The sequence below is a fragment of the Vipera berus genome (assembly GCF_964194415.1).
Source record: "Vipera berus genome assembly, chromosome: 2".
In the NCBI taxonomy this organism is placed as follows: Eukaryota; Metazoa; Chordata; class Lepidosauria; order Squamata; family Viperidae; genus Vipera; species Vipera berus.
In genome coordinates this window covers 156926620-157070798 of record NC_138203.1, presented here as the reverse complement: position 1 = coordinate 157070798, position 144179 = coordinate 156926620, and the positions used below count along the sequence as shown (strand labels likewise).

General features: G+C 40.9%; 1 protein-coding gene across 1 annotated transcript; it reads right to left on the bottom strand.

Moving 5' to 3' along the window:
- Positions 1-27414: 27414 nt before the first annotated feature.
- Positions 27415-138191, bottom strand: MAP2K6 (mitogen-activated protein kinase kinase 6). The gene is made up of 12 exons (XM_081316694.1): positions 137918-138191; positions 79403-79469; positions 69714-69762; positions 68614-68727; positions 64798-64917; positions 62984-63100; positions 61091-61142; positions 57849-57976; positions 50104-50181; positions 48221-48360; positions 32396-32441; positions 27415-31094 (listed from the first exon to the last, which is right to left on the bottom strand). The coding sequence occupies exons 1-12, from the start codon at positions 137928-137930 to the stop codon at positions 31017-31019; spliced, it is 1002 nt and encodes a 333-aa protein (XP_081172820.1). The 5' UTR covers positions 137931-138191; the 3' UTR covers positions 27415-31016.
- Positions 138192-144179: the final 5988 nt, after the last annotated feature.

Below are 144179 nucleotides of genomic sequence, written 5' to 3'. Positions count from 1 at the left end.
TTACACTTGCCACCTTTGAGCAGATTGCCTGTAGTCAGAGGTCTCGTAGACTTGATGTCAGCCCCTGGGACTTTGTTGAAGCTTTGAAAACATTCATCTGTGTGTGCCAGAAGTATAATAGAAAGGAGACAGCTTTCTGTTTGGCAAAATACAGGTCAGATTTTAATATGAATTATATCCTGATGAGCACATTTGTGTTGAGAAAATATTGTAGTAGATGACTAGGCTGAGCCCAAAGATTAGGTCAAACATGCTGTTAAATAGCAAGTTCTTTGGCGCAAGTTCTTTCTACTTGTGATAAATATGATGGCCATTCCTCCGGGTGTTTCACGTTGAATTCTCGCAGTTTTCCAACCTGCGGCATTCTTCCTTGCTGGTTCCTGTGTTCTTCGGAATCCTGCTTCCAGGCTCAGGGAATGAGTCCACTGAGCACGAGGTCACTAGTGTAGCTTGCTAGCCGACCTTGAGAGGGGGGGGAATGCCTTTTCCCACCGGCATGCACTGCCTTTCCCTCGTAGACTTCAACTCTTTATTCAGTGAAGCAGGATCCCACCTTCATCGCCACTGTTAAATAGCGGGTTCTTTGGCGCAGGAATGAAGACACGGAACGGAGTACAGGGTAACTCATCATTTATTTCATGCATGAACTGTACTGGAGAAATGGCTGCAACTAGCCGCAATATATAGTCTAGCCCCTAGGCGGCAGCCAATAGGTTTGAATCAACCATTGCCACCTGGAGATAGCCAATTGCAGCACAGGAGACTTGTAGTCTGGGTTGCTGGAGAGCCGTTACCTGGTCCAGCAACCCACGTGGTATTCCTGAAAGAGCCCAGTACATAACACATGCCATCAATTTGGAGTCACTATACTTCCACAAGAGACCTAAGTCCAGCCCTCCTTGAAGTCCATTGACTTATCTAACACCAGTTTGCCTTGACTGTTAGTAGATCAGATTCTTTTGTAGAGGTAGCATAAAATAAACCTTAGTACTTTTGAACATTTTCCCTGGCTCCTGGTTTCTTGCACCTGACACATATGATAAATAAGCATACACAAAGGTAACCATTGGTTTGATACTTAAGATAGTATTCCTGTCTATAGTCCCACTTGAAATAATATATTACAATATTCTTTCATCTACTATATAGTCTTCCTGTTTTTAAGGGATGTTCATGTGTCAAAACTAACCACTGTCTTCCTAAGTACCCATGGAAGGATAGCATCTTAAAATGAAGGACAAAAATATACTGTCCAGTCCAAAAAAAAATATCCACAAGTAAACTGTGCCATTTTGGCATACTAAAAAGATTTTGTAAGGGTAAGATAAATTTGGAGCAAGTGTGTACTACTTCATGAGTAAAGCAGGGCCAGAACTTTCTGAATTGACCCTTTTATGGAAAGTTAGATGATTAAAACAAAGCAAAAAAAAAGTTTTGGAAAAGTATGGTCCAGTTTCTGGAATATAACAAAACAAAATCTGTGCATGCTATCCTTCCAGTTGGTTTGAATTTGCTTTCAACCAAATTGTATTCAACACTAGAGACGATGTTGGCCCAGATGAAGACACTCATGAAAATTGAGCAACCAAAAATCACACATAGCTCACAGTTCAATCAAATAATTTATTTTAAAGATGAAATTATATCCTTAAAAAGGTTAACCAAACTTCTCATATAATCAGAAACAGTACTTCTTAATGAATCATTTGAACTATTGTGAAACTGAACCAGGTTTCAACAATTTCCATGGCCATTCAGATAACAGTTTCTGATGACTAAAACTGCATAATATTCTCATGAGAATGTTCAGTTGTGTGCCCTTATTTTGTTTCAAGAGCAGGATTTGGTTTGGTTCAAATTCAGCCTCCTAAGGAACTTTGCTCTCCCCTATCTGATGCAGGGTGGGAAGAAACACAAATGAGACCAGATTTGGGGAATCACGTTTAAATACCCTGATAGTTGGTTCCAAATATATTTGTCACTCCCATGGCCAAGACTTCTCAAAAACATTGGCAGACAGCCTTTTGCCAGTGATGCTCCCTCTCAAGCAGACTGGCTTGACCCAAGTAGAATGAATCATTCATTGTCTAAGAGTAGAACTGGGTGAAGGAGCTCCCAAAATGGTTGGTTTCCCAGTGGTGCTCTGTGGAGCCAGGTGTCTGAGCAGATATCTAGAAGTGAGCCCTCCAAAACATCTTAAGTAAACCAAAAGACCCAATAGCTTAAGAAGATAAAAAATCCAGAAATCATCTACAACAGAGGTCCCCAACCTATGGGCCGCAGCCCACTACCAGGCCATGGCCTCTTGGCCACCAGGCTGCATAAGTGGCTGGCCAGTACACCCATACATGTGCATGAGCTCACCCCCTGCCTTTGCACAGGTAGTAGCTGAGTTGCGAGCGTTGCGCCGGTGATAGCAGCCCCAGTATGCTCATGGCCCCATTTGCGCACACACGCACACAGCCTCATTTGAGTGTGTGCGCATGCGCACATAAAGGTGCCTGCCCCTCCTTTCCCAATGGGCCTCCAGCCCAGAAAGGTTGGCAACCCTGGATCTACAACATGCAATGTAACAATTGTAGCAGCCACAATGTATGACAGGCAGAAGACTATCAGACTGCATCCATGAACACCAATTGGCAATCTGAAGACACAATTAAAACTCCTTAATCTCACAGCACATGGGCAGATTTCACTGGGAAACTGGGAGTAACCTAGACCAAGCCATATCTAAAATACTAAGGAATTTCTGGAAGCTTCTCATTCAAACAAATCAGCCATTGCAATGGAATGTGTTGATGACCTTGAGGAATGAGGGGGGAAATACTGTCTAGGGAATAATCAGACAAGATAGGGAGGAGCCCAGAGTCACTTAACAGTTAAAGAAAGAAACTTAGGAAAGACCCACCCAAATTGATCAAACAGTTAAAAGTAGCAGTGGGAAGTTTGTACCTTCAGACTTGCAAGATTCTGTTAAAGTAGTCTTACAATAAAGTAGATTTAGTCTAGTTGTGTTTCTTGTCTGATTTGCACAAAAGGGCTGATAGCCATCAGTAGACACATAGAGATAAACCACATTTACACACCATTTAAAAGAGAATAAAAATGCTAAGAAGGAAGCAAAAAAGACCAGAGCCAATGCCTAGATAATCTGGGATTAACACCAGACAAACAATTCAATCAATGACAAAATAATACTCTAATCAAGGAACTACCAAGGAGAAAATCACACCCTCACCAACATTGGCAGGGTAAGCTGCTATAAACAGGGAGCAAACCCCACAATCACTAGTACTGGTTATGTTACCTAGTTAGGTAATGAAACATCTGCCAGCAAACAATCAAGCTCAGAAAGCACCAAGGACCTCACAATTCAACCCTGAGTTACAGATATTCTCTTCTATTGAAAGGAGAACATACCATGTGGCAGCTTGTTCAACAGCTCATACAACCACAATTCATAGACATCACTCTTCCATATAAAATAGAAAGTTTAATTTCACTCAATATCTTGTTTTCTTGCATTTATATTGTCCCATTTTAGAATGACTGCATGAAGTTTTGCATTCTTTTTTCTCTTTTATCTGGCCACCTGCTCCTTGAATATTTGCATTTTTATATATATACATATACATATACATACACACAAACACACACACATGTGTGTGTATGTCACAAATTACATCATAACATCTGGAAATATAGAGATAGGAGTGTCCTATTTCACACATACATCTGGGATGTACAGTACAAATGGAAAGTACAAATTTTAAATTCATATTAAAATGCATAGAATATTGCTCCTATCCCTTAGATATCTTCTTTGGTCAGCTTGCAAATAAAGTTACTGAAAAAGCAAAATGAATTTTCTTTGATAGAAATACATTTTACTACTCTGTGGCCATTCCTAAGAGAGCATAAATTCTTATTGAACTTTATGACTTTGCCAAAGTTTTTGACCTAAAGAAATTGGCAGAGATTTTAAAGATTCAAGAATGCTGTTGTTTTTCACACAACCTTTGGATTTACTAATAGATAATTTCTGATTCTTCTTGTTGTTCAAAAGGAAAAAATGTGCACAGTCATGCTCTATCTATTGCATCCCTGATGGAAATCTAATCTGACACTCAACTCTTCCATCTATACTTTGATCAAAGAAAGACAGTTTGCATTGAGGTTTGCAGCATGAATTGAATATGGGGGGAAATGACTACAACTATAAAAGTAGGACAGGTACTACCCAAAACAGCCTTTCTTAGCTTGGGTGCCCTCCATACAGTAACTGTGGATTTCAACTTCAAGAATTCCCTACCAGCATGTTTGATAGGCACCCAGGAGAGAAGGCAGATCCATGTCAAGAAACCATGTTATTCTGTTTTAGCAAATACAATAAAACTTAAAAACATCTGCTCATATCATTGGCATTACTGCAGTTTGCTGATGATACCACTCAGCATCAGAAGATTTCTTATTTGGTTTGAGGGGACAGGAAATAAATAAATTGTAATATCATGGTTGCAAGCTACAGTACTTATAAACAACAGCCAAGGTCCATAGTATGAACTGCATATCACCCCAGAGTCTTGAATGCAATCTTGGAAAAGCGACATCCAAATTACAATTTTTCATGTGATAGAAGAGGGAAATGTATGTAGCATGCAGTCATCTAATTAATTATCTGTAATTGAATTTTAATCCATCTTCAATGTCAGCAGAGCAGAGCAGAGCAGAGCAGAACAGAACAGAACAGAACAGAACAGAACAGAACAGAACAGAACAGAACAGAACAGAACAGAACAGAACAGAATAGAATAGAATAGAATAGAATAGAATAGAATAGAATAGAATAGAATAGAATAGAATTCTTTATTAGCCAAGTGTGATCGGACACAGAAGGAATTTGTCTCTGGTGCATAAGCTCTCGGTGTACAGACAAAAAACAAAGTGATGTCAGAGATCATAAATCATAAATCAATTTATGATCTATGATTTATCACATTTCACATATCTTTATATCACACACCTATTTAGATTTTAACCTGCTCCAGCTTATTTTAGAGTGCACCCTCCAACAGGTCACTCAAAGGTCAAATGTAGTCTTCAACCTTCAAGGTAAGTTGAGATCAAACTGGTACACCCTTGCCTTATCTTATGCTGCAAATTGAGAAAACAGTTGTTGAAAGAGGTAAAATTGAGATGTGGCTGTGGGCACATTAGTTTCTGGAGACTAAGAAGCATTGTTGGGTGGCACACAGATGACACACTATGTGCATTCTCAGAAGAGAAGAGTGTTAGCAAGACAGCATGTTGTCCTTTTTCTTCAATGTTTGACTAACTTTGGCAGACTATCTCAGTTTTATGAGACAATAGTTTTTCTCATTAATGGGAACGGAAGAGAACATCACTTTATAGCATAGAACACATTATCAACCCTCTGGTTTCAGGCATACCATCTTCCAGTCTCTTGGTGCCTCTGCTGTGCTCTTGACTTTGGATCCAATTACAATGTCTGCATATAAAGAGAAGCATTAAGCCTCAGACTTGCAACGCCAGCAGCATACCTATGCTATCGAGAGCTTTCGCGATTCATAAAACTAATAAAATTTAGTCATTAACTAATAACATCTACAGCAAACTAAGATGCCAAAATGCCAATGAGCATATGTAGTATCATCTCATAAATGTTGCCATTTTGCACCTGTGTCTGACATGTGATGCAAGTAAGTTCCAATGTTGGCACAATGTAATTGTTCCTGTTTAGACAATTCCTTGCTTGCCTTCTTGCTCTGCAGATGCCCGGGTAAACAGCTGACTTTGTTCTCCCTTCACATCCTATTTCAGAGAACAAAAAACAAAATTCTATTTTCCTTCCACATCTTGTTCTGTAAAAAGATTTCTGCAGTACCTATATTCAGTTTTCCAAGAATCCAAATATTATATCATATCTTATCTATCATCTATCTATCTATCTATCTATCTATCTATCTATCTATCTATCTATCTATCTATCTATCTATCTATCTATCTCTTACTATCTGTCTCTGTCTCTCTGTCTATCTATCATTTATCTATCATCTATCTCTATCTAATCTATCTATTTATCTATCATCTGTCTATCTAATTCACTTGGTCTCAACTCACTCATTTCTCAACTTTGTGCCTATGTCTACTATTTTTAGACTCCCCAAAGTTGACTTCTAAATCAACACATCTGGTGGGTATCAGGCTGAAAAACTGTACCAGATTTTTAAAAATATTAATATAAAGTGGAAGAATTGGGTTAAACCTTGAGCAAGCATAAATTTTAAGAATAATTCAACAATGGAAAATGATTTCCAGGAAAGTCATACATTTCTCCTCTTTTCTATGAAGTTTTTCAAGCAATATAAGTATTTGGATTTGTGCTGTTTTAGACCCGTGGCTTAACCTCATTCTCTAATCAGGTTTTCTTTTGCCATAAAACGATTCATTAGGTTTTTAAAAATAATCTAATGTGAAATAAAGTACAGGCATCAAGATATTCAGATTTTATTGCTTCTGGCATTGTGGCAGAGTTGATTCGAACAGATTTGCATTATTACTTACAGCTATGGAAAAAAAACAAACCACACTTTGAAACATGTCTCACCAGACGAGACTTTAAATGCATCTTGCCTTCTGTCATAGAAGCAGAATTCTCCCATGATGCTCTAGGAACACGAAATCAGGCAAAGAGAATAGCTTTTATCTCCCTCCCAGATAAAGACCATCCATTGTGACTTTAGAGGGTGGGGGGACTCAGAAAAGTATGAAAACGTATTTTATACCGCAATCACTAATCATCAGAGTGGAAACTCAAGCTTCATTTCCCACTACACAACCCAGCTGAGCACTTAAATGCAGTAGGTATTGTGTATTTTCACTTAAAGACTGTGTGGCAGTCAGAGATACAAATCATCTTCACCATACAACCATTCATTTAGTGATTGTTCGAAGTTATAAAAGCACTGAAAAAAGTGTCTTATGACTGTTTTTCACACATACAACTGTTGCAGCTTCCCCATGGCCATGTAATCAAACTTTGGATGCTTGGCAACTGGCTCATCTTTATGGCAGTTGCAGTGTCCTGGAGTCATGTGATCAACTTTTGTGACCTTCTGATAAGCAAAGTCAATGGGGAAGCCAGATTGACTTAACAACTGTATTAGTAACTGTTCTGTCCCAGCCTGCATGAGTCCTTGTTATGCTCACAAGGAGAAACCCCTCTTCCAAGAAACAGGCAGGAACCGCAAGAAACAACCAACCCTTTTTATTCTCACAGACCTGAGTCAATGTCCAAGGCAAACAAACACAGTCCACAGAAACTCGATCCTCAACACGAATGGTTGCCTTCGACAACCAGCACTTCCCACACCTTCCCTTTTATAATTCAGCCAAGGTGTGGCTTCCTAATGCCTTCTCCTTCACCTTTGGAGCCGCCCCATTGCATTCCTCTGTCCTACTCACTTCTCTTTCCTGCGCATTCGTGCATCCGTGATTTGTCCCAACTGTTCTTCATCACTGTCGAACTCAGGCTCCCAGCACAGCTGTGTCTCAGCCTGCGCATGACTAGAGGACCCAGGTTCCTCGTCTGACTGTAAGTCTTGGAGCTCCTCAGAGCCTTCCTCTGACTCTAATGTTACTCCAGGCCCCTCCTCCTCATCTGATTCCTCATACTCAGATGCTGGATCCACTGGCTGGCGAGGAATCACAATACTAACAATAACTGCAGTGATTCACTTAACAACTATGGAAAGAAAAGTAATAAAATGGGGCAAAACTCATTTAATAACTGTCTTGCTTAACAACAAATATTGGGAGCTCAGTTGTGGTTGCAAGTTGAGAACTTACCTGTACTTACAATCTCAAGTGGAGGACTTACTTATACTTACAGTTAGTCCTTATGGCAGGTCTATAAAGTGCTAAGATAGAAGGCTAAATCATCATAAAGGCAGTCTACTAGTTGTTTGACTTAACAGATGAAGTCTTATTTGGGCTTTGTCCCAAGACTTATCTATGACAGTCCATCAATGCTCTCAGACCTTCTGCAGAGCTTTGAGATATATTTCATGATAACAATCAGTTCTGCATTTTATGGGATAAGGCCTACATTGTGAAGCAAAACACTGTTGGAGTTAAGGCCTTATTACACTGGAGGTGAAGAGGGGTCCAATATTGTTTGCCTTGATTATTTTTTTAAATTGACAGTGAATTGCTTCATATTTTTGTAAACTTCACGGATCAATTGGAAAGAGGTATCAGATCAATTGCAAAATAAAATTAAATGCAAGGGGCTTCAAATCAGTTCACAGGTCTGGGTTGATTGATTGCTCTACTACAGATTTAGGAAATCATCCATCCTTCCCTCAATTGATGATGATTTCTGTCTCAAGAAATATTGATCCTTTTCTTGAGCAAGACTATTTGAAATTGACAATAAGCTTCAATATCCTGTTAAGCAGAAAAACCACTCCAGATAACCAATAACCTAATCAAAGATCCATCAAGGAGGAGGCCACCCACATCCATCCACCAACTGCCAGGACAAGCTACTAGGTACAAAGAACCAGCAGCCTCCACTCTCACACTGATGTTGTCTCCTAGCTGGGTAATGAAAAATCCATGTTCAGAGACTTCCAGTTTTGCACCGTAGCATATGGCCGTGGGATAGCGGAGCTCCGCTCCCCAAGGCCAGTTTCAGCTTGCCAGGGGGAACCTAAATGGGTCTGAAGTTGCCCTGAAGAGGTGACCATAAAGGAGGGTGCTCCATTGATCATGAAACAATGGTGGTCATTTTATTTGATCTGGGGGAAGCCCTCCAACCCAACAGGAGAAAGGCATCTAGACCAAGCTACTTGCAGCCAAAGCAAGAAAACCTCTGAAAGTGAAGGGAGGGGACTACATCCCCACTCCCTCATAGACGGAAGTGGAAATTAATACTAAGGAGGAAAGAAATATATTGAAATTAAATTTAAAATACTACAGTCTGGACAAATCTAGAAACTAAAAAAAACCTGTTAAGACTATACCTTAAAGGGTTTTGATGAAATTATAAAAATATATAACAATAATAACTTTTTGTCTGAAAAAACTGGAAAATAAACAACTACTGACACCTAGTGGAGAATCAGAGCAGAGAACACTAACAATGATGACTCAGAAATTGGCAGGATGCCAAGAAATCAAGAATAATCTGCTCCCTTGAACTTTAAATAACCTTCAAGAAATAGCTGGTAACAAAGAAAGAGCTGGGCCAGCCATAAGATTAAAAAGTGTCTGAAAGAAAAATACCTGGACTTTTGTCTAAATCTAAGAATTGTTTATAGAATAAGAAAAACTTTGGCTCTTGGCTAATCTTTTAGAGGAGAATTTACAGGAAGGACTTAAGGTGGCTCAACATACTGAATTGCAACTTTGATTGATAATTGACCCCTGAATAAAAAAAACTGTTGAAGGGAGGAGACAACATGGATATCGTACACCTATCAGAAAATGACAGAACACCACACTCAATATTTACCCCTGAAGGATTTAGCCTGGAACATCAAAGACCTCCAGAAGCAATATTTCAAGGCAAGACAAATACTTTCCAAGAGGAAATGTATGCAGTGGTATGACAGGTACAAATAACAATAGAGTAAAACCATGAGGAAATCAAAAGCAACTTTGACAACATAAATAAACACATCTCTAACCTAAACCTACAATCAAAAAACACCCCAAAAATGAGGGCAAGTGAACAAACAAATCAGATAACAGAACACAAATTAGAAGAACATGATCAAATCAACAAAGCTACAAATGAAAAGAACTACAATTTAATACAAACAGGAAAAAATTTACAAGACTTTGATATAACAACAAAAATGGAATGGATTATAGAATTCCCAGAAGAATCATCAGAGTTTGGGAGATAGAAAGTATATATTTTACCTATTTTATTTTCTTTATTCCCAACAGTACTTACAAAAACACAGAAACAGCCAGGTAAGCAGAATATATTAACTTGGAAAGCTACTCGGCAAAAGGCTAGAGACAGATTCAAGAGATTTGATTCACCCTACCAGATGGAATATTACATGAGCAAACTCTTGTTTGAATATGGTTAAAAGAATAGAGAACTTTGAACATAAGGGGGCCCTATAACAAGAAGGATAAGAGATTTAAGTAGTATAGTATGTTTTACAATGTATGAAATGTAAAAATAAAAATAAGAGCCTTGGTGGAGCAGTGGGCTAATGCCTCCTTAAGTAACACCAGCTGCCTGCAATTCATGCAGGTTCGCATCCCACCAGGCTCAAGGTTGACTCAGCCTTCCATCCTTCCGAGGTAGGTAAAATGAGGACCCAGATTGTTGGGGGCAATTAAGCTGACTTTGTAATAATGCCGCTTGGGGTGTGTGTGAAAGCCCTAATAAGCAGGCATATACATAGAATGAAGGCTACTGCTAAGCTTGTAAGCCGCCCTGAGTCTTCGGAGAAGGGCGGGATATAAATGGAATTAAAAAATAAAAATAAAAAAAAAATACTGGGATGATGTAACTTTTATAAATATAAGTGAAATATAAGCTGATCAGAAAGGATGTTATACACAGATGTTATAAGATAGATAAGAAGTACAGTATTTTTATGATGCACGAAATATGAAAATATTGGGATGGTGTACTTAAATGGAAAAATTTGGATATTTAGAAGACTAGCATTGAGAAAATCATGACTGATAAGAATGGATTGAATATAAGGGGGAAACTAAGCTTAAACAAAAATCATGAAAATAGGATGCATGGTGAACTAATGAGATGATTTTATAAGAATAATATAAGCTGATTTTAAAAAATGTTATAGTTATCATTAGCTGTACAAATATGAAAAAATGTCTATATTTAATCATTTATTAAAAATATTAAGAATTATATTTGTTTAAGGTCGAAGAAGAATACAATTGGGAGAAGGAAAGATCAAATTATGGAATTATCAAAACCAATCAATATTGACTGTTAATTAATTACTGTTGCTTTTTAAAAAAAATATAAATCAAGACAAAATGCTGTACACAAGGCCCCGGAAATTGTTATTGTAAAAAAAAACAATTTTTTTTTTAAAAAAGAAACATCCAAGTTCAGAGGGCCTCCAAAATCCAACCAACCTGTTTTGAAAAGATTTGAGAAAGGAGGGATAAAGACTGAGGTCATAGGAAACAGCCTAGGAGTGAAAAGTAAAATAATGAAACAGAAAAACTGGCAGACATATACAGTGCAGTTTGGTCAATGGATGGAGAAGGCTGTAAGATACATGTATTTGGTTAGAAGTAGCTGGCTAATATTTGAGCTCTGAATCTCTGGTGTATGATTAAAACTTCATTGCCCCATCAGTTATCAATAGAACAGAACAGAACAAAACAGAATAGAATAGAATATGGAAGGGACCTTGGAGGTCTTCTAGTCCAGCCCCATGCTCAAGCAGGAGAACGTATACCATCTCAGACAAGTGACTGTCTAGCCTCTTCTTAAAAACCTCCAGTGATGGAGCGCCCAGGATTTCTGGAGGCAAGCTGTTCCACTGGTTAATTGTCCTCACTGTCAGGAATTTTCTCCTTAATTCTAGGTTGCTTCTCTCTTTAGTCGGGATCTAAAAACTTATTTATTCGAGCAATCCGACCTGGTTTGATGGGTTAGGGTTGGGGTTTTAATATGGTTTTTAATTACTGTTTATATTTGGGCATAATATTTAATTGTTTTTTAACTTTTGTACTTCGTTTTTATATTTATTGCCCTGTACACCGCCCTGAGTCCTTCGGGAGAAGGGCGGTATAAAAATTTAATAAATGATAATAATAGTCAGTTTCCAACCATTGTTTCTTGTCCTGCCCTCTGGTGCTTTGGAAAATAATGTGACCCCCCCCCTCTTCTTTGTGGCAGCCCCTCAAGTACTGGAATGCTGCTATCATGTCTCCCTTATTTCTTCTTTTCTTTAGGCTAGCCAGACCCAAGTCCTGCAGCCGTTCTTCGTACGTTTTAGTATGCAGGCCTTTGATCATCTTAGTTGCTCTTCTCTGAATTTTTTTCCAAACTCTCAACATCTTTTTGCGATGTGGTGACCAAAATTGGCTTTAAACAAGAGGAACTCAGAAGACCTTGAGGCCTTCCACAATAGATCACAAAGAGACACACAGATATAAATTGCTCTTCACTCTGCTTTATGTAACCTTCAGGCAATTCTTGGCTATTTGATATTTGGTGAATTTATTAGGTGGGGAGGGATGGAAATGTAAAAACAGCCAATATTATGAGGCAGAGTAGTACATCACTAAAGACCTTTCAGAGCTACAGAGTTTGCCAAGTACTCCGTTTCATATGAGATTCTCTTTTACAGGAACAGAAAGCTGAAGAGAAGCAATAACAACAGATATTGGAAGATGCTCAGACTCCAGTAACTGTTAACTCAAAAGGAATCTTCAGCCAAGCAAAGTTCCAAAGAAAACTTTGTGTGTGTGTGTGTGTGTGTGTGTGTGTTACACACACTCAAAAACCCAAACAGAAGCAAAAAAAAAGTTTAAAAAACATAATTCTTTCTACTCTCGGCCTAGCCAAAGCCACAAAAACCTGGAAGTGTCCAATTGATGCCTGATCTTGTTTGATATTTCCAGAGTTGCTTTAAAGTTGAGAGATCTTTCCAAATCCGTGTGGAACTTTGCAAGCCCTTGTGTTTGATTGTGGTTTTTCTATTGAAAAAAAAATCTAAATCTTTCTAAGAAGCAGATTTTCTCTTGTTTTGAGCATGCAGGGCTCAGAACCTGATCTACGGTATGATTGCGTAAAAACCATGTTTGGAAACTCCAGCCAAACCTTGTAAGAAATACTCCAAGACCTTCACAATGCTATACTGTCACATTTATAAGGGGAAAAAAACAACCACAGAGGTCCCTGACTATATACAGCTATTCTGTGATATTGATTGCTATTTATACAATGATGGGCAACTTTTCTGGGGCTGGGGCTGCAGGAAGCCCTCTGGTGAAGCAGTGACATCACCAGAAGGAATACAAATGAAAATATATTATTTATTATCCTGCTGGATCTGCCGGGGACTCCCTATATGTTTGAGCAATTTGTGGGGTTTGGTATGGAGATGGAAGCCTCACAGAGGGAAACCACTCCTATTTGTACCCTTATTATTCTCAATCATTGAGAAGAAACAGAATTCTTTGTAACAGAATTTGTTTCTTTTAATATCACATTTCTATGCTGTGACTTCAGTGATTTGGAAGGATGTAGGTCACTCTTTCCTGATGTAAATCTAATTAATGTTTACTTTCTTTTGAGTGATTAACCTATTCAGGTCAACTCATGAGACTGGCTGGGCATCAGAAGTCAAAAAGTGGGGTCTGATTATTGAGAGACCTACTAGTGTCTATTACTGAAGATTCAGAATGCTGGTTTGTGACCATAATAAAAATTGATTGACTGTCTATTTCTGCAGATTCTGTGCAGTCTCAGAGGGCTTCACTCACAAAACCTTACTTCCTTGAACCAAGGCATCTCCTCAGACCGAATTGCTCAAATGAGTTGATGCAAAGGGCTGTTAATTTAAAAGGAAGCTCTTTGCATATCTAAATCTGGAACAATATTTAGACAATATAACAATACCTCTAAGAATAGAGGTAGAAGAGAGAGAACTTGTCCATTAAGACCAAATAACAGATAGACATAACTGATCTGAAGGACCAATGGTGACATGATAGCAGTGTACCAATATCTAAGAGGCTGCCACAAAGAAGAGGGAGTCAAGCTATTCTTTAAAGCACCTGAAGGGAGGACAAAAAACAATGGATGGAAACGAATCAAGGAGAGAACCAACCTAGAACTTAGAAGAAATTTCCTGGCAGTTAGAACAATTAATCAGTGAAATGACTTGCCTCCAGAAGTTGTGGGTGCTCCAACACTGAGCTAGAAGACCTCCAAAGTTCCTTCCAACTCTTATTCTATTCTGTTATCTTCTCTTCAATTATAGTCAGTCACTGAAAATGTGTTTCTCTAAAATTTGGTGCTTCTTTTATGTTCTTTTTTTTTAATTTACAAAACAGGTAACAGCTAGTTCAAAATTCAGCATACAGGTTCAAAATTCATGTATTGTAATAAAGATTTTTTCTGTGTTATTTGTTTAGTAGTTGATCATTTGTATTCTTTTAATACACACATATTCATGTACATATATTAACCGCTATAGTGCATACATATTAGAGAAAAGGCTGAATCCCTAGTCAGCCTAGGATTATACTAAAATTCAACCAGCCATATCATTTTACATCACATATCTATTATTAAGTAACACCAGCTGCCTGCAATTAGTGCAGGTTCGCATCCCACCAGGCTCAAGGTTGACTTCCATCCTTCCGAGGTAGGTAAAATGAGGACCCAGATTGTTGGGGGCAATTAAGCTGACTTTGTAATAATGCCGCTTGGGTGTGTGTGTGAAAGCCCTAATAAGCAGGCATATACATAGAATGAAGGCTACTGCTAAGCTTGTAAGCCGCCCTGAGTCTTCGGAGAAGGGTGGGATATAAATGGAATTAAAATAAATAAAGAAATAAATTTGGGCATTCCATATAACACACACTTAATATAATTTGTATAAACTGAAGCATTAACAGTTGTTGCATAATTCAGTGACAGCTAGCTTTAAAGTTATTCTGTAAGAGCCATAAAATTACTAACAGAATTCTCTTTCAGTGTTCAGAATACAGTTCTCATTGTCCAAAGTCCCAAAGCCACTGAAAGAAAAGTTTTGTAGAAACACAACTTTTTAGGAAGCCTAGATCATTGCAATAGCAAGGAAAGGAAAGGAAAGGAAAGGAAAGGAAAGGAAAGGAAAGGAAAGGAAAGGAAAGGAAAGGAAAGGAAAGGAAAGGAAAGGAAAGGAAAGGAAAGGAAAGGAAAGGAAAGGAAAGGAAAGGAAAGATATTTTGGAATTACTTATTTGCCAGGACCTTCAGAGCAACAACTTCTGCTTTTCTCTATTTGAATGCGCTACTTCCTTAGAACTATTGTTCATTCCTAGAACTGAATTTTCTGCCTTTGAAACAGTATTTATTATTACAGTTAGAATTTGTAAGCCCAGGAAGGACTTGCAAATCAACCAAAATTTGGATATGAACATTGTCTTAGATGTTATCTTAGGAAAGCTGTCCTAGGAGTTCTGCTTTTCTGGAGCCCATAGCTATAGTTCCCAGTTGACCTATAAATGAAAACTGGGATAAATTCCAGCTTCCTGACTTCTTCTACTGCTTGTACAAGAAGGGGAATATAAGGTCAGCAACTGAGCTCTGTCCCAGCTTAATAAACCAAGATCTTACAAATGTAACTAAAGTTATGAGGATGAACAGCATATAACTACTGAAAGTTTTCACTTGAAATTATGGTAGATGTATGTGTCACCTGTGATGGTTTCTGCACACATTTAGGATAAATGTGCACCCATTCAACAATGAACATCTACCCAAGAACAGTGTGAAATGGGACTCCTGACTGAAAGTCAATCCCATGTGTAAGATTCATGGATTTGTGAATGAACCAATCTTTTCAGACTGGCAGTAATGACATTTACAGCTTGCTTTATTCAGAGACCTCAAATCTGGTTGTGTAAACTCATAAACTTTTTGTGATCACCACAATTTAATAATTTAAATAGACTTGGCCTTTCTAGAAGGAAAAATGGAAGGAATTAATCTACAGCTAAGACAAAATGGGAAAGCGTCAAGCACCCTAATGTTTGCTTCATCAAGACCATCTGTTTGCCATTTGAACAGCAGAAAAGGTGGGTTTTTTTCCCGTAACCTCAGGTTTTTGGCTGCAGGTGTACAGGCTGCATTCCACCAGAATGTGCAATATAGCTTAGGTCTGTTTCAATGACTTCCAGGCCATTTATAGATGAAATATGAATGAGATGCAATCATTCTTTGTGAGAAAAATAACTGGGACTTAATGGGTATGCCACCAAGATACTAATGATATTTGGTTATCCGCCATTTTTAAAGGCTTTCTATTTGTAGTGAATATATTTCATTTGCATGGAGCTATTTTTTTTATCAAACTGTCATGATGATTTCCAGATTGCTGACATCATAAATATAAACTGAAACTGGTTGTTTGTTGTTGTTGTTTTTTGGTTAGGCTTCAGCAATGAATTGCACCCAGAAATCCATGGGAGGGATTACTTTCAGCAAATGTAGATGGCAAGTACTAAAGATCAATATGTAGCTTTTGTTCTGAAAATATTCAAAATCAGAAACAAAGTTCAACTAAAGATATTAGAATAGGTGTTTTCCAAAAAGCAAAAAAAAAAGCTCCAAGGGAACTAAGATTGAAGAATAGCCTGACAAAATTTGAACAAGGTGCTTGTTATGTACTGGGCTCATTAGAAATACCACGTGGGTTGCTGGAGCAGCTAACGGCTCTCCAGCAACCCAGACTACAAGTCTCCAGCGCTATAATTGGCTATCCCTAGGTGGCAATGGTTGCTTCAAACCTATTGGCTGCCGCCTAGGGGCTAGACTATATATATTGCGGCTAGTTGCAGCCATTTGCCAGTACAGATTCTGCATGAAATAAAATATGAGTTTCCCTGTACTCAGCTACCTCGTCTTCATTCCTGCGCCAAAGAACCCACTATTTAACAGTGCTGTTGATAATTTAAAAGGGAAACAAGAACAAATTAGAAGGAAACAGAAGGAAAAATAAAAACAAGAGGCAAAATAAAAAAATAATTGTTTGGGATGAAAATATGGAAAACATATTGAAAGAAAACTTTCCATTCTGTTTGCAGAATGATACTGTAGGAATCCCCCTCCCCAGAGAAAGAAATACTTTGGGGAATATTAAAAATGCAGAATATTACATTTCTCCAAAGGATCTTAAAGGCAGAAAAGCAGGCCCAGGTTTTTTTCTTAACAGCCCCAAAGAAGAAACTGAGCAGACCAGCTGTGTAGAAATGTGGATTTGATAATCCCATTCACCCCCATTCATGAGCAAATAGTACCTGCAGAAACCCATTCAAGACAGGATCTTTTGAAATCCTTTGCAACAGAACTGATAGCTAACAATAGCAGAGTTATAGAATTAGAACCAGCAACCCCTCACCCAAAAAAATCCAACACAGGACATAGCCATCAGCCACAGCCCCAGGGAAGCAGAACATAACTTTTAGGACACAATAGGATTAACCCACTACCATCAGAATACCAAACGGGCATACTCAGTATGAAAGAACCACTGAAAACTGGCAACGACCTAGGAGGTGACCATGTCCAAGATGAATTTGAGGTAGATCCCAAGTGGTGGGTTCCAGTCTTGAGATTCCTTTTACCTCACAGATAAAAGATTCAGGGTTGATTAGAAGATGGCAATTTTTTTCTTAATTCTCAGAAAGGATTGTCTTTTATATGCTGCCCTGTAAACTGCCCTGAGTCCTTCGGGAATAGGGCGGTATAGAAAACTAATTAAATAAATAAATAAAATTGATCTATTAAACTACTGACCCAAACCCTTTTGAGTATCGTGAATACATTATACATCTGTATGGAAATTCCACATTAGGAGAATATTCTATCTGAGAAGCAACCAGCCTTCAGAATAGGATTTTCCACCAGAGAACAAGCCTTGATTCCAATAGAAGAGAATATTTGTAGTTCAGGGTTGAACTGTGGGGTCCCTCTGGTGCTCTCTGAGCTTGATGGTTTTCTTGCAGATGTTTCATTACCAAACTAGACAACATCATCATCAACAACCATCAAAACCTAGTTCTATACCATATGGTAGAAAAATGTAGATCAGGGGTGTCAAACTGCCGGCCCGTGGGCTGGACGGGTCATCCAGAAGCCGTACCCACCCCATTGCCGGCAATGGCAAAACAGTCCCAATATGTCTTGTAACATCATGTGACGTCACGAGTTTGACATGTCTGATGTAGATCCAAAGTATCTCTACATGCAACATTTGTTGATTTTGAATATACCTTGGATGCTATTTCTAGCAGAATCTTCCAGGAAAAGTTTAAGGCTTCCTTCATACTGTATTTATAGGTTGCCCATCAATGCAAATTTGTCAGATGCAGCTCACAACATAGTGCTATTCCATTTGTAACTCCATACTTAATGCCACATTGAGAAGGGGGCATTTCACAAATTGTATTCCAGCTCAGTCAGGGTCAAGCACAGCTGTTTCCAGGACCTTTGCAGTTCTGTATTAATCAGCTGCTTGCGTAACTTTGTTGGACAAAGGTACCCAAGGTTACTTTTTATGGATGTCATGGTGATTTTATCAAAAACTCCAGTTTGCCTCAGGAGAGCTTTTTCAAAGGACAGTACTGACAATCAGCTCTTGTTTAATTACCAGATTTTTACTCTTTGCCAAAAGCCAAAAAAAAAATTGTAACTGGAACAAAGCAAACATCAATGAGCAGGTAAAATGAATATCTGGGGCTTGTACTCCATCCCTTATGAAGAAGAGAGTGCAAATTTAAAGTGCTGCAGACAATTTAGAAAGTACAAGTATTATACAGGTAGTGTTTTCCCTCAAAAGGAGATGTGCCTGCTACAATTCAAGGCTGTTCCTGACTCCACTTTTATTCTGAGCTCAGATAAAACCATCAACCTGCAATTTCATCTCAAAGCTACATTGTAGCTTAAGACTGGTTTGTCCAAAATGTTGCCCTTGTCTAGTAATCTCTGACTGAAACTTAACTTCTGCCCAGTGAGTCTAGCTCCACTAATAAGAGCCTTGGTGGAGCAGTGGGCTAATGCCTCCTTAAGTAACACCAGCTGCCTGCAATTAGTACAGGTTCGAGTCCCACCAGGCTCAAGGTTGACTCAGCCTTCCATCCTTCCGAGGTAGGTAAAATGAGGACCCAGATTATTGGGGGCAATAAGCTCACTTTGTAAAAATGCCACGGGGGGGGGGGGGGGCGAAAGCCCTAATAAGCAGGCATATACATAGAATGAAGGCTATTGCTAAGCACATTGATTTGTGCTTCTTAGATTGTAAGCCGCCCTGAGTCTTTGGAGAAGGGCAGGATATAAATGGGATAAAAAAATAAATAAATGTATGTTAATGCATTTTATTCTCTTTGGTAAAAAAAAACGTATTGGATAAACTGCCAACCTTTGGCTTATGCTATTAAGCCATGGGGATGCTGCAATGTTCATTAGTGTGAGAAAGTGTGAAAAATGGTCATTGGTCCCTTTTTCAGTACTGTTGTAATTTCAAAGTCACTAAACAAATTAAGCCCAATTAACCAGTGGAACAGCTTGCCTTCAGAAGTTGTGCGTGCTAGAGGCTTTAAGAAGAGAGTTGACACCCATTTGTCTGGAATGGTATACAGGGTCTCCTGCTTGAGCAGGGGGTTGGACTAGAAGACCTCCAAGGTCCCTTCCAGCTCTATACTGATTCTCATTCTGCAGGCTATGATCAAGTTGGGATGCTTCTTAAACAATCAGTCCACAATGCCGAATGGCAAAAACAAATCTAGTCTGTAATGTTAAATCCTAGAGACTGAATCCAAGTTCGTAGCTAGCAACACTGGTAGTCCTCGAGTTATAACCATGATTGAGCCCAAAATTTATTTTTGCTAAGTGAAGCACTTAAGTGAGTTTTCCCCATTTATGACTTTTCTTGCGACAGTTGTTAAGTGAATTGTTGCAGCTGGTTAGTAACACGGTTGTAAAGTGAATCTGGCTTCCCCATTGACTTTGCTCATCAGGTTGCAAAAGCTGATCACATGACCTCGGGACACTGCAACCATCATAAATAATTTTGATCACGTGACCATGGGGATGCTGCAACGGTCATGTGAAAGATGGCCATAAGCCATTTTTTTCAGTGCTGTTGTGACTTTGAACGGTTACTAAATGAACTGTTTTAACTCACGGACTACCTGTGTAGATGCAGGCCTGGTACTTTCCAGCTCTCTCTCTAAGCAATTTACAGAGTCAGCCTATTGCCCCCAACAATATACCTGTATATTTTGACATTTTGGAAGTGCCCAATCTTCTTTTAGACTTACTTAACAGCTTCCTGTGGTCTGTGGAGGCCCTTGTGGCTCAGGAGCAGTCAGAATAACTGTACATAATTTTTTGGGGACTCAACTTTTCTATTTTACCGTGTACCTGGTTGACCTTACATTTTCTACTGGGTTTTAAGCTGGACATGGGCCATCATCACATGATCCTTCTCTATTTACAGCTCTACTATGGTCATTGCAATTATGCAGTGAAGAAATGTAAATTGGATGAATTGTGATTCGTGGAAGTTCACTACATGAGTCTCTGTAAACGTATTCTGAAATTTACATAATTTTTTCTTTATAATGTGGAATCTTTTCTTTTTTAAGAAACATTTCATTAACCAGAAAATCCATCTTTCCATTGTAGGAAATAATATGGAGATGAATTACACTAATTTATGTGTTCCCGCTGGTATTGGTCTTTATAGTGTAAAAACCTGGTAAAAGAGTTTTTTCCCCCCTGGCAAATAAAATTTTATTGCCTAGCCAGAAACTATGCTGAGCCTTTATTTTCTTTATGGCTGTATGCTGATCCAACGGTTGTCTTACTCAAAGAATTGGGAAGTTAAATTAAAACTGACTGTACCTGGTTTACCTCCCTCCAAAAATGGAAATAACTATTAAGAGACTAAAATATACAATATATACATATACATTCTGAAGACATTATATTATCATGGCACTCAAGTTATTGTGAGAAAGTATCAAAAGTGTTGATTCCAGTGGTGAGATTCAGCCGGTTTGCACCGGTTCAGTAGAACTGGTCGCTAAATTTTGTTTAGCTCAGAGAATCGGCTGAACCCATGCTGCTTCTGGAAGTCCATTCTAGGCCTCAGAGGTCTCCCAGGCCTAGAACAGCCCACCAGAAGTGTGTGGATGTAACTTCCAGAAGTCCATTCTAGGCCTGGTGGAGGCCTCCCTGACCTAGAATGACCCACCGGAAGTGCATTATGTCACTTCCAGAAGTCTGTTCTAGGCTTGGAAGAGGCCTCCCAGGCCTAGAACAGCCCACAGGAAGTGCATGGATGTCACTTCCGTAAATCCATTCTAGGCCTTGGAGGCCCAGGCCTGCATCTACGCAGAGAACCAGATGTTCAGGTATTTGAATCCCACCACTGTTTGATTCTACTTCATCTCATAGGGTTTCAAAATAATGGGTGGCAAAATCTAAGCTAGGTCAGTATTTAAAGGCAATTGTTTCAAGAAATGCACATGTATTATAATTATAAAATGTTTGGACATACAGTATAAAAAAGGAAGCTGTTAGGTGGCAAAGTTGATTTTATCTCTTCTCTCAATCCCTGGGAATCAAGTCAGGTATTCCTTGCAGAATTATAGATAGCAATATTTCTCAACCTTACCAATATATGTGGAATTTCCAGAATTCCCTAAGCAAGTTGCTAACTGGAGAATACTGGGAGTTGAAACCACCATCTTAAACTAGGTGAGGTTGAGAAACAGATAGAGGTAGCCCTTGACTTACAACTGGTTCCTTAAAAAATATTAGAAATTATGACAGCCCTAGGAAGAGTGCTTTACAGCCAGTGGTGGGATTCAGCCGGTTCATACCACTTCAGCAGAACTGGTAGCTAATTTGTTGTTGCCCAGGCCCAGAATGGACTTCCGGAAGTGGCATCCACACAGAGAACCGGTCATTCACATATTTAAATCCCACCTTTTACAGCAATGTAAATTGTCTTTGTATGTGCGTGTCTTCAAGTAAAGTGTTGACACATGGTGATGACCCGGATTAGTCCCTTCAGTCTTTTTGGAAAGGTTTTTCAGAAGTGCTTTGCCATTGCCTTCTTAATTTGTGACTGAGAAAGAGTGACTGTCCATCACCCAGCTGGCTTTGTACCTAAGATGAGACTTGAACTCTAGGTTCAAGTCTCTATACCACTATACCAAGTTGCCTGTCATTTAGATGAATTATCATGCTCGATTTAACAGATATTGATATTGTAATATTACTGATATTAACCCAGAATAGATATTGCATTCAGTCATTTGCAAAGCTCTATCACATTTCTACAAAGGACCTTCCTCCCATGCAATAAAAAAGTCCATAAAAAAACAAAATGGATGCATTCCTCAAAAACAATTCCTAGACAAGTTGCATTTTCAGATTACAAATATTCTAATTCACAAATGGACATAGATTAATGTTCCTTGGTAAATCCCTTCTCCCAGTATTAGCTCTCTCATTGTCTCTCATGTCAGAAATCCATCTATTCTGGCTGCTCTTCTTGTTTGCCAGAGCCAGAAACTAGAAACTGCGACACTATCAACTATTCCTTTATGATTAAACCAGGATACATCAAATCTGGATTTACTATAACTAAATATTGCCATTGTATATTTACTAGAAAAAAAACCCCATACTCAAGGATGGTGGTGGTGGTGGTTGTGCTGCCCTTTTCAACACATTCTTGAAACAAAACCAGATTTTTATAAAAAAATATGTTAGCTATCAATCAATCAGAATAGAGCTGGAAGAGGCGTTGGAGGTCTTCCAGTCAAACACCCTGCTCAAGCAGGAGATCCTATACCTTTTCAGACAAATGGTTATCCAATCTCTTCTTAAAAACTTCCAGTGATGAAGAACCTACAACTTCTGAAAGCAAGCTGTAACACTGGTTAATTATTCTCACTGTTACGAAGTTTCTCCTTAAAAACTTATTTATTTGAACAATCTGGCCTGGTCTGATGGGTTTGGGGTTGGATTTAGTTTTAACACACTTTTATTATTGTATTATATTGGGCATAATTATTTAATTCTTTTTAACTCTTTTTTAACTTTTGTATTTACATTTTGATATTTATTGCCCTGTACACCACCCTGAGTCCTTCGGGAGAAGGGCGGTATAAAAATGCTTTAGAAAATAAGTTGACCCCCTCCACATAATGTAGCAAAGCAAATGCCATGAGGTCAAAGGAACTGCAAGGATTATTACAAGGCACAGATCTACAAGGAATTTTCTGCTGCACAGAAGCATCCTAAGAGCACAGTGGTCTCCATAACTCTCAAATGAAAGAGGTTTGGCACAACCAGGACTATTCTAAGAGCTGGTCACCTGGTCAAACTGGGTAATTGGGGGAGAAGGGCCTTAGTAAAAGAGGTGACCAAGAACCCAATGGCCACTCTGACTGAGCTTCTGAGATCCTGTGTGGAGATAGGACAGAGTTCCAGAAGGACAACCATCACTGCAGCCCTCCACCAATCTGGGTTTTATGGCAGAGTGGCTAGACAGAAGCATCTCCTCAGTGCAAAACACATGAAAGCCCGCTTGGACTCTGCAAAAAAGCACCTGAAGAATTCTCACTGTGAGAAACAAGATTCACTGGTCTGATGAAACCAAGACTGAATTGTTTGGCCTCAATTCTAAACATTATGCCTGGAGGAAACCAGGCACCATTCATCACCTGCCCAATATTATCCCAACAGTGAAGCATGGTGGTGGCAGCATCATGCTGTGGGAATGTTTTTCAGCAGCAGGGACTGGGAGACTGGTCAGGGTTGAGGGAAGCCTGAATGGAGCAATGAACAGGGATATCCTAAATGAACACCTGTTCCACAGCGCTCAGGACCTCAGGCTGGGCCGAAGGTCCACTTTCCAACCTGACACCAATCCTAAGCACACAGCCACAACAACACAGGAGTGCCTTGGAGACAACTCTGTGAATGTCCTAGAATGGCCCAGCCAGAGCCCTGACCTGACCCTCTTGAACATCTCTGGAGGTTGAACATGTCAGTCAGGTTGGTCACCATCCAACCTGACTGAGCTTGAGAGGATTTGCAAGGAAGAATGGCAGAAAATCCAGGTGTGCAAAACTTGTTGTGTCATACCCCAAAAGACTTGAGACTGTAATTGCTGCCAAAGGTACTTCAACAAAGTACTGAGTGAAGGGTCTGAATACTTAATGCCAATGTGATATCTGTTTTTTCTTTTTAATAAATTTAAGGACATTTCTAAACTTCCATTTTCTGTCATTATGGAGTACTGAGCGTAGATTAATGAGAAAAAGAATGAATTTCAACAACAGGCTGCAGCACAACAAAATTGACAAAAGTGAAAGGGTCTGTATACTTTCTGAATGCATGTATACATAATATCATCATATTATATAATGATATCACTATCTGCTATGCCAGTTAGCTGAGGAATTCTGGGAGTTTAAGTCCACAAGTCTTAAAGTTGCCAAGGTTGAGGACCCCTGTGCTATGCTACTGACTGGAGATTGGCTTTTTCTTTTCACAGAGCTATGGGGGAAACTATCCCACATAACTCAGCAGTAGCTTACTATATACAACAGAATGCTGTAAGGAACAGACTCTGGGCTTTCACTCCATTAGAGAGTGTGATACTGCATAGAGTAACTCTAAACACTTCTATATAAAGCATTTACTGTGTCAATTTGGAATATCTCACATCGGATGCCCTGGTATGGGTCAGAGCCAAGAACCATGCATACCAATTGTATACATTTACTTAGGGTCTATTTTCAATTCACGCACAATTAGGAAAGAAAAATCATAACAACTAGTAGATCACCCAATTGTATCAGATTCAGCTAATCTGTCAAGTCCATTATGAAACCACTGTTTGAGAAAATGCAGTGAAGGCAAATTTACAGGCTCCAAATCCCACAAAGAGAGAATAGCAGACTAGCCAAGATCTGTTGTTTTCTGTACTAACATTAAAAGGCCTTAATGTTATGGTTAAACATTATCATCTCTTGATGCACATAAAGTCAGGGGCTTGCACTTCCAACGGACTCAAACTGAGGTGCAAAATATGTGGGCCAGAACATACATGCACATAACAGTGACTAGATATATTTGTGCATTGACAAACAGCAAACAGCAAATGTTATGGTTCAGAAAATATTACATTATTTGAGAATCAAGATTTCAGTTTCAAGACAGAAGATGTTATCAATTAAAAGAAACTGTTTTAGTCTCATAGAATCATGACTAAAATTACTCATAATTAGATGAAGTTTCATTGTTGAATGGATTTATTCTCTTTATTTTAGACTCAACTCGTGTCTGGTATTAATTAGACGTAGAAAAATAGTTTTGTGACATAAGAATGGGTATTTAATTTTCCTATTTTGAAAAGAAAACATTGACCAATAAATATTAGTCAATGTTTAAAAAAGAAAATGCTGCAACTCATCCCCACATTATTTCCTTTAGTGGAAAGATATTTTCTAGTTAAAGAAATGTTCCTTTAAAACAAAAGAAAACAAAAGACTTTCCACATTATAAGGGGGGGAGGAATCACACAAACATAATTTCTAAGCCCTTTTCTGAGGTTTGCCTGGAGACTGTATGAAAATCAGAATCCATGAAAATATTTCCTTCATTCCCTAAATAAATGCACACCAGGTTGACTTTAATTCATTGGTTGCTTTCCCGAACAAGTTGTGTGTGATGAGTAACCTCAGTGGAAGAATTCGGAGCATTTAGAAAAAAGGAACCCCAAAGTAATTAAGAGGCTGGAAAGAACTTGTATTCTTTTATTTTTAATGGAGGAATGAGTTACGCTATCATGGTCTACACTTGAAAGTAAGAAATCATCAAATAGTGTGGCATGAGATGACAAAAGCAATACCCTGTAGAGAAGAAATTCAGTAGCCTTTCAGTTCAAGTAAAAGGGCAACACGGGGTGTGTGTGTGTGTTTGTGTGTGTGTGTGTCCCCCTCAAAGTCACCCCTTTTCTTTCATAGTTCCAAGCAATACTCAAAATGGCCATTCCTGCTTCATAAGCTTCTGGGATACACAATCCAAAGTTGGACACACAGCTTTATTATGAATATCCAGTGCAGTGTTTATTAGCTTGCTATCATGCTTGAAAAAATGTTCTGGTGTTAATAATAGGATTTTCCTTCATGCATCAATCTCTGCCAGCTACTTCCTGCTTAGAAATTAGATGGTTTCAACAGTCATATATATTCTGTTGTGCAATGTGTGCACAATTATTAGGCGTGTATTTTGACCATATCATTTTCATGCATATTTTCCACCTCTAAGCTGTATAAACTTGAATACTGGTGGATATAAGCATGTGTATAAGATGCGTATTTGTGTAATGAGGGTGTCGCCTAAGGAGATCAACACCCTATATCAAGGTGTGCATAATTATTAGGCAGCTTCTTTTCTTCAGGCAAAATGGGCCAAAAAAGAGTGTTTTAACTGATTGTGAAAAGTCAAAAATTGTAAAGTCTTTCACAGGGAGGCAGCACTCTTGAAATTGCTAAGATATTGGGGGCATGATCACAGAACCATCAAACTTTTTGTTACATATAATCAACAGGGTCACAAGAGAAAAAAACACACACATTAACTGCCAAACATTTGAGAAGAATCAAATGGGAGGATACCAGGAACCCATTATCCTCCAGTGCTGTCATATTCCAGAACTGCAACCTACCTGGAGTGTGCAGAGGTACAAGGTGTTCAGTGCTCAGAGATATGGCCAAGGTAAGGAAGGTTGAAACCCCACCACCACTGAACAAGACACATAGGTTTAAACAGCAAGACTGGGCTAAGAAATATTTGAAGACAGATTTTTCAAAGATTTTATGGACTGATGAGACGAGAGTGACTCTTGACGTATCAGATGGATGTGCCCGTGGCTTTTATCAGTAACAGACACAGAGTTCTACTTCGACTCAGATGGCAGCACTGTGGTGGTGGGGTACTGGTACAGGCTGGTATGAGCCAGTTGGACCTTTTCAGGTTGAAGATGGACTCAAAATCAAAACCTACTGCCAGTTTTTAGAAGATACTTTCTTCAAGCAGTGGTACAAGAAAAAGTCTGCATCTTTCAAGAACACCATGATTTTTATGCAAGACAATGCTCCATTGCCTGCATCTAAGTACACTGTGTGGCTAGCCCAGGGGTCTTCAAACCTGGCCCTTTTATGACTTGCGGACTTCAACTCCCAGAATTCCTCAGCCAGGCACGCTGCTAGCTGAGAAATTCTGGGAGTTGAAGTCCACAAGTCATAAAAGGGCCGAGTTTGAAGACCCTTGGGCTAGCCAATAAAGGCTTTAAAGATGAAAAAATAATGACGTTGCCCCCTTCTCACCAGACCTAAACCCTATTGAGAACTTGTGGGCCTTTCTTAAATGGGAGGTTTATGGTGAAGGAAAACTGAACAGTATGTGGGAGGCTGTGGTTACTGCTGCACAAAACGTTGATGCGTCAACAGATCAAGAAACTGACAAGACTCCATGAATGGAAGGCTTATGACTGTTATTCAAAAGAAGGATGGCTACATTGGTCACCCAATTTTTTAAAAAAAGAAATGTTTATTTGTACATTTTGAGTTGTTTATTATTCTGACTTTTAAGAGACGCAAATAAACAAGTGAGATGGGCAAATTTTCATTTTTCATTTAGTTGCATAATAATTCTGCACACCAATAGTTGCCCAATAATTGTGCATACAGAGATATTCTCCTAAGAAAGCCAAAATCTCACTTTTACTTTCTTAAATACTCAGGTTTGAGGTTTATTAACATTTTGGATTGACTGAGAGCACTGTAGTTGTTCAATAAGAAAATTAATCCTCCAAAATACAATTTGCCTAATAACTGTGTACAGTGTAGAACGTATGCCATTATGGCAAATTTTCTCAATACTGTTTTAAGAGGGGGGGAAATCCAGATCACCACTTTGCATATAGCCATGCCCCAAATCCACATTACCATTAAAAATAATTATTCCAAAATAACTTAACAAACCTAAGACAGTTGAGAATGCTGAAATTAAAGATCAGTCACAGCAACCATGATTCAAGCTCTGTTAACATTTACTGGAACAGCTGAATTTTACTAATATAGCCCTGCCGAACCCGGAAACATTTTCAAATATTTAAAGACTTGAAAATATCAGCAGATGAAGGGCTCATTTTTTCCATATAAAACACATAATGGATATCTGTGTCATATTTACAACAGCCTTAAAAAATGAAGGTTCTGTAACAACTTCAAGCAGGATGATCAATTTCAGAACACTCTGGAGGTACATGTACAAGTCTATGTGAGAGTGTGTGTGTGTGTGTGTACACACACATACATACATGTGAATGGGTGATGTCTTTTCTGTAATTTAAGCCCATTATTTCTTACCCTGTTTTCAGATGAAATCTGATCAGTTATTTCTTTTCCATTTTTACCTATCATCCTTTAGAAAACGGATGTGAATTCAGACTGCATTTCAAGTGCTGTGAACATTTTAGGGGAATTATACTCACTAACATGATATGAGAACTTTTAAATAACAAAGACAAGCAAAGCTTTAAATCTGGAATAGAAAATACAGATGTTAGGCACGTTTTATTCTATAACTGTGGTAGGGTTTGTGTACTTGCCAAGAGATGAATTATATTTGGACAGACCTGACAAAAGAGCTCACAAACACCACATTCTAATTCCTAAAACAAAACATGAGGCGTGTAGTGTTATTCTTTCCAGTCAGACTTACTGCAGACATCACTGGCATGGTCCAACTATTGGAAACCAATGGGAATATTAATATTGCCTATTAAGCCCAATTTGATCTCATGAATCCAGCCTTCCTGTCACCACAGCACTCCGATAAAGGTGTTCTGAGGTCAAGAGGATGTAATATGCAATGGGGCTTCACTATTCCAAGAAAAAAATGGCAGCAAAACAATCTATGGCAAGCGTCAAATCCATTTATAGGAAACCCCAAAAGTAGGTTTTAAATGACATGTTTTTCAAAGTGAGAATAGATGCTGGAACTAGTTCTAAAAACTGACTGGCTGAGCTTTAGCTGCAGCTAAAGACAATCAATCACAGCACTGAGAATCAACTAGGGGTGGGGGATAGGGGGGAAGTAACCGGACATGTAAAATAGTTACAAACCATTCTCAGCTTTGAAAAAAAAATACAATGAAAGGGAAGAACCTTAGTGTTTTATCTGCAGTTAAACATCTTCTAAATCACTTCCAGTGGACTTCTGCCAAAAAAGACCAGCTACTCTGTAAAATACGGACTGCTGGAAAGCAGCATGAAAATGTATTTGACAAAAACTCACTTTATCAATACTAATGTATTGGTCTTCTCCAATTTGATGCTCTCCAGATGTGTGGGATGTGGCCAGCACACCTGAAAGGCACTGGGTAAGGGGATGGATGCACTCCTACTATACCCACAACCTCCATTTGGAGTGAACAAACATCACCACTTGAAACATTGGGGAGAATGAATATTGTCAGGAGGAAACAGAAATGATTTTTGAACAAAAAAGTTGCGGTGGAAATAGCTGAACTGCAGTTATTTTCATCAGATAAGACCCAATCTTATTTATGAAACAACCCTAATAAAAAAAATAGTGTATCGTGAAGTGAGAGACACACACAAATTGCCGTTTCCATATGTTAAACACAAAATCTACAGCAACCATGCCTGAATGCAAGTAGTTTTAGCCCTACCAGTGTGTTTTTGCTGTTGCTCGTATTAGATGAGGGAAATAATGCTTATTAAGTAATTCCTGTTCTATCATTTGTTTTCAGACAGAGACTAGTCTAAAGTGTGCCAGAGATATAGGTGGGTCTTCTTCAGGAAGGAGTAAGGAAAAAAATAATTCATGTAGGTGAGAAAGAAGACCACTATGGGACACCTGAGAGTCCAAAGCAAGCTCAGTGTACTCAGAACAATCTAAAACTAGTAAAACATTCCTCATTTCTTGATTTTTTCCCCCTTTTGTGAAACCCACATCTCAATGCCTCCTCAGTCCCACTTTCCTTTGTGAAGCCTTTTGTTCATTCAAAGGCACAAAACTTTCTACCAAGCCAATATGGGCAGAGTTCTTCCTTGGTTGGCCATGATCTAGAGCAGGGATGTCAAACTGCCAGCCCATGGGCCGGATGTTTCATCAGGAAACCGCGCCCACCCCATTGCCGGCAATGGGAAAAAAGCTCCGATACATCACGCGATGTCACGTGACATTGCGAGTTTGACATGTCTGATCTAGAGAATCATCATTATTTAAGCAACAATCGAACGTCGAAAGCTGCTTTTGATTTTCCACTAACTTTTAAATACATCATCCCCACTGTTAATCCTACAGATTCTGATACTGAGATAGAATATTAATCCTAAAGGTATAATTGTTTATAGAAACTGCAGTTTTAAACCAAACCACTGGAATAATAATCTCAACCAACAAATCATTTTCTTTCTTTTTTTCTTTCTGCATCCTCCTGATTTTCTTGCCAAAACAATCTTCAGATATATCCTAGGGAATTATGTAGTTTTCCTCATACATTGTTGGAGTAACATACAAACCACTCTTATTTCAATTGAAATTAGTCATCCATGTCATAAATGGACCATGCCTTCTCCTCTTCCTTTTCCTCGCAAAGCACTATAAATACTCTTTTTTGTAACTTCACTGTTTTAGCTGTCATTATTGTCCACTGTCTCACATAAAAACAAAAACAAGAATTCTATTAAAAATCAAGCGTTTAACATAAATATTAAAATAATAGTAAGGACAAAATATAACTCTATATCAAACTTCATAACTACCGTAGCACCTATTACCATAAACAAAAGAAATCTGATTTGACAGTAAATTAAGTATGGCTAGTTGAGAGGTTGGTTAGAGAGCCGTAAAATATCATCATTTAAATCACTCGTTGTTGTATTTTTTTGTTTATGGTTGCCAATCTTATTAAAATTCATTTCACTAATCAGTTCATTCTATATCACTATGAATACCAAATAACCCTTTAAAAAAGCCTTCAAGGGAAGGAGATTAGGATTTAAAAAAAAAAAGGAAAGGAAAATGGCCACCAGTTAAGTTCTCCTCTGGCTTTCCTGTGAAGGCTGTCCTACCATGACCCCCTCTTCCTTAATCCCACCAGTCCATCAAAGGGTAAAATAATGTACAAGTCCATTTTTTCAGTTTTCCAGGATGAGTTTGACAAAAGAAGCCACATCTGTTTCTTTGGATTCATGAAAGGAAAAGAAGGGGTGTTGCTAAAAAAGAAAAGAAAGAAAGAAAAAGAAAGTGATGAGTGGAAGATGACAAAATTTCCCAATAAAAATCCGTATTTTTTTAATTTGTTTGTTTGCATATCCAATACATCCTCCTCCTCCTATTTTTCCCAGTGAGATGGGTTGGGCTGAGAGAGAATGACTGACCCCCAAGCTGGCTTTCATGGCTAAGGCAGGATTTTAACTCAGTCTCCCCCTTTCTAGCCTGGAGCCGTAAGCACCACACCAAACTAGCTTAAATTGCTAGGGAGATACTTCTTGAGTGCCATGACAGAACCTTATTCACCTCATGACCAGTTTGCAGGCTTCCCACTGAGGTTTTTTTACTCTTTTTTTAGCATAGTGACTGGGTGCTTAGTCTGCATTGGTCTTGCACCCCAATGCAAGTATGGCTTATTGTTTCTTGAGAGCACAAAGACACAACTGCTTCTCTACTGCCCTTAGCCTACTGAGATTACAACCTCCACCCGTTTTTTCCCGCTCATCAAAAGTAACATTTCCTGATTTTTGCTGGCTCAGCAGTGTTGTTCACTTTGCCTGCTATACTTCATTTCATTATAAGTGAAGTAGTCCAAACTAATTGGCTGCTGGCCACTGTTATTGCTGCCCATGGATTTATTTTTTTGTGGTTTCCTAGAGTTAATACAGCAACAACTCGAACAGGTTCACTGGCAAATGCAGAAAGGCTGTGCTGTTTGTTTGTTTAAAATACAACTTCATATCTCTCTTTTAAAGAACATTGAACTATAATGAAGTCACTGGAAAGTCTTGATAAGCTACCAAAAAAAATTAGGTACCTCAGTATATATACTGAAAACTGCGGCAATAATAAAAAGCAGAGCTCATATTTTCCATTTGTGTGTGAGCGTATGTGCGTTTATATATTTCAATTTATAGACAAGCGGAAGCAAAAATGACTTGGATTAGAAACCTACTGATTCATCCATCCCTGATGCTAATTCATAAAACATCACATCAAACAACACCAGCATTTGAAGAGAAATCCTTCCTTCTTTCCTCATTCAGTGATTTCAAAACTGTACCTGTGTGTTCTTCATTCAGATGAATATATGTGGCCAAACAACAAGGGAGAGCTAGGGGCAAGCTCAGACATGGTCCTTGCAGGCACCAGCAGCTCTATAACTGACATTTCTTTTGATTATGTAAAGGCTAAAGCAGAGTACAGAAATATTGAGATGGCGCTATTCTACTTGCCTCCTCGTGTCTGTTCAAAAGCATGAGGGAAACCTAAGTTACACTTGAAGTCAAGAAGATAAACTCACCATTAGCTCAGGATATGTAGGTCTTTCTGTGGAATTTTTCTTCAAGCTTTGAAAGAAAAAGAAAAATACGTATTATTTTATGTTCAGTATATAAGCAATAGCCAAAGGCCAATCTAACCCAACAAAAGCTATAGATAGGTCTCTCTAAAGCCGGATGGATAGAGATTATCTTAAAACTAATATGTCAGTAACAATATAAATAAATTCCAAAAAAAACCCTCATATAAAGTAGGGGGATTAAAAGGTTTTACTATTTTAATATAGAATGTTGGGCTATAAACTTTTTTAAAAGCAATCATACTATTTTGCACAAATTCAACAGCAGCATAAATATAAGTTCTGATGCATATCCCCTCTGACCATAATTTTGAAGCATCAGCAGCATATGTGCAGTAACCACATCTCACAAGTGCAGGAGTAGGGCAGAATTATATGAGTGAAATTAAATTCCACATGTAAAATCTAATTTGTATCTGGCTGAAGTACAAGTAAATGGAATAAATGTAGCTTCTTTAAGCAGAAATGGTCTGTACCTTTGAGTTTACAAATTCAAGAGTAAGACAGAATAACATTAATGTAATTCATAATCTCATATACGTAAAAGAGTTTAAAGAAAACTTTAAAAAGTATCGAGTGATGGCACATTGTATCCATACATATTAAATATGATTTACCATATTCATTTGATTTTATATCGGACGCAACAATGTTTTGCTCATTTTTGTTCCTTTTAAACAAAATCTAACTGAGAAAGTAGTTCCCCAGGTAATAATATACAAGCTACTTATACATTTTAATTTTGCTTACTGTATTAGAAGAAAGGAGTGGAGTGGAGTGGAGTGGAGTGGAGTGGAGTGGAGTGGAGTGGAATGGAATGGAATGGAATGGAATGGAATGGAATAGAATAGAATAGAATAGAATAGAATAGAATAGAATAGAATAGAATAGAATAGAATAGAATAGAATAGAATAGAATAGAATAGAATAGAATAGAATAGAATAGAATAGAATAGAATAGAATAGAATAGAATAGAATATGGAAGGGACCTTGGAGGTCTTCTAGTGCAGCCCCCCGCTCAAGCAGGAGAACGTATACCATCTCAGACAAGTGACTGTCCAGTCTCTTCTTAAAAACCTCCAGTGATGGAACGCCCACGGATTTCTGAAGGCAAGCTGTTCCACTGGTTAATTGTCCTGTCAGGAAGTTTCTCCTTAATTCAAGGTTGCTTCTCTCTTTGATCAGTTTCCAACCATTGTTTCTTGTCCTGCCCTCTGGTGCTCTGGAGAATAACGTGACCCCCTTTTCTTTGTGGCAGCCCCTCAAATACTGGAATACTGCTATCATGTTTCCCCTATTTCTTCTTTTCTTTAGGTTAGCCAGACCCAAGTCCTGCAGCAGTTCTTTGTATGTTTTAGTCTCCAGGCCTTTGATCATCTTAGTTGCTCTTCTCTAAACTTTTTTTCCAAGGTCTCAACATTTTTTTTGTAGTATGGTGACCAAAACTGGTTGCAGTATTCCAGCTGTGGTTTCACTAGGGTTTTATAAAGCAGTACTAATATTTTGCGTGATCTTGATTCTATGCCTGTGTTTATAGAATCCAGGAAAAAAGAAAACTTTTAAAAAGTTCCTTCTGAATTCACAATGGCAACTGCTTGAACCTTCTGAAAATTATATTGATTTTTAAAAAAGAATTCAGTTCTGCTTTCAAAACTGGCATTTCAACAGAGGTCAATATAATTTACAGCATGGCAAAATTTTAAAAAAACAGTTTCATTTTTTTAATGGCTACTTTCATGATAATATCATCCTTATGTTTTCATGCTATAAATAACATGTGGAAATTTCTAATAAAGCTTGGCTTCTGCTTTATGTACTTGGTGAATGTTTTACTGTGTAGTTTTATGAGTTTTCAAGTATGACCAAAAACAGTTTTAAATGTAAAAGAGAAATTATGCCAGTTATTTGGTCCTTTAACAAACAAATGTCAAACATTTTTAAAAAACCAAAAATTCTGCTATTCACTCATCTATGAGTAGACAACTAATGCTGAAAAAATTTCTGACTCGTTTAAAATTTTCAATATGGCAACCAGAATCTCATTTTCTCAATTTACTGGTAAATATTTTTAGAGTTGGATTTTTTTACATCCAAAATATGTAATTCAGAAAATAAGGACACCCTTATACTTTATACCATACATTCTGGCTTTAAATGGATACCCTTCCTTACGTTCCACACCAAGACTCTTCATAATTCATGTAGGACACATTTATATGGTGTGGAACTTGGTTATACAGAAGTGAATTAGGTATGTTAAGTTAACATTGTTAACATATCTCTTAAGGCCATCGATGTAGCCACATATCCATTAATTGAGAGGAAAAAATACAGAAAAGGCCTAGAATTTGAATCCTATAGCAGACATATATTAAGGCTTTGATTTTTGTGACTACAATATATGATTTGTTTGTCCTGGAATAACAAGACTATTAACTTCTCAAATGGTGCCTATGAGCCTTCTTAGAATAAGGCAAATCCAGAATAAAGGATTAAGTATCTGAAGAACTAACATTCGAATTCTAGGTAAAAACAATTCAAGTGCTATTAATACCTGCTAATATTTGTGAAGGTAAAAGAAAATGAGCAGCTTTAGTATCTTTGTATTTTCTGTGTGCTTAATACTGTATCAGCCAAGTCAGAATAAACAATGAGTGCCAAGAACTGAGAAACTAGTATAAGCACCAGGTGGCTTTACATCTTATACAAAATGAACAGAATAGATTCTGAGTAAAACATCTATAGATATGAGCTATTTTAGCATTACTGACAAAACATGCTCAAGATTTCTGAGGTATCCCACTTACTCCAATAGAGAGATTAGTCCCAAATTTTAAAAATGAAAACAAGAGCTTTATTTGACTCCATGCAAACCCAAAACCTAGAATAGATTGACAAAATTTCAATTTCTGATAAACTGTAGCAGGATGGATTGCTCTAATTAACCTTGGCCTCAGTTCACAATGTTTTATTACGATCCATCTCTTAATACAGAGCTTGAGAGTACCATTATGTGCTCAAAAGTAATTCTGGAAGCTTGTAAAACTCATTTGGATCTAACGACTGACCACTCTGCCTTAAATCAGAGTAATCCTTCTGACTAGGTTACCACTGCTTGTTCAATCCTTTTAGAAAAAGAATCTGTAATCACTGATTCTTGCTGTTTACAACTTCCTATCCATTGAAATAAGAAAACATTTTGCAGTTGTCTTAAGAACTATAATATAAGCCAGCTTCCCCAAATTCAGGAAAGGGCCACATTATTTCTTGCTATCATCTTTCATCTTTCTGTATGAAGCCCTCAGCCTATCTACTTGTAATATTCATCACAATATCTACAATATCTACCGGTATATTTTTAAATACAGAATCAAATTTTTTTAAAAAATTGTACCATTTTTATGAATATTGATATTCATATGCTTAATTACCTAACATCAGCATAACTTTCAAATAAATTTAATGCTGGGGCTAAGGGGCAAGGAGAGAAAACAAAATTACATTCAACTACAGCAGATTTTATTTCCTTCATTCCCTAGTAATAATTCTTTGTTGCAAACTTTATCCTGTTTAAAAATGATTGCAATTATTTATCTAAGTTTCCTCATGAAATAAAATGTTGAAGTAGATCTCTAGTTTTTATGATATTCAAGTTAGGAAGGGCTAACCCCTCTATTTAGATAGACAATATTGTCATAGTTGGGTTGAGGATCTGGGATGAAAGGTAGATATTGCATTGTCCTAGTTTTAAGAAAAGAATATACAAGTAGTCCTTGAATTACAACCACAATTAAGCTCAAAATTTCTGTTAAGATATTCATTAAGTGAATTTTGCCCCACTTTATGACCTTTATTGCCACAATTGTTAAGTGAATCACTGCAGTTCTTAAGTTAGGAATATGCTTGTTAAGTTAAGTGAATCCGGCTTCCCCATTGACTTTGCTTGTAGGAAGGTCACAAAAGGTGATCACTTGACCTCGGGACACTGCAACCTTCACCAATATGAACCAGTTGCCAGGCATCTAAATTTTGATCACGTGACCACGGAGAAGCTGCAATGGTCATAAGTGTGAAAAACGGTCGTAAATCATTTTTTTCAGTACCGTTAACTTTGAACTGTCGCTAACCAAACTGTTGTAAGTTGAGGACTACCTGTATATGAAATCAAAGAGTAGATCTTTGAAAAGTCACTTGATTGGCACATTACTAATGTATGCTTTGATTTTGGAGTTACAGTTGATTGACATCATAGACATCTAGCAATACTAAATGGAAAGGTCATCTAGTCTCTTCTTTTATTTATTAATTTATTTATTAGTTGAATTTATATACAGCCCTATTCCCGAAGGACTCTTTCACAAATGCTGCAGGTAACATGGATCACCATTTACTTGTGTTCCTCGAGGATGAGTTCCAGATCCCATCCTATATTCATAAAGCTGATGATGTTCAAATGAAAACCCTTTGACTTACCGTATTTTTCAGACCATAAGATGCACTTTCCCCCCCCAAAACTGGGGGGGGGGAAATGAGGGTACGTCTTATGGTCCGAAGGTGATCCGTATGGCCAGCCCCAACCTCCGCAAGTGGAAAGCAAGGGAGATTGCCAGGAGCACAAATCGGCACGTGCTGAGAAACGCCGATCTCGCCTCCTGCAATCTCCCTCGCTCAGTTTCAGCTTCCCTTGCTACAAGAGAAAGCAGGCTGAAATGGAGCAAGGGAGATTGCCAGGAATGCGAATCTCGCGCTGCTGCAATCTCCCTCGCTCCGTTTCAGCCTGCTTTCTCTTGTAGCAGGGGAAGCTGAAACTGAGCGAGGGAGATTGCAGGAGCACGAGATCGGCCGATTCGCGTTCCTGGCAATCTTCCTCGCTCCATTTCAGCTTGCTTTCTGCAAGAGAAAGCCAGGCCATAGGGCCGCCTCCGTGGGTACTGCTCTAACGCGGAGAGGGAAGGACAAAGAGAGAGGGAAGGAAGGAAGGAAAGAAGGAAGGGACAATGGGAGAGGGAGGGAGAGAGAGGGAGAGAAAGAGAGGGAGAGAGAGAAGGAGAAATAGGGAGGGGAAGAGGAAGAGAGAGAAGGAGAAAGAAAGGGAGAGAAATAGAGGGAGAGAGGGAAAGAGAGGGAGAAAAAGAAAGGGAGAGAGAGAAAGAGGGGGAGAGAGAGACAAGGAGAAAGAAAGAGGGAGGGAAATAGAGGGAGAGAGAAAAAGAGGGAGAAATAGAGGGAAAGAGAAAAATAGGGAGAGAAAGAGGGAGAGGGAGAGAAAGGGAGAGAGAGAAAGAGGGAGAGAGGAGAGAAAAAAAGAGGGAGGGGGAGAGAGGGAGAGAAAGAGAAGGAGAGAGAGAAATTAAATTAGTAACATGATTGTTAAGTGAATCTGGTTTTCCCACTAACTTTGCTTGTCAGAAGGTTGCAAAAGGCGATCACATGACCCTGGAACAATGTGACCATCATAAATATGAATCAATTGCCAAGCATCCGAATGTAAATCACATGAACCTGGGGATGCTGCAACGGTCATAAGTGTGAAAAATGGTCATAAGTCACTTTTTCCAGTGCCGTCGTAACTCTGAACAGTCACTAAGTGAATCATTGTAAGTCGAGGACTACCTGTACTTTATCATTTTTTTCCCTTTTTTTGGGGGGGGGTCGAGTTTTTGACACCTTGCTGGGTGACTGGTGGTACTCGGACATTGCCTTGTCCTAAAAGTGGTACAATGGATGAAAAGGTTGAAAAGCCCTGTTTTAGTATACCGGTACTATTTGGTTCAGAATATTTTTTTTCTTGTTTTCCTGCTCTAAAAACTGGGTGTGTCTTATGGTCAGGTGCGTCTTATGGTCCGAAAAATACGGTACCTACTAGAACCATGATGCGTTTACCATTATTACTAGGGAGCAAAGTGGCATCGCTTAGTCACGCAGCTTCTCCAATCATTGATAACCATAGCTAAACTGTGGCCCATGTATCTGCTGCAGAAACTTAGGCATATATGTTCCCCCACTCTATGAGACGGAATCCTGACTGCACAATGTTCTAACTTCCAGGGCAGATTTTATAAGCAGGTCTCCTTTATAACAGGTATTCATGTCCAGCAATTAAGGTTATCAGGGTTGACAGCAAGAAAAGCCTTCAGAACTTTTAGCTCCCCAGTGAGTTTACAATTACACTTTCATGTGTATAATGAATAAAAAGAAGTTAGGACTGCAGGCTATGCTTAGGATGGAAAGTAAAGACAAGCTTTATGACCTACGTTCTGTAAAAGAACTAATGGATCTCTCTTTGAAAACTGCAGTTCCAAAGATGCCTTGCAGAAAACATGTACAAACCTGACACATGCTTGTCTTCAAATATTTTACTATGCGCTGAGCTGATGTATTCATTACTGACTCTAAAATACAGTGCAGGCTTGCCTTCCACATTCAATTTGTTTAACCTACTGATCAAATATGGAGTTTGTTATTATTGATGCTAGTGAAAAATCCTCCTTTCTGAAAATAGCTTTACTACAATGACCGGCTGGGAACATCTGATGGCTATGAGGTTGTGAGATGAATAGGTAAAAGACTGTTTTATTTCAGTCTCTTTCCACACAAAAAATAGCTTTGAAGACAGGATGTGATAGCCACTCTCTTCCTGGCAGGGTATTTATGGGGAAGATGCTTGGAGCAACTTGAAAAAGATCCTGACACATACGAGTGCGTTCATGGAGGGGAAGGAGGCATAAAGCGTCACATTATGAGAAAGCAAAGTGTGATCATCAGCTCCAGCAAACACACACCCTCTGCTGGGATTTAACAGGCCCGGAAGAAATGAAGGATGCTTGCTGAATGGGTACTTCCTGATAATCTCTTGCTGCTTCATCACAGGGCTCAGGTGTACGGAAGCGCTTCTGCTGTGTAATAACAAAAGCCGATGATTCACAAATTCACACATACACATGTTGCCTCGGCTTATCAAAACTGACAGGAGAGACCGTGCGTGGACAATACGGATTATTTTTAAAATCTGCATTGAATCCTATCCAAGTTCGCCCCGGAAACAGTTTAATATAGACCAATGCTATATGGGTAATGTTTTTTGTAGGATTTAACATTTTTAAGTCTATAGAATTTATGTGTTTTTTATTTAATGAACTATGATTAACAAACATTACCAAGTAACCAAATTAATATAAATTCAAGATGCATAGAGGGGAAAAAAGATATAGAAAATGCAAAAAAAATCTACTAAAAAGTAAAGAGACAATCTTCTGTACTTATACAAATTTACTGTACTTATACAAATTTAAAGTATTGCTGTATTATGATCTATTGCCATTGAGGTAAATCATAAATATCCTTCCAAATTTAATAGTTGTGATTCCTGCTTCTGATGTCTGATATTTTTAACTTTACAGGACTCTTTTTAGTGGGGCAATTTAAGAAGCCTTGTTAATCCACATCTCAACTATTATATTATCTAGTTTACCTATGTTAGGTAATTATTATTTTAGCTGCTAAAATCAAACAGATAAAAAGTTCCTTATTTTTAAGTTTCATATTTGGTCCTGTCAAGAAAAACAGTAAGCCTCACAACTAGGGAGCATTCGGTCCTTTTTATTTATTTATTTATTTATATTTATTTAATTTATTTGCCGCCCCTCATTTTGAAACAACTCTCTGGGGGGCTTATAATACTAAAAGCATTAAAATCATAAAAGATGAATATTTCTAAAACAACAAAAATGGTGACTACACTCAAAATAGAATTAGAATTAAAAGATGAGGAGGGAGGGAGCAGGATGTGTGTGTGTGTGTGTGTGTGTGTGTATGGAGGAATGGGATTGTCTCTTAATTCAACAACACTCTCCAATGTTATGTCCCCCCCCCCATTAGGGCCCCAAGCCATCTGGCACGGCGAAGTCTTTAGGCTGTTGCGTAAGATCAGAAGGTGGGAGCCAATCTTACCTCAAGATCTTAGCAATGGTACTTAATATTGGAAAATATAATTTTGATATATCTGTGCCAATCTGACTGGAGTCAAGTGCCAGTGATATATAATCTACCAATAAGATTCCTGCACTGACGCTGAGGTGAATCCACCCAGTTTCCATAACTCATAATTTGTCTTCTCTGTGTCAGATCCATGTTTATAGAATTGATAAAGACTTCCTGCACAGAGCTTGTAGGACAAGAGAAATGGCAATCAAGAGGAAGAAGGAAATATAGAAGCCCAATGAAAATGTGAGCAATAGCCCTTAGACTTATATACCCCTGCACAGTGCTTTACAGCAGGGGTCCCCAATCTGTGAGCCACAGCCGACTACCGGGCAGTGGCCTCCTGGCCACTGGGCTGTGGGACAGGCTGGCCAATGTGCGCACGTGTGTGTGCACATTCACCCCCCATTCACGCTAGTGCTGCGATTGCAGTGAAAACAAGATGCCACATGGCAAAAACGGGGCGCTGTGTGGTGAAAACAGGGCACCGCGTGGCAAAAACGGGGCAGGGCTAGTGAGTGTCATGCAGGTGCTAGCAGTGTTTGCGGCGCACATGTGCTTGCGGCCCAGTTTGCATGCACGCATATAAAATGCTTTCCCCTCTTTCCCTCCAGTCTGCCAACTTCTGCTTTACAGCACTCTGAGTGACTTATAAATGTCAGCATATTGCCCCCCAACAATCTGGATCCTCATTTTACCAACCACAGAAGGATGGAAGGCTGAGTCAACCTTGAGCCAGTCAGGATCGAAGTCTATGGGCTAAGGGCAGAGTTTTCCTCTAATACTGCATTCTAACCACTGCACCACTATGGCTCTTTTATTTGCAAAATCTCTTACTTTAATCTCTTCTTAAGAACTCTATCCTTACTGCTAACTCCAACACTCATTCAAGCCAGATGAGTTTTGTTGATATCTTTATATTACAGTGATTTAGGGTAGAAAAAGGGGCCAAATGTATCTAAATCAGTCATCTATAACCTGAAATCCCTCAGATCTTGTTGAAACCCCAATTCTCAGAATTCCCAACTGCTATGCTTGATCAGTTAGCAAATGTGAGACTAGGCCAAAAATACTCAGCTGATGCAGAAATACAAAGAGGAGTCAGACAGGGATGTATTCTGTCTCCACTGTTGTTCAGTATCTACTCTGAGTCAATCTTCAATGAGGCACTGGCATCAAAGTATACGGTGTTTGGATCAACAATTTAAGATATTTATTTTATTTTATTGGATTTGTATACCGCCCTATTCCCGTAGGACTCAGGGCGGTTTACAGGGCAGTTAAAACCATGAATACAAAAAATTAAAAACAAATAAAACAATTAAATTAAATTCAAGCCCCAAGAGTAAATCTAAAACCCAGTTAAATTAACAACCCTAGAGTCTGGACCAAACAGATCGAAGAGCCAAGTTTTCAGGTCCTGGCGAAATGAGCGAAGGTCGGGGGCAGTCCTAAGTTCTGTGGGTAGTTGGTTCCATAGGGCAGGCGCACCCACAGAGAACGCCCTAGTTCTGCTTGCCAGTAAGCATGTAGACCTTCAGCTCCTCATCAATAGAATCACAGAAATATGTCAAAAATACGTCTTGAAGCTTAACACCTCAAAAACCAAGATCATGGTCGTCAGCAAACAGCCCGTTAATTTACCACCAATAAATTTGGAAGGAATACTATGAGAAAAAGTTGAAAGGATCACGCACCTCGGTTCTAATTTACATGAGCTGGGATATGACCACTGAAGTAAAGATAAGGATAGAGAAAGCTCAAACAGCATTCTTCAAAATGAAAAAGGTCTTCTCCAGTCACGACATAAGCCTAAGATTGAAAATCAGGCTTGTCAGATGTTATATTTTTTTCTATCCTGCTCTATAGAGTAGAGAGTTGGTCTCTGACAGAAGGCCACCTGAAGAGACTAGAAGCATTTGAAATGTGCATTTACAGGCAGTAGGCTGTTACGTATAAGCTGGGTTGACAAGATCAGAAATGAGGAGGTGATAAGCCGCCTGGGAAAGCCAAGGGAAATCATCAAAACAATTAAAAAATGAAAGTTAGAATATTTCGGACATGTGATGCGACACCCAGAAAAATACGGCGTACTCCATTTAATCATCCAGAGAAAGATTGAAGGCAAACGAGGTCCAGGCAGAAGAACATCATGGCTTCAAAATCTAAAGGACTGCTTTGGACAAAACTCAGCAGCACTTTTTTGTGTGGCTGCTGATAAAAACAGAATCGCCAACATATGATAACGGATATGGCACAAGAAGAAGAAAAGATGCTTGATGGGAATTTCGGGATACAGGTTTACAATACTTGTAGAGTGCTATATTGGAGAAGGTGGTCTTAACAAATGGACCTCAATTTTTCTTTCTAATCCGCACTGATATAATATGCTACTGCTAAGCTTGTAAGCCGCCCTGAGTCTTCGGAGAAGGGCGGGATATAAATGGAATTAAAATAAAATAAAATAAATAAATAAATCACAGAAACCTTTGTAAGACCTTTGTAAGACCACAAAAAAAAGCCAGTGTTGGTAATACATATTCGTGGGCTTCAGGGGAAATACCAGCTTCCTGACAGTTTCTATGGGAGCTTTTTTTATTCTTAAAAGGCTGAAAATTTTGTAAAATCACCAAATTTTTGATGTTCTTGTCTTAACTCTAAAGAGATTTCAAATAATGCTGGCAACATTTTGTGAGCTCTAGTGATCTCTCTAGATGTTTTATTTTAGTATTCACACTACACATCTGCAGCAATCTCATATATTTTAATAGGCTCCTGAATATACTCTGGAAACAATTGTTCTGGACAAAGATAAACAAAGAAAAAGAAATGAAATGAAGTTAATACATTATTGTTTTTCATACTGTGACACACACAGAAATTGGAGCAACCACCACATTACTAACTACTTTGAACAGATTTGAGCTATACTATGAAAAAAACTAAAAGGGACGTGGTGGCTCAGTGGGTTAGGACGCTGAGCTTGTCGATCTGAAGGTTGGCAGTTTGGCGGGTCGAATCCCGAGTGCCACGTAACAGAGTGAGCGCCTGTTACTCGTCCCAGCTTCTGCCAACCTAGCAGTTCGAAAGCACGTAAAAATGCAAGTAGAAAAATAGGGACCACTATGGTGGGAAGGTAACAGCGTTCCGTGCGCCTTTGGCGTCTAGTCATGCCGGCCACATGACCACGGAGACGTCCTCGGACAAGCGCTGGCTCTTCGGCTTTGAAACGGAGATGAGCAACGGCCCCTAGAGTCGGAAACGACTAGCACGCATGTGCGGGGGAACCTTTACCTTTACCTTTACCTATGAAAAAACTAGCTATCAAGCTTTTTATTTTTCCATTCTCAGTGAAAGTGCTGCTCTGCAGTTCCAGATAAATGCTCCCAAATAGATATAAATGCCTCCAAACCAACACAAGGAATATTACCAAGTACTGTTTGACAAAAAGAAAAGAGCAGAATTCCATTTAATGTCACTCTTATGAGCAAACGTCAGAGATGAAAGAACAACATTGCTTTCTCCATACTAATTTTGATTCCCTGGCCCGATCTTTCACCATAATTTTATCTTTGAGGGTTTCTTGCCCACCCCCCAAAATGGCGTAAAAGTCTGAGAAACCATCTTAGTTCCTCCATAATCTTCTGGGAGGTCAATGTGACATTTCCTGAAAGCCACTGTAAATAGATCTTTAGGAAAAGTTCACGGAGACACACATGTCTTAGCTCAGGAAGACGGCAGTGGAAGTAAAGCCAGTTTACGTAAAGGACTATCTTACTGTACCTTGCCCATTTCCTTTGAGGGCTTCTGCCTTGTTTTCAAAACAATGGGATTACTTTTATAAAAAGCTTCAGAGTGGTTCTTTAATAGCCATGGATGAATGTCTACTAAAAAACCCACCTCCAAACACCGCAAAAAAAAAAACAACCCAAAAAACCTCAAAGTGGAAAAAAAAGTTTTCTTTCTTTTTTTAGAATTATATTTATTTATAAAGCAATCAGAAGCTAATCTTGCAAAGATTGGGTATGTCACCTTCCAAGATCGACAGGATAACATAATTAACACCCACCATCGTTGCGATCTTATTGTGGCCCACCTCATTATTTAGAGATTTTGCAAAGTAATTTCATTCTAGGCAAAGGACATATTTTGTCTAGGCTCAGAGAACATAGATTTTAAAAAAATATGAAAGAACTTTATGAGAGCAAGTCTCTGCAGAAAATAATTACAACAAATCTGACAGGCCTAAACATAAACCAGCACAGACACAACAATAGTCACAAATCGACCCACAACTCTAGGGAGAAATGTGTTAATCAGGATTTCAGAAGGAGCCCAAGTTAGAGAGGCCAGCTCATCATTTTAGCACAATAGTTTTAACCTTACTCTTCTGCCAATGCTTTGCCTTCTAAGTGGGAAATTAAAAAAATATATACATAACTACTTTTAATATAAGATACCAACTTCTATTTCCTTCTCTCCCCTCTGTGTCTTCTACTTCCCTTTGTTGTTCTTTCTCCTATTGTTTTAATCTCATTCTCACTCCATTTTAACATTTCTCTGTTTTTTATGTTCTTCACCTGAAAGTATTTTGGTAATATCTCCTTTTTCCTAAATTCAAATCCATTGAGTTAAAACTTACAGTCACTATTTACAGGCAATGATCACAGGCCACAGATTGGAATTCACATGTTCTGCCTAGTTACATCTTCCCCATTAATTCCAGGCCGATCCAATCTGAACTCTCAACTACTGATTCTTGCTGGGGACCGCTTTGTTCTTGGCAAACAAGAAAACTAACAGAAGACTTTGTATGACGCTCAAGCTTAAAGGATGCTGAAACCTGATATGCTAAAAACAGTTGTGAAACACTGAGATGTTTGAGATTTTGTATTTCATAATATTTATCTATTTTTCCTTTGTTTATTTTGTTTGGCAATGTTTATTACAAGGTTAGAAGTAATTCAGAATGACTACTCAATGTTCAGTACTTTAGCATTTTTTTTAAAGTTACATGAGTTATCACCCCATGCAGGTTTTGTTTTAAATATTTCTAGTTTCTGAGCAAGTGTCAACATTTGTTTTGATTTTATTTATTTATATTTCATGTTTCTAGACTGCTCATCTCCCTCAAGGGTAGAATAGCAATTGATAAGTTCATTAGAAATATCTGCCAGGTATACTTCTAATGGACATATTTAATAAACATATGGAGGGAGGTAAAGATGGAGAGCTTGGAATTCTTCTAACATCTTGACTAGCAGCAGTCATAGGAGGAGTCTGTATTTTCTTCAGTATAACAAAGTACAGGTAGTCCCCAACCTAAAACTAAACATTTGTTTAATAATAATAATAAAAAGGTAAAGGTAAAGGTTCCCCCGCGCATGCGTGCTAGTTGTTTCCGACTCTAGGGGCCGGTGCTCATCTCCGTTTCAAAGCCGAAGAGCCAGCGCTTGTCCGAGGACGTCTCCGTGGTCATGTGGCCGGCATGACTAGACACCAAAGGCGCACGGAACGCTGTTATCTTCCCACCGTAGTGGTCCCTATTTTTCTACTTGCATTTTTACGTGCTTTCGAACTGCTAGGTTGGCAGAAGCTGGGACGAGTAACAGGCGCTCACTCTTTATTGTCACTTTGAATGTACACCAATTGGCATACATCAAAATGAAATTTCATTGCATACAGCTCTCAAAGGGTCACCACCTCTGATATACACTCCTTGTTCGTGGGCAGGTCAAGTTTCAGAACATCCATTTTAGTCTCTAGGGAGTGAATGATGGCAAACAGGACAGATGGAAACGAAGCTAATCCATGTGGATTAGCCCTCAAATTAGCTTGTATTCCTGCACAACTTCACCTCCTTTCCTTTTTTGATCCTCTCTTCCACCTTCTCCTTAAAAACGGTTTAGTGACCGTTCTAAGTTATGTCACTGGAAAAAGTGACTTATGACCTTTTTTCACATTTACAACCGTTACAGCATTCCATGGTCATGTGATCAGAAACTTGATGTTTGGCAACTGGCATGTATTTATGAAGGTTGCAATGTGACCTTCTGATAAGCAAAGTCAATGAGAAAGCCAGATTCACTTCACAACCATATTATTAACTTAAAACCTGTGGTGATTTACTCAGCAACTGGGTCAAGAATGGTTGCAATATGGGGCAAAATTCACTTAACAATTGTCTTGCTTAGCGATTGAAATTTTGGGCTCAGTTATGGTTGTAAGCCGAGGACCATCTGTGTTTTTTCTTTCTTTATGTGTTTGGAGACAAGTGCATATGTGTGGCTACTAGATTTTTACTCTTTCCTTGGGTTGGGACTGACAGGTTGCAAATGTTCACTGTGTCAGCTAAAAAGTGGGGACAGAAATAAGCAGTAAGCAGAATTCCAAAATGCTGCACAACTGTATTGGGAATTGTTTTTCACATCTCCCTGGGCAAGTCCAGCCAATTTCAAACAAAATCTTTCTTTTGTTGGCTTCCCCTTGCAAATCTGTTTGCATTCTGTTCTGTTTTCAGAGAGTTATTTTGCTGATGGACAGGCAGAGCCTTTAGCAGAGACATGTCCAACACAACGCCTGCAGGCTGGATCTACCCCACGATGGGCCCAGATTTGGCCCATGGGGCCGCCCCAAACATGGCGAGGCAGGGGGATAGGGCAGGGGTGGCGCCACACCATGGTCCCTGCATGGTCAGCCCCCACCATCCAACCTCGTCCTCCACGCGGGATGAGCCTCCTGCCTGCCACCCCACCCATGACAGCCCTGGCGAATGGAAGGGCAGGAAACCCCTGTCCTGATGGGTTTGTTTTCCTATGCTGTGCCAACAAACCCATCAGGACAAGAGTCAACAGTCCATGCCACTCTTTCAAAGACAGCAAAGTCCACATTTTTGACAGAGAGGACCGCTTTTTTGAAAGAGAGGTCAAAGAGGCCATCTATGTCAAAATTGAACAGCCCTCTCTTAAGATACGACATCATCTATCTCCAGTCTACAACACAGTCCTTTCAACAGTTCCAAGAAGGCTCCACACCCAACTGAACTACTCAGGTGACCCTCAAGACACAGATAAGCCTCCAAGTAGCACTAACAACTCGCTAAAAGAATGCAAATGAACAGCTGTCTGCAAGGAATATAAATCCTTCCATTCCCCACCATCTAGTCAGAGCTGAAGAAGCTTCTTGGATGAAAAGCGAAAAGTCTTCAAAGAAAAACAAGAAAGTCCAGCTGCCCTGTGAAAAATCATCTTTGGGACAACTATGACCTAGATCACTGAGCATCTCCATAGAAACGTCAACATGGTTATTAGGACTAGTTATGTACAATAAATGTTTGAGAAGCTGAGACCATTGGTGCTGTGCCCAGAAACATTTTAATTCATGTTTCATTTTTTAAAGGAGAAGCATTTTGGGACTTAGAAACAAGAATGCATGTAGCTGAGATTCAAGTTATGCCTTTACTACCTTCCTGAACAGCTATTGCAGTCCTGTTCCAATATTTGTATTGACAGCCTGATTGGGATGCAGTTAGAGAACAATTCATAAGCAACTGGTGTTTTTTTCCCTTGCCAATTTCTCCTTTTGTGAGAAATAACTCATTTTAGATACAATCTAGGCATCCTCTCCATTTGGGATTCCAGGGCATTTTGGAAGCAACTGCCTGGTTTTACGCTGCATTTATCTCTGGTCAGCATGTCAGGATACATGCTCCCAGTAATATGTGAGCAAATTCAAAGGTTAATGAAGCTATATCTGACTTCTCCATGATTCAGGGAGAATGTTCTTACCACTGTGAGGTAAAATCAACAAATTCAGCTGAAAACTTGTCTGCAGGGAGCTGTGGTGATGGTTCTTCCACTACCTGTTTGAGCTGCTGGAACGGCGTCCCCCAGGAGTCATATGGAAACCGCAAGATTGCTAATTCAATCTAGGTCCAAAAACAAAAGACAGGGAGACATCAAGACATCTTCACTCCCTCCCCCTCCCATTGTCTCCCCAAAGAAAAATATGAAAAGAAGATACGCAAGCTCAATCCAAGGTTGTTGCATGCTGCCACCTGCAGGCTGAGAGCAGAAATTACAACTTCATTTTTATGATTTCTGCCAGAGGCTGTGCTTGTCCCCTCCCTCTGCCATTTTACCTTGGAAACACTCAGCTCATTTGGTGCCTCTGAGACACAGCCTGTGCAAGTCTCTGGAGACAGCATGTCTCTGGGAATATTTCAAAGCTGCAGCTTTGAAATATGTGAGGCAAGTTCTCCTGGTTTGTGCAACGTACCCACAGCTTCTCTAGAAGACACAGGGTGCCAGGGGAAAGTCTGCTTTTCTCCCTTAGCCCAGCCTATGAGAGCTGTTGCAACAAAAGGGGACTGATAATTTCCAAGAGAATTATTCTGACTTCCTATCTGAAACCTTAATGTTAATCCCGAATGCGTATTTCTCTCCTGCAGGCATGGCGCCAATGAAAAAAGCTTTGTGATGGATGGTTGCTATAGGGCTTTTTTTTCCTGTCTGCAGATACACATGAACGTTGCTGCCTAGTTTCTCAATATTCATCACAGGGCAATGCAGAACTATGGCTGAGGACAACAGCTGGAATTGCTAAGATTCTTCCGTTTCTGAAGAAAGTATAAAAAAAACTTATTCCAAATGTAAATGGATAAACTCTTTGCCAACCACATGGACCAACTGGGGAGTAGTTTATAAATAATGCTGCCACTGTTATATAGCTAACATAGTGCTCAATAAATTCTGACTCTGAAAAGGTTTGCTTTTTTTTCTGACTAGGCTTCCCCCTGTTTATTCTTTCAGAGAGAGAGAGGGAGGGAGAGAGAGATCAATCGATCTCCACTGATCTTCTTTGTAAAGGAAATTAGAGCTGACCTTGGGGATATCATGAGAGGTGGAGAAAGACAAGAACAAGCCACTAGGGAGAAACCTAGACAAGAGATTATACAGTCTAGAGATAGAAGGAAGTATGAGAAAGAAACTCAAATAACCCCACCTTGATTTTGTTTCATATAAAATGGGACCCAAGGAAACAGGTTTTCAAGATTCTACGGTACCATTCAACAATAAAACAGCATTCCTTGAAACCCTACTGTGTCTCTTTCTTCTTGAAGAGCGGAGTCTTGAAAACCTCTTCAAGTTTCTTTCTGTCCCATTTTATACTCAACAGAGTCAAGGCAAGGGTTGTGTTGAGTTTCTTTCTCCTTTCTTGGGACTGTGTAAGCTCTTAGAAGGTCAGGTCCCTCTTTAAAAGCTCACTCTCCTTTCCCCTTGCACGGGTGTCAAAGTTGCGGTGACACATGACGTGTCGCAACATATCACGACTTTTTTCCCATTGCCGGCAATTGGGTGGGCGCAGTTTTGGCGTGACGCATCCAGCCCATGGGTCGGCAGTTTGACACCCCTGCCTTAGTGGCTCTCTCATCCCTTCTCCAAGGTCAGTGACTTTACAGTGATTTGCCAACAGAACACAATCAATTCACTCAAGAACCTTCAATGCAATTTTCCCCTTTTTGAACCCATACATTTAGGCTACAGGCCTCCTTAATTTAAATGCAGTTAAACCCATTTCAGATTACAAGGATTTTGAATTGCAAAGGTCAGGAGAATAGAATTAATAATAAAATTAATCCTGGCATCACTCTTCAGTAATGTATTCTTACCATTGTAATCCCCAGACTCCAAATATCAGATTTTACACTGTATCCCTTTTGGTTTAGTTCTGGGTTGATTCTTTCAGGCTTGAATGGGGAGTAAAAAAAGAGAGAGAGAGAGAGAGAAATTACATTGATATATAGTTAGTTTTAACTTCCCACTCGGGGAATGGAAGAATGTTCTACTTCTGCTATGAGAAAAGTAACAGCCCAAACCGTTATTAGATCAAGTTAAACTAGTCCTGGTTCTATACAATATGCTTTGAGTCAAAGGCAAAGTAGCCAAATTGTATTATAACCTAGTAAGCAACAGGATAGAAGAGGGTTAGTTTTACGAAAGTCAGGTTAATTATAAACAGCAATTTGTATCCCTTTCTAGGATACAATGACACCAAGCCATGCCCACAGATGTCTAACTGGCCAACGTAATGAAGCTTTTGTCATCAGCGGAGTTGACCAGCAACAGATAACCCAGTCAAAAATAGGGCACTTCTAAAACCCAGACTAATCAGCTTTTAAAAAGAAGTTGAAAATAAAGTGCAATTTTGCACTGTACGCTACTAGAACTGATTGGTCATTGTTCTGCTTCTTGCCTATCCCATCCATGAAAGGAAAAGTATACTTTGCTGGCTGGGTTCAGTGTGGACTGGTCTACAAATTCCCGTTTTTGCTCCTCCTGAAGTTTGCACAAATAGACACATTCATCCCTCTCCATATTACCTTTGAAATTAACAAAGACATTATTATTATTATTTTCTTTTTCCCTTATGCTACAATAATCAAAGCAATAGGGAGGAGGTTGTTCTTTTAGGCTGCAAAAACCTTACAGCAAAGAATAATTGAGCTTCACAGACGCACAATTAACAATGTACCTTTGCAAATTAAAAGTTGTTTTAAAAATAAAGCAAAGAAAAACTCTCCAGGATGGTGGGCAGGATTAGGAAAGCAAGAGGTGCATACGTCACCCAGGTAAGGCAGAAACTGAAAGGATGCCCACTGGGAGAGGTAAGAGTTGAAGGGATCGTAACGATAATTCATTGAGGTACAGTCCATTATTGAATCAAGTGAAAAATGATTAAAGAGAAAGCAAGCCACCAACACCTGCCAATCAAAAAAGAAGATGGCTGTCCAGGGTAGTGATTGAAGGCTGGAAGGTAGTAGGCATGCCAACTCCTGAAGCCAATTAGAAGTGGGGCTGCTACTGAAATGGAATAAAGCATGGAGATCATCTTCTCTCAACAGCCTAAGTTAGACATGGTTGGGAAAAAAACCAATAATAGTTTTGAATTGCAACTAGAATAGGTATGAGGTCCATTTGTAACTGGCTGGCAATGGGAAGAAGACATTATTTGTTCCTATGCTTGGGCAGTTGTGATTGGCCGATACTAACAATGGGCCAATGGGAAAGTTCAGTTTAAAGAATGGCATAATAAGGGTTTCCATGATAGCACTCATTGATGGAATCCTGGCAATCAGAGAACACGCCTCCTTGGCACTGATTGACCATGCCACTGATGTTTGGCTTGACAATGTAATGAAGCTTGTCACATGATTCTTGCTGGAAGAGAGCTGTGGTGGCGCAGTGGTTAGAATGCAGTATTGCAGGCTAACTCTGCCCACTGCCAGGAGTTCAATCCTGAATTGGCTGAAGCTTGACTAAGCCTTCCATCCTTATGAGGTCGGTAAAATGAGGACCCAGATTATTGGGGGCAATGAGCTGACATTTGTAAACTGCTCAGAGAATGCGGTAAAGCACTGTGGAGCGGTATATAAGCCTAAGTGCTATTGCTATCAGATACCAGGCAGAAGTGGGTAAGATCTTGCATTTCCCGCAACTCATGATTTTTGACCAGTTGTTAATGTGACAGTGTACTGCCAGAATGACTGGTACAAAACAATGATCGCCGTAGTGGGTGGCTGGGTAAAATGTTCTGTGAAAAAAGCTTGAGGTAAAGATCTATTCACAGGCTAATAAAGATTCAGGAGATTGTTTGGTAAAGACAGATGGAAGGTCTCCCATCATTTGCTTCTTCACCACTTTATAGGAAGATCATTAAGTAGAGTAAGTCTCCACTCTAAGAAATTCCGGAAGATAAAGGTGTTCTGTATGATCAGTTCTGGAAATTCTTGTACAATACACAAATTAGTTTCAGTTCAATAAATCTTGTTAACAAAACTGTGTGAGAATCTTGCTTTTGGTTTGAAGCTGGTGCCAATCTTAACACAACTCCCATCTTATATGTTCTCCAGTTTGAGGGTATTTCTTTAAAAAGGCAACCAAAAACGCTGTTGTCTTCCTTAATGCAATAGCATGCAAGCCTCTCAAACCCAATAATCACATCTTGCTAGTACAAAAAAAAGGCAGCAGCTTGCAAAGAGTCCTCAAAAGGGAAGAAATCACAGATGGCAGCCAAAACAACAGTGTTAATATTCCAAAGCCCTGCAGGCTTGGAAAATTTCTCAGCAGAGCATCCTCCCTGACAGGTTTATGCATTTTGTTTAATTGTGATGGAGAAGATCCTTGCAGATTTGCATGTAATCCCAGTAAGTTTATTATGGTATTAAGATGGCATGACAAGCCATGCATGACCTATAGAAGGCAGCCGAGACAGTGACAAATTCATTTCTGCTCAATTCACAATTGGCTCAACGTATCCAAGCTGAAAGAGTTCCAGCAAAGGCACAGGAATCTATAGCCAAATGTAGGAAAGTAGATGTATTTGTGTCAGAAATGAACTTGATGCTTACATGGTACTACAGTTCTAGTAGTAATGCATCAGCACGTGCATATAATATTGAGATATTGGGAGGGAAGTTCTTAAGAGCATAGGGGGAAAAATCAAGAAAGGGGAAACTAGGAGACTTGCAAAACAGTATTTAATTACTTTCATCTGAACTACAGCTTAGTCAGATCAGACTGCTTCCCTGTTTCCTCAGACAATAGTGGATTATGCAACTTCCTTGTCCTCAAGGAGTATGAGATTCTCCAATTGCTCTTAGTTAAAAAAAACCACATTATTTGGATGTACTTATTCAACTTTGAATTATACCTAATGTCCAAGTCTCCTGACACTCTCAGATAGTTTTTTACTAAGAGGTGCAAGACAGTTTACTTCCAATTAAGTATGCATTGCAGATTGCATATATGCTGCATCTCCTTTTCATTTTATAAGTATCGGGTTTCAACTATTTCTGACTGGCCTTAATTGCCAGAGCAGAAGCTGTAATTACCAGTCCCCGCATGAACTATTAATGTACATACCCAGCTCCAGACAGGAAAGCTATGAAAGTGCCACACCACTGCCCAAAGGCACATAATGCATTGTACTGCAACAGAATCTAACACACCTCATCTGAGCCAGTCTAACTTGATGAAAAGGTTGGGTTGGGGGCATAAATGTTAAATGCTCTTTGGGGTTTTAGAGCTACACAGAGCCCTATGTCATGATGGAGCATAGCGCTTGGTCTCCCTGTGTCCAAGTGTCTCCAAAGGAAAGGTCAAGAGTTCCAATCCAGCTGTTTCACTGCCTCTGAAAAGGAAAGGCTGGGTGGGGAATAGTCAGCTTGTCTGTGCATAGTCAAAGTTCTCATTCTGATTTGAATAATACATCAAATTATTCTTTCTGCTTAAAGTGAACGTGTGTATGTGGCTCCTTATCTCCAGTATTCTTAATGCAGCAGCTTCTATCTGGGTCTATCATCTAATACTTGAGAAGTACTTAAAACATTTACTTGAATGTGAAACCAATGAAGTCCTATGGCTGGATGTATGGCAGGAAGGCAGCACACCAGCCAGCCACAATAGTTTCCAGTGTGTTTTGCCAACCCTGTCTATGGTGGTTCCGAATAATAACCAGTCCTCTTCCTAGCTTTGAAGACTGGGAATTGACAGTTCCAAGTAACCCCTTCCTACGTCTCCAATTTCACTACTAGTATGAAAACTGGCTAGGAGGGCATGAAACCAAAGACTGATGGCAATAACTTGGTTTTTCGCAGTATACATTTAGAAGTTCATTGTAGAAGAACTCAAAGGTAATCATAACTAGTTGTAACAGATCTTAACATTACAAGCTGCAGAAAACTGTATTCTGAAACAGGTCATTATGAACTTGGTCAACATCACTGGCTGGAAACCGGCATCAACTTGCTGCCGGCATCAACTTCCCTCCGCCCTGTGCGTTCCCACAGAGAGGGTCTCCTCAGGGTGCCACCGGTCAGAGAATGTCGTCTGGTGGCCCCCAGAGGGAGGTCCTTCTCTGTGGGCGCCCCGGATTTATGGAATCGGTTGCCGGTTGAGCTCCGGATGGCGCCCGACCTTCGCTCCTTCCGACGCGATCTGAAGACTCATTTATTCGAACAAGCCGGCCTGGCCTGATGGGGGATGGGTTGGGATTTTACTGTTGTTTTTAATATATCTATTTATTGTTTTAGCTGGGAATTATGTTTAATTCTTTTTAACTTTTGTATCCTTGTATTTTTATATGTTTGCCCTGTTCACCGACCTGAGTCCCTCGGGAGAAGGGCGGTATATAAATAAAATTATTATTATTATTATTATTATTATTATTATTATTATTATTATTATTATTATTATTATTATTATTATTGTTGTTGTTGTTGTTGTTGTTGTTGTTGTTGTTGTTGTTGTTGTTGTTATTATTATTATTATTATTATTATTATTATTACGAAGCCACATGCTCTAAAGTCATTCTCTTGTGAGACTCTTATTTCAGATGCTCCTGTTGACAGAATGTGGTAAGTTCTGATCCAAGACACAATCTTTTCAGTCATGGCACCTTAGAGCAAAACAGCTACTGTAAAACGTTGCTTCATTTTACAAGATAAGCATAAAGTCATTTTAACAAGTTTTCACCAAGCCAAATCTTTAGACCTTTATTCTTCTACTGCTTTTCTACTATTTTTCCTGTTTCTATGGTGTTTTGTTGCTATTCAGATACAAAGCAACCTTGAATACATCAGAAATGTAGAATAATATGTTCATACATACATAAAAACTCCTTTTTACAACCCTATAATCCCCTTAACACACACACACACACACACACACACACACAGACAGGGGTCACGAAGTCAGACATGACTTAGTGACTGAATACATACATGTATGTATATATGAATACATACATGTATGTATATATATATATGTATGTGTATAGATAGATAGATAGATAGATAGATAGATAGATAGATAGATAGATAGATAGATAGATAGATGGATGGATGTAGGTCTTGGCGTATTCAGGTCTTTTCCCGTGTAAGATTGACAGTGTCTTGGCGACGTTTCGACGAGACCCACTCGTCAACTTCAGGCTGGTGTTTGAAGATGACGAGTGGGACCTCGTCGAAACGTCGCCAAGACATTCTCAATCTTACACAGGAAAAGACCCGAATACGCCAACACCTACATACCTGTACCCGTGAAAATCTACGAAAACAAATATAAATAACACATAAATTTTATATATATACACACACACACACACACACACACACATAGATATATGACATATATAGCATAACATATATATATATATATATAAACATATACATATATATATAACATAAATAACATATATATAACATATAAATAACATATATATATATAAATAACATAACATATATATATATATATATATATATATATATATATATATATATATATATACATAAAACATATATAAATAACACACATATATAAATAACATATATATATAAATAACATATATATATAAATAACATATATATATACATATATATATATATATATATATATATATATATATATATATATATATATATATATATACATATATACATATACACATACACATATACGTGTGTGTGTTGTGTGTGTGTGTAGATCTTTGGTCATTCGGGTTTTTCCCCACATAGAATTGGAGGTATCAGGGCAACGTTTCAACGAAATCGCATCCGGCATCCTCAGGCTGGTGACTTCAGCTTCGTTCTTCTGGGAGAAGTGTGTGATAGTGGCTGTTTTTTCTTCTTTTTTAAACTGCCAGAGGGGGTGTGTTCTGTGGGTGGAGGTGTGCTCTCATTGGGTGGGGGCTTAGCTGTGTTCTCATTGGGTGGGAGTGTGTTTTGAATGGAGGCTGTGTTCTGATTGGGTGGGGATGTGTTTTGAGTGGATGGGCTGGTCTCAGCTGTCAGCCTTAGACCTGAACTGGTGAGTTGTGCTGCTTTTGTTCGGCTCTGTGTTTGTGGTGGTGCCGTGTTTTTATAGTGGGTGTCAGTTTGCTTATTGTGTGGTTTGGAGGGGTTTAAAGTGGCTAATGTTGCAGCTGTAGTTAGGTTTCTGTTTTGTGGTTGTGTGTTGTTATCGTTGTGGGTTCGGATTTGCTTTTTGAATGGTTGTGTGGTGGTGATGTCATGTGATGTTATCATGAGGTTGGGTCTGGTATCATTCTTGGTGGTTGGGACTCGTCTGTCAATCAAGGCAAGTTTCCAAATGGCTGGTAGGCGAGAGGTATCATCTCGTTTGTTCATGCTGTGGTGGCGTTTTTCTATCTCGATGGCTTCTCTTGATTATTCTGTTGTTAAAATGTTCAATTTTGGCAATAGTTCTGGTTTTTTTAAAATCAATTTCATGTCCAGTGGCTTTAAAGTGTTGGAGCAGGGATGAAGTTTGTTCTCCCTTTCTGAGTGAGTTCCTGTGCTCTTCAATGCGTGCACTTATTCTTCTGTTGGTCTGTCCGATGTATGTGGTGGGGCAGGTGGTGCATGGGATTTCATATACTCCTTGGTTTTCTAACCCAATTATGTCTTTGGGGTTTCTTAGGATGGTGGATATTTTTCTGTCTGTGCAGAATGCTGTTTTGATGTTGTGTTTTTGGAGGATCTTGCTGATTCTGTCTGTGATCCCTTTTAAGTATGGGAGGAGGGCTTTGACATTTTCTTGTTCTCTGTCTTGGATTTTTGTGGGTGTCTCTCTTCGGATTAAGTTGGTAATCATGTTTCTTTGGAATCCGTTGGCTGTTAGTACGTTAGTGAGAGTGTGTAGTTCAGTTTTTAGGTGTTGTTCGTCAGCTAGGTGTTTTGTTCTGGAGATGAGTGTCTTGGCTACAGAGTTGAACTGTGCTGGGTGGTGGTGTGAGAGTGCGTTCAGGTAGCGGTTTGTGTGTGTTTTTTTATGGTAGATACCAAACCACACAATAAGCAAACTGACACCACTATAAAAACATGGCACCACCACAAACACGGAGCTGAACAAAAGCAGCACAACTCACCAGTTCAGGTCTAAGGCTGACAGCTGAGACCAGCCCATCCACTCAAAACACATCCCCACCCAATCAGAACACAGACCCCCATTCAAAATACACTCCCACCCAATCAGAACACAGCTAAGCCCCCACCCAATGAGAGCACACCTCCACCCCATCAGAACACAGCCAAGCCTCCACCCACAGAACACACCCCCTCTGGCAGTTTAAAAAAGAAGAAAAAACAGCCACTATCACACACTTCTCCCAGAAGAACGAAGCTGAAGTCACCAGCCTGAGGATGACGGATGAGATTTCACTGAAACGTTGCCCTGATACCTCCAATTCTATGTGGGGAAAAACCTGAATGACCAAAGATCTACATACAAACACCCGTTAAAACCTATATATATATATATGAAATTTAATAAAACAAAGCAAATATCTGTCATTGTGTGCATAAAAAGTGATGTGACACAGTTTCCCCTGAAGGTTTCACGATTCACTGCACTTACTGCCATATACGGTTTGCAGCCAGCATCCATTGTCTTAGCCACAGAATCAACGAGGTACCCACTAATTCCAAAGTCACACATTTTCACCTGTCCTTGTGTATTAATCAGTACATTGGAAGGCTTGACATCTGCAAAATAAATTACAATGGAAAATCATTGCTTGCAAGCACTCCCTTTTTTCCCTAGTTGCAGATTATGGTGAAAAAGGAAGCAGGCTAACATGGGTTGTCACCAGCAGAGGGCACCCACAGCAATACACCGTTTATTTGTTGGCTTAAAAGTAAAAGGATCTACACACAAAATGCAGGCGTGCGCGCACGCACGGGCACACACACATACACTCACACACACAAATGTATTTTTCCATAGACTGTAGTCTGGCATTTATTCTAGCCAATAATTCTATTAATTTACACTGAGGAAACAGCTAATGGAGTTCAAACAGAAAGGCAAATGCTTTTAGCTGTATGTTAATTAGGATGAAAAACCAAAAAATTGACACTAAGAAGACGTACTTTCTTTCAAAGTTTCTTCTCTCCATGGAGCAAAATGAAACCTAGTTAATTGTTGATACTTACTTATTTGACTGGTCAATTTATACCTTGCCTTGCATTCAAGAGCTCAAGATGGCATACATAACACACACATCTATGGAGATTCTCAAGTCATCCAGGTCATAGTTATCCCAAAGATGCTTTTCATGAGGCAACTGGACTTTCTTGTTTTTCTTTGAAGATGTTTTGCTTCTCATCCAAGAAGCTTCTTCAGCTCTGATGGTGGGGAATGGAAGGATTTATATTCCTTGCAGACAAACTGCTCATTTGCATTCTTTTAGTGAGTCATTAAAGCTACCTGGAGGTTTATCTATGTCTTCAGGGTCACCTGAGTAGTGCAAATGGGTGTGGAGCCTTCTTGGAACTGTTGAAAGGACTATGTTGTAGACTGGAGATCGATGATGTCAGACCCTTCCCCCTCTGTTGAGAGAGGGTGTTCAATTTTGACAAAGATGGTCAAAATTAGAAACCGCAGTTGGGGCCAGCAGTTCATTTACTAAGTGCAGTGTCACTAAACGTATCACATGATGACTTACAACTTCACTTCCCCTTTGATTATTAAGTGCCAGTCATTAAGCAAAAAATCACCTGACTGCAATGTACGATTTTATTTCCAGCTCCTTCATTAACTCTGCTTGTCACAAGCCAGTTGTGAACCCTGCAAATGACAATGATATGATTGCAGAATGCTGCAAGAAGTCATTAATGGGCCTGGAGACTCCAATCGGAGCCAATCAAGTGGCTTGTTTGATTCTGCAGTCAATGAGGTGAGGGTCGGGAGAGTTAAATTGTAAATTTTTGTGAACTTTTAATGTTGTATGCCACCTGGAGTCACCACATGTGAGTTGGGAGGCTATGTAAATTTCTTTAACATATAAATAAAATGCAAGGATTGGTTACAGTGCTATTTTACAGGCTGCAGTACTATTATACTGTAACTTCAAGCTGAACAAGGCAACTGGTCAGTCAGGACTACCTATATAATCATGATTAGAATGCAGTATTATGCATGGTTAGAATGCAGCATTGCAGGATAATTCAGCTCACTTCCAGGAGTTCGATCCTGACCGGCTCCAGGTTGACTTAGTCTTCCAACCTTCCGAGGTGGATAAAATGAGGACCCAGATTTTGTTTTTTGTTTGGGGGGGGCACAGCGGCAATATGCAAATTCTGTAAATCGCTTAGAGAGGACTGTAAAGCACTATGGGCCAGGATAGAAGACTAGGTGCTACTGCTATATAAGCATCATGAACATGCTTGAGGCCTCCTTCTCTACAACACTGGTTTGCTTAACATAAGCACTAATTTGAGATCACGGCAGTCACAAAGCTTAGTCTACCCATTTTGGATTCACCATCTATTACAGCATTCAGACAGAACGGCAGGTGCGAGTAAGTGTATATTTCCTGTAGTTTAAAGCAATATAAGAAAAACATCCACCAACACCTTCTTGTGCAAACAGACAAACGGGACCTCTGATTAGCACTAAGGCACGGGAGCATTTATTTCACACAGCTTTGAGGTGAAAGCTGGCTCTTGACTTGATAACTATCCACTCATCAAGGTACCACAATGAAAAATCTCTCCGTCCTGGATGTCTATGAAGTGCAGTGAGGCAGGATTTCCAGTCACAGTCCAGAGGACCGCATGTGACATTTCAGTTGTGTTACTGATTACTCGAGGCATATGAACCAGTTTGGAAGAAACGCGGGCTGACTGTCGTTGCTCTCTATGGCCCAATCCCTGCTGCTCAGGAAAGTCCCCCTGAACCCTTACAGTGAGTCTCTCCGAGAGAAAAGCACTACAGACAAGCAAGAAGGCCCTGAATACCTGGTTCTGCCAGTGGGACGGGGGAACCCACAGCGGGATGGAGCCCATTAAGTGGCTGGTATGAGTGTGTGTTGTTGCCGGCATGGAGGGGGGTTATTATGTTATTATTTTTATCTTTTATTGTTTTTATTTCTTTCATATTATGTTTTTAATCTCCTGTAAGCCACCTTGACTCGCTGTGAGCGAGTAGGAGGCAATATAAATTAGAAAGAAAGAAAGAAAGAAAGAAAGAAAGAAAGAAAGAAAGAAAGAAAGAAAGAAAGAAAGGAAGGAAGGAAGGAAGGAAGGAAGGAAGGAAGGAAGGAAGGAAGGAAGGAAGGAAGGAAGGAAGGAAGGAAGGAAGGAAGGAAGGAAGGAAGGAAGGAAGGAAGGAAAGAAAGAAAGAAAACCCGTTATTCCAAACGATGTAATACAATGTAGTCACCTTAAAATAACAGCATGACATTCCACTGCCTGTCCAAAACCCTTAGGTTAAAAAAAATCTGGGAAAACAGGAAGCTACTATTATGCAAAAGCACTACTGCCCAGTGCCCTAGGGCTGGAGTGACATCCCCACAGGGAAGGGGGATGAATTAAAATGTTCGGCTGGGGTTTTTCTTTATCGTTTTATTTGAACCCACGGCAGTTACATGAAATATTTTGCTTCTTTAAAACAAATAATCATGGCATTGTTAAGCTGAATGTCGATGACATGATCCAAGAAGCACTGGAAGGCAAAGAAAAAAAAAGGGGGGGGGAGAGAGAGAAATAGCAGTGGGTCCGGGATCAAGTAACACAGATCTTTGATCAAAAAAGTCCTGCCACCTATTTCACAGCTGAGAAATACGTGAGAATGGCACCACGCTGGTGCTTACTTACCTCGGTGAATTACAGACAGTTTACTATGTAGGTGCTCTAATGCTTTTACAATCTGAAACACACAACAGAGAGACAGAGAGACTGAACTGTAGCTGCTGAAGCAGAAATAGTTATTTCAGGGCACAAGTTCACCCCCCACCCACCCCCATTTCAACACTTAACTTCAGGTAGAGACAGTCTGGGGTTGGGCATCTTGATAATTAACCAGCAGAAGATTGCTGAGCCTGCAGTCTTAGTACCAACATAATAAAAAATGATTCATGCCAAAAACCTTTAGCAGCGTGGCCAAGCGAAAGATATAATGAGCCCCTTTTTTCCAAGGGTCAGATTCTATCCCTCCTTTCCCCGTTGATGGGGGGAAATTTTTGATTGGAATTCCAGCCCTCTCCCAATGGATCAAATATTTTTACAGCAAGGATCTAGCCTGATTATTTTCCCCCTGCAGAACAGAAAGAGTTGGGGGATGAAGAGTGTGTTGGTTACTAAGCATGGTAAGTTAAAAAAAATCCCCCTATCTCATGAGCAAGATTGCAATAAAATAATGTACAGGTAGTCCTCAACTTACAAGAGTTTGCTTAGTAACCATTCGAAGTTACAACGGCGCTGAAAAAAGTGACGTATGACTGTTTTTCACACTTATGGCCACTGCAGCTTCTCCATGGTCACGTGATCAAAATTCAGACTCACATTTATGATGGGTGCAGGGTCCCCAGGTCACGTGATCCTCTTCTGTGACCTTCTGACAAGCAAAGTCAATGGGGAAACCAGATTCACTTAACAACCGTGTTACACATATAACAACTGCAGTGATTCACCTAACAAATGTGGCAAGAAAAGTTGTAAAATGGGGTGCAACTGTGGTCATAAGTTGAGGACTACCTCTACAAACACACAAAAAGAAATGTCAAAAGGTTAAACAGATTTTTGTCTCTAAGTTGGTCCTGACCTTTTCCTTTAATGAGAATGGTTTCTTCCCTACCACCATTATCAAAAATACTGCCCACCACTTCCATCAATATGTTCCAGGAAACCTTTAAGGGACAGTAACTATATAACAATTTGGTACACCTGCTTTTACTGCAGACCATTTCCAAGTTATTTTTTTAACTGAGGCAGTTTGTCTGCAAACTGACTCAAAGCAGATCAGGCTGCACCCAGAACCTTTCTCCTACCTCAAGAGTTTGAGAAGCTGCATACTGCAGATTGCAGATAGACTAGTAAAATCAAATAATGACATTTCTCTCCATGGTCCTTAAAGGTAAGAGGAAAGAAAAAGAGGAGGTTTAGCTCTGTGATTGACAGCTCTGGCTTCCAACCTAGAGCTTTTTTTTTTTTTTTCACTTTCATCCCCAGTGCTTTTGGAAAAGGTGTAAGAATCTTAACTGGAGTCAGCTAAGCAAAACATGAATACAATTCTTTTTTTTTTTTAGGCTTTTAATTTTTGGTTTGGGGTTTAATTTTTACTTTTACAAAACAAATAGGAATGCCTTCATAGTTCACAAAACTCTGCCCCAAAATATACAAATTACAAATAATCCTTTTTAAAAAATGTCTCAGAATATCAAGGTATTTAACGCAGAAAACCTTAACACCTGGCAGGCAATTTTCTGTACAAAGATTCTGCCTTGGATTTGAACCAAATTGGTTCATGCCTGAAGCGGGCAAAGTAAGGCCAAATTAAATTTTATCTTCAATATCTAATCTACTAATTAAAAGAAACAATCTGATCCCCATTTAGTAACAACAGCAACTGGGACTGCCAGAACTGCTGTTGCTAAGCAGTGTGGCCACATTGTTTTCGTTTTGTTTTTTCTGACTTACAACCACACTGATGTTAAATCATTTTTTGGAAGAGAATTACATTTTTTTTAAAAAAAAAAGTAGAGCACTTACAGAGACAGCTATTTTTCCTAGAATATCCTCAGGAATCGTTAAGCCTCTGTCAATGACTTGCTTGTAGAATTTGTCCAGCGAGGTATCCATCAATTCCATACAAATCCACACATCGCCCTAGACAAATGGGAATTGGTGAAGGGAGAACACATAAGTGATCATGAGCTTTGACCAGTTTCTATCACCAAAATGTATCTTTACCAAAACACATATGCACTGCCTCCAAAGCTTTCTTGTCAACTAATATTAGATTTTTAATAAGGCCTCCTACCACACACGACAGACTTTAGAGCAGGGGGTTCCCAACCAGGAGTGCGAGACAATATTCCAGGGGGTGCAAAAACTTGGGTTTTCAAAATTATAGTGTATATGCATAATTCGTTGCCGTTATTTCGAACTTTTGTAAGGGTGCGAGAATATATCAGAAGTGTTCTAGGGGTGTGGGGTATAGAAAAGGTTGGGAACCACTGCTTTAGAGTGACCTGTGGGTGCTTGAATGTGTTAAAGGTTCCTTTCCTGTTGTGTGGAATGTGAATTGTTTAGACTGACCGATTGAAAAAAATGAGCAATAGAAATGTGGAGAAAAGGCACCAGAAATTAGACAACAGTACAAAGAGAAAATACATCATTTATAAACTGCTTCTCAGACAGAAACTCTGTTTGATCAATAACATTCAACTAGAGAGAGGTCTACCTTTCAAACCACTGTTTAACTTGATTTTTTCTGAAAAGGATGAAAGACACAGAAAGAACGTTCTGGTGGCCATTTTTGTTGTTAAGGTTTTGCTATTTTAAAAGTCTAGCATCATAGTCTGATACACTAAGACAGCCATGCTTAACGCAGTCCAACGAATATCAGAGATGCCAACAACGTAACTTTTGTTTAGTGAGATGATTTGGGATTACACATCCTTCAAATACCTCTTCTGCTGTTTTTCACTGTTGGATGAAAACACATACTATTCCACTGAGCTTTTCATCTTCTAGGTCAAATGAAATTTTTGTTGTTCAGAACTTTCTGTCCATGAACTGGGGTTGTTGTTGTTGTTTTTGTATATACTGAAGATATTTTGTATCAACTGAATTGTCTCCTGAGGTCGCACTGTAACAACTGGTTGTGCCCAATTTGGAAATGATTTAAAGAAGAGCTTTGGACTTTATGTGACCACGGCAAGCTCTCTGCCAGTTATTAAAGCAGTCCATCTTTTTTCACAAGAAGGTACAAGCCCCCTTCTGAATAATCTTTAGCAATTGCAGACTGAAGTATTTTGGTTGTTCTAATCCAGGGGTGTCAAACTCAATTTCATTGAGGGCCGCATCAGCACTGCGGTTGCCCTCAGGGGGTCGGGTGGGTGTGGCCAGGGTGGGCATGGCCTACTGGGTGGGCGTGGCCAGCTCTACATCGTTCGCATCAAGGGTGCCTATGGGGGCCTGGCCAGGAGTGGGACAGATCTGAGGGTCTCTGGCAAAAGGTGGGTCTCTTGGCCAGGGCCAAGGCAGTGGGGGCCGTTCCCTCACTGTTTCCAGGATGGCTTCATGGGCCACATGAAACCACTTCGTGGGCCGGATCCAGCCCCCGGGCCTTGTGTTTGACATGTCTGTTCTAATCCAAGACATATTAAATAATAAGATGGGACAGAATTTGAGTAACTGAAATCCATGCATTATTTGGTTTCAATCCAATCAGTTGCCAAATGAAGAACAAACCAGGAACAGCCCAATAGGTTGCCCACTCCCAGGTTAAATGATCATCCAGGTATTTAGTATAATTTTTTGAGTCCTAGGTAAAAATGTGAGGAGGTCATAAGTCCTACCTCCCGAAACAGCGCACCGTAGAACGTGACAGTGAAATGACAGTCTACTGTTCTCATAGAAATGTCCAAGTCCATCAATAGCCTCTTCTGTTCCTGGCTATTCACTGTTGCTCGGATCCGCTGGAAAACAGAGCCAGTTTAAATGTTCGCTCTTCCTATTCTTAAACATGGATACTTTATCAGACAACCACCTGGCAGTCACAAAAGCTAGAAAAATCAGAATGATGACATTCCCTCAAAGAGATCTTACCAGATGCAAACCTTCTCTTCCTGATTTTACTGGATGGGCGGAATCAACCAAAGAGATAGTTTCAGACACGTCCAGGCCATCAGCCATGTAGGGGCTTAAACACGGTAACTAACTTTTGAATCTCACTGCAAAACTAACTGGCAGCCAATGCTGTTTTCACAGCAGTCGCATTACATTGGTAGACCTAGGAGTTTGGCTTATTTTATCAAGCAAATTTAACCAGCTATTTTTTTTAATGGCTCATCTCTTTTAGTGCAGGACAAAGAGAAACAAATACCTGCTGGCCCACCCATCAGAAGCAGGATGCCTTCAAATTAGGTTAGTTTAAAGATGGCAGCCACAAAAGTTCAAGCCAGCCAACATTGTGCCTTGGGAGTCTTTTAATCTCTGAGTCCCAGCATCCTTTGACAAAACTCAGTGCTTTTATGGCTTTAAACAAGAAGGCTGCAGTGCTCGGCACACTTACCCATGGAGGTGGGGAGTACCTTCTTTGAAATCCAGTTTAACTTACTAGAGTGCATAAACATAAGCTTAGGCTACAAGTGCCCCATAACAGATACTGCAATATGAAGCTCTTTTTTTTTGAAAGTCTCTTTGTGCCTTTGTGAAATGGAGATAATAACACTTACCTACCTCACAGGCATAATTTATGTCTCGGAGCACTGTGAGATCCTCAGATGTGAGGATGATCATTATTACCTAAGTGCTTTTCTGCCTTCCCCCCCCCCCACACACACACACCCATTTATTTTTTGCTTCTTGGATCATCTTATCATTAATAAGGCACCAATGGCAGAGCACTGGGTGAAGAGGAACCACAGAAAGAGCACCAGATTTAGAAGTGCATTTTCTTCACCTGCCCCAATCCAACACAGCTCTTTGTATGCATGGCAGTTTTGATGCACTATGCCAGGATTCTCCCATTAGTCTTCATGGGAAAGATAGATAGGTGTGTGTGTGTGTGTGTGTGTGTGTGTGTGTGTGTAGATTAGCTACTGAATTCTTGCTATCTGCCTTAATTGAGTAGGCTTTCATAACTTCTCCAATCTCTATGGTCACCCGGGACAAGCAAGTCTTTGTTGACCACTGTGTCTTCCATAGCCAATGAGGTTATCCCAACAAGTTAAACCATGATTTGACTCTATAGCTGGATATTACCAAAATATTAAGGGATTACACTATGGTTCAGCAGTAACTCAGATTAAATAATATATTTGTATTAGCCTAGTAATCAAAATAGCTGCACCTAATGCAACTGATAGGCAGTTTGGCACTCCATAGAAAATTTATAATCCATGTTACTGTAATTGCTTTAAAAACAAGTTCTAGTCTGTTCCCCAAAGGCATACCTTACCATTCTCACAGCTTTTAGAAAGGAAATGAGTCACAATCAATTGTATTTTGTATGTTAATCAGTTTCAGTAAAATCTGCCATTATTATATATGCAGGAAATGCCTGTAATTCAGTGGAAAAGTGACAGATCTTTTTTTCTCCTTGTTTTAAATTTTCATATTTAAAATATTGCTTATCTTTATTCAGATGACAATCAATCCCAAAATGGTAATTTCAATCATCCTTTGACAACTTTATTAACAAAGGAAACAGTTACATAAAGTCATATATTTTATGAGCTTTTATGCTAGTACTTGATATAAACATAATCATGATTATTGCATGGAGTGAAATTATCTAATCATATGATCCGTATGGGACTACCATGAATTCATGTTAAAGCAAAAAAAAATGATCTTCAATGACTGTAATGATATTCAATGGGTATAATATCCATAGTAAATTCTGAGTTATTGAATGTGAGACTATAATATATGAAATATATGGACCACATTGCTTCGCAATAAAAATTCCAGTCCCAATTACCGTTGTTAAGCAAGGACTGCCTGTACATACACTCACACACATATAAAATTCCCTCACATTTTGATAAAGAATTGGCATGGAGAGATTCAACTCATTCTAAACAGGAAAGTAAATATCACAGAACTCTTGAGTCAAGCTTAGGGAAAAAAAACTTTTTCCAATATATGCAGGCAAATGCTTAGAAAAAAGCCAAACACAATAATAGTTATATGTTATATGTCAATTGGTTAGCTAAAGTTAGTTATAATTACCGTATTTTCCGGCGTATAAGACGACTTTTTAACCCATGAAAATCACCTCAAAAGTTGGGGGGTCGTCTTATACGCCCAGTCGTCTTATATGCCGGAAAATCAGTGGGTGGCGTCTGGCGGGAGCCGGCAGGGCAGTCCTGTGCACGCGCGCACTCCCCGGCTGCTCCTTAGCAGCTGGGGAGTGCGCGCGTGTGCAGGACTTCCCTGCCGGCTCCCGTCCGACGCTCTTCCCTCTTGAGGCAGCAGCTGCCTCAAGAGGGAAGAGCGTCGGACGGGAGCCGGCAGGGAAGTCCTGCGTGCGCGCGCGTGTGTGCAGGACTTCCCTGCCGGCTCACTCTTCCCTCTTGAGGCAGCAGCTGCCTCAAGAGGGAAGAGCGTCGGACGGGAGCCGGCAGGGAAGTCCTGCTCCCGTCCAACGCTGCGCTTCCGCCGGGCGGTGCTGGCCGAGACGAGCCAGCAGGCAGCCGCCGTGAGCGCGGCGCTGAGGGGCAGCGGCAGGACGGCCCAGCGCCTGCAGGACGGCCAGCAGCCCCACGCGCAGCAGCAGCCGCTGGCTCAGCAACAGGTCCGAGCGCAGGAGCCGCACCGCCAGGCTGCCCAGGAAAAGCAGCCACACCGAGAGGCTGCACGCCCAGTCCAGCTCCATGAGGGGCAGGGCGGGAAGCCGGCCGGGAAGAGGGACTGGGAGCCCGGGCCGAGCGCGCCTCGGCCGACGGTGAGAGGGAAGCGGCACATGAAAAAGAGGCTGCGGGCGGAGCTGCCCCGCCCTGCGCCGAATGGGAGAAGTTCAAGGCCTGGGGGGGGGAAGCAGGAGGGGCGCCGGTCGTGGCGGCTGCCGCCCGGGAAACGCTGCACCTCGGGGGCCGGCAGAAGCGCGGGAGCAGCGGGAGGGCCGGCGGGGCCAGTCGGGCCTTCGCCTCCTCTGCGACGGACAGGGAGGGCAGGGCATGTAAGTATTTTCCGGCGTATAAGACAAAAAAACTTGAAAAACTTCTTAAAAGTAGGGGGTCGTCTTATACGCCGGGTCGTCTTATACGCCGGAAAATACGGTATATGTCAATTGGTAAGGAGAAGAATCATTTCTCAAGCTCAATCCCATATGACACTCGATCACAGAAGGGAGAAAGAATATAAGTGAACATTTGATTTTTAAATATAGAAATAGGACTTATGGAACATAATGTAGACACTGGATCAAATTTTATAAATGTCTGCACGTGCGTGAATACAGACAACTTACAACTCGCCAATGTACAAATAAGCCGGACTCTATTTATTTGGGGCTTTCAAAACTGAATGAAATTTGATCCATTACACTTGTTCCTTGCAGTTCACAATATGGCCTGATCTCATCCACTTTGCTGTTTCAAAATCCTGAAGAACAGCTGGGGTGAATTTGGATGGTTAATGCACACCAAGAGAGAATCGTACTCTACCTTCACTGCCATTATTTGCCCACTGGGCATATGTCGCATCATCTCTACCACCCCATATGCACCACGTCCTAATTCTGATATTGGCTCCAGGTCATCAGCTTTCACTTCAAAGTTCTATGAAGAAATAAAGTCAAGAAAACAAAACAGAAGTTAAAAGGCAGATCTCCATTCCAATTCATCCAAAGTAGGCAAGCTATTTAACTCTATATTTTCTTGGACACTGTTTTCCTAAAGGGAAAGAATTAAACACTTGTTTTTTCACACAATCAATAATTTTGCTTTTGCCTGCCTAATCTTTTGCACAAGGTTTTTTTCCCCTTTCACTAGATTAGAGAAGTGGTTTGTACAAGGGATGTATATTCTCTCTTTGGAACTCAAAAGGATAGTAGTTCATTGTCATCTCTCTTCCATTTTTCCAGATCACTTCAGATGTGACTCAGCACCAGATTTCACCCCTGGTGATAAATACAGATGCAGGGGTATTGTGGACAAGCACTCTGGATCATAGGCAGGTGTGAGGATGCTGGAGGGGGAAGGGTATCACAGGCAAGATGTAGGCAGGCACTGCAAAGTGCAGTTGGATGAAAAAGCAGCAGGAACAGGAACAACTTTCAATTTCCCAATAGCTTTCCCATTGATTTTGCTTATAGGAAGTTGTCAGAAAACATTGGAAAACACAATCATGAGTTGCTGTAATGTCAGAACTGCAAGGTGGGCACCATCGCCATCATGTTGCCATGGTGACACTGGGAAAGCCAGAGCTCTGAGGACCATTTTTAAGTCCCCATTATCATCACGATTGTAACTATGAATGGTTGCTGAATGAGTGGCTACCTATACTGATGCTCTTAAAGGGAAGTTAATTCAATGCCCACATCATTTTAAAATGATAAAGCTTTTTGAATGTTGGATTTAACAGATAAAAGATATAATAAATAAAAATGTAAACAATAAGACCGAGAAATAAAATTACGTACATATAAAGAGAGACACACACACACATTTAAGACTACTACATTAATCCCTATTCATTTCTTCATTAATTTCCATCTTAGCCTTCTCACCACACACATGCCCATCGTATTTTATCTTTACCATACCTTGTCTCCAATATTAATGCACGCTTTGGAATCCAAATCTCTAGGTGGCCTGTGAAATTAAGAAAAAAAATGAGAAAATGATCTGATTTGCACTTAAATTCTCCCCTATGAATACCTGTATAGAAAAATGCATTAATCTAGTCATAGAAGAAATACTGATTTGGACAGATCTTAAAAAAATGATCAAGAGAGTTTGAAAATTAATACATTTTTAAATTGTACACTTTGAAAATACAGCTCTTTTAAGAAACTACTTATGCATGTGCGTTTTCTATCAAGTAATTTTTAAAATATGAATTTAAGATTAGTTTGCCAATAATCAGCAATCGCAAGAAGTTTTATAATTGTCTCAAGTTTTAAAAAATATTTTAAGTATCATATAATAATGAACAATCAAACACTGAACTTTTTTAAAATGTTAAGAACTTAAAAAAAGTAGCAACAGCAACAACAACTATACAAAAGCAGCAATTATATTATTCAAAGGACCCCCAAAGTATAGTTTGGGAACATCTTACATGTTAAACACTTACTTACCGTATATACTTGAGTATAAGCCGACTCGAGTATAAGCCGAGACCCCCAATTTCACCCCCAAAAACTGGAAAAAGTTATTGACTCGAGTATAAGCCGATCCGCCGTTCTGCAAGCCTCCGCCGCCGGCGGAGGCTGGATCCGCGCTCTGCAAGCCTCTGCTGCCAGCAGAGGCTCGATCCGCCATTTTGCAAGCCTGAATACACAGGAATACCCTGTGTGGCCGCGGCTCTCGGGGAAGCCCTGGCTGTCCGCTTCCTCGCTCCACGCTGCCATTCGGGGCCCGCGCGTTCCCCGGGCAAATCGCGGCGCCCAGCAGGCGAGGAAACACGCCCGCTCCAGTCGCCCCCCCTTCCCTCAGGAGACGCGAAGCAAGTGACCGCCCGGAGCTTACCGAGGACTTGCGCGCGGCCGAGGCTTCGGTGCTTCCAGGATCACGCGCACCTCTCCCAAGCCGCCGCCGTCCGGAGACCTGCCGAAGTTTGGGGAGGTTTGGGGAGGTGCGCGCGCACCTCCCCAAACCTCCCCAAACGTCGGCAGGTCTCCGGACCTCCGCGCCCTGCCTGCCTGCTTCTTTCCGCAGCGGAAAGAAGCAGGCAGGCAGGGCACGGAGGTCCGGAGACCTGCCGACGTTTGGGGAGGTTTGGGGAGGCGCCCAAACCTCCCCAAACGTCGGCAGGTCTCCGTTCCTCCGCGCCCTGCCTGCCTGCTTCTTTCCGCAGCGGAAAGAAGCAGGCAGGCAGGGCGCGGAGGTCCGGAGACCTGCCGACGTTTGGGGAGGTTTGGGGAGGCGCCCAAACCTCCCCAAACGTCGGCAGGTCTCCGTTCCTCCGCGCCCTGCCTGCCTGCTTCTTTCCGCAGTGGAAAGAAGCAGGCAGGCAGGGCGCGGAGGTCCGGAGACCTGCCGACGTTTGGGGAGGTTTGGGGAGGCGCCCAAACCTCCCCAAACGTCGGCAGGTCTCCGTTCCTCCGCGCCCTGCCTGCCTGCTTCTTTCCGCAGCGGAAAGAAGCAGGCAGGCAGGGCGCGGAGGTCCGGAGACCTGCCGACGTTTGGGGAGGTTTGGGGAGGTGCGCGCGCACCTCCGCAAACCTCCCCAAACTTCGGCAGGTCTCCGGACGACGGTGGCTTGGGAGAGGTGCGCGCGATCCCGGAAGCACCAAAGCCTCGGCCGCACACAAGTCCTCGGTAAGTTTTTTTGTTGACTGGAGTATAAGCCGAAGTGGAATTTTTCAGCCCAAAAAGTGGGCTGAAAAATTCGGCTTATACTCAAGTATATACGGAATTGATCTCTTCCATTCTTTATATTACAGGTAAATTACTTTGTTGATCAGTTAAAAAAAATGGAAACACGGACAGTTTTTAAATATTCTTCACAATACTGTTTGGTGGTTAGTAATTTGGTCCCTTTTCATAGACCACCTTTTGAATAATGTTATTCAAAATATTATTTTGAAGATTTTCCCATGCTTCAAAAGACTCAAAAAGACTGTATCTCAATGAAGCATCCAGCAAATGACTCAAGGACCATTTTAATTATAGAAGTAATTAAAGTGTGGGATGAAAACATCCTTCCCCTCTTTTTTCATTTCTGCAGGTATACAAGTTTATCCCTATTTAAAATTAATAAAGGTCTCAAAATGGAGAAAACTCTATGGAACATCTGGGTTGGGAGGCTGGTAGCAAACTAGACCTATTCCTAGAGGTAGCTTGCAAGCTAGAAGACCTGAGGGCAAGAGAAGATAATGGATGGAAACTTATCAAAGAAAGGTCCAACCTACAATTAAGGAGAAATTTCCTAACAGTGAGAACCCTCAGTGGAATGGCTTGCCTTCAGAAGTTGTGGGTGTATCACTAGATGCTTTTAAGAAGATACTGTACAGCCACTTGTCTGGAATGGTTTAGGGTCCCATGCCTGAGCAGGGGGTTGGACTAGAAGACCTCCAAGGTCCCTTCCAACTATGTTATTCTGTATTATATTTCCCGATTTCTTTACAATGCAAACAAAAATCTATGGAGTGCTTCTTTTCTGTATGGATGGCATGTACATAGTAGCCAGCTGTTGGGGGAAGTTTACTGATGCACTTCTGTCACTTCCAAAATAGAACCCTCAAAGCCATGCAGCCTATTCAGCTGACTTTTTTTTAATCACAACTTTATTACTTTATCAGTCATTCAAGGTACCAGGCTAGAAACTGGGAAACCATGTGAGTTCTAGTCCTGCCTTAGCATGAAAACCAGCTGGGTGAGCTTGGGTCAGTCTCTTTCTCTTTCTCTCTCACGAAAATATTCTACCTCTGGAATGTTTTGCATGAGATATGTGTACATGCAACTTCCAGAAAAGGAGATGCATCTTGAATTATGTTTGATTCTGATTTGACACCAGATCTGAAATGAAGTTCAGAAGTACTAGTGTCCAGTTATCAGTATCCAAACTCCAATTCCCATTTAATTAGCCATATTATTAATGCTATAGCCTCTCTTCCATTTAAAGTAACCATTCCTCTAACTCCACCAAATATACATGGGTCTTTTCAATGGATAGCAATTGTCTTTTCATTTGCTTCCCCTGAGCTCTCATAGTAAAGTAAAGGTAAGGGTTTCCCTGTCAGGCCATCTCTGACTCTAGGGCAGACATGTCAAACACAAGGCCTGGGGGCCGGATCCGGCCCGTGAAGTGGTTTCATGTGGCCCGCGAAGCCATCCTGGAAACAGTGAGGGAACGGCCCCCACTGCCTTGGCCCTGGCCCAGAGACCCTCACATCTGTCCCACTCCTGCCCAGGCCCCCATAGGCACCCTTGATGCGAACGATGTAGAGCTGGCCATGCCCACCCAGTAGGCCATACGCACTCTAGCCATGCCCACCCAGTAGGCCACGCCCACCCTGGCCATACCCACCCGGCCCCCTGAGGGCAACCGCAATTCTGATGCGGCCCTCAATGAAATTGAGTTTGACACCCCTGCTCTAGGGTGTGGTGATCATCTCTGTTTCTTGTCCAAGGGAGCCAACATTGTCCAAAGATGGGTTTTGTGGTCATGTGGCCAGCATGGCTATATACCAAAGACTTATAGAATGCTGTTACCTTCCTATCGAAGTGGTACTACTCACATTTGCATGCTTTCAAACTGCTAGGTGGGCAAGGAATGGGAGGTCACCCCATTGCGCGGCCCGGGCTGTCAGCTTTCCAGCTGACAAGCTCAGCATCTTTAACTGCTGAGCTCTTGTGGTTAAAAGAATAGATAATTCCTCTAACTGAAGAATTTCTCAAAGTATTTTTTGCTCACCATAAAAGACCCACATATTCTGTTTGGCCTTGATTTCTTATATACTGTTGAAGTTAGAGTTCATTATGGCTCCTTTCTGCTAACCATCTGCTTTATTTTAATTGTTCACCTAGAGCACAGGACTGCAACCCGTGGCTCCGGAGCCGCATGCGGCTCCCAGTCCTCTGCCATGTGCAGTCCCTCAAAAAAAAGTGGGACTAAAAAGTTCAACCAATCAGTTCAAATATGCAGGGTAGGTGCATATCTCACATTGGCTCCACTCTTCAGTCAAACCCTGTTCTGCGCATGCGCGCATGTACGTGCATGTGCACACATTTTTTGTGGCTCCCAGTTTTTCCTTTTGTGAGGGAACCGGTTCCGAGTGGCTCTTTCACTGTTTCAGGTTGCTGACCCCTGACCTAGAGAGATATACTGTAAATCTTCAATTTTGCTCATTTAATCTGATCTGATGAATTACACGGACAAGTAAGTAGGCCTACCTGGAAAATACCTTATTTAGCTTGCATTATCCATGACAGGAATAGCTCCAAGTAAACTGAGCAGTGATGAACTTTGCCATAAATCCCTTCTTTTACAAAGGGTCAGCAATGGTTCTTTTTAAAAGGACTCCTATGTAAGTCAACTATAACAGTGTTTTTCAACCACTGTTCCGCGGCACACTAGTGTGCCGCGAGATGTTGCCTGGTGTGCCGTGGGAAAAATTGAAAAGTAATTATAAAATACTTTCTTTGTGTTTATTTGATTCCTATTCAAGAGAATTACTTTATATATAGTCAATATAGGCACAGAGTTAATTTTTTTAACATTTTCTAATGGTGGAGTGCCTCGTGATTTTTTTCATGAAACAAGTGTGCCTTTGCCCAAAAAAGGTTGAAAAACACTGAACTATAACACAGAAAAAATCAGAAGATGCTAACAAATGAAGGTGAACACACATGTCCTAGGACCTAGGATAATGTTGCAGGATCCAATCTGGGTTGGTCACCTGGACAAGAGGTTTTGTCTTCCAAGCTTTTGGACTCAAGCTGGAGCCCATCTTCAGGCACTAGCAGAATGTGTGCTGTTCTATGTGTGGTATTTATATTGCCTGTTGTAGATGGCTTTTTAGATGTTGACTGGGGTGTGTTGATGGCTGACTTTTAAGTCATTGGTTGTTGTTTGCTTTTGCTGCCCAGCCCTCGCCTTCTAAGTACTTGATAGGCTGGTGGTAAATCAGCACTCCTGTTGACTGATGAGGGGCCTGTTTCCCAGGCTTCAATCACTTCCCTGGCTGTTTTTGTGCCTGCTCATCCAACAATCTTCGTCAGTGCAAAGATGAATGTATGTCCTTGTTCATTGTAGTGTGAGGCTACCAATGAGTTCAGATCTCCTCATCTGACCGCTCAATTGTGTTCTTGCAATCTGGTGCTTAGCTTCTTCCCTGTCTGTTTTACATAATTCTACATCAGAATACTATATGGCAGGGTGACAAACCACTGTAGTACCCAGGAAGCCAAACAGCTGGAGAGCAGGTACCTATGTGAACAATTCAAGCAGAATGGGTATCCACAATCATTTGTCACAAGATGTCTGTGCGACATGGTGGGGAGAGAAAGGAAGAAACAAGGTACAAGACCAACCACATGGCACACCCTGTCATACATCAAAAACATTTCAGAAGCTGTAGAATGCAGCTTCCAAGATCTGCAGGTGGGCATCACACACCGTCCAGAGGCTACCATATGAGGACAAATTAATGCATTGCAAAAATTGCTGGGAGGTGGGAGATACTTTCAGTGTAATCTACCGAATCCCCTGCATGGATTGTCCCTGTGACTATGTAGGACAGACCGGAAGGAAGCTAACTACCAGATTGCAAAAACACAAGCGAGTGGTCAAACAAGGATACCCGAACTCACTGGTAGCCTCACACTACAATGAACAAGGACATACATTCAACTTTGCAGCAACCAAGATTGTTGGATGAGCAGGCACAAAAACAGCCAGGGAAGTGATTGAAGCCTGGGAAACAGGTCCCTCCTCAGTCAACAGGAGTGCTGATTTACCACCAGCCTATCAAGTACTTAGAAGGCGAGGGCTGGGCAGCACAAGCAGACGACAACCAATGACAACGCCAGTCGTCAACACACCCCAATCAACATCTAAAAAGCCACTTACAACAGGCACTATAAATACCACACAGAGAACAGCACACATTCTGCTAGAGTTTGCCTGAAGATGGGCTCCAGCATGGGTTTGAAAGCTCAGAAGAGAAAACTTCTGATCCCAGTGACTGACTTGGATCCTGCAGAAGATCTTAAGCTGAATTCCTCAATATAATCCAAACTCCATGTGTCCATGAATTTTTAATTTTTGATATCAACAGAAACTTGCTTCTGGTATTTCATTTCTTAAATTGTTCATTTTTTAAAAAATAAAAGGCGGCTTAAATAACTCAGAACTCCTAAATGGCAATACTGAAAAATATATTCACCTTCTGTTTTAAATGGCTTGACTCATATAACATTTTAACTTTCATGAATATTTCAGAGCTAAATTCTGATACTGGGGTAAACATGAAAAAAGCTATCAATCATCATTATTCCCTATCCAGTTCCCAATTAGCAGCTGCTAGTGATGTGAAGTGGGGGATCATTATGACATCACAACGTGCAGTGAATTCCAGCAGATATTCCACAAAACTGGAATGGACCATTTTTTAGATATTACCGGTCACATTATATGAGGGAGTAATAAATGACAGCCTGCACACATGTGCATACATTCATACATATATGCAGACATAGCTTGTGCTGGTAGCCTTCATGTGTTAGGATAATAGGTTAGGATTAACAGCAGGGAAGGTTAAAGACCCCCTCAAACTTTCCTGACCTAACTGACTTATTAATGTTGCTGATGTTGATTTTATTTAGTGCCCTATAATCTGCAAGACATATTGATTACAGTGTAGAAAACTAGGGCAGTGAGTGTTAGTTTATGGTCAGAAAGGACACTGTCACTGAACCTTGAAGAAACAGAAATTTTAAAAAATAGACCGTTAGGGGCTATCACAATGCTAAAACAGGCTTAAGGAGGCAAGAGGCATGAGGGTAGAAACAACAGTATAGTCTTGTGATGGGTCACATCAAACAACCACAAGTGTAACATGTGAACACTGGAACAGTGCAACTATACACACACCTTATTTACAGTGGGAAGCCCCTGTAAATCCCTATCAAAGTTATTTTTACATAGACTTCATAAACAATCTTGTCCACCTCAATTTATCTATTGATCATTCTATAGTAGCCTTAAATCTTCCCCATTCCCAAACTGGTAACTACTTCCCTACCACTGGCATATTTAATGTGTCTACTGGTGAGAAAGCCAGACCCGAGTTGCTATAATTTCCAGACATTTATCAATGACATAGGTATGGCCAACTGAAAGCTAAAGAATGGAGAAGAGAAATAGTTCTGCTCTAGGAAATTGGTCACAAGAGAACATTTAGCCTTAAGAAGTTCTTCTATTGGTTGCTAGAGCAGCACCAGGTTCTTGGTGGAGACTGTACTTCTGTTGGTGTTTTGAACGTTTTGTTATCAAATATACATATATACATAGAATGAAGGCTACTGCTAAGCTTGTAAGCCGCCCTGAGTCTTCGGAGAAGGGCGGGATATAAATGCAATTAAAATAAATAAATAAAATAAAAAATAAAAAAATGAAAGAAGAGGGGGGGGGGGAGAAGATACTGTACGAAGTCTTAGAAGCTGCATCCAAAAGACCCTATAAGCTAAAATAGATCTTTTTGAAAGGAAATACAGCAGACACAGTCAAGAGCAAGTGGGGAAAAAGGTTGTTATCCTGTTATCTAACAAATTTGTCAAGGTATCCTCAATTAATCATTAATCCAGCAAATGTCAAGCCTCCAAGTCACTCTCCATGACCCTGCACACTAGGCAAACATTATCTTTTCCCTGGAAGCAGTGGAAAGGATTTTAAGGACTTTCCAGGCCCCAGGAGACTACAAAGGTAACTGAAGACATAACCCAGAAACCAAGAGACAAGCAGCAAAGAGAAACTTGGTTTTTCTCCTGTTGATTGTTGCAGATCAAGCAAGAAAATATTGCCTGACATTTTCATCTACGTCACAGCCTTGAAATGAATGAAAACTCCACAACTGAGGAGACAAAAAGTTCCAAGTACAGAGATTGTTAGAATGCAATGTAAAAGTAATTCAAAAACTGCTACGTCAATATCACAGTTTAATGATTCCCAATATCCTAAAATGTAATGCAGAAGCTAGCACTCACCAACTGTACTGTGATTTCCCACACACACACTTAAAGGTTATCTCCCTGTGCGTTATTTTCTGCTGCTTTTTAAGCTACCAGTTTGCCTATTTTGAAAAAAAAATCAGTACTGATAAAGGAGAATATTTGTAGCTCCGAGCTGAAGTGAGGGGAGAACACCAAGGACACTTCAAAAATATATATGTACTAAGATATATAGGTAACTATAGATTTGCAATTTACAGCTAAAATTATGTATCATACTTTTTAAAAACACTTATGTGTTTTTTCTTTTCTTTCACAATACATACAGTACATGTATGCATACATTTTTATTTTTGATGGTTTCTCTGTCATTATTTTAAAAGTAATAAAAATAAATTTTAAAAAGTAATAAAGAAAGAGCAAGGTCACTTCCAGGCAGATCTTACAGCTTCCTACTTTCTCGACAGGCATAAATGGTAAGTCCGGGAGGGCCTTCAAAGCATGGAAGAACTCTGTCTGGGGAAGCGTTATCCCATTGTGAGAGAAAGATAATTTCTAAGATGCGTCCTCACAATTAATCCCTCAGTAATTAAGTTCATGGCTGCTATGAACCCCCAAGCTACCTCTAAATCCACACCTAAAGAAGGCAAACTGAAGTCCCCAATGTCCTAAGTTCTGGAAACTTTACTGCCCAACTGGTCACAGCATCAAGCAGCTCACGTACGGCAGCCCCTTCATGAGCAGGATCTTATATCAGGTTTCTGCAGAAGCAGTAGCCCCAGAAGCCACTGGAGTCTCTCAAATGACAATCACAACACCACTGCCCCTACCCCAGAGATGCCTGCCAAACAAAACACTGATGGGCACGTTTCCAAGAGGGACCCCCCCACCTCAGCCCCATGTCCTGCAAGGTTCATGTAATACATGCAAGGTGGCGTGCACAACTAGACTGTAGATGAGGGAAACTTTATTAGAAGCCAAGCATGCATTCAGGGCCAACAGTCAGAAACTAGGGCAATTAGGGCTAAAGGGCAGACAGAGCATGGCAACATCTGTCTATACAGCTCCAGCTGACCCAGTAGGTAACTTCACCTACTGGATCATCCAGATGGTCATGCCAAACCATTCTTAATCCACGGATTCCTGAAACTCTTGAACGGATCTGAAAAACGTCCAGCCAGTTATCAAACCTCTGCCATCTCCACCAACTTCCAGCAACCTACAGTCTAATAAGCCCATAACTCCTATGAGCCTGTCCTAAAGATGTCAGGACAGACTCATAGGAGTTAAGGGCTTATTAACATATTTTCCAGATCTCTCAGTACCATCATCCAGCTTTTGCAGGGAACACCACCTGGCTGATTACTAATTCCGTGCAGCATAAACCCACTGAATTAGCACACACCTCCTTAGTTCTCATCAAAGATTCACTTTGCTCTCACTTTTAATCAAACATTGCACTTGCAACAAAGCCACTCTAGCAGTCACTCTTCAGGTCTGTTAGAATCTACTGAAACTCATGGAATTAAAAGGGGATTGAGGTTGAGTTGATCCAGCCTTGTCTCTACCTGTGTCCCCCACCCATCCCACCGTAACAATATTAAGTTATACATACGTTGAGCTTGTCTGTGGTTGTTCAAATGCTTCTTTAGGAATTTTCAAGCCTGGATTTTTCTTCTTGCCTGAGAAAATTTTAAAAAATGCATTATTATTTTTTATTAAGGTTTAGCCTCGTCTTGCAAAGTTTGCCTTAGACATCAATCAATCACTTTTCTTGAGGAATAACTTGAGAGTACAAGATTCAGCATGTACGGACGGTCCTTTACTAAAACTTACTTTCTGCCTCAGTAAGTCCTAATACATTTAGGAATCTACATCTGCAATATAGTAATCTCAATACTGTATTCAGGATGGCGGAATGATCCACCATAACCCACCATTTCTTAGAAAGACTCAATAGAAGCCCAAGCCTTACAATGATCTGGAGAAAACGAGACCCTGACAGCGTGCACAGATGATGCAAAAGCTGTAAACCCAAATGGATGCCTTAGCTACAAGTCTTCAAAGAAAAGAGCTTTTGTGCAGAGCCTTTTAGTAGCTTGGAATCTCTCACCCTAATCCTTCTTGACCCTAATGTATTTGAACATCTAGAATGCCACAAAGGAACCAAATTACACATTTTACTTAAAACTGTATGAATGGAATTTATTCCAAGCACAAAAAAGGAAAGCTTTATTACTCAAGATTGAATGGCTTGCATCGAAAGTGTGAGGCTCCAATAATACCCACGTTAATGCTTCCATAAATCTATTTTACTCAAAGAACCGTAAAAAGAAGCTAGGAGGTGACTTCCAATTACTTTAAATTTGAACACAGATAACCCAGAAGTCAAAAAAAGATAAACAAGGCAATTTCAGCAAGCAGAACTACCGAAATTGTCTTTTTGCATCCTGCTGTGATTCTACAAGTAGGAGAAAGGACAATTTACTTGGTTTAACACTGAAAAACCTCTGGCCACCAGTTTGGACATCTGTGCTTTCATCATTTTATATATGGCAACGGGCTTCCTTCTGTGACAGTAAGCACAATATTAAAGGCACAGCATGCAAATTTTGCTGAGTAAACCAACAGGCAATGGCAGGAACAATATCTGACCCTACTGGTTAAAGCAGAGGTCCCCAACCTTTTGGGCACAAGGGACCAATTCTGTGGAGAAAGGTTTTTCTGCGGACCAGAGGGGGCGTGGTTTTGTGTGCTGCCTGAATCCCACGAATGGGGCTTTGCTTGTTTGTGCAGACTGGTTGCTAGCATGCTGCAGCCCGCTACCAGTCCACAGACCAGGGGGTGGGGACCCCTGGGTTAAAGAACTTAGTTTCTTGGTGAAGTCTTAGAAGAGGCCATTGCCCCTGCCTTATGGAACATCCTTGCCACACCCCACTCCCCTGGTCTTCCAGAAGAGCATGAAGACCTGGCTCTGTCAACTCACATAGGGGTGGTGGTTGGTACCTTGAAGGCACCCCCTCTGTGTTTTCACTTATCTTTTTACCTGTTTTTTCCTTGTTCCTTGTCTTTCTTTTAAGTCTATTTTAACTGTATCTCCTTATGTGGTTTTATGATCTTTACTTTTTTTATCCATTTTGAATGGATAACATCATCATCATCATCATGAACCTTTACTTGTAACCTGCCCACAGTCACTTGGAAAGTGAGGTGGGCAGTGTCTAGAATTGATTAAATAAATAAATAAATTTTAAGAAGGATTCTCAAGCCTTCCCCTTTCCAGGGACAGAGCTGTCTTTTACTTTTCCCTTAACAGCTCTTGCACATCTTTGTCAAGGTTAACTCCATCTTATTCTACAGCAGTTTGCATTCCTTTTTAAGAGTTAAAAATGCAAAAAAAAATATACAGGTAATTCTCGACTTATGACCACAAATGTCTGTTGCTAAACAAGACAGCTGTTAATTTTAAAGCCTTTCTTACCACAGCTGTTAAGAGAATCATTGCAGTTCTCAAGTTACTAACACATTTATTAAGTGAATCTGGCTTTCCCCATTGACTTTGCTTGTTGGAAGGTCACAAAAGGTGATCATATGACCCCAGGACACTGTAACAGTCATAAATATGAGTCAGTTGCCAAGCATCTGAATTTTGATCACAGGACTGGGGGTGCTGCAATGGTCATTAGTGTGAAAAACAATAATAAAACACTTTTTTCAGTGCCACTGTAACTTTGAACAGTCTTTAAAAGAATGGTTGTAAGTCAAGGACTATCTCTAACAAAACAATGGATCACAGAACAAAATGATAACAAAAGTTACAAGAAAAGAAAAAGACTAAGAGCATCATGAACAAAACATCCAAGCTCAGCCAAGGTGGGGGGTTCTAAGTTATAGTATACCTCCTCTCACGGCTTTCTTAGTAAGCCAGGTTTTAACTTCTATCCTGAAAATACAAATTGGGGGCTAGTCTGACCTTGGATAACAAGCATTTCCTAAATATAGGCAACGCTGTTTCCATGGTCTGGTGTTCTGGGTAGCGGCTGCCAGACATCCATTAATTGGCAGCAAAGAGTTACACAAAAGCAAACAATTAAAAAGTTTAAAAAACATTACTCAGGTGTACTAGATCAACTGGCTAAGTATCTTAGAAGCTCTGTAATCATGGTTTTACTGACTGGCTTTTAAGGGGAAAATAATAAGAGCTATTTGAGAAGTGGAATCTACACAAGTAGGTCACTCTCTTCCAACAGTTTTGGGGAACATAGTTAAAATGTCAACAATGATTGACAAGGCTGTTTCTTCTTACACCTCAGTATACTATATTGTTTCCACTATTATAGTATCTCAAGAGATTGTAGAATACATAAAATGAGCTAGGAAAATAATAAACTGTTAAAAACATGCACAGGAAGAAGGAGAGGAAAATGAAAACAAAACAAAACCGATCAGGGCTTCACCTGATAGTGTGGCAATAAATCTCTCTCAAGAAACACAAACACACATGCAGGAGCTTAGCTGTAGAAGAGTCAAGGCCGTGGTGCAGCTTCCCATAGATAAGTTTGTTTCTTTTTTAGGCAGATGTGAGGAAAAAACTCTTATAATGATGATCAGTCACTGCAGAATCTGGGACTCTAGCCATATTTATACATCAGTTCAAGAGTGCAAACTCTACATCTTCTTATTCGTAAGTGAAAGTCCACACATTTTTCAGCTCCGGAGGCTAAGAGCACCTGCAGTGTCTTAACAATGATGCTTTTTTCCCCCACTGTAGCCAACTTCAACCTCCCTCGTTCCACGTTACAGGTATTCCTTGACTTACACCACAGATGAGTCCAAAATTTCCATTTCTAAGCCAAGACAGTTGTCAAGTGAATTTTGCCCCATTTTATGACCTTTCTTTCCACTGTTGTTAAGGGAATCACTGAAGTTGTTAAAGTTAGTAACATGGTTAAGTGAATCTGGCTTCCCCATTGACTTCACTTGTCAGAAGGTCGCAAAAAATGGTCATATGACTCTAGGATAGTGCAACTGTCATAAAAACAAGCCCGTTGTGCCAAGTGTCCAGATTTTGATCACCTGACTGTTGGGATGCTGCAATGGTTGTGTGAAAAATAGATATGTCCCTTTTTTCACTGTAATTTTGAACGTCACTAAATGAATAATTGTAAGTCAAGGACTAACTGTATGGTATTTAGTGCCATTTATATCATAAGCAAAACCCCAAACCTGACTCAGTGGATTAACAGGCCTTAAGGGCATTTATTTCAATACAGGCATCACATTTACACATCAGCAATCAATTGCTACATTTTTCATGAGCTTCTAGACCAAGTGCAAACACACTACAGTACCTAAGCATAAGATTACCCATGAGTGGATAAGGCTGATGTGGACAAAACACGATTAGTAATTTCCAAATAAAGCCAGTAATAAGCACTCCTGGTCACAAAAATAAATTGAGCCTCAATACCTGAAACCATGTACATACTCGGAACATACAACCATCACATTCTCACTATTCCCAATTGATAAAAGGTCTCCATTTTGTAAAGATTCAAACTTCTACTCATCACTGCATTCAAACCCTGGTTCAGAACATGTAAAAATGCTGCTTTAAATGTCAGCAAAAAAAGATGAGTGTTTGCAGTGCATTAATGAAACTTAATCCCAAAATTCTCAATGGCCACCTTTTGTGATTTTATATACAGATGTAGTAGCACTGAAAGATAACAATACTGGGGTATCACACACTATAACTGCTAACTCCAGAATTATACTTTCTCATTGTGACAGCATGCTCATTGGGAGAAAGATAACCCAAAATCTCTCCAACTCTAAAGACCCTTCAAAATTTAAAGCCACAACTAACATAGGCTAATGAATAGAACACAATACACCCTTTAATCTCAGACTAAGAGATAAGCAGCCTTGATATTGGTAAAGTGACCACTGATGAAGTGACCTCTGATGAAGTTTGGCCTCAGGACATCATTGTCCAACTACAGGGAAATATCACCCATTCTGGAATCTGGTGGATTCTGAAATTGGAGATTTTCTACAAGCCAGAATTGTTGGCCTTATTTATATCCTACATTATTCTCTTACTATAGTTTTACAATATCAGTAGTACTGGCCTACATGACTTTGGCTTCCTACTCTGATATACTTTGAAGAGCTGACAATACCTCTCCTGAGGAATAGATGATAAGATAGGATTGCTGTCTAAATAAGCTGCTTTCCAAAGTCTGTAATAGGATTGTCTGATCCAGTGAGTCTGTTAGACCCGCATTAGCTGAATCTGCAAGACTTATTGCATTCCTTCGGCTCTCATTTCAAACATTTACACCCTTAGACTAAACAAGAGCCACTGAGGAAAGGTGCTTTCTGGCCAAATCTTCACATCCCCACTCACATAAAATAAACTGAGAAACAAAACAGCCATTTGTCTTTCAGAGGAATCTGGCACAGGATGACTGGAGCTCTGGGCCTCACAAATGTATTTTTCCTCTCAGATCACTAAAGACCTGAATGGAGCTTCAATTCTTCTGAAATAAAGCAAATAGCAGCCTAGTCAATCTCATTTATAGTACTTCTGGCATATCATCTTCTGACACCTGAAATGAATGACATGTGCAGGGTTTGGAGCAATACAATCTTCTCATGCTACTGAATTACATTGTTTTCATGTATTGAGTTGCTTCTTTAAGTTGAAGCCATTCTTTATGAGGCCCCAACACTAAGTCCTTTCAAACAAACTAACACTGTGGGGTGATTAAGGGACCAGACTGAAAACCAGAAGACTGTGTAATCCTGTCTTAGACACAAAACATGCTGGGTGGTCTTCAGTCAGCCATTCTCTTTCAGCCCTAAAGAGAAGGCAATGGCAAACTACTTTTAAAATCTTGCCAAGAAAACTGTAGGGTCTAAGACAGTGATTGAGAAATATGACACATATTTCAAGGGTGACACATGATATTCTGGGTGACATGCCAGCATTCACCAACATCCAACAACAACTATTCTCAAAATTACATCCCCTTCTTGTGCAATTTTCAGGGGCTACGTGAGAATGGGGCCCTGAAATAAAACATGCTCTACGCAGCCTCCAAATCCTCGAGAAGTTTCACAAGAGGGTCATAGTCGCATGTGGCCTCGGGAACTTCTGAATATTGAGAAGCCCATGAGAACAGGACATGCTTTTGCATGGTTTTTGGAGGCTGCAAAGACCATGGAAGAGCTTTCTCCCAAGCCCTTTCAAGAACAAAGGGCCTCGTTGACCCAGAGTAGCCTAGAGTGGGCCACAAGGAGAACACACGTTGGAGAGCAGTGTGAGGTAGCCTTTTTGAGTGGCAGCAGTAATTCCTGACGGGCTAGGTGGGAGTGATGGTAGAGAACTGTTTCTCTTTTGTTTGGGAGTGTGATTATGCCTGCAGAGTCAAGTTAGGCATTGTCTGAATTTTTGACACACCAAGGGTAAAACGTTCTCCATCACTGGTCTAGGCAGTCACGAAGATTCAACATTGACTTCAAAGCTCCCCCCTCCCCATAAAAAAGCACAACTCAAAGTTGCAAGGCTGCCCAGGGATAGCGTTGTCCAACCTTTTGGAACTGATGAACCTATCCAGAATTCTGAATGTGTTATGAATGGCTGCTATGGGGAATAGCCAATTACAAAGCATCAATTTATCATGTCATCGCTCTGGAACCCTTCTACTCAATCAGAGCATTCCTTTTTTTTTAAGGCAAACAGACACTTGGCTGCAACAGTCCCTCATTTTTATTTCATAGGGGGTCTTAGAGATGATGCTGGAAGTTGGCGTTCTGTTTTGCAGCATAATAGTTTTCCGTTATCTGTGCTTAACAAGAGCATCAGGGAGCCTGGAGACTGAAAAGGAGAAAGTCTACAGCTGTGACAGTGGTTGGCAAGCCACACTGGGATTTGTAAAAATAATGGAACCCAGTTGGCCCTAAGCTAAACACTTCATTTGTGACCTGGCATGGTTCAAATGCTGCTACTAGTTTAGCTCTCAGTCTTGCATAATATATATTAAATTTGCAGGAGACGACAGCAAAGACAAGACAGCTTAGCCTCATAAGAACAGACCTGTTAGACCAGGTCAAGGCCCATCTTATGCAATACTGTGTTATATCTCACCTTCCTGGAGTAAATATCCATCAGGTATTTGCAAGCAGAGTCCTCTCACGGAGGTGTGTTGCCATCAACTTGAAGGTAAGAAGGAGTCTTCCAGACTAATAGCCCTGAATTTAGATAATTCCATTTCAAAGGCATCCAAGTTAGGGGCATCACCATCTCTCACGGTAATGAATGCCAGATTAATTAGGTTCTGTGCAAATGTAGTTTTCTAGCAAATAAGCTTCCTTAAACAACCTCTCATTCTAATGCAACAAAATATTTTGTCTACTTTTTCCTTCTCCTCCTTTTCATTTTGTCCACACACCCAATGCTCTATGCACATACCTATTCAGCTATCCACGAAGCTGGCCTCAAAGGCCCGGGGGTACTAGGACAACTTGGACATTTTCCCCATTCACTCAGACTGCCAGACACTATCCCCGGTAACAAATGACTGATTACACTCAATTGGGCAGCTAAAGCATTGGCTATACCAGGGGTAGGCAACCTTGGCTCTTTTATGACTCGTGGACTTCAACTCCCAGAATTCCTCAGCCAGCATGCCTGGCTGAGGAATTCTGGGAGTTGAAGTCCACGAGTCATAAAAGAGCCAAGGTTGCCTACCCCCGGGCTATACTAATGAAGCATTCTTGAATCTCATTTTCAATTTTTTAAAATATGTTATTTTATTTCCAAAGTTAAAATAGAAAATAGAAATAGAAAATAGAAAAAAGAACAGAAAAAAAGAAAAACAAAACAATATGAAACCAAAAAATATATACATAAAAACAAAGTAACAAAGATACATATAGTCCTCCCTGGTTGAATTCTGATAAATATATTTCAACAATAATAGTTTCCCCCATTGTAAAACAGGTCCACAATTAAAACAAAGCAGTCAACAGGTAACTCCAATAACAAGATAAACTTCAAAGCCCTCTGTTAATGGTTTATTATTGCATTTAATTTGAGGAAAGCTCTCAAACGGCTAGGAAACTACCATAAGCTCACTGCAATCATTATCTCTGATCTGTCCAGGATCAAATATCCTTAATTGATTCTTATTTTCATTTTTGAAAGACATTACATTATAATCTTCATCCTTGCCAACACTACTATACTCCTTGTCCCTGCTTTAAAACTGCTCCTACGTTCCAGATAAAGGAGGTGGGGACAAACACAGAGATTTCTTTTAAAAAAATCCCAAGTATTCACTGTTCAAATTATAGCTTAAATCATACCATCAGTAGGCCCATAAGAATAATATGGAATTATCAACTTTGCTGTAAATCTGCAATTTATTCGAGAACACAACCAGATTATTAGAGGAAAAGGCTGTACATTTTCAAACTAAAAATATAGTACCATGATGAGCAAGATGCCTTTTGACACAGAAAGGGGATTTTTGGCAACCCATCAACCAGTTCAGGTGCACATCTGGGCCTGTTTGCCACTGCCCTTGTTGGATGTTTATGAGAAGTACCGCTGATCTCTGGCCTACCTACACCACGGGCTGCATTTGCAGACTACCACACAAAACAGAAAGGAAACAGTTAATATGGAAAGAGGGTTACAGAGGCAGAGAGGGACAAAAAAAGGAGGATTTATGGAACACTTTAGAAAAAGGCTAAGCTGGCACAATGTTTTATGATTAAGGCAAAGTTGAACTGCATGGTGACCCTTGGAATTACTGTAAAAAGATCTAGCTCTTCACTTGATCCTACATGCATTCCAAAAGGTTATTAAAAAATCAAGAGATTGCCATAAGCTCTTAGAAGTATAAGGCCAAATTAATTCTTATAAACCTTACTGTTAGGGGACAGGAACATTAAATTGATCTCAGGTGTATTATAGCATTTCAAACCAGAAAGATAGCTGGCCAAACAAATAATAACCTTTCTCATGCTATAGGGTTCAAAGAAATGATATGGGGAGGGTGTCTTGGGGGAGACTGGGTTTCTTAAGATTGAGTAGCGACCTTGGTCTGTATGTCCTACATTTGCCTAAGGAAGAAAGGCAAAAGGGAGGACTTTACAACATTAAAAAGAGACTCCGGCTTCAGCACTAAGGGGTGCTGCTGCTTGCAGTCTCTAAGAACACTTTTTCTCATCCTACATCCATGGTGGCGAACCTATGGCACGTGTGCCACAGGTGGCACGCAGAGCCCTCTCTGTGGGCACACGCGCCGTTGCCCCAGTCCTAGGCCTTCAGCTGGGTTTTATAAAACCTTTTTGCTATACGCCTCCTCCGCCGTCTGCAAAAAAAAAAAAGGTTCAATCAATTTCAACTTCTCGCAGGAATCAACTTCTCGCGGGGGGAAAAAAAGATCTAGCAAAGTTGGAATTGATTGATTGAACTTTTTAGTCCCACCCAGTCTGCTGTTATCACCGCAGCCACACCCAGCCAATGGGTCACGCCCACCCAATTGGCCACACCTAGCCAATTGGCCACTCCCACCCAATTGGCCACACCTAGCCAATTGGCCACTCCCACCCAATGGGCCACACCCACCCGACACCCGACGATACATAAGTGGGTTTGGGGTTGCAGATTGGGCACTTGGTCTCTAAAAGGTTCACCGTCACTGTCCTAGATGTTTACCTAATATGCTGCTAGAATCAGTTCTGTTTTCAATACAGATCTCCTCCTTCTGAACTCTATAACTCACACTGGCTTCCATTAGAGCTCCTAGCAACTTCCAGAACATAGCACTGCTACTGTTGTTCTGGAGGACATTGATTAGTTACACACAGGGATTTTTTTGTCATAGAATGCATGGAACGGCACCTTTTTTTGAACAGAAGTTGTTTTGTTCGCGGCGGGTTCCCGGTAAGAAGGAGGACAGCAGGCTTCAACTCAAACAGCTCTTTTATTTGCCTCACAGGAACGAACAAGTTAGGGGACAATCCCCCCTTATATAGGAATGCCATCGGGTGGCTAGCCAATCCCTGACTTAAAACACTTCCTGCCATTTCGGCTCCTTCCAATCCGGGCGGACCATGTGAGCAGCTGTCAACTCAGCTGTCAACTGTAGCCGCGTGTGGAGCTGTCAATGGAAACCGCGTGTGCGGCTGTCAGCTGTCAAAAGGAGCTGACACGCGTTTCTTATTTTAAACAGTGTTGTTAATTACATACAATACATAAGAACCAGTTCTAAGCTGCCAGCGGGAGTACAGGTATGGCTGCAGAGTGATTTTGCTGACCCCCAGCAGCCCGATCCTGGAAAAGGCCTCTGCCGCCCAGATCTAAAGCTGCAAAGCGATTCCCCCCTCCCCCGAGGCCTGATTTGGGCTCTCGAGGCCTTTTCCAAGCCTCCGCAGCCCAGATCCATGGCCACGGAGTGATTTTGAAGGCCTTAGTAGCCTGATCCAGGCTCTGGAGGCCTCAAAAAGGCCTCCGGAGCCTGGATCAGGCTGCAGAATCGCTCCCTAAAGCAGTTTCTTCTCCACCCCCAGCCCCCAGCCCGTTCCACATGGGCTTTCAACTGGAGCTGGAGCTGTGCATGAGTTCCGGCATTTTTTATTTTATATTTTACAAAAAAAGCACTGGTTACACAATTCATTCATATTCTTTGTTATTGCAGACTGCTGGGCAGAACAGAGTAGGATGCTGCTGCTAAGCATTATCCATGTAATTCTTATAGTTAGGCTATAAAGGGCTGCCTTTGAACAGTCAAGGTTTGAGCCTCAAGAACATCTCTCTTGTCCAAATGAGAGCTCTTCCATCTGAATGTGCCATGACATAAAATGCAGAAACCGACAAGCAAAACAGCTCCATGAAAAATTAGCTTATCAAGGAGATTCGGTCAAATCAGAATACAGGGGTATTCAAAGATGCAATTCTCTAGATAAGGAGTATGCAACTACAATCAAAAAGGACAGTGTCACACCTGGTTCTGGAAGATGTAGTTTGGATGTTTAAAGAAATGTTACAACAGGGGTGTCAAACTCAATTTCATTGAGGGCCGCATCAGCATTGCGGTTGCCCTCAGGGGGCCGGGTGGGTGTGGCCTAGGTGGGCGTGGTCTACTGGGTGGGCGTGGCTAAAGTGCGTATGGCCCACTGGGTGGGCATGGCCAGCTCTACATCGTTCACATCAAGGGTGCCTATGGGGGCCTGGGCAGGAGTGGGACAGATCTGAGGGTCTCTGGCAGGAGGAGGGTCTCTGGGCCAGGGCCAAGGCAGTGGGGGCCGTTTCCTCACTGTTTCCAGGATGGCTTCGCAGGCCACATGAAACCACTTCGCGGGCCAGATCTGGCCCCTGGGCCTTGTGTTTGACATGTCTGTGTTACAGTAATGACCCGTGCTTCTTAGAGAGTAGAGGGGGGGGGAACATCAACCTAATTTCAACTTTCTCTTTCACTTCAGTCCAGACAATGAAGGCAGACTTTATAATTTTCTGCTTAGCAAACACTAAATCTAAAGTACAATTGTAGGCAAAATTACAGGTGTGCATTCCCCATGGGCGTGTGAAGTTCCCGCCCTAATGAAACCACGCATGACTGTACATAGCTTTTCCTGGTTTTAAGCAAAAATTCTATCAGGAAGTTGTTGAAAAATGTCTTCTGAAAGACATCAGATTTGGGGGGGGGGAAGAATAACAGAGTTGGAAGGGACATTAAATGTCTTCTAGTCCAACCACCTGCTCAAACAGGAGACCCTATACCATTTCAGACAAATGGTTGTCCAATCTCTTCTTGAAAACCTCCAATGAAAGAGCACCCACAACGTCTGAAGGCAAGCCGTTCCACCAGTTGATTGTTCTGTCAGATACCATGTCAAAAAGCAATCTATTAAGATGTATTTCTGTCTCCAAAGACAAGAGAATCTAGTTTATTAAATCAAAAGATTGCCTACAAAATGTTGCTGTATTAATCACTGAAAACAAAAATAATAATATATTGGAGGATAAGTGCTGGGAAGGCAAGCAAAACTAAAATTGCAGACATATATTAATAAGAATTGAAATAGTATGGATCCAATAAGGAAAATACAAGATTTTTATATACAGTTCAGTTTGTAGGTTCATATTTCATCATTACATTCTGTTTTGTATAGAGCTGCAAAAATCCTGAAAACCACCAAACAATTAGATTTTTCTATATCTTTCTACTTCTATACTTTGATCGTCTAAATTTCTGCAGTTTGGATCCAATAACAGTTTCACACTCTGGAAATGGCACTGTTGCTTGTATCTAAAAATACTAGCACACATGGAAAATCTATATGTATTAAATGTGCAAGAGCGCAAAGAGTGACATGGTAAAGGAGAATATTGTATGCAAAAATGAAGCTAAATACTCTAATGAAATCATCCTCTAAAAGCGGAGTGGGCAACCTTTACGAACTGTGGACTTCAACTTACAGAATTCCTGACCATGATGGGGGTTGAAGTCCATAGGTCGTAAAGGGGCATAGTTGCCAACCCTTGCTCTAAAGTCAGATAGCTGAATTCCCCAGTCTTTTCAAGCATGAATTCCCCTTGTGGCAATCTATACAAAAGTAGATCTTAACAAGATTTAAATCTAGTTAAGACACAATTAAAAAAATACTGTAATTTCAATAGCAATCACAAATCTCCATCCATTGCTTTGATAATAATCTGATTCACAATGGAGAACCGTCTGTTTTCTTATATTACCCATAGGTAAAGGTAAAGGTAAAGGTTCCCCTGCACATGCGTGCTAGTCGTTTCCGACTCTAGGGGCCGGTGCTCATCTCCTTTTCAAAGCCGAAGAGCCAGCGCTTCTCCGAGGACATCTCCGTGGTCATGTGGCCGGCATGACTAGACGCCAAAGGCGCACGGAACGCTGTTACCTTCCCACCACAGTGGTCCCTATTTTTCTACTTGCATTTTTACGTGCTTTCGAACTGCTAGGTTGGCAGAAGCTGGGACGAGTAACAGGCGCTCACTCTGTTACGCAGCACTCAGGATTCGACCCACCAAACTGCCGACCTTCTGATCGACAAACTCAGTGTCCTAACCCACTGAGCCACCGCGTCCATATTAACCTTCAATCTCCTGAGTTCTTCTTACTGTGTGATGTGAAAAAATGACCACTGAAGTAAAATTCCAGTTTGATATTCAACATGCTTGAAAATGCCGAAGTAGAAACACAAGAGTTACAGTTGCAAGAAAAAGTATGTGAACCCTTTGGGATTACGTGGAGTTTTGCATGAATTGGCCATAAAATGCGCTCTAAACGTCATGTAAGTCACAACAATAGAAAAACACAGTCTGCTTAAAATAATACTACACAAACATTAGCTGTTGTCATGTTTTAAGTGAACATAAGATGGAAACATTCACAGTGCAGGATGGAAAAAGTATGTGAACCCCTAGCCTAATGACTTCTCCAAGAGCTAATTGGAGCCAGGAGTGAGCCAACCTTGACTCCAATCAGTGTGATGATATTGGGTGTGTTGCTGACAGCTGTCCTGCCCTTTAAAAACACACACCTGGTTTGGGTTTACTGGTCTCAAGAAGCACTGTCTGATGTGAACCATGCCTCGCAGAAAAGAGCTCTCAGAAGACCTACGATCAAGAATTGTTGACTTGCATGAAGCTGGAAAGGGTTACAAAAGTATCTCCAAAAGCCTTGATGTTCATGTGTCCACGGTAAGACAGACTGTCTACAAATGGAGAAAGTTTAGCACTGTTGCTACTCTCCCTAGGCGGGGTCATCCTGTAAAAATGACTGCAAGAGCACAGCGCATAATGCTTAATGAGGTAAAGAAGAATCCTAGAGTGTCAGCTAAAGACCTACAGAAATCTCTGGCACATGCTAACATTTTTGTTGACGCATCTACAATAAGGAAAACATTAAACAAGAATGGAGTACATGGGAGGACACCACAGAGGAAGCCATTGCTGTCCAAAAGAAATATTGCAGCACGTTTGAAGTTTGCAAAAAAGCACCTGGATGTTCCACAGCACTACTGGCAAAATATACTGTGGACAGATGAAACCAAAATTGAGTTGTTTGGGAAAAACACACAACACTATGTCTGGAGAAAAAAAGGCACAGCACACCATCAAAACCTCATCCCCACTGTAAAACATGGCGGAGGGAGCATCATGGTTTGGGGCTGCTTTGCTGCCTCAGGGCCTGGACGGAATGTTGTCATTGATGGGAAAATGAATTCCAGAGTTTATCAGGACATTTTGCAGGAAAACGTACAACCATCTGTCCGCCAACTGAAGCTCCACAGAGGATGGGTGATGCAACAGGATAATGACCCAAAGCATACAAGTAATTCAACAAAACAATGGCTTCAACAGAACAGAATACGCCTTCTGGAGTGGCCCAGTCAGAGTCCTGACCTCAACCCGATTAAAATGCTGTGGCATGACCTTAAGAGAGCGATTCACACCAGACATCCCAAGAATATTGCTACACTGAAACAGTTTTGTGAAGAGGAGTGGTCCAAAATTACTCCAGATCGTTGTGCAGGTCTGATTTGCAACTACAGGAAACGTTTGGTTGAGGTTATTGCTGCCAAAGGAGGGTCAACCAGTTATTAAGTCCAAAGGTTCACATACTTTTTCCATCCTGCACTGTGAATGTTTCCATCTTATCTTCAATTAAAACATGACAACAGCTAATGTTTGTGTAGTATTATTTTAAGCAGACTGTGTTTTTCTATTGTTGTGACTTACATGACGTTTAGAGCGCATTTTATGGCCAATTCATGCAAAACTCCACGTATTCCTAAAGGGTTCACACACTTTTTCTTGCAACTGTATGTGTGAAATCACCTCATTTGCCTTGCTAAATAATTCCTAACCAAGTAAGATAAAAATCACAGTCACAACTGCCCATTCGGCTAAGGCTCATGGGATTTAAGTGTAGTATCTGAAAAGTTAACCGTGCATTCTTAATGTAAATAGTTTGTTATTGTGATTATTTGCAACAACCAGTGCTATCATTAAGGAATTTGAATTTGATCTTCTTTCCATCCAATTGTTCATCAGCTCTAATAGCAAACCTTTTCTATCCTCTGCTATCATTTTAATCAATGTTCTGATTTGCTGAAAGTCCAATGACAAAACTGTTCTAATGACAAAGAATGTGTATGTTAAGGAGGAGGTCAATGGATGTTTCCCCTAACCCATCCCCTTCACCTGAGCACCGGTTGCAAGTCACAATTGCTACTTCCTGACATTCAACTAATCTCACCCCAACATATGTTGTCGTATGGCCTCCAGTGTCTTTTAAAAACCCACAAGTGTAAACCAGCTATACAAAAACTCCACTCTTTCAATGTAAGCCAGGAAATCCTGCAGAGGTGACTTGTTCCATTAATCATTCAGTCCCAGAAGGGAATGGCTATCATCAAATAGTGTAATTCATCCCACGTCAACCGATGTCATATTGTGGCAATTCCAATCAAGAATTCCATTTCCTGGTTCAAATGAGCTACTTTTTGGGTGGCTGCACCATTCTTACTAGCCCAGGTTCAGTCATCTGATGCTCCACATACCTGAGTGAGATCTTTAAAGCTAACATGGCCAACATAAAATGTGGCCTTTTTTCCGTATTCCCTTGAAAAGAGAAAAAATATACAAGGATCTGTCTGTCTGTCTGTCTGTGTGAGGGAGGGAGGGAGGCAGGGAGGGAAAATGTAGAAGTGCTTAACTTAAGGCAGGGGTCTTCAAACTCGGCCCTTTTATGATTCATGAACTTCAACTCTTAGAATTCCTCAGCCAGGCATGCTGGCTGAGGAATTCTGGGAGCTGAAGTCCATGAGTCATAAAACGGCCAAGTTTGAAGACCCCTGATTTAAGGGGTCAGCTCGTTACTTTGCCTATCTTGTTTTCTGTACCGCCCCCTAAGTCACATATTTCACTTTGCTTGAATTCCTCATCTTTTTCTTTAGATGTTAAAAAGAAAGCCTTTAATACTGACTCAGGTCAGTGAGTGTTGGTCCAATAAAGTAAACCAGCACTAATCTAGACAACACTCAGACACATCGAAAGACCCAAGCAACCCAAACAGACTCTCATGTCAGTGATAGGTAAAAGGTCAGCTGACTTTGAACAGGGGGCTTTCTTTTGTATTTTCAAAGATGGCAGATATCTAAACTTAGCAGTTGACAGCTGTAGGAAAAAAAGAAATGTAAGCAGATTCAAAGTAAAAGAAAATACTGTTTTCTAGTGTAAAAAGACAAGCATGATAGTGTGCTATGTACAACAGTGTGTTGGAAGTAGGAACTTCTTTTGTCATCATCAAATTAGTTAGACTGGTTTTTTTATTAATGCCAGGATAGGAAAGAGAGACATATTTTATTGGCCCTGAATATGAATATTCAACTTCTCCATCAAAGTGATATGGTTCTTCTCTAGAAAACAGCCACTGAGTCAGAAGCATAGGATGAGAGGCACATTTGAAATTTTGAGAGCATATGGTGGACGGATTCCCAAAGGATCCTCCATGGTAGATACAACTAGTCATAAAATTCATATTCATCAGAAAGTGAATTAGCTTCTAGGATGCTTCAGCCCCTCAGTGAAACCTCTATGGGAATAAGAGGCATTATTGCAAAATAAATAAGATACTAGATATTGCTCTCTTGCTTTGCTTTGCAGGACACCACGTTGCACTAATTTCTTTTGCTTAAAACAATGTGTGTTTTTTTTTAAAAAATGTCAAATGGGTCAGATGGCCTAGTAGGCACAAAGAGAGGCACTTGGGAACTCATTGATATGCCCACTGACTCAATAATTCCCGCATTTAGTCAGCACTTTCTAAACCACAACAGCAAGTCTCCTCACTGCTTGTGAGTTCTAAATGGTTACACCTGCAGTCTGACAAAAGGTAGCAAGAAGGCAAGTAAGCTAAAATCCCTCAGAAAGTTGATTCCAATGCATACCACACACACACTCACACACCAAAACCAAATCAAGTGATTTGTAAAGAAGAAAATGAAGAACCAAATACCTTTAGGGCATTTCTTACTGCCAAGGCAAAGCACGAAACTTAAGAGAATCCAAAATTTAAGGGATGAAAGGGAGAAGCTAATTTCTCAAAACTTTCTTCTGTCTGGGAAACGCTAAGGATAAAGGCATATTAATACCTGGAATGAAAATGGAACAGGGTGGTGATCAATGCACTAGAAGCATCTACTGAATACATGTAACGGCATTAAACAATGAGTGGGTGTTTGCCTGCAAGCCATTCTTGACTCCCAGCTGGGTTCATGCCTAAGGCAGGACTAAAGTTCATGGTCTCCTTGTTTCAGGGTAGGCAACCTTGACTCTTTTATGACTCATGGACTTCAACTCCCAGAATTCCTGAGCCAGCCATGCTGAGGGGAAAGGGAGAGGTTTCCAAGCTGAGCCATGCTGGCTCAGGAATTCTGGGAGTTGAAGTCCACAAGTCATAAAAGAGCCAAGGTTGCCTACCCCTGTATCTAGCCCATTGCCTTTATTCTAAACTGGTCCATGGTGGCCTTATCTTCCTCTTAAAGAATTAATGGGCCCCATTTAGCTTTCTTATCTATTCATACAAATGACTCAGGAAGAAGAAGCTGAGTAGAGTCAGGTCTGGTTAGGACAGTACTGAATGAAAAACCATTAGGAAATAGCACTAGAGCTGTAGGTTATACTGGGAAGTCAAAAAACAAAACAAAAAGGAAGGCAGCAGTGAATCATTTCTGTATTAATATCAGGAAAGCTGTAATGTAATGAGTCAGAGTCAAGTTCAACTTGAAGACGTGTTTATCACTGCCCGGACAGTGGAAGAAAACTTTCCCCTTAGTATTTCTGGCATAGAGTTAGTAACGTGTAGTTTTGCATCTACAGACTGGTTTGCTCAAGGCTGTCTGGCTGTCAAACAGAAGTAGCTGAAGATGTAGAAACAATCAGCAAATATCCTTGGGAAGAAACCTCATTTCTGAGCAACATTGTTTGGTAGCAAGCATGCTGCTAAGCCACAAGGAGTCACTGTGTGGGAATTGGATGGCCATATAAATTTGTTTTATAAATAAATAAATGCTGGTAAATGCTGCTTCCCCCACCCCCAAGCTGAAAAACAAATAAGGAAACATGATTCAGAGTTTGAGTTTATGAGAATACCTAGAAAGGGAGCTAATCAGGGTTAAATAAATAAAGTTAAGCTAACCATGGCCGGGATACCTCATTTATTTAGTTCTTCCTGGTTTTTTCCCCCTCGTTTTTCTTTCTGGGAGTTGAAATCCACGAGTCATTAAAGAGCCAAGGTTGCCTACCCCTGGTTTAGGACTACAATTGGGGCCAGAATTTCCACTGGTAAGCAAGGCAAGTATTAAGTGAACCATGCCCAATTTTACGACTTTTTTTGCTACTGTTGTTAAATGAATCACTGCAGTTGTTAAGTGAATCATACGGTTGTTAAGCAAATCTTGCCAGAAGCTGACTGAGAAGATCATAAAACGCAATCCCGTGATTCCAGGATATTGTAACAACAGTGTATTTACATGCCAGTTGCCAAGCACCCAAAGTTTTGATTGCATGGCTGTGGAAATGCCTACTACGGTTATAAGTGTGAAGACTGTAGTAAGTCACTTGTTTCAGTGTTGTGGCAATTTCAAACAGGTGCTAAAACAAATGGTTGTAAGTTGGAGACAACCTGTATAAAAATGAATGTTCAATAAAAAAAACGTCTTTCTAGCAGTAAAATACCTGCAGTGATGCAGCATGCTTTTTAAGCTCCACTGAAATCAACAAGACTTTGTGATCTCTTCCCCGGAGTTCAGTGAATGGATCCAATCCAGCAAATGCATCTAAATGTACTTATTTAGAGACTTCCTTCCCAACATAATTTGAATTGTGTGTCATGACTTGCCTGTTTGTCTCACCATTTTTAGAGCAGTCCAAATTCCATAGAAGCAAATGAACTGTACTACCTAAACATACTGTGGGTCACAGAGCCAAACAAAATGACTGAAGCATTTCCAAACAGTTGTTCTTCCTGTCATGTTGAACAGTGGCTGTGTTTAATTCCAACAGCATGTCTGACAACAGTCCCAAATTCTACTAAAACATAATGCACTTGTTACTAGGGAAGGCTTGGCTCTTCTGGTTATCTTAAGCCATTCTGCAAACACGGCTGCATTTTATATTTTCATTTCACCTTTGAATGAAATCGGGCCTTTGGGAAACTGCCAGAGGCATGAAGGACTAAATATTGGGCGCATTTCCACACCCACCACTTACACATGGCAGTCAAGAGCACGTGGGAGGATCTTTCATTTCTTTGGCATAAAGAAAGGAGTGCATTTGTAAAAAAGAAAGAAAGAAATAGCATGCATTTCATGGAACAGGCAAAGTTCACACAAAAAAAAATCTTCAAGCTGCGAGAAAGCAGTACGTAGTGATTCATCAGATACTATATTGTACCACACAGAATTTGCTCAGAAATTTCTTTAAGTACATCCTTCAAATAAATTCACACGTTCCATTCAGCTACAGAAGCTGGCAAATGCCAATGGATGATCACTCGGAGTCCTAGATGGCAAAAGCAGATGCTTCGAATGGTGAAGGCTATAGGCAAGGACCTTCCAAAATTACAATGGTGCTGTAACCCACCAGAGTATCTGATCTGGCTGCCCAGGACCTCTTGAGAAGTAAAGAGGAAGATGAAGTTATCTGCTTCCTTTGCAAGAACTGTTGCAGAAAATTCCATTTTTCTTATTGCCTTTACTGACTAAACTAAAGAAATGTTCCTTGGCCATTTCCACCCCTACCAGTTTTGAGATACGTTTTTCTAGTGAGATCTAAGGAGAAAGTTCCTCTAGTGTCCCAGCAGCATCTAGATTTTCTCTTTTATTTTAGGGACCGGTAAGGTGAAACCTGCAGACGTCTCTTCTGCCACTAGCCATGGTCCATTTTCCCCTCTAACTTTAATATTATTTTCAATATTATTTTTATTTTAAAAGTACATGGGAAGCTAGCTTCTTGGAAAGCCAAATACTGATGTTCCAGTCGCCTTTTTATCTACAAGAATATCCCACTTCTTTACCTTCTGATGTCTAGATACTTTGTAGCTGGTCAGTGCTGCAATTATTTTGTGAAAATGCTCCTGCAGTGTTGCCCAAATGTATATAGTATACTCTGTGTCCTCGGCGTACAACCATTCATTTAGTGAAGTTACAACGGCATTGGAAAAAGTGGCTTATGAATGTTTTACACACTTACGACAATTGCAGCATCCCTATGCCATATGATCAAAATTTGGACGCTTAGCAACTGGCATGTATTTATGACAGTTGCAGTGTCCTGGAGTCACACTCTGTGGCATTCTGACAAGCAAAATCAATGGGGAAGCTGGATACACTTAACAACCATCTTACTAACTTAATAAATGCCATGATTAACTAGGGCAAGAAAGGTCGTAAAATGGAGCAAAACTCACTTAACAACTGTCTTGTTAAGCAATGGAAATTTTAGGCTCATAAAATTTGGTCATAAGTCAAGGACTATCTATAATACAATCCTACATATTCAAAGCTTCCTCCAAAATTAAGGAAACCCATCGTCTGCTTGAAGTTGACCTAATTTCTCAGCCAGTATGGATCAGGATCAAATGTGTTGTTGGAGAGCAGACTGAAATAAAGTGAAAAAGAGGAGGAGGGAGAGGCTACTGGATTTTTTTGTGGGTATGCCTACTGTTGTATTCCACAGCTTCCTTTGTTTCACAATGTACCGTATATACTTGAGTATAAGCCGACTCGAGTATAAGCCGAGACCCCTAATTTTACCCCCCAAAACTGGAAAAAAGTTATTGACTCGAGTATAAGCCGAGTATAAGTATAAGCTTGGCCCCTTCTTAGCAACATATCTATATTCTGTGCCACGACGAGCCGCTCGTTGACTCTGGCAGCATCCCAGAGCTGGCTCGGCCGCGGTTCGCAGGGTCCGCTCATCAGGCTGCCAGGCTTCCTGGCAGCACATCCCGCAGGGAAGGTCTGCTAGGGAGGCGGCAGTCAAGCGTAGTTTCCCTCGTTCGTGTGTGTGTGTGTGAGACCTGCGGGAACGGCTGGTAGAGGTGGCGGCAGTCCGGCGTTTCCCCCCCTCATGCATGCGTGCGTGTGTCAGACCCGCGGGAATGGCTGGTAAGGAAGCGGCGTCCCCCCCCCTCCTGTGTGTCGGGCCCACGGGGCTTGACACACAGAGAAACGCAAATGCCGGACTGCCGCCACCTTTACTAGCCATTCCTGCAGGTCTGACACACACACACACACACACACACACACACGCACGCACGAGGGGGAGAAACAACGCGGGACTGCCGCCACCTCTGCCAGCCCTGCAAGCCTCTGCCGCTTGCAGGGCTGGCAGAGGTGGCGGCAGTCCAGCGTTGTTTCTCCCCCTCGTGCGTGCGTGTGTGTGTCAGACCCACAGGAATGGCTGGTAGGGAAGCGGCATTCCGGCATTCCCCCCCTTCCTGTGTGTCGAGCCCACGGGGCTTGACACACAGAGAAACGCAAATGCCGGACTGCCGCCACCTTTACTAGCCATTCCTGCGGGTCTGACACACACACACACACACACACACGCACGGACGAGGGGGAGAAACAACGCTGGACTGCCGCCACCTCTGCCAGCCCTGCAAGCCTCTGCCGCTTGCAGGGCTGGCAGAGGTGGCGGCAGTCCAGCGTTGTTTCTCCCCCTCGTGCGTGCGTGTGTGTGTCAGACCCACGGGAATGGCTGGTAGGGAAGCGGCATTCCGGCATTCCCCCCCTTCCTGTGTGTCGAGCCCACGGGGCTTGACACACAGAGAAACGCAAATGCCGGACTGCCGCCACCTTTACTAGCCATTCCTGCGGGTCTGACACACACACACACACACACACACACACACACACACACACACACGGACGAGGGGGAGAAACAACGCTGGACTGCCGCCACCTCTGCCAGCCCTGCAAGCCTCTGCCGCCCCGGGGCTGCAGAGGCTTGCAGGGCTGGCAGAGGTGGCGGCAGTCCAGCGTTGTTTCTCCCCCTCGTGCGTGCGTGTGTGTGTCAGACTCACGGGAATGGCTGGTAGGGAAGCGGCATTCCCCCCCTTCCTGTGTGTCGAGCCCACGGGGCTTGACACACAGAGAAACGCAAATGCCGGACTGCCGCCACCTTTACTAGCCATTCCTGCGGGTCTGACACACACACACACACACACACACACACACACACGGACGAGGGGGAGAAACAACGCTGGACTGCCGCCACCTCTGCCAGCCCTGCAAGCCTCTGCCGCCCCGGGGCTGCAGAGGCTTGCAGGGCTGGCAGAGGTGGCGGCAGTCCAGCGTTGTTTCTCCCCCTCGTGCGTGCGTGTGTGTGTCAGACTCACGGGAATGGCTGGTAGGGAAGCGGCATTCCGGCATTCCCCCCCTTCCTGTGTGTCGAGCCCACGGGGCTTGACACACAGAGAAACGCAAATGCCGGACTGCTGCCACCTTTACTAGCCATTCCTGCGGGTCTGACACACACACACACACACACACGCACGCGGGGGAGAAACAACCTCATTTCCATTCAAAGGAATTGGATTTCTGCTGTGCCTTAATTATTTCTGGACTGAAAGCGTGGTGACTTTCATAGTGGGGAGCGCTATCTGTCTCTTCCCCTCCTCATTCCCCCCACTCCTCTGTAGGGCAGCTACAGGTTTCTTTGTTTTCTGTAATTCAGTGACCAAGGCCTTTCGGGGGCAAAAGGCCTCTTTCCGTTGAGGTGGGGGCTGGTTTCTGAAGGAGGCTGCAGCCCCCTGAGAGTTGAAGACCCCCCCCTGCCCGCCCGCCCTCTCTGGGGGCGCCCTGGGGGCTTCCCTGGCAAGGAAGCCCGGCTGCCCATTCGCGGCCACCCGGGTTGCCCCCCCCCAGCTTCGGCAGAGATCAGTCCGGCTGGGGGGGGTGGACGTTGGGCTCGGCTCGTTGCGGCCGGACCGGTGTGTCCCCACGTGGGCCCCGGGCTGCGCCCCCGGCGACTCCGCCCTCTCCCCTCCGGGCCGGGCTTCTCTCCGCCTGTCCGCCCGCCGGCGGGCTGGCTGGCTGACTGGGCTGCTGCGCGACTGAGCTCCGCCCGGCGCCGGACTGCAGCGCCGCCGCTGGTCCTGGGCGAGGCAGCGGGCGAGCGAGCGAGTGCGCTCCGCAGGGCAGGCTCTCTCCGCTGGGACGCGGGCGGCGGCGGCTGGCTGTGGCTTCGGGGCGAGCGAGCGCGCTCCGCAGGGCAGGCTCTCTCCGCCGGGACGCGGGCGGCGGCGGCTGGCTGTGGCTTCGGGGCGGCGCTGAGCTGCGCGGCCGCCCTCCCGCCCTGCCTGCCCCCGGCCGGTGCCTTCGCCCCGCAAGCCCCCCCGACTTGCCCGGAGGAAGCGGCAGCGGCGGCGCTGCGGGCCGGGAGGGGGGCGTGGGCTGGCTGGCTGGGCTGCTGCGCGACTGAGCTCCGCCCGGCGCCGGACTGCAGCGCCGCCGCTGGTCCCGGGCGAGGCAGCGGGCGAGCGAGCGAGCTCCGCAGGGCAGGCTCTGTCCGCCGGGACGCGGGCGGCGGCGGCTAGCTGTGGCTTCGGGGCGGCGCTGAGCTCCCGCCCTGCCTGCCCCCCGGCCGGTGCCTTCGCCCTGCAAGCCCCCCCGACTTGCCCGGAGGAAGCGGCGGCGGCGGCGCGGCGCTGCGGGCCGGGAGGGGAGGGGGGCGCGGCGGGGGCTGCCCCTCCTGCCGAGGAGCCGAGCCCGGCGGCGTGTGTGTGTGTGTGTGTGTGTGTGTGTGTGTGTGTGTGTGTGTCAGACCCGCAGGAATGGCTAGTAAAGGTGGCAGCAGTCCGGCATTTGCGTTTCTCTGTGTGTCAAGCCCCGTGGGCTCGACACACAGGAAGGGGGGGAATGCCGGAATGCCGCTTCCCTACCAGCCATTCCTGTGGGTCTGACACACACACACACGCACGAGGGGGAGAAACAACGCTGGACTGCCGCCACCTCTACCAGCTCTGCAAGGCTCTGCCGCTCCCTTCTCTCAGCAGCCTGGCCCGAACGAATGGACAGTTCTTTTTTTTTTGTTCACTGGAATATAAGCCGAAGTGGATTTTTTTCAGCCCAAAAAGTAGGCTGAAAAATTCGGCTTATACTCAAGTATATACGGTACTTGTGCAACAGAATATAGGCTTTACCAGACTGCACTTCTTCATGCTTACCAAAAAAACCTCATTTCTCAGCCCTGGAAAACGAGTCTTATCTTATGAAGGAAATAAGGAAAAGATTCTGAGAATGCCTGAAAATTCTTAAGTGAAGATTAATATTCATTAAAAGGAATAATTAATATCCGTTTTGATAGGATTAGGAAAATCATACAGGGGGAAGGAGTTATTTTAGGCAATGATCCTTACCACCTATTCAATGCAGGAACTGAAATTAGAGTTTCTTCAGTCAGATAAATATTTAGTAAAAGGAAATTTATCATTTCTAGATAATTGATTTCACTCCAAAGCCAAAGTTAAATCTTAAATTTATGTTAAGAATTTACCTTCTGGTAATGTAACCTATTCTTCCATGTCCTGCATTCAGGAATGGCAAGACAAATCTTGATTTCTCTCAGATATTTGAAGTGCTGTCATAATTCCTTATAAAGGTTAAGCATGACCAGATACTCCAAAACTCTTTCAGAGTTCATTCACTTGTTCCTTCAACTTACCCTTCCATGAATCTGTTCCAGTTTATCTAAAATCTTCTTAAAATACAGTATCAGAAATGGACCCAATATTCAGGAGATGCGAGATTAGGAAACTGATTTACATAGGGTGAAATTGTTCTGTACCAGCCTGCTACCGGCCCTGCAGCAAAAGCAGGGACAACCCCTTTACAAACGGCAAGAGGCTGGAATAAAGCCTGCCAAATTTATTCACATAAAACAGAGCAAGACAAGACACCAACCATGAAACAGGAGCTAAGAAACAGGAACTATCCAAGCGGTTGCCTTCAGCAAACCAGCCCTCCCACACATTCCCCTTAAATACAGTTCAAGGCGTGGCCTCTCTCTGCCTCCTTCCGAGGTGTCCCATTGCCTTCCTCTGTTTACTCCTGATTGACTGCCTCCTGCGTCGGGCGTCCTTGAACAGGGCCAGCTGTGGGTCATCTTCATCCACGCTGTCAGGCTCACACAGCTGGGTCTGCGTCGTGACCAGATGAGAGGGGCCTGGCTGGGGGCTCTCATCAAGCTGTCCAGTCCCCTCAGCAAGCTCTTCAACACCCCCCTCCTCCTCCTCTGAGTCGTCCGACCCAACTGCCGAACCCACAGGCTGACCCTGAATCACAACAGAAATAACTTTTACTTACGATTTGGAACCTGTACTTTGCAGCCTAACATTGAATTTGTGCTTTTTACAGCCATATCACTTTAGTCAATTATCATTCCATCTTTTTCACAATATTATTACCAAGTCAGATCTGCCCCATCTTATACTTCGATATTTGATTTAATATTTCTACCTGAAGAATTCTGCAGTATGCTGAACTTTATTCTGTTATTTTCAGCCTGTTTCTCTAGCCTACCAAGATCAATTTGAATTTCCTTCTACCTCCTAGGTTATTAGCTAATCTAGCCAATTTTATGTTACCTGCAGATTTAAGACACAACCAAGCAAATAGTAAAAAGGTAGGAAAAACAGACAGCATAGGACTGATCTTTGGAACACCTGACACCACCAATCCAAATTGGTCAATCCTCTTTTGGTATATTTTGAACTTGCTACAAGTAGTTCTTGAGTTATAACAGGAATTGGGACCGGAATTTCCATCTCTAAGCGATATAGTCAGAAAGCACATCACATGCCCACATTCTTAAACAATGGCAATCCCAGCAGTCCCAGTTTCCATTGTTAGGTGGGAAGAGGTGGAAGCCTAGGCAAGAAGTGCACAGGTGTGTACAGGTGCCACTTCTGTGGGCAGGAGCTGCGAAACGCAAGGATGTGTATGCAGGTGCCACAGGCAAGGGGAGAGGGGCATGTTGTAGGCAGGCGATACAGAGCATGAACTGACTAGCAAGGGCTGGGGTAGTCACTTCTGAACAAGGTGGGCCAGCAAGAGTCCCAGATGGTTACTTTTCAGTGCAGGTGGGCCACTGGGGGCTACCAAGTCTAGGGGATGCTGGATCTTGTCCTCTGTAGCAGGGAGCCTTGGGAGAAAAAGTGGTAGGAGTGACTTACGAAAGTAATTTGCAACTGACCCTGCTAGCATCCCCATTGATTTTGCTTGTGAAAGACTGCAATGGAAATCATGCGATGGTAGCTCACTGCGCCATCATAACTGCAAGCCAGAGATCTGAATGCCCAGATCCCAAACAGAAGGGATGCAACTTTGTAAGTCCCACTTGTTCAGCAGAGTTGCAATTTTGAACAGTTGCTGAGCCAGTACAGTTAACTGTAACTAGAGGATTACCTGTAAATATTTATTTAGTTGTCATCCCACCAAGCCTGAACTTTATTGCCCTGCTGGTCTGAATCTATAAAATACCTTGTTGAAAGAAATGATGGGATGCTTTTCCTACTTTTGTATTTCACTAGCTCCCTAGGAGGATCCACTCCCACCCATTCCCCTTGGGCTCTGCTCTCCACCTGGCCATCTCTTTGGTTATCATATTTATTTATTTTTGTTGTGTTCTGTTTCATCATCTGTTTTATTGTCCTATTTTACTTATGTTCTGTTTACACCCCTTTCACTTTCTTCCTTTGCATTACTGTAAGCCACCCAGAGAAGCCCCATGGTGAGATAGGAGGCAAATAAATTAAACAAATAAACAACAGCAATAATAATAATAATAATTCTAATGTTATAGCTGAACTGTTAAAGAGGATCCTTTAGTGCAGACATGTCAAACACAAGGCCCAGGGGCCAGATCCTTGGTGGAGCAGTGGGCTAATGCCTCCTTAAGTAACACCAGCTGCCTGCAATTAGTGCAGGTTCAAGTCCCACCAGGCTCAAGGTTGACTCAGCCTTCCATCCTCCCAAGGTAGGTAAAATGAGGACCCAGATTGTTGGGGGCAATAAGCTGACTTTGTAATAATGCCGCTTGGGGGGGGGCGAAAGCCCTAATAAGCAGGCATATACATAGAATGAAGGCTATTGCTAAGCACATTGATTTGTGCTTTAAAGTGTAAGCCGCCCTGAGTCTTCGGAGAAGGGCGGGATATAAATGGGATTAAATTAAAAAAAAAAGATCCGGTCCGCAAAGTGGTTTCATGTGGCCCGCAAAGCCATCCTGGAAACAGTGAGGGAACGGCCACCACTGACTTGGCCCCAGCCCAGGCCAGCCAAGAGCCAATGTACAATTTCATGGTGACCATCTATGCTGAAACACATTCAGTCTTAGCTCCACAAGGCCATCTGGAAACAGCGAGGGACCAGCCCCTGCTGCGTCGGCCCTGCCCCCTGGGTGCACGCTGGGGAGGTATCACCCTTTGTGAGGAATGAAGAAATGCACCATTGCCTGGAAGTGGCCAGCACATGGCCCTGCCTACTTCGGGCAGGCTAGGGGCTGGGAAGCGTTGCGCTTCTCTTCATGCCACCCGGCTCAGCCTCTCGGCACTGTGAAGAGAGCGCCCGTTGCCTCCCAAAACCGGGCAGGCTGGGGCTGGGCAGCATTGCGCAGGTAACTTTGACTCTCATGCTGCTCATGACATCCCCTCCCCCAGAGTTTGCTTAGTGACCAAAGTTACAACAGCACTGGAAAAAAAGGGACTCATGACCATTTTTCATATTGACAACTATTGCAGCATCCTCGTGGTCACATGATCAAAATTCAAATGCTTATATTTATTACAGTTGTTGTTCTCCCAGGATCTTGTGATCATCTTTTGTGACGTTCTGACAAGCAAAATCAATGGGGGGGAGCCAGATTCGCTTAACAACCCTAGCTTAAAAACTGCAGTGATTCACTTAACAACTGTGGCAGGAAAAGTCATCAAGTGGGGCAAAACCTGGGGCCTTTTCTGCTGCTGCCCCAATTTCCGTGGAAAATTCCTGCCCTTGGAGGTGAGGAAAGCCTTCAATCTCTTGCCATTCCGCAAAGGGGTCAAAACCTGGCTGTGTAGCCTTGCGTGGGGCACACAGGGGCCACAAAACCATGGGGCTGTTGAGTCTTATGAGAAACCTCCCCCCCCAACTGTATTAACAACTGCTAACCTCCCCATCTTGGAACTCTCCATCTTTTGTAATTTTATAATGTAATTTTATATTTTTAAAAAAATTAATCTTAAATTATTCTGGTTCCAATGCTTAATTTTATTGATCAAATTGTACACCGCCCAGAGCCCCTCTCTGAGGGAGACAGGCGGTTAAGTATGAAATATAAAGAGATAAAAAGATAAAGAGATAAAGAGATAGATAGATAGATAGATAGATAGATAGATAGATAGATAGATAGATAGAGAGATAATAGATAGATAGATAGATAGATAGATAGATAGATAGATAGATAGATAGATAGATAGATAGATAGATAGCAGTAGGTAGGTAAGTGGGTAGGGAGAGAGAGAGAGAAAGAGAAAGAGAGAGAGAGAGAGAGAGAGAGACAGAGAGAGAGAGAGAGAGAGAGAGAGAGAGAAAGATAGACAGATTGATCGATCTGGGAATGAAAAGAACTCAACATTTTTAATGCTTGTCTCAGAGCCAATTGTCAGTAATACAGTTCACTGAATTTCATACTCGGAAAATCACAGTAGAACCACTATCAGTAGCATCAGAAATTCAGATTAATTTGTTCTAGAAACCCCTGGGTGTATCAAAACCGGTCTTGACGTTTCCAGACATTCCTTCTATATATTCCATAGACAGGTTATGCAATGCTTGACTTCTCACCCTGGTCCCCCTGAAAAAAATGAATATTATAAGAAAAAGAAATTGCCTCCATATTATGATCTCTTCCAAATTGTTGCACAGAGTTGGGTCTGCATGGAATTGCAAAAAAAAAAAAAAAAACAAGACTGATTGTTCTGATAAAAAATGTCTCCTCCACCAGAAAAAGTTATCTGAGTGGTGGAGTACAAGCCTGGTCCCGTCAGTCCCTGGGCAGTAAAGAATAAATGGGAAAACAACATAATGGCCAAACAGAGGATTGTAGGCAGGCAGCTCGCACACACACAACCCTCTTCCTGTGCCAAGAAAGAGGTGTTATTCACAGATGTGGTGCAGGGACATCTTTACAGAAGGTAAACCTTGCAAACTGTTTCAATCAGAAACAAACTTTAATTAAGCAAAAAAAAAGGGTATATTATGACTCAGATGAAAATTGTTTTGAAGAACGAGAAGGAACTAAATATACCTACTCAACAGTGTTCATCTTGTCAAACAAGAGACAATAAACTTTATTGTCCTGAAACCATAGACAATCTGGTGCCCTCCAAATGTTTTGAATTGCAGCTCCATAAACTCCTGAATCATAGCCATATCATTCAAAATACTGTATACAGAGGCAACGAAGTTGTCTACTCTCTCTAGAAAATGAAAGCTTTTCTTACAGTTATTTAAACAACAGCCATTTCATGAACATACTCACAGAAGCTCTACTACCAAATGTTTTCAGGAGACTAAAAGGTAAAGGTAAAGGTTCCCCCGCACATGCGTGCTAGTCGTTTCCGACTCTAGGGGCCGGTGCTCATCTCCGTTTCAAAGCCGAAGAACCAGCGCTTGTCCAAGGACGTCTCCGTGGTCATGTGGCTGGCATGACTAAACACCAAAGGTGCACGGAACGCTGTTACCTTCCCACCGTAGTGGTCCCTATTTTTCTACTTGCATTTTTTACGTGCTTTCGAACTGCTAGGTTGGCAGAAGCTGGGACGAGTAACAGGCGCTCACTCTGTTATGCGGCACTCGGGATTTGACCCGCCAAACTGCCGACCTTCCGATCAACAAGCTCAGCGTCCTAACCCACTGAGCCACTGCGTCCCTTCTTCAGGAAACTAGGGAATCCTTAAATATCAAAAATCATTGCTCTTCAAGTACTTTAAAAATTTAAAGCTACAATAACCAGGTAAGGTGGCATGGTGGCTTAGTGGTTAAAATGCTGGGCTGTTGACCGGAAGGTTGGCAGTTTGAGACCCAAGTACAGCATAACTGGTTGACACCCTATTCTCGCCCAGCTCCTGCCTACGTAGCAGTTCTAAAGCATTCAAAGGCAAGTAAATAAATAGGAACCATTTCGGTGGGAAAGTATTAGCGTTCCGTGTGCCTTGGAGTAAAATCATGCTAGCCACATGACCACGGAAGCATCTTTGGACAATGCTGGCTCCCTCAGCTAAAAAACAGAGATGAGCACCACCACCACCCTAGAGTCGGACATGACTGGAGAGGGGAAACCTTTACCTTTACCCAGATAAGGAGGGATGTTAGTAGCTTGTAAATGTTATTGTCCTGAGCCTCACCAAAGAGTCCAACACTTCACTGAAGTGTATCTGATTTATGGTATCTTTGAATACTAGTACTTAATAGTACGCTTATATTCGCTGTAAGTACTATGGGGATGACATAATTGCATAAGAAACTCCATCACCACATGACATCTCATCAGATATTGCTGCTTAGTCACTTTTGCAAGAAGAAGAAGCACTTCAATGAACACCAAAGGCATCTTAGAAAAGCAGCAGATGAACTGAGTCAACACACAGGGCAAAAGCAAAAGTTTTCACTCCTTTTAAAGGTTGCAGTGAAACAGGATTTTCGAACAAATTATCGTAAAACTTTCTTCTCCTTCACTCGATGATGATGATGATGACGACGACTGTGAAAAATTAGTGTACAGTATTTGTACAGACCAGGGATTTGGGCCATGGATGCGTTAATTTGTATATCATACAATTATACAGTGTAACAGCTGCTTCTTCTGATTTTTTTTCTGATCTTAACATGCTACTATCTATTTAAGCCAGGGATGAGCACAGAACGGACACATGGATAGTTCTTGACTTAACAACCATCGTTCAGAGTTATAACAGGATCAGAAAAAAGTTAGCAGCTAGCCTCATAGTTATGACGGTTGCTTCACCCCTGCAGTCACATGATCACATTTCAGACACTTGGCAACCTCCTCATATTTACGACCAGCTGCAGTACTCTGCAGTCTTGTGATTATGTTTTGCAACATTTTTTTTGCCATTTTCCAGATAAGTTGGATTCGGACTTATGACCATGTGATTCACTTAAGGACCATGACTTGCTTTATGACCATTATAAAAACTGTCATAAAAATCAAACCTATGATAATCACTGGACTTACAACTGCCAATGCCTTATGACGAAAAGTGTTATATTATGGTCAGAAAGATATATTCAGGCACAGTGGTATGGCTGCCTGCAAGCAGCTTTGCTTCAGCAACAGAGGCACTCAGCAAGTGAACTGTAGTCAGTCAACAGGCAAGCTGTCAGGTGAAGCACAGTTGATTAAGAATACAGGTAGTCCTCAACATACAACCATTCGGTCACCCTTCGAAATCGCAACAGCACTGAAAACAGTGACTTGTGACCTTTTTTCATACTTAGGATCCTTGCAGCTTCCCCATGGTCACGTTGACCAAAATTCAGACACTTGACAGCTGGCATGTATTTTGGATGGTAGCAGTGTCCCAAGGTCATGTGATCATCTTTTATGACCTTTTGACAAGCAAAGTCAATGAGGAAGCCAGATTCACTTAACCTTGTTACTAATTTAGTAACTGCAGCGATTCACTGAACAATTGTTGCAGGAACAGTCATAAAATGGAGCAAAATTCCCTCAACAACAAAAATCTGGGGCTCAATTGTGCTCATCAGTTGAGGACTACCTGTATCGGGGTTTTTTCATCAACTACTACTACTATTCTACTCCCAAAACACACTCACACATTTTTCCCCCTCTATATCTAGAGAAAACATCCAGGGTCTTCTGGGCATCGCAAAACATGTACAATAACCTCTGCCATGGGTCATCTCTTGCATCAATGCCTATAAAAATCAGCCATAACGGTATGCTGGGATAGTATTCCCCAGTGGAGCATAAATCACACTTGCATTTCCTTTCCAGCCCAGCTCAATGGCAACAATTATTTCTCATCCCCCAAATATGGTTTCCCTAACTGCTTATCTGGAACAAGGAAACCCACAAGAATTCCACTGTAAAATTTGTGGGAAGACTCTGAAACTTTTAGTTTCACTGGAAAACATCTTGTCTAATTTAGTGGTTGCTTACGTTTTTTTAACCCTTCTGGCTAGAGATATAAAGGAGGAGGGAGAGAATAATGAGAGGAAATACCGTTTCTCCTGTTTTTTTTTCCCTTCCATTTTTCCCCAAGAAATGGAAAAAAACTGAAAAACATTGGAAAGGGTAATAATAAATGCTAGCAGATTTCCTTTTATCCTAATAGGTGACACAACACACAAGGTTCATAAATTGCTATCCTACATATTTTCTAGAGCATCAACAATTCTTATATAGAGAGGGCAAATAGTATAGAAAAACTGCCTAATGCAAGATCAATATGCATTTCTGTCACACACGTACATATCCTGGGGCATTGCCATGTTCTTCAAAAAACAAAGGAAGATTCAATTTCACACTTGTAAGTCTGCCTATTGTGGATTTTTTTTTATTTAGAGATCAGGGCTCTATTGTTCAGTAGGCCTCAAAGGGGAAAAGCTACCCAAAGAAACAGCAGAAGAAAGCATTTAGAACATTTTAAATAAATTGAAATCAATTTAATTAGAAAATCTCACTGTGGTCTCACTTAAGTGTACCTTTGCACATAATTAAAAACTTGAGGATTGTAGAGTAAATTAACCATACATAAGGCACCACACTGATAGTAAAGTATGTATAGAAATGATTACTACATATATAGTATTTCATTTTTCCCAAAGATCCATGTTTTTCTTGAAAAACAAAATCAAACAGAAAAATCATTATATATATATATATATATATATATATATATATATATATATATATATATATATATATATATATATATATATATATATATATATATATGATAGAAATTTCACATTTCTACAAATGTTAATTTTAATTTGCAATCAAGCATTCTCTATTTTTCAAATTTCTGATTGCTCCCTTTCCATCCATATATATCCTTCAGAATTACGTATTAAAAAAACTGAACAATGTAGATAGAATTAATTGCATGTAGGCAAACTTTATTTTTTAAACAATAATTTATCAGAAAGAAGCCAAATATAAATTGTAGGCAAGCATACCTATGAATTCTGCCACAGGTGTTGTGGCTAGGTAGGGGGGACAAGAAATGCAGGAAGGCAAATGACAAAAACAAAGTTGTGCCCGTTTTGTAAGCATGTTGTGACACTGCACCAATAAAGATGAGGGGCAGAGCTTGCTCATTTTGTCTTTTGCTGAAAACTTCCAGTCCTGGGGATTTCTCTGACTGATAAGAATGAAACCTTTGATTTCAATTACTTATTGCCACTTTGTATTTTAATAATGTTTAGTAATGTTTTTTCTCATGAACACGGAGAAATTCAAGGATTAATTTGGGCATGAAACGCCTGAAACTCAATTCAAACTAGGTCTGCATTGGCTTTTTTGAAAGCTCCAGCACACTGCTGGCTCATATTTAAGCAGTGGCCCACCAGGACACGTAAATCCAGGTACTGTCTATCTATCCTATACTTGTGCGTTTGTTTTTTCTTGCCAAAGTGCAGGACCTTACTTTTCTCATCACAGAACTGAATCTTGTTGGATACAGCTCAATACTGAAGTCTGTCAAGAGCCTTCTGAATCTTAAAGTTGCCATGGTTAAGAAACACTGTTCTGGATGAATGTCCCTCAAATTCCACTTTTTTTTAATTAGATTTATATACCGCCCTTTCCCGAAGGACTCAGGGCGGTTTACAGGGTATTTAAAACAAGAAATACAAAAGTTAAAAACAATTTAAAAAATTACATCAATCCCTGAAAAAAAAGTAAAAACCCCAATTAAAATTAAAATTAAAATTCTCAGCCTGGGCCAGAGAGCTCGAAGAGCCAGGTCTTCAGGTCCCGGCGGAATGAACAGAGGTCGGGGGCAGTCCTGAGCTCCACGGGCAGCTGGTTCCAGAGGGCAGGCGCACCCACTGAGAAGGCTCTCCCCCTGGGTGTTATCTGCCGGCAATCTTTTACCGCCGGCACCCTGAGCAGACCCTCCCTGTGGGAGCGCACTGGACGAAGGGAACTTGATGCTGGCAGCAGGTGTTCCCTCAGATATCCCGGACCCAAGCCATTTAGGGCTTTATAGGTCATCACCAGCACCTTGAATCTCACCCGGAGGGCAACCGGGAGCCAATGCAGCTCGCGGAGTAGAGGTGTTACATGGGAGTATCGGGAAACCCCCATCACAACTCGCGCAGCCGCATTCTGCACCAGCTGAAGCCTCCGAGTGGTCCTCAAGGGCAGCCCCATGTAGAGAGCGTTGCAGTAGTCTAAACAGGAGGTCACAAGCGCATGAGTGACTGTGCGTAGGGCATCTTGGTCCAGGTAGGGTCGCAACTGGTGCACCAGGCGAACCTGGGCAAAAGCCCCCCTGGTCACGGCTCCTGTATGGTCTTCAAAATTGAGCCGGGAGTCAAGGAGGACGCCCAAGTTGCGAGCCCTATCAACAGGGGGTAACACCTCACCCCCCATCGTTAAAGGTAGAATGGTCTGGTTAACCCGAGATGCCAATATGCACAGCCACTCAGTCTTGGCAGGATTGAGACGAAGCCTGTTTCTCCCCATCCAGACCTGGACCGCCTCCAGGCAACGGGACATCACGGCGAGAGCATCGCTGGGTTGGTTCGGGGTGGAAAGAAAAAGTTGGGTATCATCAGCGTACTGATGATACCCCACCCTGAAACCACGAATTGGGCTCTGAATGAGTTCTGACTGCCTTAACACTAGGCAATTGCACCATACCTCTCCCTCATTTGATCGCTACTGCCTAGATAGCTTCTAAACCACCAAAGAACAAACTCATACAGCTGAGGTTGATGAATTCTTAATCTACAATTCTTAATCTACAGAAGTTAAAGGGACCTTGCAGACTCCAAACACATTCTGGCTGTTCCTATCAAAACTCAGTTTAGTAAACAAAGATCCATCAATCATGTCTTGCAATACAATATAGTTAAGCACAGCTTATCAACTATATGCTATATGGCAGGGGTGTCAAACTGCCAGCCCATGGGCCAGATGTGTCATGCCGAAACTGTGCCCACCCCATTGCCAGCAATGGAGAAAAAGTCACGATATGTCACATGTCATGAGACGTTGCGAGTTTGACACCCCTGGTATATGGCCTTTGGAGCTTAAGGTAACACAGGTGGATCTCCACTCATTTTGTTCTCATAGCAGTAAATCTGTGTGACAGGTTGAAGGGTAAATAGCAATCAGCCTCCAATCAACTTCAGAATTGAGTGGAGGGTCAAACCTAATTTTTCCTAATTGTAGTCCAACCACTTAATCTTCTGCAAACATACATGCACACACACACAAAAATAACAATATTAATAGCTTCCAAGCAAGTTTCTCCACTGCTTTAAAATCCAATTTCAATTTGCCTCGATTACACTGAGAAAAATTTTCAACTGAATATAACGATAATAATGTTTCATTACTTGTAAGAAATACAGTATCTAAACTAGACCTTGGCTGATCCAACTTTTATCTGGAGGAAAAATTACCAATAATAAGATGGATTATACTCCAAGGTTCTCAAGGAATTGGCAGATGTGATCTCAGAACCACTGAACTATATTTTTCAAAGATCCTGGAGCACTGGGGAACTACAGTACTAGAGGACTGGAAAAGAGCTGATGTAGCTCCCATCTTCAAAAAAGGAAAGAAAATTGATCCAGGAAATTACAGACCTATCAGCCTGACCTCAATACCTGGGAAGATTCTGGAAAAGATAATCAAACAACAAATCAGCGAACACCTAGATACAAACAAAGTCATCACTAAAAGTCAACATGGGTTTGTCAAAAACAGATCATGCCAGACAAATCTTATTGCATTCTTTGACCAAGTAACAAAATTAGTGGATCAGAGGAATGCTGTAGATATAATTTACTTGGACTTCAGTAAGGCATTTGATAAAGTAGATCACAAACTACTACTTGATAAGATAGAAAAATGTGGGTTAGACAGCATCACCACTGATGCTGACCGGCCGTACTCAGTGTGTGGTCCTCAATGGAACTGCATCTACATGGAGGGAAGTGTGTAGTGGGATTCCCCAGGGCTCTGTTCTGGGCCCAGTGCTCTTCAACATCTTCATCAACGATTTGGATGAGGGGATAGATGGGGAACTCATCAAATTTGCAAACGACACCAAGCTGGCAGGAATAACCAACACTCCAGAAGATAGGCATAAGATACAGGAGGATCTGAACAGACTTGAACACAGGGCGCTATCTAACAAAATGAAATTCAATGGTGAAAAAAGTAAGGTTCTACATTTAGGCAAGAAAAACCAAATGTACAGGTATAGTATAGGGGGTACCTTGCTCAATAGTAGTAACTGTGAGAGGGATCTCAGAGTCCTAGTGGACAATCACTTAAATATGAGCCAGCAGTGTGCTGCAGCTACCAAAAAAGCCAACACAGTGCTAGGCTACATTAACAGAGGGATAGAATCAAGATCACATGAACTGTTAATACCACTTTACAATGCCTTGGTAAGCCCACACTTGGAATACTGCATCCAGTTTTGGTCACCACAATGTAAAAAACATGCTGAGACTCTGGAAAGAGTACAGAGAAGAGCAACAAAGATGATTAGAGGTCTGGAGGCTAAAACATATAAGGAACGGCTGCTGGAATTGGGTATGTCTAGTTTAATGAAGAGAAGGATGAGGGGTGACATGATAGCAGTGTTCCAATATTTCAGGGGCTGCCATAAAGAAAGAGGGAGGCAAGCGCCCGAAGGCAGGACAAGAAGCAATGGATGGAAACTAGTCAAGGAGAGAAGCAACCTAGAACTAAGGAGAAACTTCCTGACAGTTAGAACAATTAACCAGTGGAACAACCTGCCTCCAGAAGCTATGAATCTCCAACACTGGAAGTTTTTAAGAAAAGACTGGACAGCCATTTGTCTGAAATAGTATAGGGTTTCCTGCCTGAGCAGGGGGTTGGACTAGATGACCTCCAACTTTACTATTATGATCTATCTCCTGGTCTCTTCTATGCAGATCACCTCCTATATTAGTTTTAGATCTATCATTATTATATATATCTCCTTTATAATTTGATATTCTAACGCTGCATTAAATTTCTAAAATTTTTCTATATAAGCTTTTTATCTATACAAATATGTTAACATTAATAATTTATATTCATACGCAGACACACACACACACACACCCTCACCCCTTTTTTTCCAAAGTATAGAATAAACATATCAGAGTGTTTACCTCAGCAGAGACTTTAAAGAAATTTTATGTTACGATTACCATATACCCATGCAGGACTTGGCTACAAATTTCATTTCCACAAACATCTGCAGGCTTAGAGAGAGAAAAATAGCAAGAAGTTGAAGATGAAAAGGAGCTAGCGGTATTTGGTAGTAGTTTTAATTACACTCTTGATTACTTTTTAGTTGATGTTGTAATGCTGATTTCTAAAAATGAGTGCACTTTTAAAGCATTCCAATAATTACTAAGTCACAAAGCTGTCTAATTTTAGAAAGAAATGCAATACCATCTGCTATGCTATGCTTTCAGGGTTAGGTTAGTGGCTTGGGGCATGGATGAAAAAGAATAATCTATGTTCCCCCAAAACTCTCTTTGAAGTTCTGCAAAACAGACCTCTTGTTGTCTGTGACGTTAGTGACTTTACATTAGTAATCTGCTTAGTTAGGAAAGTGACCTCTGGCTTTACTCCCTAGCAAGCAAGAATTTCCTCTGATCTCTCTATACATGGCCTCCATTCCAAATTCTGCTTCCAGGACAAAAAGTCACCTTAGAAAGAAATGCTAATCGCAAATAGTAAAGCATTCTGTAATTCTCCAATTACAGCTGCTGGTCCTTACAATTATCAGTAATAAGGGCTTTAAATTTCAAAAGGACAGTACAGTAATTTTGCCAATACATTGCAAATATGTTTATTTGCAAGACCTGAGGGACCATCTCATCCCAGTTACATCGAGCCATCCTACTAGTCTATCGTGTTTTTTTTCATTCAAGTGAACAGATGTCATCTATTAAACGTAAAGCAATACATTATGTATTATCCAAATGAGGCCACGTTGTCAATGAAGTGTTTCTCCTTAGCTACAATCTGTAACCAAACCTTGTTATAGGTTACAATACTTACCTGAATACTAATTTAGTGTGTTGTCCAAACTCAGATTAATGATTAGTTTTATTAATACGGTAGTTAACCAGCAATTTATTGGAATTCCATAAAAACAGTTCACAGTGCATAAGTGTTTACAAAATGAAGCCACCGCAAAATGAAGCTTCTCCTGCTTTGTTCTTTATCCCATGTGGGTTCATGAGAACTTCCTTTTGAAATAAGAAGGTTGGGGAAGCCTTCTCCGTCCTTCACAGGTTGGTTTTGACAGCTTCAAGGTTCCAATTCTGCAGGAAATCTAGGTAGTCCTCAACTTACTACCACAATTTGGACCAAAACTTCCACTACTAAGCAAAGGGTTGTTATGTGAGTTGCACACAATTTTACGACCTTTTTTTGCAGTGGATTTTAAGTGAATCACTGTAGTTGTTAATTGCACAGTTGTTAAGCCAATAGCAATAGCACTCAGATTTATATACCACTTCACAGTGCTTTACAGTCCTATATAAGTGGTTTAGAGTCAGCATTTTGCCCCCAACAATCCGGGTCCTCAATTTATCAACCTTGGAAGGATGGAAGGCTAAGTCAACCTTGAGCCAGTGAGAATCGAACTGCTGGCAATTGGTAGAATTAGCCTGCAATACTGAATTCTAACCACTGTGCCACCAGACTCAGTGAATCAGGGCTTCTCTCATTGACTTTGCTTGTCAGAAGCCCCTGGGAAACTCGCAAATGGCGATCACATGACCCCAGGATACTGCAACTGTCATAAATACATGCAAGTTGTCAATCATCTGAATTTTGATACGTGACTGGAGATGCTGGGACAAGTGTAAGTGCAAGAACCAGTTATAAATCACTTTTTTCAGTGGTGTTCTAGCTTTGATTGGCCATTAAAATGAATGGTTTTAAGTCAAGGACTGCCTGTAAATAAACCAGGAAGTGATGGTCAGCACAAAGATAGAGCAGGGCTATTGCATCATTGCCCATGGTGTGCTGGGTTGTGTGGTATGCATTTATTGGCCTTAATCGTGGTCAAGCTAAAACCATACTTAATGCATTATGCAAACACTGTCACTGTGCAAACATTATGCAAACATTGTCATCAAATTATGGCTACCTTGGAGTATTGTTTGCCAGGACAAAACAGGAAGACCAACAAACAATAATATCTAGTGTTTGGAAGCGGCTTATAGTCTATTCAACAATGTTTTCATGTATTTTTTTATTATACTAATTTTACACAAATTACCTGTCGAGCAAGAACATCTCAGATGTTATGTTTCATACCATTACCATTAATTTTTTTTTACATAAACAGAAGTAAAAAAACAAATTCTCCACTAAAGGGAGAACTAGGTAGCCTAAGCCCTAGGTCGGCCAATTCACTTCACCAGAACATCTCCAGCCTCACCGAAATCCACTGAAGATGTCAATGCATTAATATGTCAAAGTACATTTTTAAGGGTTCTGTGGATAAATAGAAAATAAATACTGATGTAATCCTTCCCATATCTAGCCTGAATTACTATGTTATTGTTATTTAATTGGGCTTCTTCCAAGTAAGTGGGTAAGAAGTTGGAGACTCAGTTTTCCAGTTGGAAAGGATTCTCTTAAAAAGAAAGGCCAGCAATTTCCACTTCACATATTTTGTAATGGTAATTTAGGAAGGCAGCTTTTTACAAACTTGCCTTCTGGGGACACTTTTCATTTGAAGGACAGGAAAGGGGAAAGATCTCATAGTTGGCTCCACAGCTTTTATTTATTATTTATTTCTATCCTACCTTTTTATAAATAACTCAAGGAAGCGGACATATAATATCCAACACACTGTCTTCCTCTTATTTTCTCCACAAGAACCTTATGAGGTGGTTTGGGCTGAGAGAGTGAGTGACCGGAAGTCACCCAGTTGGCTTTTATGTCCCTAAGGCAGGACTTGAACTCATCTTTGTCTGTTGTCCTCTCCTTCTACAATCTCAACCTGGGCCACTTTAAGATGTGTGAACTTCAAGGATCTACTGGAAGTGGAAGTTTTCTGAGGATAGAAAAAGTTCCATTTGGCTACCAAAGGAGTTGGACTACCCTGGATAAAAAAACATAAGAATGTCCAGTGATCATCCAATATTTGCAAGACTCAATTCCAGCATAATTAAGCAAATAGAGGAGCGTTGTAAATCATGCTGGATGCCGGTCCCACAACGCCTTTCTTGGAAAAGAGATGAACCTCCATGTAACTCTTTGATATCACTGTTCTGCACAGTGTTATCGATGATCAATCAGGGTCATCAGAGAAACCGAGATGGGCTAGAAATGTTCCAAGGTCCCTCCCAACTGTTATTCTATTAATAGTCTATTATTCTGTTATTTGCTCCCTCTGCTGGCAATGCAGAAAAGCCCAAAAAGAAGAGAAAAAGAGCTAACACAATGAAGAACCAATGAGGTGAAATTGTGTTTCATTTCTCCTCCCCTCCTTTGCTGTCTTCTCTTGAAACTTCCATGAAATGAAAACATTATTTTGCCCATTCATCACCCAAAAGCCTCTAAGGTCCTCTTATAACTTCCATTGGGTTAGGACACTGAGCTTGTCGATCAGATGGTCGGCAGTTTGGCGGGTCGAATCCCAAGTGCCGCGTAACAGAGTGAGCACCTGTTACTTGTTCCAGCTTCTGCCAACCTAGCAGTTCGAAAGCACGTAAAAATGCAAGTAGAAAAATAGGGACCACTACGGTGGGAAGGTAACAGCGTTCCATGCGCCTTTGGCATCTAGTCATGCCGGCCACATGACCATGGAGACGTCCTCGGACAAGCACGGGCTCTTTGGCTTTGAAACGGAGATGAGCACTGGCCCCTAGAGTCGGAAACGAGTAGCACGCATGTGCGGGGGAACCTTTACCTTTACCTTATATATAAGAAAAACTCTAGACAATAATCATATTCACATAGTTCTCACTGCAGTTCAAGTTAGGTCCTCACTAGAAGGAAAAGCACCCTAGATTGCCTTTTTCAAATTAAGTTTAAGAAAACAAGCTTGCTTGTTCCTTGCATAAGGTACAACCCCATTCTCTGCTCCACTCTCCATTATCAAATTTATTTGGACAGAGGGCTAGGAAACAAGTTGTACTATGTTCAAGCAATTGCACTAAAGTACTTAATTAATGAGCAAGGTGTCTGAAGTTCAGAATGTGCAAAGCAACAACTGAAAAAAATGGTTGAGTAGGAAGTATCACTTGACAGCCTAACAGAGAATTAGGGAAACATTTTTCATCAAGGGTCTGACAACCTCTTTTCTGACACTTATTTTATATGACAGAGAATGAGGTGGCTGGATGGAGTCACTGAAGCAGTAGGCATGAGCTTCAATTGGCTCCAGAAGATGGTAGAGGACAGGAAGGCCTGGAGGAATATTGTCCATGGGGTCGCGAAGGGTCGGACAAGACTTCGCAACTAACAACATATATATATGTATGTATGTAGGTAGGTAGGTAGGTAGGTAGGTAGGTAGTGTGTGTGTGTACACACACACACACACACACATACACACATACACATACATACACACACACATACAGGTAGTCCTCGACTTATGCCTGATCTTCTAATAGCAATGAAAGTGTTTACTATACAGTATTGCAATGAATTATCTTGTCAACAATAGTATTCCTGCGAATAAGGGATGGGATTCAGAGTCCTTCAATCTAAAAAGCACCAGTGTTATGTACAGAACTGCTAGTGTACAAACAATTATTGTTGGATATGGGTTTAACTGTAAAAGATCCATTTACTGTATATGAGGACAATCAAGCTGCAATAAAGATGGCAAACAATGCTGCAGTCAGAACAAGATCCAAACATACAGATCTTCGTTACTTGAATGTAAGACAATGTGTCAAAGACAAATTAATACAACTAGAATATTGTTCATCTGATGTGAATATCGCAGATCATTTCACTAAAGTCCAAAGTGCTGTGAAACACAATACTAGTTGTGAAAGAATTGGCATAAGATTGTAAGAGGTTATATATTATCCAACCCAAAGGGGAGAATGTTAGGCATATGGTGATAGCCTACATGGTTGGGTTGAAAATATATAAACTATGATGTTGTGACTTTAAGATGTTAATTGGCCAATGGGTGTGTAAGTGTTCTCATGGCCATAAGAGGGAGCTAGGAACGTAGCTTCTCTCTCTCTGAATTCACTGCTCTCTCTACTGTTACTGTTTTGCTGTACTGTTGGTTTACTACTGTGATAAACCTGAACTGTGTATTGACCTCTGGACTGGTAAGAAGACTTTGTATTTGGAATACTCCTTGGACTGTTACTATTGTGTATGACCTGGACTGTTGACCGTGCATATTTGTTTTTACACCACCTCAAAAGTAAAATACTTTGTTTTCACAACTCAGTGTACTCTTGTGGTTACTGTGTGACTCTTACTGCTCTCAGTACCCTTCCTTGTCTGTGCAACTCCTTGGTAGCACAAGGAGACCTCTGCACATCAATTCCTAACAATCCCAATGGGCATCATCTCAATTTTTAAAAGTCTTAAGCAACCAGAATACAGTAGTGGGGTAAAAACCATTGCTAAGTAACAGTGGACATGCTTGTTATCAAAAATATTTCAAGTTCAATTCCTAGCAATTCCAGGATCTGGTAACACGATGGGAAAAAATCATTACTCTAACCCAAAACTAAGACTGTGGAGGACTGTTATCAGACTGAATTCTAGTTGTGCTAGCTAGAGAATTCTGGGAAGTAGAGTCACAACACTTCTGGAGGATCCCATTTTGAGGAAAACTGATATATATTGACAAATAGTCTGGCCTGTTTCAATGTAGGTTCCTAAGCCTTCTTTTTTCATATCAATTATTTATCACTGGATTCCAACTGTACTTGTAAATCTTTTGAAATTTTCAAAAATTTTTACTTTGAAATGTTACTTCCTTATTTTGGTCAGAATTACCATTATCATTGGGATATCCTGCTGATTTCATTCTCATCCTACTGTTTATTATCTTGACCATTTTCACAAACTGAATTATAACATGATCCCCATAAGAGTATTATGTTTGGAGCACGGTGCTGTCACTTACAGCAAGCCCATGGAGAAAACAGTTCTCTTTCACATAAGGAATTCAAGTTAAGCTAGTAACTCTAGGCTACTAGGAAGGGGAAAAAACTGCCCTCAGTTATGTTGTATTACATATAGTAAAATAGGCCTGATTCAAAAATGCCTTTCGGAGTTCCCAAGGACTTTCCCTAGGTTGCTGTTTATGTGTAGTCCTCGATTTGCAACAGAGGGTTAGCAACCATTTGAAGTTACAATGGACCCACAAAGAGGTATTTATGACCCAATTTCAAAGTTCAGATGTCGGGCTCAATGCGACCATATTTGGGCACTAAGCAACCAGTCTAACATTTACTTGACTATGATGTATGACTATTTCACCAATTATATCTGGTTTTCAGCAAAAACAATGTCCATAGCAAATATTGGGTTCACTTAACAGCTATGTTTGCTTAATCACCACAGTGTATGCTTTACAAGCATCACAATAAAGGTAATAAAATTGGGTCCAGTCATGTGGTGAACCACTTTACAACCATCATGACTTATGACCATAACTGCCAATTTCAAGGTTGCAACTCAAGGACCGCATGTATACGTGTGTGCCTAGTCTTAAATGATTTCCAAGTTACGCATTTGATTTATTCTAAATAGTTAAATGTTAACAGTGCAGTTGTACAATTCTCTCTCCTTGACAACAGAATAATGCCAGTTGATTGTTAATGAAGCTGCAGATTCTCCACTTTCTAACTCTGACAGTTCTTGCAACTTTTGCAGAGCAATTTTCTTAAAGAGCCAGAGAAAGCCACCTCTGCTATCTTAGCCCCAGTCCTGCAGGGCTTACTTACAAAGGCAAAGTAAATTATCTTCTTTTTTTAAAAAAAATATCTAATAGAACAAATAAAGTATGCTCATTATTGGTGACATGTTTTCCTCTGGATTGGCAATGTGGCTGAAGACTGAAAAGTTTGGAAGCTTTGAATTTAAAGTCATCCAATCTGCCTTCATTTCACCTCCACATGAGTGAATGAGCAGAAATTTCTAAGAAGATCAAAACAAATATATCTCAGTCTATCAAGGAGAATGATTAGAACAAAGAGGTGTAAGCTTTATTCCCTTTTCTATTGATTTCACCCCCTTTTCCATATATTTATTCTTTCAATATAAACACTTTGGGAAAACTCCAATGCCCAGTTGGAGAAGGCTAGTATTTGGATGGTAAAATGAACAACCAGATATTTTCAAATCTCTTTGGACACCTAAGTGGTATTCTTTGAGTAACACCATTGGGAGATAAAAAGCAAATTATAGACTGTGGTATAAAATGCAGTACATTCAACATTTCTAGCATAGAGAGCCTATCCAGATGAAGAAAAAAAGCATTGCCTATAGAGGTTTCAGCATTCACTAAAAAATGACAAGAGAACAGATGGACTTCTTTTGTTATTTAAATAAGGTGTCTTTTGGCTCCTTAGTCTAAAAAATATTACTTTGATTTCTGTGGGCAATAATCAGCTTCATCAGATGCATGGAGATGAATTCTTCCAGGACATTTATTATATATCCATCAACTGTTGGAGGAGAAGATAGAAAAAGGAAGAATAGTAAAAGGAGACATTATAGGATAATAAAATTTAAGGGTAACAACCAGATAAAACTGTTTGTAGATGATGGCTATTAAAAAAAAAGAGCTGTTGGATACGAAAGCCATTATAAATAATATGCACACAAGGGATCATGTGTGTATAATGCATTTTTCTAAAAAAATAAAAAACCCTTTTTTTAATTAATGATGATTCCACTTACAGAATTGTGATCCAAACAATAGATAACAATACACATTCACAACTTGATACATGGAAAACATCACAGGAAAGTTAAAAGGCTTAAAAGAGCATTTTGTGTTTATGGCAGCTCAGAAAAAGTAATAAATAGCTAATGGAGGGGTAGAGTCTTTAATGTTCAGATATAAATTTGGCTTTAAACTCCTGGACAAGTTGTCTCTCGGCTGTTGTTAAGAGATGTAATATTGCCATTTTAAAATTCTGTAAATTAACAATAGCTATGATTGTAATAACTGTTCGGGATCAGCGGTATAAACAACATACTATGCTGTTTATGTGAAGAGATAAAAGTGATAAAACAAAGATGTTTGTAGATGACACTTAACTATATCCTCTTGGAGGGCAATATTTGTCTGAGATGAAGCCTGAATGACTCTCTGCCAGAAGAAACTGTTAGTTGGTCTCCAGTCACAAATTGCAGTGTCAGCAATGACAGCCAAGCATCCTTCACACCCAATAAAGTTGGTTCAATCCCTTCTGCCTGTTCTTAGGAAATTTCCATCCTCTACAGTCCACAGTAAGCTGGCACAATGAATCACCCCCAGAAGATTGTTCTACCCACTACATTACACTAATGTTGCAAAAAGGAACAAAAGTTCAGCAGCTCTTATCCTTGAGCCAAACCTACCCTTTTAGTGAATATCTGTATTATTTCAATCACAACTGATCAATCACCATAGCATACCTGCAAGGATTATAAACATCTGATATTAGGGGAAGCAGCCTGTAATGCAGAGGTCACCAACCTTTGTCGGTTGGCAGACCGGAGGAAAAGGGAGGGGGAAGCATTTTACATCCGTGTTCACGCCCGTGTGCGCACAGGGCCACAAGCACACATGCGCCACAAACCGGGCGGAGCTAGCGTCCACGTGATACTCACTAGCCCTGCCTCGTTCTTGCATGGTTCAGCACCTTGTTTCTGCACCATGTGGCAATGCGGCAGCTGTTTCTACACCTTGCAGCGCAGCGGTGGCCCATTTTTGTGCCCTATGACGCAGCGGCGGTCCATTTTCACACACCAAGGCATGGCAGCAACGGTTCATTTTCACAACCTGAGGCACAGCGACATCCCGTTCACGCCCCAAGGTGTGGCGGTGGCCCCTTTTTCGTGCCCTGAGGCACAGGGGCAGCCCATTTTGTGCCCCATGGCGTGATGTCCTATTTTTGCCAACCATGGCAGTGGCACTAGCGCAAGTGAGGAGATATGCACGCATACACATGCACACTGGCCATTCTGTCCTGTGGCCCAGTGGCCAGAAGGCCATGGCCCACTACTGTGCTGCGGCCCACAGGTTGGGGACCCCTGCTGTAATGTATTAAGCATAGCTTTGGACAAAAGTAGTCTATTATCAAATCAGATGCTACAAAGGTTATGAAGTAATACAGGTAGACCTTGACTTACAACCATTCATTTAGTAACCATTCAAAGTTACAACAGCACTGAAAAAGTGCCTTATGATCGGTTTTCTCCCTTATGACTGTTGTAGCATCCCCATGGCCATATGAGCAAAATCCAGACGCTTGGCAACTGGTTCATATTTATACTTGCAGTGTCATGGGGTCATGTGATCACCTTTATTGCAAACCTTTATTGCAAACCTCTGACAACAAAGTCAATGGAGAAGTCAGATTCACTTAACAACCATGTTACTAATTTAAAAACTGCAGTGATTCACTTAACAACTGTGGCAAGAAGGGTCATACAATGGGGCAAAATTCAACTATCTCGCTTAACAGTATAAATTTTGGGCTCAATTGTGTTCGTTAGTCAAGGACTATCTGTAGTCATTAATCAAAGATTACTTATATCATAAAAACAGATTTTTATATTTATTGGGTTTTTCTTTCCACTTACAATTCTTTCTTTAGAGGAATTGTGTCTTTCAGATTATAAACTTAAGGTTATTATTATTGTTTCCACCTGGCTGACCTAGACTGACAGGGATTTTAATTATGTTTACAATTCTAACTCTATTCTTTAATTTATTTTAATTTATTTCAAATTTTTATTTTTAATTTACTGTACAGAGACCTTTAAGTTTTGTTGTTGTTAGCCGCCCTGAGTCCCTCGGGAGATAGGGCGGGATATAAATCCCATTAATAAATAAATAATAAATAAATAATTATTGTAAGCCATCATGGATCCTTTTCAGCTAAAAAGATGTATTTAATAAATGATATACAAACTCATTTTATGTATTCTCAAAATCCTCAAACTAATGAAAGCAAAGCTAAATGTAAAACCATAGCATTAAAGCCCTGAATATTTATAATATCTTGTCTTGTTTGAACGCCTGTAATAAATCAAGTGCTATTCTGATGTCAGGCATGATTCAAGCAGTGACCAGAAATCCTAATAATAGTGTACGGGTTCTGCTGACTGTAGTATTAGCTTAAGTTGCTAACTAAAAACACCGAAGACAGAAGCTACATAGGTAGTCCTTGACTTACGATCTCAATTGGGACCAGAACTTCCATGGCTAAGCACGGCAGTTGTTAAGTGAGTTTTGCTCAATTTTATGACTTTTGCCATGGTAGTTAAGTGAATCACTGCAGTTGTTAAGTGCAGTCATTAACTAAATCTGGCTTCTCTCATTGACTTTGCTTGTCTGAAACCAGCTGGGCAGCTTGCAAATGGGATACTGCAACCATCATGAGCCAGTTGCCAAGCACTCAAATTTTGATCATGTGGTCATGGCGATGCTACAATGGCCCTAAGTGCAAGTACCAATTGTAAGCCACTTTTTTTTAGTGCCGTTAACTTCAAACAATTGCTAAATGAATGGTTGTAAGCTGGGGAATATCTGTACATGATATGCTATTTAAAATATGACTAACATCTTGGGCTTTTAACTAATTCTGTATTTATGAAATAGAAGATAAAATAGAAATGTAACATTTGTTCATTCTAAAGGATGCAGAAATCTTAACTGGATGTAGCTTGACATCTGTCTCCTAAACATCACCTGAATCAGCAGCAACCTGAGCCATAGGAAAGAGCAGCCCTAGCAATACTGCAATCAAAAACCTAAATGTCAGTCTCCATAACTCTTATACACAATATCAATAATACAGCAATTATACTAGTTTTTTTTCTCCACCTTTACATACCTATTTTGGAAACAGATCGTTCTTACCTCTAAAATAAATGTATTGCCTTCATGGTTCAAATAATAAAAACTACTAGCCCCCCCACCCCTTCTCCCAGATACTCAACAAAAGGGAGGCTCTTGTTCCCAATAACAAGAGGTAGGGACACAACCAACTAAAACTCATGCCATAGATATAAATCATTATACTTTCTTCATTCAATGCAACAAATGCTCAACTAGGGTTGAATGGATATTTTGTACTAGATTTCACAGCATTCCAATTGCCAGGTTAATTCCACATTGGAAACACATAATTCAGACACCAAGATCTGAAAGAGTACTAACCTAAAAGATGCATAATATTGTATTAGGCTGGAAGGGGAAAAAAAGTGGCAATTTAATTTTAAGCTATCTTTTCCTTGTCCCTTACACCCCTCCCTTCAAAACAGCAGGAAAATTAGGGATTCTAAAGGATCACGCTAATAAACACACTGGGATTTGTATGTGTATCTAGGGACATTTCTTCCTCACCATGCCATCTGTTTATTTATACAGTATTAAGTGTTGTATCAAGTAGGCTTTGCAGGGTCTATGACTAATCAGGAGAGCTTACAAGAATAAACTGCAGGTAAAACACAGTAATAAAACTCCAATCAAAACAGAAATTACTTCCAAGGCAATGGACTAAATTAGGAAGTAAAAAACAAGGAAAAGAATCCCAGAAGAAAGTTCAATCACTTCTGTATTTTTACTAAGAATGTTCTATGAAAGCTCCAGAAAGCCATCACAGGTGCAACCGGTGTCAAAAACTGTTTTAGTCTCCAGACTTTTAATCATCTTAGTTGCTCTTCTTTGCACTTTTTCCAAAGTCTCATCTTCTTTTTTGTAATGTGGATGCAGTATTCCAGGTGTGGCCTTACTAAGGCTTTATAAAGCGTTACTAATACTTCACGTGATTTTTTGATTCTATGCCTCTGTTTATACAACCAAGAATTGTATTAGCTTTTTGGGGCTACTCCCGCACACTGCTGGCTCATATTTAAGGGATCATCCACTAGGACCCCAAGGTCCCTCACACAGTTACTGTTTTTGAGCCAGGCCCAATCTGTACTTGTACCTTTGGTTTTTCCTGCCCAAGTGTAAAACCTTGCTTTTCTCCACATTAAATTTCATTAAATTTTGGGTAGAGCCCACTGATCAAGTCTGTCAAGATCTTTTTAGATACTGAGCTTGTCTTCTAGAGTATTAGCTATTCCTGCTAGCTTAGTGTCATCTGCAAATCTGATGAGTTCCCCTTCTATTCCCTCATCTAAGTCATTTATGAAGATATTGAAGAGTACTGGGCCTAAGACAGAACCTTGTGGTACCCCACTTTTTACTTCCATTAAGGAACCATTAGTACCATTAAGGACTACTTGTTGGGTACGGTTTGTCAACCAGTTACAAAATCATCTGGTAGTGATGCTGTCTATCCCACATTTTTCTAATTTACCAAGAAGTAAGTTGCAGTCTACTTTGTTGAATGCCTTGCTCAAGTCTCAGTATACTATGTCTACAGCATTCCTCTGGTCTACTAATTTAGTCACTTTGTCAAAGAATAAGACTGGTTTGGCATGATCTGTTTTTAACAAACTCATGATGGCTTTTAGTTATAACTTTATTTGTTTCTAGATATTTTTTGATTATATTTCCAGTATCTTCCCAGGTATTGATGTTAAGCTGATTGGTCTGGGTTTTTTTTTTCCTTTTTTGAAGATGGGAACCACATCAGCTCTTTCACGGTGGGGATTAAAATGTAGCTGTCATTTTATCCTACCTGTTTGTGGACAGGACAAAATGGCAGACGCCAGAGAAATTGTATCATTTTGCTGCGAGGGGTCTGCATGCCATACAACAGGGATTTCAAACTCACAACATCACATGATGTGTCGCGATGTATTGCAACTTTTTTTCCTTTGCTGGTGTTGAAGGAAAAGTCTTCATCATGGCTCCATTCAAGCAGGGGATAAACAACATGGCGACTGCTTTAGAAAGAAGGTTGTAGTTTATTGAAGAGGAGAGCCAGACAGTAAGATGGCTCTGGAAGAAAGGGAGAGCATATGTAGGGTGTGGGTGTTTATACCCTCTTGAGCCTTTTGTTTGGAGTTGTTTCCTGCTACTGTTTGAGGCTATTTCCTGTGTCATGTATTCTGACCTGCGTCTGGGTGTGCCCTTTGGCATCTGTGGGTTAATCCTATTATGTCCTGTTTTAGTGTTTGGGTGGGGTATGTAGATTTTAGGTGTCTTTGTCTTCTTAATCTTCTAGCTGGGGCATCCAACCTTCCTGGATTATTTACATCTGCACTGTACGGTGCTGGTTTCTGCTTGGGGAAGGGAGACTTGGGGCTATTAAGAAAACTGGGCATGCTTTTCTGCCTCTTTAAGATCCTTTTAAGAAATATATTTTTCTACCCTTTTAATATTTCCTTCTCTGCGGGGCTGACTTACCATACCTGCAATGGGGTGGATTTCAGCATGACGCATCTGGCCCTTGGGCTGGCAGTTTGATACACGTGCTGTAGAAGTTTCTGAATGCTGCAGAAAGCTTATGCAGCACTGCAGGCATTGGTAAGGCAGCAAAACAAAGCAAGTTGTCCCCCGGCTGTGTGCCACCAACCCAAATGCAGCAGCCATTTTATGGGTGGGACAAAATGGCAGATGCTTTTGAAATTGTGCTATCCAGTCATGCAAAGAAGGAAGTCTTTCCAGCACTCTGGAAAGCCTAGGAATTCTTCATAAAGTAAAGTAAATGAGGAGGAGGCTGTTTGACCTGATGGGGTGGGAATCAGGCCTAAGGCTAGGAGGGCCCGGTAGGAGTAGGAAAAGCCCTGCTAGGACCCAAGTATAGGAAGAGTCCTCACAGGGATGGGAGAAGCCTTGGGAGGGCCAGGCCAAGTAGGCCTGGGCCTGTAGTAGGCTTCCAATAGCCTCCCTCACCCAGGAGGCACCCCACAGTCCATTTTAACGACCTGTAGTTTGCTTTATGTTTCATTGGGGAGAGCAGAGGGGGGGTTATTAGGTGACACATTTCACCTAACAACTGCCATGACATGCAACCATAATGACCAGGCTGCCTTATGGTCCTATCTCAAGGACTACCTGTATACAGACAGTTTGGCTCTCAGCTGCCAGGAAGTAAGGACTTCACTTTGAGCAAACTACAGGCTCTGAGTGACCTTCAAAGTCAGCCCCAGGTAAAGCATATGGCCGCTATATAAAAAAATGGAGAAAGGAATGACTGACACACCAACAACCTCTAATGGGAAATATAAGAGAAAAAATGTAATAAATAAAATCATAAGTTTCTTCAATAAAATGGAAAATGAAAAGCTAGAACCCACGGTTTAATCCCAAGAGTGTTTTTTTTAGTAGAGAATTTACTATAGTTGCCTATGTGTTCCTTTAAGAGACTTTCCTCATCCATCCATCTAAGACTTAATTAGCCAAAAGGGGTAGAAATCAAATATACAATTAGCTGAAATATGACCAAACTATCTTGACCACACTGCACAATGCGAAAATCTTCCATCACAATAAGGTGGCCATATAGCCAAGACACATAGTCATGATACTAAAAAAGTACCTCTTACCATGAAGGCAACTATGTCACATACTTCAGCAACAGACAAAAAAATCTATGTTCATTGGACAAGAGGAAGGATTTATATATCCTCTATATGACATTTAAGCTTACAGACTTCTGTTTTGCTTTGGAACTCTGAAAGCGTTTCCAGAGTGAAGTCACAACCGCAATCAAACAGGCAGGCCCTTCTGTGTAGAATTGTCTAAAGGGAAGAAATACTTCTTTTACTTAGTCAAGAAACTTTTATTTACCATGTAGATCAAGACAAGACTTTTTATCTACCTGATTCGCACAGGGAAAACTTTCAATCCCCCAATGGCTCCACGCGTCTCTTAATTTTTTAATTTTAATTTTATATTATTGTACTTCCACTGTTTACTTTTGTTTTATTCCTGTTATGTTTACATTTTTAATCATTTTTTCCATTTTACTGTTGCAAGCAGCCCATAGTAGCCTCACGTTGAGAAGGACAGCAAATAAATTTAACAAATAAATAAATAAAATACCATTTGTGAAAACAAGTGGATGCTCTGGGAAGACTCTAAATAAACCAGAATTGGAAAGGACTCTTCACTTGAACACCAAAGTGTTGTCGCATTTTCTATGGCAGCAGGGAGAATTCCAGGTCTTGGCCTTGGTTATGCTCATTATTACCTGAAAATAATTATCAGTGACTTATTAGCTAAGTGCTAATTTGCAAGCACTCAGAACTAATTATCCTTTGGTGAAACAACAGAATTGGTGTTATTTCAGTATTTATCCTTTTTAACAGTTATGTAAATAGTAATTCACATTTCATTACACCAGCAACATGACTTAGATCACACAAAAAGCAGAGCAACTATGGTCACTGCCAGCATCTTTGGGCAGAAGTTTTGTTATGTCTCCCGTGTGTCATTCTCAGGCCCTTTGGCTCAGAGGTGATCAAAATACCTGTGGAATTACATTCTGAAGAGGTCCAATTTCAATAAGCTTTCAAGAAAAAGTGAGGTTTTTATGAATTGCTCAACAGCATTTAAAAGGACTGTTCATTTAAAAGATTGAATTCACCCACTTATAGAATACAAGCCCAAACACTCACTTTAATTCTTGAGTAGCATTCAAATAATACGTTAGGTGTAAGACAGGGCACAGGACTTGCACAGTCACTTAGCAGAAGTCATGCATGCTATTTCTCATGAAGTTTTCTTTGGAATTAATACCATGGAGATTATTCCAAATAAGCCTTTTTAAACAGAATGAAAAAATACAGGTAAGTTCTTACATTCAGATAGCTGCAGATATCACAGAGGCTATCCAAAAGTCAAAATAACAGGAAGATAAATACTAATATTAAGTCATAAAGCAGATTGATTGATTTGGGGTAAACCTAACTATTTGCAATGTGTAAATCATGACTTATAGCTTAGCATGTAGTGGAAAACCAGTAAATGTGGTTTATCAATAGATCTTAATAAACTTAATAGTTTATATGTTCCTCAGCCATTGACTAAAGTGATACCTCATAAATTAATTTCCTTGCGATTTAAGTGATTGCAAAGCCTCCTGATGGGCCAACTAGAATATATTCTAGTATAACCCAATTATTTAACATTCTTCCCCATGCAATGCTGTATTCAGGCTCAGTCTAGAAGAAAAATAGTAGTTCATAATTACAGATGCATACACATCATTTAAATAAGTATGTCAACCAATTCAAAACACACCTAGTATTAGTTCAAATATTTATCTACATCACTTTTCACTGAACCTGCATCACTTGAAGAAAATTAATTGAGCTGATCCTGAAAAGACATGAAAGTTGTATCTATAGCAACCTGTTGCAATCAAGCACTTCCCAGATGCATTGCACTGCAGTTCCCAGAATCCTGAAATAGCATCATGTTTTCCAATGTCCAGCAATGAATGAATAGGAATATATGAGAGCTATAGAAGCACATCAACTGAAACAAAATGTCTCTTTTTGAAACATTAAAACATCTGCACCATAAAGCTCAAGTCGCTTCAAAGTCATCTTTGGTTTTCTACATAGACATATACATTACTCAGGTCACAAGCAAAATAAAGAACAAACTTCAAAGCAGCTATGCAAATCAATAAAAACACACAGCTGCTTTAAGGCACTGCATTCATATTCTGTTCAGAACTCTATTATGAACTTTTGGCAATCCAATGATTTCTTCATTGCCAATACAATCTTCAAATAACTAAAAGAACTGTGTATACATACGCACACACATGCACACACAGATGGATATCAGCAAATCAAATTAACTGTATTACTAGTAGAAAAGCTCAGTTATACTGTAACAGCAAGTATGTGGTCAGCGGCTGATTGAGGAACAAATCATAAACTTCCAAGTTAAGCTAAGTGGAAGCCGAAAGCCAGCCAGTTTTCAAAATGTGAAGTGGAGCATATTCCCTGTGAACTTAAAGAATTTTGTTAAGGATGAATATGAAATCACATTACATGGGTAAACCTGGGGTAACCATCACTGCACATGCTGCCACATTCTGAACCACTTGTAGCTTCTGGGTGGTCTTCCAGAACTGCCTTATGTAGAGCACATTGCAGTAATTTGAACAGGTCTTCAGAACCCTTCAAAACACTGGCTCCCAGTCTCCTTCCAGATGCAATTCAAGATGCTGGTTATTATTTTTAAAACTCTATATGGCTAGCTAGGTTATCTGCAGGTTCACCTCTCTCTAAGGACATCTACTTGTCCCATCAGATCAGATGCGATCGCCTTAGTCCCTTCCCTTATATTATGGAATCTAGGAAGCCTGCCTTTTCCATGGCAGTCTCTACCTTATGGAATACCCTTCTCCTTGAGGTTCGGCAGGTCTCTGCTTTCCTAGCCTTCCGAAAAGCACTTAAATCTTTTTCCCCAAAGTACTGGGATAGAGTGAGGTGGATGAAAGGATTTAAGGAGGGATTGCATGGTGGAAGCTTAATTTCAGTGCCAAGGTTTTTTTAAGTTTATAGTTTTAATAGGTATATGTATTATGTTGTTTTACTGATGGAGCTTTAATTGTTGATTGGGAGCTACCCAGAATTCAATATAAAATGGGAAGCTACAAAAGTGTTTTAAATAAACAAACAAACCATTGCAGTGATGGATGCGCTATTAGAAAACCTGGAAGATCAGGCTGGGGACAGATCCTCCTGGAGAAAATCTGTCTATGTCAGCATTTCCCAAAGGGGTCAGTATTGACATCCAAGGGTCGATGGGGACTACCCAAGGGGTCAAACTTATTATTATGGTTTGTCACACAGTCATCCAGAGGTTCAGATTGGATTTGGCATTTTATCCACCTATCAGGTCCTTCCCAAGGACCTCGGTTAGGCAGATGTGGAAGTCTGATGATGTTACAAGATATTATTGCAGGATGCAATTGACTGAGGGTGAATTTGTCAATGCCAATAGCGTTCAAGTGGCGCTCCAATGATTTTTGGTATTGCACCCAAGGCACCTATTAATAACAGTATTATTACTTTAAGTAGTATTTAGTAAATTGTTTTCATATAATGAATGTTTGGGGGATCAACAAACAATCTGAAATTTCATGAAGGTGGCTGATGAGGTCAAGGCTTTGGGGATCCCAGAATGTGATCAAAATGACTTGATGACACTTAGACAATCAATCTATCAATCACTGTGTCACACTGACACAATTGAAAGCTATTCAAATGATCGATTGAAAATAATACCACTGAAGTCAATACTGCTAATTGGAGGCCACCCAGAACTGCTTCTTCATGCCAAGTCTGCACATGGTATGCCACATGGATAAATTCTCATTCTGTAATCTGTCTCCAACCTTCTGCCAAGTCTTCTTGAAATGAGAACAAGATGGCACAGAAATCCATTATAAGGAAGGCGCCAAATTGCATGTCCAGCTGGCATACCTTAAGTATTTATTACATGAAACAAGCCATAGATTTTCTAAAACAACTCTGCATTATGAGAGCAAAAGATGACTCTCACAACAGAGGTATTGGTACATCAGGTAATTAAGTGCTGGAATGATGGCAGGGCACGGAATAAAGAAAGATCAAGCCACAATTAGAGTTATTGGTACTAAAATTAAATTTTCTCCATATAGATCTAGGCCAACCATTTCTGCAGATGAAAATAAGAGTTGTGGACTAAAGTAAATTCCACAATATTGACCTCAAAACACAAACAAAATGCAACCACAACTTCACTAATAGATATTCTTGAGAAGTGTGACACCTACTGCAATTATGGAAGTCTGACTGTATATTTTATTATTTTTGGGTAACAAGGTTTATTTTCTTTTTTACGTTTTTAATCAACCATTTTAGAAAATTACATTGCAACTTACCAAGCTGTTTTTTAAAAAATATTATATTCTTTAGGGCCCTGAAGAATTTACATTTTTACAAAGTCCTAGTCTTTCCCTTCAGAAAAATACTGCAAGGCCAGAGAAAATTCCATTGCTTTTTACTTACATTAATCCTTTATTAAGATGCCTCAACTCACTCTAGCTAAGTGCTGATTATAAGATCTTTGAGGAAGGAATTTGTCTTTAGCTTATGTTATTCTGTAAGTTCCATATATACAGATTGCTAACCAAACAACAGAAAACAGGAAATCATCTCATAATCACCATTTATTCAATTCCTATAGCTACCCATCTCAAACAAGTGACTCTGGGCTGCAATCATAAATCAATTAAAAACAATTACTACAGAAAAGTAAATAAATATGGCAGTCAAGGAAAAATGTCATCATATATGTCAATATAGCTGGGAAACCTAGGGCACTTTAGAGGCCAATAAGGTCTGGATCATCCTCAAATCTGCTTAACACTATTTCTCAAATAGGGAATATAACAAATATTAAACCAAATATTAGACCAGATACCACACTCAACCAAGGCCCAGAAGTAGTGAGAGGCACTTTTATAGCAATATACTTCTGGTTCGAGCGCCAAAGAATTGAAGCCTTTGAACTATGGTGCTGGAGAAGACTCCTGCGAGTCCCTTGGACTGCAAGGCGATCAAACCGGTCAGTCCTAGAGGAGATCAACCCTGACTGCTCTTTAGAAGGCCAGATCCTGAAGCTAAAACTCAAATACTTTGGCCATCTAATGAGAAGGAAGGACTCACTGGAGAAGGCCTAATGCTGGGAAAGATTGAGGGCAATAGAAGGGGACGACAGAGAATGAGGTGGCTGGATGGAGTCACTGAAGCAGTAGGCGTGAGCTTAAATGGACTCCAGAAGATGGTAGAGGACAGGAAGGCCTGGAGGAACGTTGTCCATAGGGTCGCGATGGGTCGGACACGACTTCGCAACTAACAACAACAACTTCTGATTCTCAGTACAACCAAGGTTGCACTTTTCTCTAAAAGGGGAGGGGGAGGAGACCATGGATAAGGATGTCCATTTCCATATTAGAATGTCAAAATAGCTCTCTTTGAAATGCTATATTGCACATTTAAATATATGAGGAAGCTGAGATTGGATGGGGCTGGAAAGCAGTCAAAGGAAGACCAGCGTGGCCAAAGCAATCTTTCTTCCCAGAAACTTAAAGAGGCAGACAGGGGAAATGGCTAGCTTGTCCTTGGCGGTAAATGAAGACGGAGGCAAAAAAAAATAAAATGTGAAAAATCACCGCATCTCTCCTTCGGACCTCATCGGTTTTTCCAAGGCTTTGGAGAAAGGCGAAAAAGAGTTACACCTCTTTCCCTCCTCCACGTATCAAAGGACGGGTCCCTTTCTAACTATTAACTAAATTAGCCCGTTGGATGAAAAAGCCTGAGCGAAAGCCACCTTCGGTGTAGGCATCCTGACAGCCTGGCCATAAGGACTTGCCTGGGAGCTTTTATAGTACCCAAACCTCCATTTGGCCGGGAGAGATCACTGCAGCAAATGGGGAATCAATTATGCAATTCGGCCACCCCGAAAAGCAGCGATGTGTGTGTGTGGCTGCCGTGTAAGGAAAATAAGAGACTGGCCACCAGCTTTTTCCTTTCCAAACAGCAATCGCGACGCCTGTCTCTGTCCTTGTCTGGCTTAGGCGTGTTTACTCACCGAGCAACTCTTACAAGTGGCCTTTCGGAGTTCATCCCGCAGCCTCTGTCCCGGATCCACACTCTTCTCCCAAGATGCAGCCAGAAAACTCCCAAGAACATAGCCCCCACAAGACAAGAGGGGGCCCCCAATTCAAACAACAATTGCTCCTACGTTCAGCGAATTCTTCCTAAAGTTTGAATGAGCCACGGCCAGCCGCACTTCCTCCTCAATTCGTGTCAAAAATGCAAGCTTTCCATTTCGCCCAACCTTTAACCATATCTCACATGAAGACTCACAGAAGCCTCTCTGCTCTGCCTTCATCTTAAAAACGCACACACGCCTGATAAATCCGCGTTCCAAAGTAAAAGGAGGCGAGCTCCCTGCGTAACTTTCTCAAATCTAGCCTTTGCAATACGCATACTACTTGCGACGGGGGGGAGGGGCGGGGGAGAGGGAGCCAAGTCTATGGAAAATGAGCTCAACACTGGGCATCCGAACAATACTTTCCCATAGAAACCGAGACTTATATTTAAATCTTGGTAACTCCACTCAAGTTTCACCTTCCATTTCCTCCGGAGATTTAAAACGCACGCAAGGATTTAAATCTGCATTGAGAGTTGTCTGCAGATTTATCTGCATTAGCTTTAAAGGGGTGGTGGGGGGGGGAGAGGTACAGCTAGTCATGCATAAGCTTTCCCAAAACCCTGTATTAATCTAGACTGCAAAAGGCGGCGGGGGGGGGGGGGAGCAAGCTCAGGAATCCCAGCAAAAGAATGCAAATAACGTCAATGCACAACTAAACTACAAGCCCTGCCTTACAGGAACTCTTGTGTGTGCGTGCACGCCGCGCGCCCGAGTATGTGCGCGCGCGTGTGTATGTGAGTGTGTGTGCTTGTGCGCCTGCAAAAAGCACACAGATACCAAACAGGAAATGCAACTGAGAGCCATTCAGCGCCTCAAACTTCAAAATGCAATGGTATCCCGCAAATTGCATGCATGCAATTTCAAAATGCATGAACGACTTTTTGCATATCTGCAAATAACGCAAGTAGGAGCCTTACCTCTCTGAGACATTTTCCCCTCTGCTTTGATGGGGGAGGGGAACACAAAAGACTTTGCCTTCTGTAGCTAGTTTTGCAACAAAGATGCAAACTGCAAGCGCTCAATCTTCATGCAACTCGAGTTTTTCTGACTTCTCACAGCAGATTTCCTTGCAGAGGAAGGAGCTGCAATTGCACGCCTTGCAAAACAGATTGCAAAGTGGGCTTTCTCCCGCTATTGCAATGAGAAGGAAAGCTGTGCTGCACCTACATGATGGGCCAGGACTGGCAGCTAAAAGCTCCAAACTTGGATCCGAGTGTCTTAGTGCGCAGACGTCCTTTGCACGAACAGCGCGTTGATTTCTGGGTAATGTAGTTCTTCCGAATAGTTACTCGAGGATGCCCCTTAAAAAGACTATTTACTTCGCAGTCGACGAGGTGTATAACCAGATATGCAGAGGAGGCGTCTACCTGGAGGCAATCCATAGATTTGATTGAATACTTTGATCTTCGCGATCATTGCAAAGGGAAACGGCGGCTCACCGTCTTCTGTTCTGTAATCCAACGGCGGCTAAAGAGGCAGCATTGGGAGCAGACGTCCCCTGCAACCACGTTGCGAGATCTCCTATCTAGCAGTTGGCAGTTTCATAACGAGATGAGTTGCCGTGCTGGAAAGAAGAGACCGAGGCGTATTGCGTGGTACAGCCGGCTGGTCTACCTCCGCTATCGGCCAATTTCCCTGCGTGACCATTCCCACGACGAAGCTTGGCGAAGGCTTTCCCTTCCGCAGCTCTCGTTGCTTAAATGAATACAGGGATGGCAAAAGTCTGGCTCTCTTGAAAAAAAAAAATCTTCAAGGATTTTGTAAAGTTTACGCCTTGGTTGCGACGTAGGTTTCCGCGGATTACAACTCATTTCGGATCGCCGTGGAGAATGGTTTATATGGCTAGTAATCTTTGGGTCATAGTTTATAAGTTTTCTTCATACCGTACTTTCACATTTATTTTTAATAGTGTAATCACTAGCCTCAATAGGAGTAACACTGTAACAGCCCTGCTCGATATAAATTGCCAAGAATATTTCTTACGACGCTGTATACAGACAAAATGAAAATTTAAAATTAATTGGTAGATTGTATTGTTTTACATGATTATGGGATTATAGGTAGTCCTTGATTTAGAACCATTCATTTAGTGACTTCAAAGTTACAATGGTACCAAAAAAAATGACTTATAACTATTTTTCACAGGACCATTGCAGCATCCCCATGGTCATATAATCAAAATTTAGATGCTTGACAACTGGCATATATTTATGATGGTTGCAATTTCGTGGGGTCATGTGATCATCTTTTACAATCTTCTGACAAGCAAAGTTAATAGGGAAGCCAGATTCACTTTACAACTGTGTTACTAACTTAACAACTGCAGTGATTTACTTAACTGTGGCAAGAAAGGTCGTAAAATGGGGCAAAACTCAATTAACAAATATGTCACTCAGCCTTGGAAATTTTGGGCACCATTGCAATCATAAGTCAAGAACTACCTGAAATCTACTGCAATGTGGGTCAGTCAAGATGGAAATCACCTGGGATGACAAGGAAGGAAACTGCATTCTCCCCACTTCCTCCTCACCCCAGAATTGCTATGAAACCTAATAAAAATATTTCTACCACAGCAGCAGTAACTTTTGTTTTAAGGTGTCACACGGTAAGGGGACAAATTGAAATAATACATAAAAGACAGGTGTACAGAAAGTACTTGGCATGTTAATTTCAGATATCACAATTAGAAAAATGCCATCCTACCTTTAAATCAATTCAGGAAAATCAGAAAATAGCATATTTGCACAAACAAAGCATAATGAATAATTTGGTCCTCGATGCAATGATTTTAAATGGAAAAGAAAGCTTATTAGGAATGTAATACAGACAGAAACTTAATTCCAAAGAGTTAACAAGATTTTCTGGGCTGAAAATAACTATACCATAGCTGTTGATTTCCTGTGCTAGGATCCCTTGCAAACTTGCTATTGGCTTTGCCAACTGTAGATTAGGAAATCCAATCCATCTGAACTGTTAAAAAAGGTAGCAGAGTGCATTGCAGGAGGGAGAAATGGGTGGTGATACTTAAATTGATATTTTGTAACTCACTTCTTGTGAAATGACTGTCAGATGTTAAACTGTATTTGGATTTTTTTAAACCTATCAAGTCATGCCCAAGGACCTGGGATAGGGAGATGTTGCTGTTTGATGATATTTAAGATTTTGTTGCAAGATCTCAGCTGCTCCAAATAAAGCTGCTTTTTGAAATTGATACTTTCACCAATGTAAAGTCCATATTTTTATGACTCAAGGATAAAAAATGTAATTAAAAAAGACAGGAAGGGAAAACCATTGCATCAGAAAACAAAACTCAATCAGGAACTTTAAAAATTAATATAGTAATACTGATTTTACAGTAAAAGATAACTGTTTCTAAACTATCTTAAGCATGCAAGATGAATATGGGACTCTGAAGAGTAATTCAATGAGAAAATGAAATATCCACACCCCTATATGGGTATTAACCTAAATTACTCAAAAATGGCAGGAGCAAAACTATTGAAAAGTGGTCCCCTTAATTCCAAGTACAGGCAATCCTCGACTTACAACCACTTGTTTAATGACCTTCAAAGTTCCAACAGCACTGAAAAAAGTGACTTGTGACCATTTTTCACACTTACAACCGTTGCAGCATCACATGATCAAAATTTGGGCACTTGGCAACTGTAATGTATTTATGATGGTTGCAATGCTCCAGAGGGGTCATGTGATCAACCTTTTGCAACCTTCTGACAAACAAAGTCAACGGGGAAGCCAGATTCATTTAACAACTGTGTTAATAACAACTGCAGTTTATTCACTTAACAAAGGTTGTAAAATGGGGCAAAACCTACTTAACATCTATCTCATTTAACAACTATGGTGACTTATTTAATGACTAGAAAGGAACTGAGATTGTAAGTCTATTGCAGTAATATGATCTTCCATGTTAGTGACCATGACGATTAGCAACTGAGTTGCTGGTCCCAATTGTTGCCACTAAGCAAGGATTACCTATATTTATTTTGCTGTAAACCACCTAAAGTTGTTTAAGATGATAGCATGCACATTTTGTAAAATGAAAAAAAGAGAAAGGGGGGGGAGGAGGAAGATAGTGTTGATTTGATTTGAGCTGCAATTGTCCACTTAGTAAGAGCCAGTGTGATGTACTAAATTAGAGCAGGGGTCCCCAACCCCTGGCCTGGTATTGGGCAGTGGTCCATTGGGAAGCAGGCCATCCAAGCAGCAGACAAGCACATTTGCACAAGCGGCAGATGCGCACTTGAAACCATCCCCTCACCACCACCCCTGTCGGTCCATGAAGCAGAAAAAGTAGGGGACTGCTGAATTGGAGTAAAGAGCCCTAGATTCCAAGCCAAACTCTTCATGGAAACCCACTAAGCAATTCACCCAACCTACCTGACAGGGTTGTGGGAAAGTCTAGGAGGAAGTGTTCTATATATCTCCTTGTGATGCTATAAACTAATAAGTTAAAATAATGAGTTATAAACCAAAACTGCAAAGAGTACAGAAATAGATCTCAACATTATTAAGTGTATAAATAATACATTGTTATAAAAGTAATGCTGAGATCTATTTTTGAACTTTTTTTTATTTTTTTAATATACGGTACAATTTTCTATTAGAAGAGACAGGCATGCCAGAAATGTAATTGGCAGAATTATAGGCAATATTGTCAAAGGACCTCTAAATTATACCTCGACCTTACATCAGCTACAGATGTAAAGTATCCATGATGCAATACACATAGAATTAAGAGATGGTTCCTGCTACAGATTTCCTTCACTGGTTTCCCAAAATATTCAGGCTTCCAAATTTCTGCTTCAAGCAATATTTTTAATAGTTAGCCAATAAATCACAGAAGTTAAACGTTTATTATGGAAATGCTGATAGACCCATAGTCAAGTGGCAATGTAATGCATAACCGTGACCGTAATCTAATGAACAGTGAAATGTGTCTCCTTAAAGTCATGGAGGATATCCCTGGCAGAAATTTGTAGGCAAAACAATTAAGAAGATCTATGCACTGTGTCTTTTCTTCTTGAAGACATTTTGGAATTCTCCTGTTTTAAATATTTGCAAAACCCATCAGGTTTGCAGAAATCAATTGCATGGCAACATACAATATATGGATCATCTATTATAAACTACAGTGCAGTGGGAAAACCATTGAACCACCCCTTTCAGATAGCTATTCAACCTGTTTAAAAATCTCCAGTGAGAGAACCTATCAATTTTTAGGCAAACTATTTTACTGCTTAAAGGTAAAGGTAAAGGTTCCCCCACACATGCGTGCTAGTTGTTTCCAACTCTAGGGGCCGGTGCACATCTCCGTTTCAAAGCCAAAGAGCCAGTGCTTGTCCGAGGACGTCTCTGTGGTCATGTGGCCGGCATGACTAGATGCCAAAGGCGCACGGAATGCTGTTACCTTCACACCGTAGTGGTCCCTATTTTTCTACTTGCATTTTTACGTGCTTTCGAACTGCTAGGTTGGCAGAAGCTGGGATGAGTAACAGGCGCTCACTCTGTTACGTGGCACTCGGGATTCGACCCGCCAAACTGCCGACCATCTGATCAACAAGCTCAGCGTCCTAACCCACTGAGCCACCGTGTCCCTTTTACTGCTTAATTGCTGTTAAAAATAAAATAAAAACCTCAGTCTGAATTTCCCTTCTTTTAATTGGTTGTCTTGCCTTTTCAATAAAGAACAGATCTGCACAGGACAGCTTTTGGATATTGGTGGCCTCCTTTTTCTCTTCTTAAATAATGATTAAAAAAGCTGAGTATGTTCAACTTGCAACTCCCACCCTTTTGTACTTGGATCCCGACACAAATGCATAAATCATGGGGATTGCAGCACAAAATAACAACACAAATTTAATCCTTTGTGCACCCTTATTGCCTCTCCTTCCCTAGACACCCATGCCTTCACAAAGTCTTAGGCGCCTGACCGATGTCTCTCAGCTTTTCCTCTTCTAGTTCCCTTGAATTCCAACATCACACAAGTCACTTTTATCCAAGGTATTTAATGCTTTCAATCTATTGGTTAATACCAGTTGTTGGGATGAGGTCCAGGATAGCAGACCCTTTATTTCTTCTTCTGAAAAATAATATTGTCAGACAGAAAAGGCAGCAATCTATTGGACGTTCCATTGCTAATGGAGTAAGTTTTCCAGCAGATATCAATATATTTGAAGTCTCCTGTTTCCACTAGAACTTATATAGTGGACATCAACTCCTGTTAATCCATGCTACAAAACCAACTGGTGAGGAATCAGAGAGGCACTAACTTTGAAGGTCAGTTCCTAAATGCCGGAATGATGGGAAAGAAGCCATTTTTGAAGGCACTACCTGTGCTTTCAAGCTGAGTTGTCAGCAAGAGTTGCATGTGGTCAACTTTTGGAACTTGGGAGAAAATGCTTGTGGACTGGGATCTGTTATTCAGCTGTAGTTACCTCATCACCCAAAACCATTTGCCATTTCCAATAGAGCAATTAGTTTTCCATAGAACAGAACAGAAAAGTTCCATAAACTGTCTTTTGCTTTAAGAGCCAAGCTATATATTCCATGGAACAGCCCCAGAACCCTCTTATTCAGAATAAGCTATTCCAAAGAGTGCTGGCAGTTTGGCATGATGGCATGGTGAGATAAAGTAAATCCTTTCTCTGTGACAATTTAAAAATAAAAATTGAAGGTGGAAAATTTTAAAACTCTCTAGGTTAGGATCAATTGCAGTTTATGCTTCCAGAATAAATCACACTGGAAATTTCAGTTAGCTAACTTGCTTTGTGTGTGCATCCACGTGTGTCTTACTTTTGCAACATGAGGTCACCCATTTGTCAAGTCTAGCCTAGGAAGTGGTGTTAGAAGAGGTTTCATGGCAGAATTTTTGTAGAAGGTAGGACAACCTATAAAAAAATTCAGGAGGAAAAGTGTGTGGCTCATAACAATGGGAGAAACCCACTAAAAACAACCCATTTGCTCTTCAAATGGCTATGACACAATTTAAAGGAGGCAAAAGGATGGAGGAAGGGTCACAACAGGTCAACAAGGACAGAGGCAAACCCTACATTGTAACAAAAGGACCAGAAAGACAGATGCTTAGCAATGCAACATAGCCTTCATTTGGCAAGAAACCCTCAACCCAACTGCAGATTCAGGACCTAAAGATCATCAAGA

Bases quoted from the DNA above. Each gene is read 5' to 3' on its own strand.
- MAP2K6 (XM_081316694.1), bottom strand. The intron at 69,763-79,402 runs GTATGTATAACT...TTAATTTCACAG, and splicing joins CAACCACAGACAAGCTCAAC to GCCACCTAGAGATTTGGATT. The intron at 31,095-32,395 runs GTGAGTTTATCT...TTTCTTTTTTAG, and splicing joins CTACATATCCTGAGCTAATG to CAACACCCCTTCTTTTCCTT.